Source organism: Triticum urartu, chromosome 2A (genome assembly GCF_056163025.1).
Source record: "Triticum urartu cultivar PI428250 chromosome 2A, HENAU_Tu73, whole genome shotgun sequence".
NCBI classification, from domain to species: domain Eukaryota; kingdom Viridiplantae; phylum Streptophyta; class Magnoliopsida; order Poales; family Poaceae; genus Triticum; species Triticum urartu.
The window spans coordinates 325,378,012-325,522,190 of record NC_141874.1 but is presented as its reverse complement, the minus strand read 5'-3'; positions in this window follow the sequence as shown (position 1 = coordinate 325,522,190).

The window sequence follows — 144,179 nt, the reverse complement described above, 5'->3', positions numbered from 1 at the left end:
GACATAGCTGGCAAGGGCTACATCAGCAGACTCCATCTCATAGGTGATGTCACGGAGCCAGTCATCAGCATCCAGAGGCTGAGTTGAGCTGCGGTACACGGTTGGGTTGAGGCGCATGAAATCCTGCAGAGTCACTTGGGTTGGCTGCTGGTTCATATTGGGGCGAGGAAACTGAGCCATAATATTCTCCATGAACTGACGATTCAGCTCAAACTGTTGCATCATCCCAGCCATGTACTCAGGCGGTGGTGGGGCGTTGCCACCACGACCACGACCACCTGGTCTAACCATCCTGCTAATATTTAACAGGGGTAGTTCAGCATTGAGGAATTGCAAAAAAAACAAGAATCATTCATGATGAAACATGCACAACGAACGTAGCACGATAGATACTACATAGTAGTCGGCATATCTTACAAAAGAGATCAGCATAGAGTTCGTTACATAGAGTTCGGTACATAGGCTAAGACATCATAGGCGGCACACAGGCTCGCGGCGAATGCAGCTAACACTAATAAGCAAGTCTACGTCAGTCCCATGCGGTACTGCGGAGGTAGGTGTAGCCCGACAGCTGGTAGTGACGCGAAGGGAAGACCTCCACGCGAGTAGCCTGGGGTCCGCGGATACTCTGGTGCGGAACCCGATGCGCAGGTGGCAGGAGAGGGCCCAATGCAGGAGAGTAGCCTCCCACATCTGGCCAGCCGACGCCCTGGGGCATCACGGTCCGGGCAGGGTAGATCGCAGAACGCGACAGATCACTAGAGCGGACAGAGGGGTGCAACAGCGTTAGAGCACGATACAGGTGCTGACGGGTGGTGTACAACTCGTGGCGAAGAGCTCGGTTAGCTCTATCCAGCCCATCAGCATGCAGAACCAGGTTCTGATGATAGAAGGGCTCTCGGGTGATAGTGGAGTAGGCAGCGGTGTAGTATCCCTCCGCACCAACATCGGATGCGATAGCAATGTGCCTGAAGGGGGAGGTATCCAACTCCTGATACTCTCCACGAAGACGTGTCAGAGCAGCATAAGCAGCATCGTGGACCGCCATATCGATAGTCACTCCAACACCATGAGCAGTGTGCAGCACGGTAGTGGAGTCATACTCCCGAGAGTAGAGGTGGAAGATGGCACAATACTGCTCCTGGTTGAAGTCCTGATACTCCTCATAGACGGTGTACTCAGGGTGCCAGCGATAACCTAGATAGGTCATCATCTCAACTATCACAGCAGGTGATCCTGAGGCACCAATGGCCGTCGTGTGGCGCACGACCTGCCTCGTGGGTTCCATCTGAAAACAAAGATGTTTTCACAGGAGTCGAATGACAATGTGGATAATGTTCAAGTACTACTCTAAAGAATAACTAGGGCTTATCCAACTTTGGGGTGAACGTGGTCACGGGATCCTAGTGTTAGAGTTAGTAAAATCGTTTAACCCGAGTAGAAGAGAGTTCAGAGTCCCAGGGGTAAAGGTCGAGGAGTAAAAGATCCTAGTACCACCCGATGGCGACGTGGGCCCGTAAGGCACACAGCCAAGTTAGTAAAAGTTTTTGCAATGTCTAGACTCGAATTCGGCCAAGGAGTGTGGAAGGGGGTTCCTACAGGCAGTCGGCTCTGATACCAACTTGTGACGCCCCTGATTTGACCGTACACTAATCATGCACGCAAATGTGTACGATCAAGATCAAGGACTCACGGGAAGATATCACAACACAACTCTACAAATAAAATAAGTCATACAAGCATCATATTACAAGCCAGGGGCCTCGAGGGCTCGAATACAAGAGCTCGATCATAGACGAGTCAGCGGAAGCAACAATATCTGAGTACTGACAGAAGTTAAACAAGTCTGCCTTAAGAAGGCTAGCACAAACTGGGATACAGATCGAAAGAGGCGCAGGCCTCCTGCCTGGGATCCTCCTAAACTACTCCTGGTCGTCGTCAGCGGGCAGCACGTAGTAGTAGGAACCTCCCGAGTAGTAGTAGTCGTCATCAACGGTGGCGTTTGGCTCCTGGACTCCAGCATCTGGTTGCGACAACCAGAAAGGAAGGAAAGGGGGAAAAAGGGGGAGAAAGCAACCGTGAGTACTCATCCAAAGTACTCGCAAGCAAGGAGCTACACTACATATGCATGGGTATCAAATGGAATAAGGGTATCATATGTGGACTGAACTGCAGAATGCCAGAATAAGAGGGGGATAACTAATCCTGTCGAAGACTACGCTTCTGGCCACCTCCATCTTGCAGCATGTAGGAGAGAGTAGATGGTAAGTTCACCAAGTAGCATCAGGTAGCATCGTATAACATAATCCTAACCGATGATCCTCCCCTCGTCGCCCTGTGAGAGAGCGATCACCGGTTGTATCTGGCACTTGGAAGGGTGTGTTTTATTAAGTATCCGGTTCTAGTTGTCATAAGGTCAAGGTACAACTCCAAGTCGTCCTGTTACCGAAGATCACGGCTATTCGAATAGATTAACTTCCCTGCAGGGGTGCACCACATACCCCAACACGCTCGATCCCATTTGGCCGGACACACTTTCCTGGGTCATGCCCAGCCTCGGAAGATCAACACGTCGCAGCCCCACCTAGGCACAACAGAGAGGTCAGCATGCCGGTCTAAACCTAAGCGCACAGGGGTCTGGGCCCATCGCCCTTAGCACACCTGCACGTTGTGAACGCGGCCGGAAGCAGAACTAGCCCCCTTAATACAAGAGCAGGCTTACGTTCCAATCCGGCGCGCGCCACTCAGTCGCTGACGCCACGAAGGCTTCGGCTGATACCACGACGCCGGGATACCCATAACTACTCCCGCGTAGATGGTTAGTGCGTATAGACCAAATGGCCAAACTCAGATCAAATACCCAGATCTCGTTAAGCGTGTTAAGTATCCGCGAACGCCGACCAGGGCCAGGCCCACCTCTCACCTAGGTGGTCGGAACCTGCCCTGTCGCTCCGCCTCAAAGATCCACTCGCGGGTGCTCCTACGAGCCGACCCGTCTTTAATCACCACATGTATCATGTATAAAGTAAATAGTATATACCCGTGATCACCTCCCGAGTGATCACGGCCCGATAGTATAGCACAGCAGACGGACAAGAATGTAGGGCCACAGATGGAAATACTAGCATCCTATACTAAGCAAGTAGGATTGCAGGTAAAGGTATCAACAGTAGTAGCAAGGACAGGCTATGCATCAGGATAGGAATAACGAAAACAGTAACATGCTACACTACTCTAATGCAAGCAGTATAGAGGAGAGTAGGCGATATCTGGTGATAAAGGGGGGGGGCTTGCCTGGTTGCTCTGGTAAGAGAGAAGGGTCGTCAACTCCGTAGTCGTACTCGGTAGCAGCAGCGTCGGTCTCGATGTCTAGCGAGAGAAGAGGGGGAAGAAACAATAAATATAATGCAAACAAATGCATGACGTTGCATGACATGACAAGTATCGGTGCTAGGGGTGCCCTATCGCGGTATGAGGTGATACCGGTGAAGGGGGGAAACATCCGGGAAAGTATCCCCGGTGTTTCGCGTTTTCGGACAGATGAAACGGAGGGGGAAAGTTGCGTGTTCGCTATTCTAGGGATGCGTGGAGGACGAACAAACCGCGTATCCGGATTCGTCTCGTCGTTCTGAGCAACTTTCATGTAGAAAACTTTTTCATCCGAGTTACGGATTATTTATTATGATTTTTCAAAGTTTTACACATTTTCTGAAATTAATATTAAAAGAAAAGGAAAAAAAAGACGTCAGCAGAGTGTCAGCATGACATCAGCAGGTCAACAGAGTTGACCAAAGTCAACCCTGACGTGTGGGCCCGTTCTGTCATAGTCTAACAACCAATTAACAGTTTTAATTAAATAACCAAGTTAATTAGGTAAATTAAACAGAGTTAATTAAGTTAATTTTACTAATTAGCTAATTAATTAATTGATTAATTTTATATATTATCAATTTCGTTCTAAACAGGGGGTGGGCCCCTGTGGTCAGTGGCACAAGGCCACGCCCTGGCTGTGACACACACACACACACATAGGGGCCAACTATGGCCATGGTGTGGCCAGGGGAGGAACTGGCCGCGCTGATGAGGCCGGCGAGCGAGGGGCGAGACCAGAGGCGGCGCGGCAGTGGCGGTGGCGGTGGTGGCCGCGAGCGGCGAGCAGGGCAGCGTGTGGATCGGTGAGCAGCAGCGGCTGGGCGTACAGGGGCAGGTGCAGGCGTAGGCGGGATCGCGACGGGGAGGCTAGTGGCCGCAGCCGGGGAAGGCGAGGCCAACGCGCGGATGGGGGACTGCCGGAGCGCAGCCATGGTGGCCAACGCCGCGTGCGACCACCTACGACGACGGGGACGAAGGGGACGAGGGGGAATCGGTGAGGGGCTTACAGCGGAGCGTAGGGGGGCGGCAGTGGGCTCGGGGAGACGAGGTAGCGAGCGACGGGCGGCGGTGTCGAGGCCGCCGGCGGCGGGTGGCGGCGACTTGGGGCGGCGGTGTCCAGGTGGCGGGGCGCGGCTCGATCCGGCGGCTTCAGGGTCGGTAACGAGGCGAGGCGCCGGCGTCGAGGAGTGGGGCGGCGCGGTCGCCGGGGAGAGGCGGCGGGGTCGGGATGAGGCCGACGGGGCGATGGGATGGGGGCGCCGAGCGCTGGGGCGCTGGGTGTGTGGCGGCGCTGGGAGGGAGAGGGAGAGACGTGCGGGGGAGAGTGGGGGTCTTGGGATAGGGTTAGGTCACGGTGGGGGGTTATGGAGGGTTAGGTGGGCCGGCCTGGTTGGATGGCCAGCCGGGCTGAGGCCCAGCGCGGGGGGGGGGGGGGGGGGCTTGCGGCCTGCCGGGCCAAAGCCCAGGTTTTTTTTTTCTTCTTTGTTTGTTTGTTTAGTTTTTCTTTTTTGTATTTTCCCTTACTATTTCTTTTCTGTTTTAATTCATTTAAAAGCAGTTAGGCATTTTATAAAAATGTGTTTACTTCACCATAATTACCGATGCAATAATAGACATAGCCCAAACATTTTATTTTTAATATTTGAAAACTTTTATTGTCGACTTTAAATTTAAGTTAGAATTTGACGCGGTTTCGAATTATCCCGAGATTAGTAACAGTAATCGTAGATGTCACGGCATCATTAGGAGAGTTTTACTGTAGCCAAATTATCCGGGCGTTACAAAGGGAAAGGAGAAGAGAAGGAAGGAGGGGGAGCAGCCCTTCCCCCTAGTCCAATTCGGACTAGGCCTTGGGGGGGGGGGCGCCCAACCTCTCCTATCTCTTTCCCCTAAAGCCCAATAAGGCCCGTATACTCCCCGGCGAATTCCCGTAACTCTCCGGTACTCCGAAAAATACTCGAATCACTCGGAACCTTTCCGATGTCCGAATATAGTCGTCCAATATATCAATTTTTACGTCTCGACCATTTCGAGACTCCTCGTCATGTCCCCAATCTCATCCGGGACTCCTAACTCCTTCGGTACATCAAAACTCATAAACTCATAATATAACCGTCATCGAAACCTTAAGCGTGCATACCCTACGGTTCGAGAACAATGTAGACATGACCGAGACACGTCTCCGGTCAATAACCAATAGCGGAACCTAGATGCTCATATTGGCTCCCACATATTCTACGAAGATCTTTATCGGTCAGACCGCATAACAACATACGTTGTTCCCTTTGTCATCGGTATGTTACTTGCCCGAGATTCGATTGTCGGTATCTCAATACCTAGTTCAATCTCGTTACCGGCAAGTCTCTTTACTCGTTCCGTAATACATCATCTCACAACTAACTCATTAGTTGCATTGCTTGCAAGGCTTAGGTGATGTGCATTACCGAGAGGGCCCAGAGATACCACTCCGACAATCGGAGTGACAAATCCTAATCTCGAAATACGCCAACCCAACATGTACCTTTGGAGACACCTGTAGAGTACCTTTATAATCACCCACTTACGTTGTGACATTTGGTAGCACACAAAGTGTTCCTCCGGCAAACGGGAGTTGCATAATCTCATAGTTATAGGAACCTGTATAAGTCATGAAGAAAGCAATAGCAACATACTAAACGATCGGGTGCTAAGCTAATGGAATGGGTCATGTCAATCATATCATTCTCCTAATGATGTGATCCCGTTAATCAAATGACAACACATGTCTATGGTTAGGAAACATAACCATCTTTGATCAACGAGCTAGTCAAGTAGAGGCATACTAGTGACGTTTAATTTGTCTATGTATTCACACAAGTATTATGTTTCCAGTTAATACAATTCTAGCATGAATAATAAACATTTATCATGAAATAAGGAAATAAATAATAACTTTATTATTGCCTCTAGGGCATATTTCCTTCAGTCTCCCACTTGCACTAGAGTCAATAATCTAGTTCACATCGCCATGTGATCTGACATCAATAGTTCACATCTTTATCTGGTTAACACCCATAGTTCACATGATATGTGACCAACACCCAAAGGGTTTACTAGAGTCAGTAATCTAATTCACATCGCTATGTGATTAACACCCAAAGAGTACTAAGGTGTGATCATGTTTTTGCTTGTGAGATAATTTTAGTCAACGGGTCTGTTATATTCAGATCCGTGAGTATTTTGCAAATATCTATGTCAACAATACTCTGCATAGAGCTACTCTAGCTAATTGCTCCCACTTTCAATATGTATCCAGATTGAGACTTAGAGTCATCTGGATCAGTGTCAAAACTTGTATCGACGTAACCCTTTACGACGAACCTTTTGTCACCTCCATAATCGAGAAACATATCCTTATTCTACTAAGGATAATTTTGACCAATGTCCAGTGATCTACTCCTAGATCACTATTGTACTCCCTTTCCAAACTCAGGGCAGGGTATACAATAGGTCTGGTACACAGCATGCATACTTTATAGAACCTATGGCTAAGGCATAGGGAATGACTTTCATTCTCTCTCTATCTTCTGCCGTGGTCGGGTTTTGAGTCTTTACTCAACTTCACACCTTGTAACACAGGCAAGAACTTCTTCTTTGACTGTTCCATTTTGAACTACTTCAAAATCTTGTCAAGGTATGTACTCATTGAAAAACTTATCAAGCATCTTGATCTATCTCTATAGATCTTGATGCTCAATATGTAAGCAGCTTCACCAAGGTCTTTCTTTGAAAAACTTCTTTAAAATATTCCTTTATGCTTTGCAGAATAATTCTACATTATCTCCGATTAACAATATGTCTTTCACATATACTTATCAGAAATGCTGTAGTGCTCCCACTCACTTTCTTGTAAATACAGGCTTCACCGCAAGTCTGTATAAAACTATATGCTTTGATCAACTTATCAAAGCATATTTTCCAACTCCGAGATGCTTGCACCAGTCCATAGATGGATCGCTGGAGCTTGCATATTTTGTTAGTACCTTTAGGATTGACAAAACCTTCCGGTTGCATCATATACAACTCTTCTTTAATAAATCCATTAAGGAATGCAGTTTTGTTTATCCATTTGCCAGATTTCATAAAATGCGGCAATTGCTAACATGATTCAGACAGACTTAAGCATAGATACGAGTGAGAAACTCTCATCGTAGTCAACACTTTGTTCTTGTCGAAAACCATTTGCGACAATTCTAGCTTTGTAGATAGTAACACTACTATCAGCGTCCGTCTTCCTCTTGAAGATCCATTTAATCTTAATGGCTCACCGATCATTGGGCAAGTCAATCAAAGTCCATACTTTGTTCTCATACATGGATCTCATCTCAGATTTCATGGCCTAAAGCCATTTCGCGGAATCTGGGCTCATCATCACTTCCTCATAGTTCGCAAGTTTGTCATGGTCTAGTAACATGACTCCCAGAACAGGATTACCGTACCACTCTGGTGCGGATCTCACTCTAGTTTACCTACGAGATTTGGTAGTAACTCGATCTGAAGTTACATGATCATCATCATTAGCTTCCTCACTAATTGGTGTAGTAGTCACAGGAACAGATTTCTGTGATGAACTACTTTCCAATAAGGTACAGTTACCTTATCAAGTTCTACTTTCCTCCCACTCACTTCTTTCGAGAGAAACTCCTTCTCTAGAAAGGATCCATTCTTAGCAACGAATGTCTTGCCTTAGGATCTGTGATAGAAGGTGTACCCAACTTTCTCCTTTGGGTATCCTATGAAGACACATTTCTCCGATTTGAGTTTGAGCTTATCAGGATGAAACTTTTCCACATAAGCATCGCAACCCCAAACTTTAAGAAACGAAAACTTTGGTTTCTTGCCAAACCACAGTTCATATTGTGTCATCTCAACGGACTTAGATGGTGCCCATTTTTAATGTGAATGCAGTTGTCTTTAATGCATGACCCCAAAACGATAGTGGTAAATCGGTAAGAAACATCATAGATTGTACGATATCCAATAAAGTACGGTTATGACGTTCGGACACACCATTATGCTGTGGTGTTCCAGGTGGCACGAATTTGTGAAACTATTCCACATTGTTTTAATTGAAGACCAAACTCGCAACTCAAATATTTTACCTCTGCGATCATATCATAGAAACTTTTATTTTCTTGTTACGATGATTCTCCACTTCACTATGAAATTCTTTGAACTTTTCATATGTTTCAGACTTGTGTTTCATCAAGTAGATATACCCATATCTGCTCAAATCATCTGTGAAGGTCAGAAAATAACGATACCCGCCGCGAGCCTTAACACTCATCGGATCACATACATCAGTATGTATTATTTCCAATAAGTCAGTTGCTCGCTCAATTGTTCCGGAGAACAGAGTCTTAGTCATCTTGCCCATAAGGCATGGTTCGCAAGCATCAAGTGATTCATAATCAAGTGATTCCAAAATCCCATCAGCATGGAGTTTCTTCATGCGCTTTACACCAATATGACCTAAACGGCAGTGCCACAAATAAGTTGCACTATCATTATTAACTTCGCATCTTTTGGTTTCAATATTATGAATACGTGTATCACTACGATCGAGATCCAACGAACCATTTTCATTGGGTGTGTAACTATATAAGGTTTTATTCATGTAAACAGAACAACAATTTATTCTCTTACTTAAATGAATAACCATATTGCAATAAACATGATCAAATCATATTTATGCTCAACGCAAACACCAAATAACACTTATTTAGGTTCAACACTAATCCCGAAAGTATATGGAGTGTGCGATGATGATCATATCAATCTTGGAACTACTTCCAACACACATCGTCACCTCACCCTTAACTAGTCTCTGTTTATTCTGCAACTCCCGTTTCGAGTTACTAATCTTAGCAACTGAACTAGTATCAAATACTGAGGGGTTGCTATAAACACTAGTAAAGTACACATCAATAACATGTATATCAAATATACTTATGTTCACTTTGCCATCCTTCTTATCCGCCAATCACTTGGGGTAGTTCCGCTTCCAGTGACCAGTCCCTTTGCAGTAGAATCACTTAGTCTCATTCTTAGGACCAGACTTGGGCTTCTTCACTTGAGGAGCAACTTGCTTGCTGTTTTTCTTGATGTTCCCCTTTTTCCTTTGCCCTTTTCTTGAAACTAGTGATCTTGTCAACCATCAACACTTGATGTTTTTCTCGATTTCTACCTTCATCGATTTCATCATCATGAAAAGCTCGGGAGTCGTTTTTGTCATCCCTTGCATACTATAGTTCATCACGAAGTTCTACTAACTTGGTGATGGTGACTAGAGAATTCTGTCAATCACTATTTTATCTGGAAGATTAACTCCCACTTGATTCAAGCGATTGTAGTACCCAGACAATCTGAGCACATGCTCACTAGTTGAGCGATTCTCCTCCATCTTTTAGCTATAGAACTTGTTGGAGACTTCATATCTCTCAACTCGGGTATTTGCTTGAAATATTAACTTCAACTCCTGGAACATTTCATATGGTCCATGACGTTCAAAACGTCTTTGAAGTCCCGATTCTAAGCCGTTAAGCATGGTGCACTAAACTATCAAGTAGTCATCATATTAAGCTAGCCAAACATTCATAACGTCTGCATCTGCTCCTGCAATAGGTCTGTCACCTAGCGGTGCATCAAGGACATAATTCTTCTGTGCAGCAATGAGGATAAACCTCAGATCACAGATCCAATCCGTATCATTGCTACTAACATCTTTCAACACAATTTTCTCTAGGAACATATCAAAATAAACACAGGGAAGCAACAATGCGAGCTATTGATCTACAACATGATTTGCAAAATACTACCAGGACTAAGTTCATGATAAATTTAAGTTCAATTAATCATATTATTTAAGAACTCCCACTTAGAAAGACAGCCCTCTAATCTTCTAAGTGATTACGTGATCCAAATCAACTAAACCATAACCGATCATCACGTGAAATGAAGTAGTTTTCAATGGTGAACATCGCTATGTTGATCATATCTACTATATGATTCACGCTCGACCTTTCAGTCTCAGTGTTCCGAGGCCATATCTGTACATGCTATGCTCGTCAAGTTTAACCTGAGTATTCTGCGTGTGCAAAACTGGCTTGCACCCGTTGTAGATGGACGTAGAGCTTATCACACCCGATCATCACGTGGTGTCTGGGCACGACGAACTTTGGCAACAGTGCATACTCAGGGAGAATACTTTTATCTTGAAATTTAGTGAGATATCATCTTATAATGCTACCGTCAATCAAATCAAGATAAGATGCATAAAAGATAAACATCACATGCAATCAATATAAGTGATATGATATGGTCATCATCATCTTGTGCTTGTGATCTCCATCTCCGAAGCATCGTCATGATCACCATCGTCACCGGCGCGACACCTTGATCACCATCGTAGCATCGTTGTCGTCTCGCCAATCTTATGCTTCCACGACTATCGCTACCGCTTAGTGATAAAGTAAAGCATTACAGCACAATTGCATTGCATACAATAAGGCGACAACCATATGGCTCCTGCCAGTTGCCGATAACTTGGTTACAAAACATGATCATCTCATACAATAAAATTTAGCATCATGTCTTGACCATATCACATCACAACATGCCCTGCAAAAACAAGTTAGACATCCTCTACTTTGTTGTTGCAAGTTTTACGCGACTGCTATGGGCTTAAGCAAGAACTAATCTTACCTACGCATCAAAACCACAACGATAGTTTGTCAAGTTGGTGCTGTTTTAACCTTCGCAAGGACGGGGCGTAGCCACACTCGGTTCAACTAAAGTTGGAGAAACTGACACCCGCTAGCCACCTTTGTGCAAAGCACGTCGGGAGAACCGGTCTCGCGTAAGCGTACGCGTAATGTCGGTCCGGGCCGCTTCGTCCAACAATACCGCCGAACCAAAGTATGACATGCTGGTAAGCAGTATGACTTATATCACCCACAACTCACTTGTGTTCTACTCGTGCATATAACATCAACACATAAAACCTAGGCTCTGATGCCACTGTTGGGGAACGTAGTAATTTCAAAAAATTTCCTACGCACACACAAGATCATGGTGATGCATAGCAACGAGAGGGAAGAGTGTTGTCTACGTACCCTCATAGAACGACAGCGGAAGCGTTATGACAACGCGGTTGATGTAGTCGTACGTCTTCACGATCCGACCGATCCAAGCACCGAAACTACGGCACCTCCGAGTTTTAGCACACGTTCAGCTCGATGACGATCCCCGGACTCCGATCCAGCAAAGTGTCGGGGAAGAGTTCCGTCAGCACGACGGCGTGGTGACGATCTTGATGTTCTACCGTCGCAGGGCTTCGCCTAAGCACCGCTACAATATTATCGAGGAGTATGGTGGAGGGGGGCACCGCACACGGCTAAGAGAACGATGACGAAGATCAACTTGTGTGTCTATGGGGTGCCCCCTGCCCCCGTATATAAAGGAGTGGAGGAGGAGAGGGCCGGCCCTCTCTATGGCGCGCCCTAGGGGAGTCCTACTCCCACCGGGAGTAGGATTCCCCTTTTCCTAGTCCAACTAGGAGTCCTTCCATGTAGTAGGAGTAGGAGTCAAGGCAAGGGAAAGGAGAAGAGAAGGAAGGAGGGGGCGCAGCCCTTCCCCCTAGTCCAATTCGGACTAGGCCTTGGGGGGGCGCCCAACCTCTCCTATCTCTTTCCCCTAAAGCCCAATAAGGCCCGTATACTCCCCGGCGAATTCCCGTAACTCTCCGGTACTCCGAAAAATACTCGAATCACTCGGAACCTTTCCGATGTCCGAATATAGTCGTCCAATATATCGATTTTTACGTCTCGACCATTTCGAGACTCCTCGTCATGTCCCCATCTCATCCGGGACTCCTAACTCCTTCGGTACATCAAAACTCATAAACTCATAATATAACTATCATCGAAACCTTAAGCGTGCGGACCCTACGGGTTCGAGAACAATGTAGACATGACTGAGACACGTCTCCGGTCAATAACCAATAGCGGAACCTGGATGCTCATATTGGCTCCCACATATTCTACGAAGATCTTTATCGGTCAGACCGCATAACAACATACGTTGTTCCCTTTGTCATCGGTATGTTACTTGCACGAGATTCGATCGTCGGTATCTCAATACCTAGTTCAATCTCGTTACCGGCAAGTCTCTTTACTCGTTCCGTAATACATCATCTCGCAACTAACTCATTAGTTGCATTGCTTGCAAGGCTTAGGTGATGTGCATTACCGAGAGGGCCCAGAGATACCTCTCCGACAATCGGAGTGACAAATCCTAATCTCGAAATACGCCAACCCAACATGTACCTTTGGAGACACCTGTAGAGTACCTTTATAATCACCCAGTTACGTTGTGACATTTGGTAGCACACAAAGTGTTCCTCCGGCAAACGGGAGTTGCATAATCTCATAGTTATAGGAACCTGTATAAGTCATGAAGAAAGCAATAGCAACATACTAAACGATCGGGTGCTAAGCTAATGGAATGGGTCATGTCAATCACATCATTCTCCTAATGATGTGATCCCGTTAATCAAATGACAACACATGTCTATGGTTAGGAAACATAACCATCTTTGATCAACGAGCTAGTCAAGTAGAGGCATACTAGTGACGTTTAGTTTGTCTATGTATTCACACAAGTATTATGTTTCCAGTTAATACAATTCTAGCATGAATAATAAACATTTATCATGAAATAAGGAAATAAATAATAACTTTATTATTGCCTCTAGGGCATATTTCCTTCACCTTGTTCATTCCGATACAATCCCACTCTCTCGCTCCTGCTCTCTTTTACTGCATTAGGACAACAACGATTCAACTGTTACATGCTGCGGTAGTTGAACCCTTTTCCTCTGCATGACTTGTCATTGACACAGTAAATAGATAAAACCCACTAGCATGAGTAGGAGTTGTTTGAGCCCTGATGTGCCTACTCATTCATGCTTGTTTGTCATGCCTGCTACTGCGTAGAGTTGAGTCAGGTCTGATTCATCAGGGATGAATTGGAATGGTGATGAACATGTCCTACTGTGTGTGAGCTAAGTGTGTGAACACGATTTGGTAAAGGTAGCGGTGAGAGGCCATGTAGGAGTACATGGTGGGTTGTCTCATTGAAGCCGTCCTCAGGAACTGAGTTCTGTGTTTGTGATCCATGAAACAGTTACTACCACGCATTGGGCCCGAAACCAATGGACCCTCTCGACTTATTAACTGCCCTTGCCCTCTGTCCAGGAGTTGCAACTAGTTTCTGGTGTTTGTAGGACATGTGTTGGCGGCCGTGTGTAGCGTTGACCCTAGGGGTGGGCTATGATGCGGCAGATACACCGTGGCACGGTGTACCGGGCGCCCGTTTGGTGTCTCGGGAACCCTGCACACATCGTTTGGGGCTGTGAGCGAAACTCCGGCCGGATCTCCTCGCGGATGGAACCCGAATAGGCGATAAACCTGGACTAGAGACTTGTGTGGTTAGTCAGGTCGTGGCCAACTCCCTCGCCAGGCTTCCGCTTGAAGGTTGCCGAGATACACGACGTGTACATGGTGGTAAGTGGCGAGAGCGTGTGTGAAGTACTACACCCCTGCAGGGTTAACATCATCTATTCGAATAGCCATGTCCGCGGTAAAGAACTTCTGGGTTGCCTATAACAGTTCATAGACAAGTGAAAGTGGATACTCTAAAACTCACAAGATAAGCGTGAGTGCTACAGATGGCGTTCTCGTAGGGAGACGGGAGCGGATCCATAGTGGTGTATTGATATGGTGAATATGTGGACTCGTGTGCGCCACCTCAAAAGAGTTGCTTGCAGTCGTAGTTCAGGTTAGCCACTGAGTCAAAGCTGGCTTGCTGTAGTTAAACTCCACTACCCCTTTGTTGATACCGATGCATATGTAGTTAGTTTTGATGTAAGTCTTGCTGGGTACATTTGTACTCACGTTTGCCTATTCTATGTTTCGCAGAGAGACGTCAGTCTCGCTAGTAGTTCCATGTGGACCTCGATGTTTAGCTTGATACCTCAGCTACGATCTTGTGCCCTCGGCAGGATCTGGTAGATAGTCAGGCTTCTTAGCCTTTTTCATTTCTAGATGTCTGTACTCAGACATGTTAAGCTTCCGCATGTGCTTTGATTTGTATGCTATGATTGTTGGGTCATGAGACCCTTGTTTGTATATCTCGCTCCTCAGAGCCTAATGAATAAATACTTGAGTTGTAGAGTTATGTTGTGATGCCATGTTGTATTTACACATATCGAGCATATTGTGTGTATGATTGAAATGCTTGGTATGTGTGGGATCCGACAATCTAGTTGTTTATCCTTGGCAGCCTCACTTATAGGGAAATGTAGTCTAGTGCTTCCATGAGCCATAGTAGTCCGCTACAGCCCGGTTCACCGGAGTCCTGTTAGCCCAACACTACTGCTCAGGACACTTGACTGGCCGGCATGTGTTTCACTTTGTTCCCGTGTCTGTCCCTTCGGGGAAATGTCACGCGGTGACATCCGGAGTCCTGCCTAGCCTGCTACAGCCCGGGTTCTCAGAGTCCTGTTAGCCCAGTGCTACAACCCGGATTCACAGCTGCTGACCGACATGCTCGATGTGATTCATGTATGCCTGTCCCCATAGGTTAGTGCCGCTTTGGGTTCACGACTAGCCATGTCGGCCCGGGTTCTCTGTCATATGGATGCTAGCGACACTATCATATACGTGAGCCAAAAGGCGCAAACGGTCCTGGGCCATGGTAAGGCGACGCCCGTGGGAATACCGTGCGTGAGGCCGCAAAGTGATATGAGGTGTTACCGGCTAGATCGATGTGACTTGGAATCGGGGTCCTGACAAAGAACCCCTATACAAGACCGCGCATTTCCTCAGATCGGTTCTGGAGCTATCAGCAGCGCAACTACTATTCCTGTGTCCTATACAATCAAGGGCGCATATTTTGCACATATGCGCCTCGACTCTGAAGCTATAGCTGGTCTGCCCTGCCTCAAAGAAGCATTGGACTGTTTCAGAGACGCTAGTCTATTGCAGTTCATCACTGATAAGGAGCACTGGAACGAAGAATTGGTGCTTCAATTCTATGCCACTCTTCATATTCGAGGCTACAACAGGGATCCGAAGACTTGGGTCCTTGAGTGGATGACAGGCAATGTCCATCATGAAGCTAAAGCTCTTGATATCATTGAGCTCACAGGCCTGCCCACTCCTGGTGAATACTATGAACCAGGTTGTCAACAACATCAAAATGCCTTGGAAAGCATCTTTCAGAAGCCAGAACCCAACATGAGTCAAATGCTGAGCATGATGAAGCCTCTGCCTCATGACGCTGAATACCCATCTGAGTTCTTTGTTGAAGACCTAGAGTATCTGCCTCGCACCATTTACCACATCATCAGGAAGACTCTATGGCCTGTCAAAGGATACTCATCTGCAGCGAAGCTTGAAGGAGCAATGAAGACTTTGGTTTTCTATATCTTCAATGGCATCAGCTTCAATGCTCAAGACTTCTTCATCAGGAAGTTGGTTGCGTCTGGCTTTGACATCTTTGGGTTGAAATTCTATGCTCCATGGGTCATGCGTCTGATAAAGCGTCACTCAGCTTTCAACTATCAGCCGTCTGCGCACAATCATCTTATATTCTTGCCCGAGGTTGATCTGTCAGTTGAAGCCATTTACCCAGAGCCTGCTAAGGATCCCATTTATCTTCACAATGCTGATCACCAAAGCTTCACCCAGCCCATTGAAGGGATTCCAGCAGTTTCTCGTGTTTATCCCCTTGCTGGAAACACACGTGTCCCTCGTGTTCAAACTGACGTCACTGGTAGCACCATTGCGCAAAGGCCTCAAAGACGATCTCGTGTCCTCAATGACCGAGAGCTTCTCATTGCGCTGCATCAGAAACATGACAAACATCATGACTGGCTTAAGCGTCAGATGCAAAGCCTCTTGGTGGATGTCAACCACATTCATAATCTTGCCACCAAGAATGCCTTTGTCACTCATGAAACATGTAGGATGTCGTGGAAGAGTTTGACCCTACTTAGTGCTGAAGCTGATCTGCATGATGATGGCTTCACCGAACGCTTCAAGTTTGACTCAACTCCTCCCAGAAATGCTCACTTGCGTCGGACTCCCTCACTTGAAGACTCTGAATACTCGTCCTCAGCTGCGAGCGTAAATGCCAGAGTCATCGATGACCAAGATGATGCAACTTCACCTCCTCCAACTTTAGCGTGTGTCGACACTGCACCAAGTTCCTCTTCACCACCAGATCTCAACGACGACCCTGCTGCCTCGCCTGCACCTCATGGGAACGAGTAGGCGCTCTATGTCTTCAAACCTTTTTGGTCCTCACTGACAAAAGGGGGAGAAGCATATGAGTTGATAGTCTTCAAGCGGGTCTATATGGGTGGTTGATTTACTTTTTGCTACTTTTGCCAAGTGCTTACAACTCTCGTTTTCGATACATTTGGTTCTTTGAGTTGTAAAACTTAAACTCGATGGTCGTCTGCTACTTATTTGCTATTCTATGATGCGATGATAAATTCCGCATGTGCGACAATAAATTTCGCACTTAGATCATTTTGTAGACGTCCATTTTTCATTATGCATGTCATTATCTTTGTTACATCATATCTTGCATAATGACTTGTCATCATAGGTTGAAGAGGATCTCCACAAGTACAACATGCCATGTGCATTTGCATTCCAAAAGCAAACTACTTATATGCACATCTTCAGGGGGAGCCCTTGCAACTTATGAAGACAATACCCTATGCTTTACAAATTCACATATTTTATTCCCCGTTGAAAACTTCAACCAGTTTGTCATCAATCACCAAAAAGGGGGAGATTGTAAGTGCATCTAGTGCCACCCCTAGTTGGTTTTGGAGTATTGATGACAAACCTGGTTGAGGGACTAATGTGTTTGTGAGAATTGCAGGATAACACAGGTAGAAGTTCCTCATTGATTCGGTTTTCCTACCAGAGATGACCCCTAAAAATGTATGAAGACATTGAAGTCAAAGGTGGTATGTGAAGACATTCACATTGAAGACTATGACAAGAGAAGACATCGCATGAAGACTATGGAGCACGAAGACTCAGTTGCTTCGTCGTTCTTTTTCTTCCTTGTTGAGTCATAGGAACCACCGTACTGTTAAGTGGGGTCCAAGAGAACCAGTCAGAATGACTGAAGTGATGCTTAACCAAAATCCTATGTCTTCGAGTGAAGACTATGAGAGCAAATCTTGTCCAGAGTTGGATAAGTCAGCTTTGCTTGTAGCCCAAGTAAAGTTGCCGTGTGTGTTTGAAATCTGACCGTTGGAACATGTGTCAGTTCCTTAGTAACCGAGGGTCATTTCGGACAAATCAGGTCGGGTTGCCTAGTGACTATAAATAGCCCACCCCTACAACCATAAATGGTTGGCTGCTCAGAGTTAGTGCACGGCTTTTGTCGTTTGAGAGCAACCCACCTCGAAGCCTTTGAGAGAGAATTCCTTGTGAGGATAAAGCCCTAACCACCCAGAGCCAAAGAGAGTTAGGAATCACTGAAGTCTTCCTGTCTACGTGATCTGAAGACTTATTACACTTGAGGACTGTGAATCCTCCAGCCGGTTAGGCGTCGCGTTATGAGCATCCAAGAGTCATTGTGGATCGCCAGTGAACGAAGTCTGTGAAGGTTTGGAAGTCTACCTTGAAGACTTACCAGAGTGATTGGGCGAGGACTGGGTGTCCTTAGCTCAAGGGGAATAAGGTGAAGACGCGGTCTTCTGAGTTGAATCTCAGCCTCCCTAACCAGACGTACAGTTGTCACAGCAACTGGAACTAGTCCAACAAATCATTGTCTTCAACGAGTCACTGGTTTCATCCTTCCCACTCCTTTACTTACTGTTGGCCCTGGTGAAGTCATTGCCTGATTGCATTATCTTTTGTCTTCATTGAGTGACTGCTTGTTCTGATTGGCTTCACAATATCTTCCTACCTGATCTTTACTGCCTAGCTGCTATTAGTCATTGTGCTTTCACTTCATTGAATACTTGACTATGGTTTGCCTAGTGTAGTCTACCTTCCGCTGCATGGTAATAGGTTTATTTCTATCGTTTGTCTTCGAAACTTCCATGTTTTGAAGACTTTCATAAAAATCGCCTATTCACCCCCCCTCTAGTCGATCACTAGCACTTTCAATCATATCTACTATATGATTCACGTTCGACCTTCCGTTCTCCAGTGTTCCGAGGCCATGTATGTACATGCCATGCTCGTCAAGTTAACCCGAGTATTCCGCATGTGCAAAACTGTCTTGCACCCGTTGTATGTGAACGTAGAGTCTATCACACCCGATAATCACATGGTGTCTCGAAACGAAGAACTGTAGCAACGGTGCATACTCAAGGAGAACACTTATACCTTGAAATTTTAGTTGAGGGATCATCTTATAATGCTACCGCCGTACTAAGAAAAATAAGATGCATAAAAGATAAACATCACATGCAATAAAAAAATATGTGACATGATATGGCCATTATCATCTTGTGCTTTTGATCTCCATCTCCAAAGCACCATCATGATCTCCATCATCACCGGCTTGACACCTTGATCTCCATCGTAGCGTCGTGGTCGTCTCGCCAACTATTGTTTCTACAACTATCGCTAACACATAGTAATAAAGTAAAGCAATTACATGGCGTTAGAATTTCATACAATAAAGCAATGACCATAAGGCTCCTAGGAGTTATTGATAACTTTTACAAAAGATGATCATCTCATACAACAACGTATATCACATCATGCCTTGACCATATCACATCACAACATGCCCTGCAAAAACATGTTAGACGTCCTCTACTTTGTTGTTGCAAGTTTTACGTGGCTGCTAGCAAGAACCATTCTTACCTACGCATCAATACCACAATAGTGATTTATCAAATTTTCTGTTTTAACCTTCAACAAGGACCGGCCGCAGTCAAATTCGATTCAACTAAAGTTGGAGAAACTGACACCCGCTACCCACCTTTATGCAAAACTAGTTGCATGTCTATCGGTGGAACCGGTCTCATGAACGTGGTCATGTAAGGTTGGTCCAGGCCGCTTCATCCAACAATACCGCCGAATAAAAATAATACATTGGTGGTAAGCAGTATGAAGATCACCGCCCACAACTCTTTGTGTTCTACTCGTGCATACCATCTACACATAGACGTGTCTCGGATGCCACTTTTGGGAAACGTAGCATGCAATTTCAAAAAAATTACTACGCTCATGCAAGATCTATCTAGGAGATGCATAGCAATGAGAGGGGGAGAGTGTGTCTACGTACCCTCGTAGACCAAAAGCAGAAGCGTTTGACAACGCGGTTGATGTAGTCGAACTTCTTCTCGTTCCGACCGATCAAGCATCGAAAGTACGGCACCTCCGAGTTCTGCAAATGTCCAACTTGATGACGTCCCTTGAACTCTTGATCCAACAAAGTTTCAAGGAAGTAGATGAGTTTCATCAGCATGACGACACGGTGATGGTGATGGTGAAGTTATCCGCGCAGGGCTTCGCCTAAGCATTACGAAGATATGACCGGAGGCGTAAACTGTGGAGGGGGGCACCGCAGACGGCTAACGTTTGTTGTTGTGTGTTCTAGGCGCCCCACTCCCCACATATATATAGGTGGGATGGGGAGGGGACAGGCCAGGAGGCACCCAAGGGCTGGCCGTCGGCCCCCTTGGGGCTTTCCTTGCGTTGCGCCCCCTTTCCATGTATGCATGAAGGGGAAGGAAAGAGGGGGGGGGGGTGAGGGAAGGAAGTAGGAATCCTAATTCCACCTTTCCTTTCCCTTCTCCCTTTTCCTTCTCCACCTCCTATGGCCCTATAGTGCTCACCAGCCCCTTGTGGGCTAGTGTGATTCTTCACAAGGCCCATATGGCCCATAGGATTGTCGGGGGTACCCGAAACACCTTCCGGTGACCCGATAAGTACCCGGAACACTTCCGGTGTTCGAATACCATCGTCCTATATATCAATCTTTACCTCTCGACCATTTCGAAACTCCTCGTCATGTTCGAAATCTCATCCGGGACTCCGAACAACATTCGATCACCAAATCACATATAACTCATATAGTACAAAATCGTCATTGAATGTTAAGCGTGCGGACCCTACGGGTTCGAGAACTATGTAGACATGACTGAGACACTTCTCCGGTAAATAACCAATAGCGGAACCTGGATGCTCATATTGGCTCCTACATATTCTACGCAGATCTTTATCGGTCGAACTGTTATGACAACATACGTAATTTCCTTTGTCCATCGGTATGTTACTTGCCCGAGATTCGATCATTGGTATCTACATACCTAGTTCAATCTCGTTACTCGCAAGTCTCTTTACTCGTTCCATAATACATCATCTTGTAACTAACTCATTAGTCACTTTGCTTACAAAGCTTCTTATGATGTGCATTACCGAGAGGGCCCAGAGATACCTCTCCAATACTCAGAGTGACAAATCCTAATCTCGATCTATGTCAACCCAACAAACACATTCAGAGATACCTGCAGGGCATTTTTATAATCACCCAGTTATGTTGTGACGTTTGATAGCACACAAGGTATTCCTCCGGTATCCGAGAGTTGCATAATCTCATAGTCGAAGGAATATGTATATGACATGAAGAAATCAATTGCAATAAAACTGAACGATCAATTGCTAAGGTAACAGATGGGTCTTGTCCATCACATCATTCTCCTAATGATGTGATCTCTTGCATCAAATGACAACACATGTCTATGGTTAGGAAACTTAACCATCTTTGATTAATGAGCTAGTCTAGTAGAGGCTTACTAGGGACACGGTGTTTTGTCTATGTATCCACACATGTATCAAGTTTTCAGTTAATAGAATTCTGGCATGAATAATAAACATTTATCATGAATAAGGGAATATAAAATAACAACTTTATTATTGCCTCTAGGGCATATTTCCTCCATCTATGGGTAGTATCGGGGGGTATGAACCATGGAAAAGTTGGAATACAGTAGATATTACACCAATATAAATAAAGAATGAGTTCACAACAGTACGAAAAATGGTGATTTATTTTCTTATACTAACGGAGCTTATGAGGTTTTCTGTTGAGTTTTCTATTGTGAAGTTTTCAAGTTTTGGGTAAGGTTTGATGGACTATGGAATAAGGAGTGGCAAGAGCCTAAGCTTGGGGATGCCCAAGGCACCCCAAGGTAATATTCAAGGACAACTAAGATCCTAAGCATGGGGATGCCCTGAAAGGCATCCCGTCTTTCGTCTTCGTCTATCGGTAACTTTACTTGAGGCTATACTTTTATTCACCACATGATATGTGTTTTCCTTGGAGCGTCTTGTATGATATGAGTCTTTGCTTTTAGTTCGCCACAATCATCCTTGCTGTACACACCTTTTGAGAGGGGCACGCATGAATCGTGATTTATGAGAATACTCTATGTGCTTCACTTATATCTTTTGAGCTAGGAAATTTTGCTCTAGTGCTTCACTTATATGTTTTTAGAGCACGATGGTGGTTTTATTTTATAGAAATTGTTGAACTCTCATGCTTCACTTATATTATTTTGAGAGTATTTAAACAACATGGTAATTTGCTTTGGTTATAAATTCAGTCCTAATACGATAGGCATCCAAGAGGGATATAATAAAATCCTTCATATAATGTGCATTAAATACTATGAGAAGTTTGATTCCTTATGATTGTTTTGAGATATAAAGATGGTAATATTAGAGTCATGCTAGTGAGTAGTTATGAATTTGAGAAATACTTGTGTTAAGGTTTGTGATTCCCGTAGCATGCACGTATGGTGAACCGTTACGTAACGAAGTTGGAGCATGAAGTATTTTTTCATTGTCTTCCTTATGAGTGGCGGTCAGGGACGAGCGATGGTCTTTTCTTACCAATCTATCCCCCTAGGAGCATGCACTTAGTACTTTGTTTCGAGAACTAATAGGTTTTTGTAATAAGTATGTGAGTTCTTTATGAGTAATGTTGAGTCCATGGATTATACACACTCTCACCCTTCCACCATTGCTAGCCTCTCTAGTACAGCGAAACTTTCGTCGGTACCACAAGGGTGGAGGGTGCACCCAGGGGGGTAGGGCGCCCCCCTGTCTTGTGGGCCCCCTGTGACCCTCCTGACCTAATTCTTCAGCCTATATATTCCCAAATATTCCCAAACCACCGGAAGTATCCACGAAAACATTTTTCCACCGCCGCAACCTTTTGTACCCATGAGATCCCATCTAGGGAACTTTTTCGGCACCCTGCCGGAGGGGGATTTGATCATGGAGGGCTTCTACATAAACTCTATTGCCCTTCCGATGAAGCGTGAGTAGTTTACCACAGACCTACGAGTCAATAGCTAGTAGCTAGATGGCTTCTTCTCTCTCTTTGCTTCTCAATACCATGTTCTCCTCGATGTTCTTGGAGATCTATCCGATGTAATCTTCTTTTGCGGTGTGTTTGTCGAGATCCAATGAATTGTGGATTTATGATCAACTTATCTATGAATATTATTTGAATCTTCTCTAAATTCTTTTATGCATGATTTCATATCTTTGTAATTCTCTTTGAACTATCGGTTTGGTTTGGCCAACTAGATTGGTTTTTCTTGCAATGGGAGAAGTGCTTAGTTTTGGGTTCAATCTTGCGGTGTCCTTTCCCAGTGACAGTAGGTGCAACAAGGAATGTATTGTATTGTTGCCATCGAGGATAAAAAGACGGGGTTTACATCCTATTGCTTGAGTTTATTCGTCTACATCATGTCACCTTACTTAATGCGTTACTTTGTTCTTCATGAACTTAATACTCTAGATGCAGGCAAGAGTCGGTTGATGTGTGGAGTAATAGCAGTAGATGCAGAATCATTTCGGTCTATGATATGTCTCCGTCGTATCTATAATTTTTGATTGTTTCATGCCAATATTATACAACTTTCACATATTTTGGCAACTTTTTATATGATTTATTGGACTAACCTATTGATCCTGTGCGCAGTGCCAGTTCCTGTTTATTGCATGTTTTTTGTTTCACAGAAAATCCATATCAAACAAAGTCCAAATGCGATAAAAATTTACGGAGAATTATTTTAGAATATATGTGATATTTGGGACTTGGAATCAACGCAAACGGGGGCCCATAGTGCCCACAAGACACCAGGGCGCGCCCCAGGGGCCAGGCGTGTGGTGGTGGGTTGCGCTCACCTCGTACGTCAGTTGGGGATCTACTTCGGGCGCAAGGAAGCTTATATCCAGAAAAAATCGTGTTAAAATTTCAGCGCAATCGGAGTTACAGATCTCCCGGAATATAAGAAATGGTTTTCGGCCAGTGCTACCTCTTTTAGCACTGCGTTGGTTTTCCCTGAAGAGGAAGGGATGATGCAGCAAAGTAGCATAAGTATTTCCCTCAGTTTTTGAGAACCAAGGTATCAATCCAGTAGGAGGCTACGCGCGAGTCCCTGACACCTGCACAAAACAAATAAATCCTTGCAACTAACGCAAATAGGGGTTGTCAATCCCTATAGGGCCACTTACGAGAGTGAGATCTGAGAGATATGATAAGATAATATTTTTGGTATTTTTATGATAAAGATGCAAAGTAAAATAAAGGCAAAGTAAATAGCAAAGGAAATAATTAAGTAGTAGGAGATTAATATGATAAAGATAGACCCGGGGGCCATAGGTTTCACTAGTGGCTTCTCTCGAGAGCATAAGTATTCTACGGTGGGTGAACAAATTACTGTTGAGAAATTGACAGAATTGAGCATAGTTATGAGAATATCTAGGTATGATCATGTATATAGGCATCACGTCCGAGACAAGTAGACCGACTCCTGCCTGCATCTAATACTATTACTCCACTCATCGACCGCTATCCAGCATGCATCTAGAGTATTAAGTTAAAAACAGAGTAACGCTTTAAGCAAGATGACATGATGTAGAGGGATAGACTCATGCAATATAAAGAAAACCCCATCTTGTTATCCTCGATGGCAACAATACAATAACCAAACTGATAATTCGAAGAGACTCACAAAGATAACCAATCATACATAAAAGAATTCAGAGAAGATTCAAATATTATTCATAGATAGACTTGATCATAAACCCACAATTCATCGGTCTCAACAAACACACCGCACAAAGAAGATTACATCGAATAGATCTCCACAAGAGAGGGGGAGAACATTGTATTAAGATCCAAAAAGAGAGAAGAAGCCATCTAGCTACTAACTATGGACCCGTAGGTCTGAGGTAAACTACTCACACTTCATCGGAAGGGCTATGGTGTTGATGTAGAAGCCCTCCGTGATCGATGCCCCCTCCGGCGGAGCTCCGGAACAGGCCCCAAGATGGGATCTCGTGGATACAGAAAGTTACAGCGGTGGAATTAGGGTTTTGGCTTCGTGTCTGATCGTTTGGGGGTACGTGGGTATATATAGGAGGAAGAAGTATGTCGGTGGAGCAACAGGGGGCCCACGAGGGGGGAGGGCGCGCCTGGGGGGGGGGGGTGGGTAGGCGCGCCCCCTACCTCGTGGCCTCCTGTTACGTGTCTTGACGTAGGGTCCAAGTCTCCTGAGTTGTATTCGATGAGAAAATCACGTTCCTGAAGGTTTCATTCCGTTTGGACTTCGTTTGATATTCCTTTTCTTCGAAACCCTAAAACAAGCAAAAAACAACAATTCTGGGCCGGGCCTCGGGTTAATAGGTTAGTCCCAAAAATAATATAAAAGTGGATAATAAAGCCCAATAATGTCCAAAACAGTAGATAATATAGCATGGAGCAATCAAAAATTATAGATACGTTGGAGATGTATCAGCCAGATCTGGGGAACGCATAATAGAAGGGAACAGAGAGCAGATCCAATCTGGGAGACTTTCCACATCATGAGAAATTCTATCAACACTTCTAGACATATCATCAATCTTATTCAACTTTTCTTCTATGGTAGTGTTGAAAACTTTTTGCGTGTTGATAAATTCCTTAATATTATTCTAAAGATCAGAGGTGTTCCTATTATTATTATAAGAAGGATTTTCATAGGAATTACCATAATTATTAGAGGAATTACTAGGAAAAGGCCTAGGATTAAAATTACCTCTATAAGCATTGTTGTTGAAATTATTTCGAGAGATAAAATTCACATCTATGTCATCACTATTTTGCTCAATCAAAGTAGACAAAGGCATATCATTGAAATCAATAGGAGCACTTTTAATAGCAACCATTTTCATAAGAGCATCAACCTTTTCACTCAAAGAAGAAATTTCTTCAACCGAATCAACTTTTTTACTATTAGGAGCTCTTTCGGTATGCAATTATGAATAATTTGCCATAATATTATCAAGCAATTTAGTGGCTTCACCCAAAGTAATTTCCATAAAAGTACCACCCGCAGCGGAATCTAAAAGATTACGAGAAACAAAATTCAATCCCGCATAAAATTTTTGTATGATCATCCAAAGATTTAACCCATGAGTTGGGCAATTCCTTAGCATCATTTTCATCCTTCCCCAAGATTGTTCAACATGCTCATGTTCAAGTTGCTTGAAATTCATGATCTGGGTTCTAAGGGAAATATTTTTTGCGGGCGGAAAATACTTAGTGATAAAAGCATCTTTGCACTTATTCCAAGTATCGATACTATTGCGAGGCAAAGAAGAGAACCAAACTTTTGCAAAATCTCGCAAAGAAAATGGAAATAATTTCAACTTCACAATATCATTGTCCACATATTTTTTCTTTTTCATATCGCATAATTCCACGAAGGTATTAAGATGGGACGCGGCATCCTCATTAGGAGTACCAGAAAATTGATCTTTCATAACAAGATTCAACAAAGCAGTATTAATATCACAAGACTCCGCACTAGTGGCGGGAGGAGCAAGCGGAGTGCCAATAAAATCATTGTTGTTGGTATTTGAGAAATCACACAATTTGGTGTTCTCTTGAGTCATGATTACGCAACAAGATTGCACTCAAAAAACAGATCTGACAAGAAAACGACGAATGAAAAAGAGGGGCGAATAAAACGACAAATTTTTGTGAAGTGGGGGAGAGGAAAACGAGAGGAAAATGGCAAACAATGTAAATTGCGAGGAGATGAAATTTCTGATTAGGAACCTGATATATGTTGAAGATCCTCCCCGGCAATGGCGCCAGAAATTCCTTTTGATGTTGCTTGAAGCTACGTCGGTATTTCCCCAAAGAGGAAGGGATGATGCAGCACAACGGCGGTAGGTATTTCCCTCAGATGTGAAACCAAGGTTATCAAACCAGTAGGAGAACCAAGCAACACAACGTAAACAACACCTGTACACAAATAACAACTACTCGCAAACCGACGTGTAAAAGGGGTTGTCAACCCCTTTCGGATAGCGGCACCCTAAGATGGGCAAACAGACGTGAATAAAATTGTAGTAGATTGATAGATCGAACGCCAAATAAAATAAATAAGAATAAATTGCAGCAAGGTACTTTTGTATTTTTGGTTCAATAGATCTGAAAATAAAAGGCAAATAAAATAGATCGCGAAGGCAAATAATATGAGAAAGAGACCCGGGGTCGTAGGTTTCACTAGTGGCTTCTCTTGAGAGAAATAACAAACAGTGGGTAAACAAATTACTCCTGGGCAATTGACATAACTTCAAATAATCATGACAATATCCAGGCAATGATCATTATGTAGGCATCACGTCCAAGATTACTAGACCGACTCCTGCTTGCATCTACTACTATTACTCCTCACATCGACCGCTATCCAGCATGCATCTAGTGTATTAAGTTCATGGAGAAACAGAGTAATGCAATAAGAACGATGACATGATGTAGACAAGATCTATCTATGTAGAGATAGACCCCATCATTTTATCCTTAGTAGGAATGATACATACGTGTCGGTTCCCCTTCTGTCACTGGGATCAAGCATCGTAAGATCGAACCCACTACAAAGCACATCTTCCCATTGCAAGATAAATAGATCAAGTTGGCCAAACAAAACCCAAATACCGGAGAAGAAATACGACGCTATAAGAAATCATGCATATAAGATATTAAAGAAACTCAAATAACTTTCATGGATATAAAAAGATAGATCTGATCATAAACTCAAAGTTCATCTGATCCCAACAAACACACCGCAAAAAGAGTTACATCATATGGATCTCCAAGAGACCATTGTATTGAGAATCAAATAAGAGAGAGGAAGTCATCTAGCAAGTAACTACGGACCCGAAGGTCTACAAAGAACTACTCATGCATCATCGGAGAGGCACCAATGGAAGTGGTGAACCCCTCTGTGATGGTGTCTAGATTGGATCTGGTGGTTCTGGACACTGCGGTGGCTGGAATTGATTTTCGTCGACTCCCCTAGGGTTTCTAGAATATTGGGGTATTTATAGAGCAAAGAGGCGGTCCGAGGGGCACCTGAGGTGGGCACAACCCACCAGGGCGCGCGTGGGCCTCCTGGCGCGCCCTAGTGGGTTGTGCTCCAAGGAGCACCCCCAGGCACTGCCTTGGCCCATTAGGTGTCTTCTGGTCCATAAAAAATCTCTGTAAAGTTTCGTTGCATTTGGACTCCGTTTGGTATTGATTTCCCGCAATGTAAAAAACATGCAAAAAACAGCAACTGACACTTGGCATTATGTCAATAGGTTAGTACCAAAAAATGATATAAAATGATTATAAAACATCCAAGATTGATAATATAATAGCATGTAACAATAAAAATTTATAGATATGTTGGAGACGTATCAGTTAGCCGCGTCGATGTGTGACTTTCTTACTTTTTTGTATTCTCTATATTTACCCCTATCATCATACTCTATTCCACCCGTAGCGCTATATCCATGGCTTGCGCTCATGTATTGCACGAGGGTTGAAAAAGCTGAAGTGCATTAAAAAGTATGAACCAATTTCTCGGCTTGTCATCGGGGTTGTGCATGATAAATACTTTGTGTTAAGAAGATAGAGCATGATAAGACTATATGATTTTGTAGGGATAGCTTTCTTTAGCATTGATATTTTGAAAGACATGATTGTTTGTTGGGATGCCTGAGTATTGATGTCTTTATGTCAAATTATAGACTATTGCTTTGAATCACTTATGTCTTAATATTCATGCCATGACTAGACATATGATCAAGTTTGTGCTAGGTAGCATTCCGCATAAAAAATTAACTTTTTTTATCATTTACCTGCTCGAGGACGAGCAGGAATTAAGCTTGGGGATGCTGATACGTCTCCGTTGTATCTATAATTTTTTATTGTTTCATGCTAATATTATACAACTTTCACATATTTTTGGCAACTTTTTATATGATTTATTGGACTAACCTATTGATCCAGTGCCCATGCCAGTTCCTGTTTGTTGCATGTTTTTTGTTTCGCAGAAAATCAATATCAAACGAAGTCCTAACGCGATAAAAATTTACTGAGAATTCTTTTGGAATATGTGATTTTTGGGACTTGGAATCAATGCAAACGGGGCCCACATTGCCCACAAGACACCAGGGCGAGCCCCAGGGGCTAGGCGTGTGGTGGTGGGTTGTGCTCACCTCAGACATCGGTTGGGGCTCTACTTTGGGTGCAAGGAAGTTTATACCCAGAAAAAAAAACCATGTTAAAATTTCAGCATAATCGGAGTTACGGATCTCCCGGAATATAAGAAATGGTTTTCGGCTAGATCTGGTGAACGCGAAACAGAAGGGAACAGAGAGCCATATCCAATCTCGAAAGGGAATCGTTTTGGTCTACTTCACACGGATGTGATGCCTATATTCATGATTATTGCCTTAGATATTGTATAACTTTGTGCTTTTCTATCAATTGCTCGATAATAATTTGTTCACCCACCATATTATTTGATAACTCCAGAGAAGCCTCTAGTGAAACCTATGGCCCCAGGGGGTATTTTCCATCATATAAGTTTCCGATCTACTATTTTGCAATCTTTTACTTTCCGATCTATAAACCAAAAATACCAAAAATATTTACTTTATTGTTTATCTATCTCTATTAGATCTCACTTTTACAAGTAACCATGAAGGGATTGAAAACCCCTTTATCACGTTGGGTGCAAGTTGTTTGATTGTTTGTGCAGGTATTCGGTGATGTGTGCATTGTCTCCTACTGGATTGATACCTTGGTTCTCAAACTGAGGGAAATACTTATCTCTACTTTGCTGCATCACCCTTTCCTCTTCAAGGGAAAAACCAATGAAAGCTCAAGAAGTAGCACTGCGCCACCACCGCGTCAAACCGTCTCTCTCCCTTCACCCCGCCTCCCCTTGCATCTCCTCATCCCCGTGGTGAGCCACTGCGCCAGATGCGCCCTCCCTCTTTCCACCTAGTTGTCCTTAGCACCGGTCTCGTCGAGCTCCCACTCCGGCCATCGCCTTGCCTCGACACCGAAGCCCACTCCGGCCATCTCTAGATGGACCAATGCCACTGTTCGACTCACGACGCCAACCTCATTCAAACGCCCGCTCGCCGCTCACTGGCCGCCCGTGCAAGGCCGCACCACCGCCATGCCAATCAACGCACGCAGCCGCCCGCATGGGTTTGTGACATCGGCCCCTGGTCGCACGCCCTTGCTCGCTGCAGCCACTCCCGTTCGCGCGCGCCTGCTCCCTCACTCATCGGCTACTACGCGTCACACGCCCGAGCACGCCTGAGCTCTGCCGCCGCCCAACGCCGTCGACCCGCTTGATTCCGGCCACCGCAGGGCTCGCTGCCACCCTCCATGGACGCGGACGAGCTAGGACTACCTCCTCGTGGCCTCACCTCGCTGGTGCGTGGCCTGTGGATGAAACTCGCGTGGCTCCCCCGCGTCGGACCGTCGTCGCCATTTAAACGCCAGTCGAACCAACTAATTAACCCACTAACCGTCCCTCCTGAGACGCTGACATGTGGGCCCGCTCGGTGTTTAATTAACCCTAACTGCTAATTAACCTAAGCCTAACGCAGAACACCCACTGATAGCCGGGCCCCAAGAGGATTAATTAGAACTAATAAAAATGATTTAGTTAGTTAACTAACTAACAGAGGACCCACCAGTTAGCCTCTACTGACTGGACCCTTGACCCAGTCTATCGGTGTCCTGGGAACGGGGGTCCCCAGACTTGCCGGCCTGCGGCCCATGGCATGGCTGGGCTAGCAGGTCTGTACGACCCATCTTCATCGACAAGGCATTCAAGATCCTCGCGAGGGGCCAATCCTCGTGAGGCGGACAACGCAAGACCTCCTCAGGAGCGGCCTCGCCAGGCAGGCTCACGAGGGGCGGAGAGATCAAGGCAAGGCAAACCTCGCGAGGTCCGCGTGACGTGAGCCATGATGATCGAGACCAGGCGGGCGCCAGCACGCGGTGTCCTTGTTTCCTCTTTAGTGCCAAGGGGGCAAGCGCATGCGCGGAGTACCGAGGCATCAAGCAAAGGTTTCCATATTGGTGCAACAAGACCAAGACCAGAAGGACGGCAGGACGGAGGTCACCATGGAGCCCAAGACGACGTCATCACCGGAGCCTTTGGCAGGCGAAGACCACCTTTTGTCAGGATAACTTGTACTAGCTGTCCCCTTTCGAATTGGCCGTTGTTGGCTCCCTTCGCGCTCAATATTTGGGGAGAGGACCAGGGCCTATATAAGTAGAACTAGCCACCACAATGAGAGAGAGAGAGAAGAGGGACCTGAGCAGATCCAAGATCATCTCACCCACATAAGTCCACCAAGCACAAGAACACCTCAACCTCAGGAGGCTGTTCTTCCACTCGTAACTGTTCTTCGTCAGCCCAAGAGGCAATCCACCACCACCACACTCGAGTAGGGTATTACACCACAACGGTGGCCCGAACCAGTATAAATCTTGTGTCTTTCTGTGTTGTGAGTTAGTTGAGTTCATCTGCGAGATCTTAGAGAGTTAGGGCGTGGATCGATAGGGAGAAAACCTTCACGCGCACCCCAGTGTTCGAACCTCAAGGGTTTGCCGGAACCCATGATCCGACATTTGGCGCGCCAGGTAGGGGTGCACCGAAGCTTCCTTCCGTCGCTCCACGCTCCGTCGCTTCGTTGTCTCCATTGCAGACGCGCACCGCGCTCGTGCCGAGCGCCGGGCTGCCCTCGCTGCCCACGTTGCTTAGACGGCTCCCGTCGGTGGGCCGCCTCGTCGTTCCCCGTCGCCTGCTGCCAACGCCGCCACCGGCCCGACAGGGAACGAGTAGCAAGCATCCTCGCTGCATCCCTCGGTGTGGCGGGACGGCCGCACCGCCACTCCATCGCTGACCCCGGCCGGTTCTTCTTCCCATGCATGTCGCCCTCCCATGGATGCACGGGCTGCGCTTCTCATGGCGCACGAGCTCGTGCGCTACCGTCTGGTCGACGACCTCTACGAGGACTGGCTCGACCGCATCATTGAGCTTGTCCGCGCCGCAGGGGGCTCCCCTGCGCCGTCCCTCTCTCCGCCTCACCCTCCGCCATCTACGGGCGACGTAGCTCAGGGAGCACCTCCGCCACCTCAGCCCCAAGACGCGCGGCTCTATGACCTGACCCACCGCGTCCCGCGCCCGCCCGTGAAGAGAGAAGCTGTCAAGAAGTCCCTCGGCCGCAACAAAACACTCTGCCGCTCCTCGCGCCACCGCGCCAGGACCGGCTGCTGCGGCAAGTCCACGTGCCACCTGTAGCGGCAGGGCGCTGACCCCATCAAGACCAAGCTCCACCCCCATGGCGGGTCCCGGTGACCACAGCTGGCTACCGCGCTTTCACCCCCGAGCTGCGCAGCATCTCCTGGCCGGGCAAGTTCAAGCCAGATCTGCCTCCTCGCTACGACGACACCCCCGACCCCGAGGAGTTCTTGCAACTCTATGAGCTGAGCATCAAAGCGGCCAACGGTGATGAGAAGGTTATGGTGAATTGGTTCCCCATGGCTCTCAAGGAAGGCGCCCGCTCCTGGCTCCTGAACCTGCCCTCGGGCTCAATCTCCTCCTGGGACGAAATGCGCACCCGCTTCATCGTCAACTTCCAGGGCACTCGCGACCGCCCCCCGGTTGCGGGCGACCTGCGCCGCATCAAGCAACAACCAGGAGAGACCCTGCAGAAGTACATTCAACGCTTCAATAGCGCACGGATCAAGATCCCCAAGGTGACCGACGAGGCCATCATCTCTGCGTTCTCTGATGGCATCCGTGACGTCAAGATGAAGAGGAGCTCACCATCCATGAAGAGCTATGCACGACCCTGGAGCTGTTCAACATCGCGACCAAGTGTGCTAGAGCTGAGGAGGGGCACCTCTCCCTCCTCGAGCTCCCTGCTGCGGACCCAGAGGAGAAGAAAGCCAAGGCCAAGGACGTGAAGCGCAAGGGAGGAGCCATGCTCGCAGCGGAACCAGACACCAAGCGTGGCAGAGACCAACTAGAGTCATCCAAGGGCGGCCGTCCATTCTGCGCCTTCCACAACCTGAACACCCACAACACCAGCGGCTGCCAAGAGCTCAGAGCCATTCATGAAGGGCGCTTCGGTCGATGCCCCGAGCGCGGCGACCGGGGCTACGGCCGAGGTGGAGGATGTGGTGGCGGACGCTGGGACGACCGTGGCCCGCGCCAAGAGTGGCGCGATCGTCCTCGTGAGGACCGCTGGCAGGATTAGCCTCGCGAGGGCGCCTGGAGGGACCAGCCTCGTGAGGATCGTCCTCAAGGCAACGCCGAACTCCCTTTGCTGCCACCACCGCCAAGAAGGAATGACGAGCACCATCAGGACAAGGGGGCTGGGGGCTTCCAGGAACCACGTGCTAACACCTGCATCTTGGGCGGAGCCCAGGCCCCAGCCTTGCAGCGTATCTTCAAGCAGTTTGCTCGCGAAGTGAATGCAGTCCTCCCCACGCTCGAAGCCACGCGCCCGCTTAGATGGTCCCAGTGCCCCATTACGTTCAACTCGGCAGACCAGCTCAAGTGCGCAGCTACTGCTGGCACCCTCCCGATGCTTTGCTCCCCACTCATCAGCAACGTGCAAGTTACCAAGACCCTCATCGACGGTGGCGCAGGGCTCAACGTCCTGTCTGTCGACACGTTTGACAACCTCCAAGTGCCATATGACCAGCTTCAGCCCACCAAGCCTTTCTCAGGAGTGACCGACGGTTCCACCACACCGATAGGGCAGGTCCGCCTCCCTGTTACCTTCGGGGAACGAAAGAACTACCGAACCGAGCTCATCGACTTCGACGTCGCGCACATCCGTCTGCCGTACAACGACATCCTCAGGTATCCAGCCCTGGCCAAGTTCATGGCAGTGACCCATCACGGCTACAATGTCCTCAAGATGCCGGGAAGCAGCGGGATCATCACGGTCCCATGTGAAGAAAGAGATGCGGTGTGCTCCCTCGAGCGTGCCTTCCAAGCTGCAGCAATCGATGACCCCGACAGCAAGGGCGAGGGCCCTCCTGAGGCCATCCCCAAGAAGAAGAAGCAGCTGCGTCGCGCAGGACCTCAGGAGGGTGGGGCCGCAGCCGGAGCCTCGTCAGGATCAGTGCCCGCTCTAGGGGCGCCTCCCTCCATCGCATAGGAAGGCGCGCCCGGCGCCCTTCTCGGGCAGGGCTCGGGGGCTTTCTTCTGGAAGGCCTTAGACTTTGCCCACATCATGAGGGAGGCACTTGGGCACCACTTGGAGGCGTGCTTCATAGCACGTTTCCCTCAGGAGGGCACATGGCAAGGATTGCCCACCGTTCAAGCGTTCATCACCAAGACCACCCAGGAGTTGCAAGATGTAAGGGCCATGCGCGGCGACTACCGCTCACGAGACGCAGCTTCCCATCTAGGGGAGGATGCCGGGCTGCGTGTCTGCATCAACGTTCCAAGGCTCAACAGGGCCGCTTCTCAAGAGCTTTTCTGGCCTTCGCGCGTGGGACGCTGCGAGGGCCCACCGCACAGCTATGTTCGCATGCCCTTTGGCCTGCCAAGTGTATCGTCCCCCTACCAGTGCAACTTGTGGCGCGTCCTAGTAGATCAGGAAGCCAGGCACCACGCCGTCCTGATGGAGATGGAGACGGTCCTCAAGGAACCACCTGAGCCCCCAGAGCCTCCCGAGGCTCAGAGCTCCAGAGGCTCGTGAGGAGCAACCCCTTCGCCGTGCACCTTCAGCTGCCTCAACTCTCCTTCGTCAACATGACCAGGTGATATCTTTCCAAGTTCATTCAGCTGGGAGTGCCCCTCGGGCTGCATCATTCCTAGGCCGCGTGGGTCCTTCCCTGTGGCATGTACCCCTTTTCTTATGTCTTTAGCTTACCTTGTTGGGGGCGCCCCTCGGGCTGCATCATCCCCAAGTCGCTCGGGCCTGACCCAGTGGCACGTATCTCTCATGCACTTGCTTAAGCCTGCTACTCTCATGTTTGATCTACCTATGATTACTACTTGCTCAATCGTCGCCTCCCACGGGGCCTCGACACGCTGGCACGGTGCTGGTGCATGGGTCCGTCCCTACCACGTCGATAAACCTGAGTGGTCGAGCTCTGGCTCGCGGCACGCCCCGCGCACGTCACCTCACCAGGCCCTCAGTGCCTTCACCCCCTCGCGGAGCAACCGGCGGTAGGCTCGCAACCATAACGGCACATCGTGTTCTTCCTTGTGCTAGCTCGCAGGAATCTCACGAGGATAGCACAGGCGGCACTGTGAGCTCCCACCTCTTCCAGGTAATCCGCTTGCACGTTAAAAGGGGGGCTCCTGAGCATCGCAACTCAGGAGCTCTTACTGGCTCTCCAGCCCTCACCCCTGGCCTTGACCACGGTGCGTGACCTGGCATACCAGCGGCGGCTGAGCTCGCTCGAGGGCCGGGACCTGAGGACGTAGAGCACAAAGGAGAGCATTGAAGGGGGAGGACTCGTATGGGCCTGTCCTAGCTACGCTGCGTATGTTCACGCACAGGTCCGGCGCATCGCGAAGAATCGATCCCGGACCGCCAAGATAAGTCACAAGCTCAGATTAACCAATCGTTGGGACCTAGGGGACACGCTCGCCACGGCCCTGTTGCGCCAACGTCGCCTCCCTTTCTTATCTTACCATAGCTGCTTGAGCGCTAAAGGGGACCCCCTGAGCATCGCGCCTCAGAGGCTCTTACTCGACCTCGGGTCGCTCACCTCCTGGCCTCGACCACGGCACGCGACCTGGCAAACCAGCGACGGCTGAAGCTTGCCTGGGGACCGGGAACTGTCAGCGTAGAGCAACAAGCTGCCGCGAGGTTGGAAAGGGAAGACCGAGCCTAAACAGGACTTGCGCTAACAAGGCTTGCTTAATTGGGATAACATCAACAAAGACATTGCAAACCCTTTACATGCCCCCACGGGGCACTTCTTGGTTCCTCACAGGGAACAAAAGACGCGAACCTAGGAGAATCCTATCTACACACCCCCGCGGCCGACGCAATCATCAACAGTGGGCCGTGGGAGGCTGGCGCCAACCCCATCCAGATCAGTGACGGCGGCGACCAGACGATGCAGCCTTGCTCCGGGCGCGGCGAGAACTCGAGGGCACGTAGCTGTCGTCGCTCGTCTCTGGAGTCTCATAGAGCTCGGGATAACCGCCGGACTCCCAAGAGTCGCTGCTGTTGGAGCAGCCCCGAGCGGGGCGCGCCTCATCCTGGTGCTCTCCTTCGGGGCAGCACTCCAAGCGACGACCCTCTGCATCGAAGACCTTGAAGAACAACGTGGAGGCGCCATCGTACTCGAAGTGGATCGCGAGGGAGCCCTCTGCATGACAATCCCATGCGACCTCCCCCCAGCCGTGGGTCATGAAGATCTTGCCGGTGGAGACTACTTCAACCTCCGCTCCGGTCGCCGGAGCATCGTAGTCAGCATGCTATAACCAGAGCTCGAGAGGCCCCTTCGGTGGCATCACATCGGAGAAGAAGCGCAGGAAGCGGATCCAGGAGCTTGGGGGCATCGCCACCCACAGCACGAGCTTGCATGAGGAATCCGCGGCATGGACTCCAGGAGCGACGGCACTCGTTGCCACGGCGCGTCTACCTTGGCTGCGGTGCGCGCGCCGATGCCCGTCGCTTCTTCCTCCCAAGCCCCCGGCTTGGGCGTACAAGGGCAGTGGATACCCAGGAGGAGGCCGCTCGCACCAAGGCCTTGTCACCACCTGCATCTCCACGGCGTTGCGGCGGTGGATCGACATCTTCTTCGGCGGGAGCAGCGCCGACATGTCGAGAGGAACCTTTCCCTTCTCCTCAGCAGAAAACCTATGGATCGGCGCCATTGAAGCTGCTACTAGCAATGGAACGGAGGAAGAAGGAGCGAGTGGAATGGGAGAAGATGAGCGACGGCGGCTCTGCCCCCCTCCCCATTTATAGCAGGAGAAGGTCAACCAGCACCCCCATGATCACAGGTAATGATGGCTTTCCTTGCATGTCGCAGGGACTTGTCAAGTCGGGCAGTTGCCGAGGCAGCATGGGGAAGCGGAGACGCCCACGTCCAATCAACCGCCACGCATCAACCGAGGCCGCATACTTTGGGGGCCTGCGGCGCTCCGCGCTTGACCCTTTGGCTTCACCTCGAAGCCAAGCCCGAGCGCGCCTTGGGCCTGGGGGCAACTGTCGGTGTCCTGGGAATGGGGGTCCCCAGACTTGCCGGCCTGCAGCCCATGGCATGGCTGGGATGGCAGGTCTCTACGACCCATCTTCATTGACAAGGCATTCAAGACCCTCGCGAGGGGCCGAGCCTCGCGAGGTGGACGACGCAAGACCTCCTCAGGAGTGGCCTCGCTAGGCAGGCTCACGAGGGGCGGAGAGATCAAGGCAAGGCAAACCTCGCGAGGTCCACGTGACGTGAGCCATGACGATCGAGACCAGGCGGGCGCCAGCGTGCACATTGTCCTTGATTCCTCTTTGGTGCCAAGGGGGCAAGCGCAGGCGCGGAGTACCGAGGCATCAAGCAAAGGTTTCCATATTGGTGCAACAAGACCAAGACCAGAAGGACGGCAGGACGGAGGTCACCATGGAGCCCAAGACGGCGTCATCACCAGAGCCTTTGGCAGGCGAAGACCACCTTTTGTCAGGATAACTTGTACTAGCTATCCCCTTTCGAATTGGCCGTTGTTGTCTCCCTTCCCGCTCAATATTTGGGGAGAGGACCAGGGCCTATATAAGTAGAACTAGCCACCACAGTGAGAGAGAGAGAGAAGAGGGACCTGAGCAGATCCAAGATCATCTCACCCACACAAGTCCACCAAGCACAAGAACACCTCAACCTCAGGAGGTTGTTCTTCCACTTGTAACTGTTCTTCGTCAGCCCAAGAGGCAATCCACCACCACTACACTCGAGTAGGGTATTACACCACAACGGTGGCCCGAACCAGTATAAATCTTGTGTCTTTCTGTGTTGTGAGTTAGTTGAGTTCATCTGCGAGATCTTAGAGAGCTAGGGCGTGGATCGATAGGGAGAAAACCTTCACGCGCACCCCAGTGTTCGAACCTCAAGGGTTTGCCGGAACCCGTGATCTGACACAGTCAATGGGCCCACTAACAGCCTCTATTCACAATGCTGGGTAGACTTTTTTTGGGTACCCCTAGCATTTAACTTTTAGAAAATTTTGAATTAAAAGAATTCTAGAAATTACAAAATATCATCACAACTTTGAAAAATCATATAAAATAATCTATAACTCAGATGAAAATATATTATATATGAAAGTTGCTCAACAAAATATAACGAATCCAAATATGTTATCCGTTCATCTGTCACATGCCTCTAGCATGATGAACATGGATCCGTCCCCTCCGATTTATCTGCCTGAAAAATGCCAAACGCCGGGAAAACATTCCCAGATGTTTTCCTGCTTCATCTATAACTCGTAGCAGTGCGTTAGGTCGCCCCTACCATAGCATACTGTCATGCCATGCTTTCTGTTGCATTTGTATGTCTCTTATTCATTGTTTCTTCCCCCTCCTTCTTCTCCGGTAGACCCAGAGACCATTGCCGATACCCCTGTGATCGACTACACCGACGACTCCTCCTCCTCGGCAGAGCAACCAGGCAAGCAAAACCCCCTTGATCATTCCTATATCGCCCATTTCCTTCTCTCTCATGCTTGCATTATATTTTGCTAATATATTTGATTGATCCCATTCTGATGCATGGCCCGATTTTGTAACCTGCTATTGTTATCTGTCGGCTTATCCTATATGCTTAGTATACGTTGGTTAGTGATCCACTAGTGACCCCTCACCTTGTCCCTGTTGCCCCCGCTTTATGATCGATGAATCGATCAGCGTGATCGACGTCCAGAGCCCAACACATCACCTCACACCCCGCTAGTTGTACGACTCTACAGAGCTACTATCTAGTGCTAAGGATGATACCTCATATATCACTTCTGATGAGATCTATGTAGTGTAGTTAATCAGTTGTGGTCTACGGAGGGTGATTCCTCCTTCATCACTCACGATAACGACTCTGTCGTGCAACACCTCAAGTGTGAACCCTGGAGGGTGATTCCCCCAAGTTCACCTTGATGGTTAGATCAAGTGGAATCCATCAAGGGTGATTCCTCGGATCCCCCCTTGGTGTTATGGACACACAATTACTTTGACTTTACCCCTAGAACCATGTTTAAAGATGGGTCGGCCCTGAAGGGTACCCGCGAGAGTTACTGTTTCTGCAGGACTGGAGGGACAGGCGGTACCACCCCAGTAGAGGTGGACCTGAGTTCTCGACAGTCTCTTGTGAGTCAGGTTGACCGTGAGGGTGCCCGCGAGTGATGTGGAGTCGGTTTGACTTGGAGGATAACCGCGAGATAACTATGCGACATGGCCGGACATTCTTAGCCCTTGCCATAAGTCCATGAGATGGGGCACCGGGACCATTGATCGTGGATCATTGATAGTCTCCGCGCGCTCCCAAGACACCGACGATTTGGATATGTGATCTGAGTAGCCCACTGGCCTTTTGGCATTGACCACCATGAGGGAATAAGTATGGGCACTCTGCATCGTATGATTCTCCGAAAGCTCTTTGGACATCAGGGATTGAGCGGCGCGTGCCCGGTTGGACGGTAACAACCTACGCTTGTATTAGGGGGTGGGTCTACTCCAGGCCGCGTACACAATGTGCAGGGTGTAAAGGGTGACGGGCCAAAGACCCCTACGCTTAGCATGTAGACCTGCATGCTAGCATCTGTGTTGAGCCTAGGTAGGACTATGACGTGTCGATCAGCCGAGGCCAGACATGACCCAGGAAAGTGTGTTCGGCCAAAGTTAATCAAGCGTGTTGGGTAAGTTTGTGCACCCCTGCAAGGAAGTTAATCTATTCGAATAGCCGTGTCCATGGTAACAAACGCTCGGAGTTTTATCCCGATCTATACAACTAGAACTGGATACTGGAGATGATAAATGGATATGATGGCTCCGAGATCGCTTTCTCGCAGGGAGTCAAGAAAGGATCTCTGGGCGATACTACAACTTACTTGCTACTTATATTATGCTAATCTGCACTCTTCGAATGCTGCAAGATGCTTCAAGATGCTAGTCTTTGATAGGCTAGGCTTTCCCTCATCTTCTGGCATTTCTGCAGTTCAGTCCAAAGATATAGCCCCATTCCTTTGATACTGATGCATACTTAGCATAGTTCTGATGTAAGCCTTGCCAGTACTTTGGATGAGTACTGATGGTTGGTTTGCTACTTCTTTTCCCCTATACCCGATTGCTGTGATCAGATGACGGATCCTAGGAGCCAGATGCCACCACCGATGACTACTACTACCCTAATGGAGCCTACTACTATGTGGAGACCGTCGACGACCAGGAGTGGTTAGGAGGATCCCAGGCAGGAGGCCTTGCCTCTTTGATCAATGTTGTTGTTTTTGCTAGCCTTCTTAAGGCACACATGTTTACCTTATGTCTATACTCACATATTGTCGCTTACACTTACTCGTTTGTATTCGAGGTTATGTATTCGAGACCTCGAGGCCCCTGGCTTCTAATATAAAGCTTGTATGACTTTAATTTGTGTCTAGAGTTGTGTTGTGATATCTTCCCGTGAGCCTCTGATCTTGATCGTGCACATTTGCATGTATGATTAGTGCATGATTAAGTTGGGGCATCACACCCTGCACACATCGTTTGGGGCTAGAGAGGAAACCCCGACCAGAGTTCCTTGCGGATGGAACTCAAATAGGTGATAAATCTGGACTAGAGACTTGTGTGGTTAGTCAGGTCGTGGTCTACACCCACGCCGACTTTTGCTTGATGTTTGCCGAGCACCGTCGTGTGCAGGCGCTAAGTGGTGGAAACATTTCTGAAGAAGTACACCCATGCATGGTAAATGATCTATTCAAATAGCCACGTCCGTAGATATGGACTACTTGGAAAGCTTATATGGTTCATAGATAATTTAAATTGGATACTCTAAAATGCTCAAGATAAGTGTGAGTTCTCTGGATGGCCTTCTCATAGGGAGACAGGAGCGGGTCCATAGTGGTGTATTGATATGGTGAATATGTGGACTCGTGTGCGATCTCTCACCCCAATGAAAATACTAGTAGACGTAGTATAGGATAGCCACTGAGTCAAAGTTGGCTTGCTGCAGTTAAACTCCACAACCCCTTTGTTCATACGGATGCATATATAGCTAGTTCTGATGTAAGTCTTGCTGAGTACTAATACGTCCATTTTGCATCATGCTTTCATATTGCTATTTATTGCATTATGGGATGTTATTACACATTAGGTCACAATACTTATGCCTATTCTCTCTTATTTTACAAGGTTTACATGAAGAGGGAGAATGCCGGCAGCTGGAATTCTGGGCTGGAAAAGGAGCAAATATTAGAGACCTATTCTGCACAACTCCAAAAGTCCTGGAACTTCACGGGAGCACGTTTCATAATATATAAAAAATATAGGACGAAGGAAGTACCAGAGGGGGGCCACCCACCATCCACGAGGGTGGGGGGCGCGCCCTACCCCCCTGGGCGCGCCCCCTACCTCATGGGCCCTCTGGCAGCCCTCTGATGCCCATCTTCTGCTATATGAGTTCTTTTGTCCAGAAAAAAAATCATAAGCAAGCTCACGGGACGAAACACGGCTGCCACGAGGCGGAACCTTGGCGGAACCAATCTAGGGCTCCGGCGGAGCTGTTCTGCCGGGGAAACTTCCCTCCGGGAGGGGGAAATCATCACCATCGTCATCACCATCGATCCTCTCATCGGGAGGGGGTCAATATCCATCAACATCTTCACCAGCACCACCTCATCTCAAACCCTAGTTCATCTCTTGTATCCAATCTTTGTCTCAAAACCTCAGATTGGTACCTGTGGGTTGCTAGTAGTGTTGATTACTCCTTGTAGTTGATGCTAGTTGGTTTATTCGGTGGAAGATCATATGTTCAGATCCTTTATGCATATTAATACCCCTCTGATTATGAACATGAATATGATTTGTGAGTAGTTACGTTTGTTCCTGAGGACATGGGAGAAGTCTTGCTATAAGTAGTCATGTGAATTTGGTATTCGTTCGATATTTTGATGAGATGTATGTTGTCTCTCCTCTAGTGGTGTCATGTGAACGCCGACTACATGACACTTCACCATTGTTTGGGCCTAGAGGAAGGCATTGGGGAGTAATAAGTAGATGATGGGTTACTAGAGTGACAGAAGCTTAAACCCTAGTTTATGAGTTGCTTTGTAAGGGGCTGATTTGGATCCATATGTTTCATGCTATGGTTAGGTTTACCTTAATACTTATTTTTTAGTTGCGGATGCTTGCCAGAGGGGTTAATCATAAGTGGGATGCTTGTCCAAGGAAGGACAATACCCAAGCACCGGTCCACCCACATATCGAATTATCAAAGTACCGAACGCGAATCATATGAACGTGATGAAAACTAGCTTGACGATAATTCCCATGTGTCCTCAGGAGCGTTTTCCTTTATATAAGAGTTTGTCCAGGCTTGTACTTTGATACAAAAAGGATTGGGCCATCTTGATGCACCTTATTTACTTTTATTACTTGTTACCCTTTACAAATTACCTTATCACAAAACTATCTGTTACCGATAATTTCAGTGCTTGCAGAGAATACCTTACCGAAGACTGCTTATCATTTCCTTCTGCTCCTCGTTGGGTTCGACACTCTTACTTATCGAAAGGACTACGATAGATCCCCTATACTTGTGGGTCATCAAGTACATTTGTACTCGTTTGCTTAATTTTGCAGAGGAGACTTCAATCTCACTGTAGATTCCTGCGATGTGTTCGATGTTGACCGATTAGCTTGGGAATCCCAGACAAAGGTCTGGCTCCTATGGAGAGTCTTGTAGATAGACATGCTTTCTACCCTTCTTTCTTTTCAGTTGTCTGTACTTAGACAGGTATATGCTTCCGCTTGCTGCTTGTATGACTTTGTATGTTGGGTCATGAGACCCATGTTCGTAATATCATGCTATGTATGGCTCTTCGAGGCCTCTTTTGATAAATACTTGAGTCATAGAGTTATGTTGTGATGCCATGTTGTATCTGTACATATCGGGCATATTGTGTAACATCCCAAAATTCTAAATTTTGGAATGTTATGTTAAATAAATAGCTTTGTTTGTTTGTTTGTTTGATTGATTGTTGTATGAATGATTGTGTGAAATTTGAAACTTTTTGAAAATTCAAATGAGAGGGAATAAAAGGACTTTCCCAAAAATTTCTATTTGAATGCCTATTTAATTTTATGTTTGAATCTTGTCTAAGTTCTCTGATAAAAAATAATATGAGAGAAGGAAAATGAATGTCAAAAAATCAGAGATAATGTTTGGATTGATATTCAAATTTGAAAATAAAACATTTGCAATTTATTCGAAACTCAAATTATATTTCATTTTGGAGTTATTGCAAAATTGTTTTTTAAGTATTTTATTTGGTCATGAAAAAATGTTCATGTTTTAGGATTTTTTATTTTTAAAATTTTGGTATATAATATGCCTATATAAAATATTTCTTATTTTGAATCTTGGTTTTCCTCGATAGTTTTTTAAAACCGCCGCCAGGCCAGGTGCGCCGGCTGGCCCAGCCAGCGCGCGAACGCTGCAGCATCGTGCTCGAGAGCTAGGGAGGCACTGCACCCAGCTCCCAGGTTTCATAAAAAAATAGGCCAGCCCAGCCTCGGGCGCACGAGCACCGCACGCAAGAAGTCGCCAGTCCCACCACTCGAACGATCTCATCTCTCTTGTGCGTCTCTCTTTCCCTCCACCTGGCGCTGGACCCCACTACCATCTTATTCCTTCCCACGCTAGGAAACACCCCAGGTGACGCATGACACGACGCCGAACTCAGGATTCGTTGGGACCGCATCCCCGATTCACCCCCTTTCGCACGCTCATGTCCTATAAATACCTGAGATCGTCTGATCGCTCTCTGACTATAGCGCTAGAAAAGCTCTTGTCTGCTAGGACTACGTTGGTATTTCCCTAAAGAGGAAGGGATGATGCAACACAACGACGGTAGGTATTTCCCTTAGTGAAGAAACCAAGGTTATAGAACTAGTAGGAGAATCAAGCAACACAACGTAAACAGCACATGGACACAAATAACAACACCTCGCAACTCGACGTGTTAAAGGGGTTGTCAATCCCTTTCGGGTAACGATGCCAGAAAATTGTAGTAGATTGAAATAATAGATATCAAATAAAATAAAGTGCAGCAAGGGAGTTCTGTATTTTTGGTTTAATAGATCTGAATAAAAATGCAAAGGAAAAGTAGATCACAAGCAAATATATGAGGAAGAAGACCTGGGGCCGTAGGTTTCACTAGTGGCTTCTCTCGAGAAAAGATAGCAAACATTGGGTAAACAAATTACTGTTGGGCAATTGATAGAACCTCAAATAATTATGACGATATCCAGGCAATGATCATTACATAGGCACCACGTCTAAGATTAATAGGCCGACTCCTGCCTGCATCTACTACTATTACTCCACACATCGACTGCTATCCAGCATGCACCTAGTGTATTAAGTTCATGGAAAAATGAAGTAATGCAATAAGAACGATGTCATGATGTAGACAAGATCCGTTTATCTATTGCATAGATATAGATCCCATCTTTTTATCCTTAGTAGCAACGATAAATATGTGTCGGTTCCCTTTTCTGTCACTGGGATCAAGCACCGTAAGATCGAACCCACTACCGGGCACCTCTTCCCTTTGCAAGATAAATAGATCAAGTTGGCCAAACAAAACCCAAATATCAGAGAAGAAATATGAGGCAATAAGAGATCAAGGAAACTCAAATAACTTTCATGGATATAAAAACATATGACTGATCATAAACTCAAAGTTCATCAGATCCCAACAAACACACCGCAAAAAGAGTTACATCATATGGATCTCCAAGAGACCATTGTATTGAGAATCAAGAGAGAGAGAGATGAAGCCATCTAGCTACTAACTACGGACCCGAAGGTCTACAAAGAACTACTCACGCATCATTGGAGAGGCACCAATGGAGGTGGTGAACCCCATCCGAGATGGTGTCTAGATTGGATCTGGTGGTTCTGGACTCTACGGTGGCTGGATGAATATTTCGTCGACTCCCCTAGGGTTTTGGGAATATTTGGGTATTTATAGAGCAAAGAGGCGGTCCGGGGGCACCCGTGGTGGGCACAACCCACCAGGTGCAACCAGGGCCCAACATGTTCCTTCTGGTCCATAAAAAATCTCTGTAAAGTTTCGTGGCATTTGGACTCCGTCTGATATTGATTTTTTGCGATGTAAAAAACACGGAAAGAACAAGAACGGGCACTTGGCACTATGTCAATAGGTTAGTACCAAAAAATGATATAAAATGACTATAAAATGATTATAAAACTTCCAAGATTGATAATATAACATCATGGAACAATCAAAAATTATAGATACGTTGGAGACGTATCAGCATCCCCAAGCTTAACTCCTACTCGTCCTCGAGTAGGTAAGTGATAAAAACAGATTTTTTGATGTGGAGTGCTGATTAACATGTCATATCATATTCTTTTCTTTATAACATGCACAATTGGACTTTTATGTGATTCAAAGCAATAGTATAGTGTTGACATAATAATTTAGATACTCAAGCATATCAACAAGCAACCATGTCTTTGAAAATATCATGCTCTGTCTTCTTAACACAAAGTATTTATCATACACAACCCCGATGACAAGCCAAGAAATTGGTTCGTACTTTTTAACGCGCTTTAGCTTTTTCAACTCTTACGCAATACATGAGCGCAAGCCATGGATATAGCACTACAGGTGGAATAGAGTATGATGATAGGGGTAAATATAGAGAAGACAAAAGTAAGAAAGTCTCACATCGATGTGGCTAACCAACGGGCTATGGAGATGCCCATCAATCAAACGTGAGGAGTAGGGATTGCCATGCAACAAATGCACTAAGAGCTATAAGTGTATGAAAGCTCAATATGAAAACTAAGTGGTTGTGCATCTAATCCTATAATGAACAATTCCCACTAGTATGTAAAAGTGACTCTCCATATGAAAAACATGGTGCTACTTTGAAGCACAAGTGTGGTAAAAGATACTAGCAATGCCCCTTCTCTCTTTGTTTATTATTTATTTTTTTCTTTTTTCTTTCTCTCATTGTACAGAGTCTCATCCCGACTTGTGGGGGAATCATAGTCTCCATCACCCTTTCCTCACTAGGGCACTGCTCTAAAAATGAAGAATGATGATCATCACACTTCTATTTACTTATAACTCAAAAGAAATAAAAAATTACAAATCGAAACCTATAACAAAATATGACTCTATATAAATGCCTCTGGCATGTACCAGGGATGTGCAATGATCTAGCGTAACATGTATGAAAAATGATGAACGGTGGCTGAGCCACAAACACTGTGTCAACTATATGATCATGCAAAGCAATATGACAATGAATGCTCAAGTCATCAAATGGAAACGGTGGAAGTTGCATGGCAATATATCTCGAAATGGCCATGAAAAAGCCGTAATAGGTAGGTATGGTGGCTGTTTTGAGGAAGATATAATGAGGCTTATGTGTGATAGAGCGTATCATTTCATGGAGTTTCGATGCACCTGCGAAGTTTGCACCACGTCTCAATGTGAGAAAGGGCAATGCATGGTACCATAGAGGCCAGCAAATTACGAAAAGGTAAGAGTGCGTATAATCCATGGACTCACATTAGTCATAAAGAACTCATATACTTATTGCAAAAGTTTATTAGCCATCAAAGCAAAGTACTACTACACATGCCCATAGGGGGATAGATTGGTAGGAGAAGACCATCGCTCGTCCCCGACCACCACTCATAAGGAAGACAATAAAAAATAAATCATGCTCCAACATCATAGCATAATGAGAGACTATACGTGCATGCTTCGGGAATCACAAACCTTAACACCAATATTCCTACTAGAGCATAATTACTCATCAACATAACTCACATATCACATCATCATATCTCAAAACTATTACTAAGAATCAAGTTTATTTTGTCCAATGATCTTCATGACATTTTTCTTTTCTTTATCCTTCTTGGATATCTATCACTTTGGGACTAATTTTCATGTGTTGCTTTTCATAAGCTCAAACAAATATAAGTGAAGATCATGAGCATAATATTTCTTTCTCTCAAAATAATCTAAGTGAAGCAAGAGAGAATTTCTTAATTTTTTTACTAACTCTAAAATAAATCTAAGTGAAGCAAGAGAGCATTTCTTCAAAAATACTAAAGCACACTGTGCTCAAAAACATATAAGTGAAGCACTAGAGCAAATCCTAGCTCATAAAAATTTAAGTGAAGCCTAGAGAGCAATTCTAACAAGTCATGACATAATTTTGGCTCTCTCAAATATGTGTGTATAGCAAGGATTGATGACTTAAAACAAAAAATAAAACAAGAAAAGACACATATCATACAAGACTCTCCAAGCAAAACACGTATCATGTGACGAATAATATAGTCTCGAGTAAAATACCAATAGTTGTTGGAAGAAAGCGGGGATGCCACTCGGGGGCATCCCCAAGCTTAGTTGGTTGCTCATTTTTGGATAATAGCTTGGGATGTCGGGGCATCCCCAAGCATAGGCTCTTCCATCCTTCCTTCATCCATCGTAAGATAACCGAAAACTAGAAAACTGCAATCACACAAAACTCAACAAAACCTTCGTGAGATCCGTTAGTATAAGAATAATAAACCACTACTATAAGTGCTGTCTCAAATCAATTCATATTTTGTTTTTTATTATACCTACTGTATTCCAACTTTTCTATGGCAAAAACACAACAAAGAAAACCATAGAGCCATCAAAATAAGCACACAACACAAAGAAAACAGAATCTGTCAAAACAGAATAGTCTGTATCAATCTGACTATTTAGAATACTTCTGTAACTCAAAAATTCTGAAAAATTAGGACGACCTGAGAAATTTGTATATTGATCTACTGCAAGTGGAATGGGTATTTTATTTCTATCTGGTAAAATATTAAAATTAATTTCGTGAGCGTAAAAGTTTCTATTTTTTCAGCAAGATCAAACAACTATTGCCCAAGAAGATCCTAAAGGCTTTACTTGGCACAAACACTAATTAAAACATAAAAAAAACACAATCATAAAAGTAGCATAATTGTGCTAACACACAAGAACAGGAAGCAAAAAGCAAAAATAAATTTTATTCATTGGGTTGCCTCCCAACAAGCGCTGTAGTTTTACGCCCTTAGCTAGGTATAAAGCAAGGATCTAAGTTTTGTCATCCTTGTTCCTTGGAAAGAAAAGAGAAAAATTTGCTATCAATGGCATTTAATTTTCTATCTTGTGAAAGCACATGGCCATTGATAGCGGAAGAAAGATTAAGCAAGTTGCAAAAATTCGTATCTAAACTAGCCTTCATCTCTTTAATTATTTATTTTGATAAAAACACATAAGAGTAGTTGATTCAAAATTTTCTCCTTTAGGGTGCCCAAATATGGCTTTCATCTTTTCATAAGTATCAATGACATCCCCTTCAAGAAAACCATTTTCAAATATAGAATCTAAAACATGCTTGAAGGAATAGGGTAAACCATCATAAAAACTTTTCAAGTATATCTCTATCTGATATTGGGGCACATAGCTAGCTCAAATTCTCAACAACATATCCCAAGCATCTTTCAAAGATTCATCAAGTAAATAACCAAAAATTCCGGGATCATCTTCATCACAATGGTTAAGATTTTCCTTAACAACCCTGGTAGATCCTTCCACAGCATCATTGTTTATGAGCTTAGAGAGGAAAGAGGGGCTATCCAAAGCATTAAGACTAGGGAGAAAACCCTTAGCTCTTTTGAGATCAGACATGGCGAGAAAACGGCAATCGGAAAAAGAGAGGCGAATAAAACGACAAATTTTTGTGAAGTGGGGGGAGGAAAACGAGAGGCAAATGGCAAATAATGTAAATTGTGAGGAGATGAGATTTGTGATTAGGAACCTGGCTATGTAGAAGATCCTCCCCGGCAACGGCGCCCGAAATTCCTTTTGATCGCTCTGTGACTATAGCACCAGAAAAGCTCTTGTCTGCTAGGACTACATCGGTATTTCCCTAAAGAGGAAGGGATGATGCAGCACAATGACAATAGGTATTTCCCTCAGTAAAGAAACCAAGGTTATCGAACCAGTAGTAGAACCAAGCAACACAACATAAACAACACCTGCACACAAATAACAATACATCGCAACCCGACATGTTAAAGGGGTTGTCAATCCCTTTCGGGTAACGATGCCAGAAAATTGTAGTAGATTAAAATAATAGATTGCAAATAAAATAAAGTTCAGCAAGGTATTTTTGTATTTTTGTTTTAATAGATCTGAATAAAAATGCAAAGGAAAATTAGATCGCAAGCAAATATATGAGGAACAAGACCCGAGGGCCGTAGGTTTCACTAGTGGCTTCTCTCGAGAAAAGTAGAAAATGGTGGGTAAACAAATTACTGTTGGGCAATTGATAGAACCTCAAATAATTATGACGATATCCAGGCAATGATCATTACATAGGCATCACGTCTAAGATCAGTAGACCGACTCCTGCCTGCATCTACTACTATTACTCCACACATCGACTGCTATCCAGCATGCATCTAGTGTATTAAGTTCATGGAAAAATAGAGTAATGCAATAAGAATGATGACATGACGTACACAAGATCCATTTACCTATTGCATAGATATAGATCCCATCTTTTTATCCTTAGTAGCAATGATACGTACGTGTCGGTTCCCTTTTCTGTCACTGGGATCAAGCACCATAAGATCGAACCCACTACCGGCACCTCTTCCCATTGCAAGATAAATAGATCAAGTTGGCTAAACAAAACCCAAATATCGGAGAAGAAATACGAGGCTATAAGAGATCATGCATATAAGAGATCAGAGAAACTCAAATAACTTTCATGGATATAGAAAGATATGAGTGATCATAAACTCAAAGTTCACCCGATCCCAACAAACACACCACAAAAAGAGTTACATCATATGGATCTCCAAGAGACCATTGTATTGAGAATCAAGAGAGAGAGAGAGAGATGAAGCCATCTAGCTACTAACTACGGAACCGAAGGTCTACAAAGAACTACTCACGCATCATCGGAGAGGCACCAATGGAGGTAGTGAACCCCATCTAAGATGGTGTCTAGATTGGATCTAGTGGTTCTGGACTCTGCGGCGGCTGGATGAATATCTTGTCGACTCCCCTAGGGTTTTGGGAATATTTGGGTATTTATAGAGCAAAGAGGCAGTCCGGGGGGCACTCGAGGTGGGCACAACCCACCAGGGGCATGCCTGGGCCTCCTGGCGCGCCCTGGTGGGTTGTCTCCTCCTCAGGACTCCCCCTAGGTGCAACCAGGGCCCAACATGTTCCTTCTGGTCCATTAAAAATCTCCATAAAGTTTCGTGGCATTTGGACTCCATCTGATATTGATTTTCTGCGATGTAAAAACACGGAAAAACAGGAACTGGCACTTGGCACTATGTCAATAGGTTAGTACCAAAAAATGATATAAAATGACTATAAAATGATTATAAAACCTCCAAGATTGATAATATAACAACATGGAACAATAAAAAATTATAGATACGTTGGAGACATATCATCGTCCTCGTCCGACTCCCCTCTAAAACCCTGGCCAAAACAATCTCTAGGCCACGTCGTCGCCATTCCAATCTAGGCCAGCCGAGCTGAGTTTACTGATATCCCACAAGTATAGGTGATCGCAGCAGTTTTCAACGGTAGAGTATTCAACACAAGGGGAGCCAAAGAATATTTGTAAGTATTAGCAACTGAGTTGTCAATTCAACCACACCTAGAGATTAAATATCTGCAGCAAAGTGATCAGTAGCATAGTAATATGATAGTTTGATAGTAGTAGTAACAATAGCTGTGGTAACGGTAGCATCAGTAACAATTTTGTAGCAGTTGTAACAGTAGCAATAGTAATAGTAACTTAGCAAGAACAATAAGTGAAAGACTCGTAGGCATAGGATCAGTTATTACGTTGGATAATATTCATCATATAACATTCATAACCTAGGGCGACACAGAACTAGCTCCAGTTCATAAATATAATGTAGGCAGTATTTTGTAAACAGTCATACATGCTTATGGAAAAGAACTTGCATGACATCTTTTGTCCTACCCTCCCGTGGCAGCGGGGTCCATAAGGAAACTAAGGGATATTAAGGCCTCCTTTTAATAGAGAACTGAAACAAAGCATTAACACATAGTGAATACATGAACTCCTCAAACTATAGTCAACACCGGAAAGTATCCCAATTGTTTTCATCTTGGGGTTTACGGATTATAACACATAATAGGTGCATATAACTTGCAAGATCGGATCAAGAACGTAGATATAATGGTGAAAACATAAATGGTTCAGATCTGAAATCATGGCACTTGGGCCCTAGTGACAAGCATTAAGCATAGCAAAGTCATAACCACATCAATCTCAGAACATATTGGATACTAGGGATCAAGCCCTAACAAAACTAACTCGATTACATGATGAATCTCATCCAACTCCTCATCGACTAGGGAGACTACGAAGGAATTACTCACTGCCGACGATGAGCATCATGAAATTAGTAATAGAGGATGGTTGGTGAGGACGAAGACCGAAGATCCCCCTCTTCGGAGCCCCGAACAGGCTCCAGATCCGGCCTCCCGATGAAGAACAGGAGGCGCTAGTGGCTCCGTATTGTAAAATGTGGTGAAACTTCCTATCCTATTTTTTCTCCGAAAATAGGATTTTATAGCGTCGGAATTAGGGTCAGCGGAGTCTCGTGGGCCCCACTACCCACCAGGGCACGCCAGAGGGGGGTGGCGCGCCCTGGTGCTTAGTGGGTGATACGTCTCCAACTATCTATATTCTTTTATTGTTCCATGCTATTATATTATCTATTTTGGATGTTTTATATGCATTATTATGCTATTTTATATTATTTTTGGGACTAACTTATTAACCTAGAGCCCATTGCCAGTTTCTGTTTTTTCCTTATTTTTGAGTTTTACAGAAAAGGAATATCAAACAGAGTCCAAACGGAATAGAACTTTCGCGATGATTTTTCTTGGAGCAGAAGACACACGTAGGACTTGGAGATGAAGTTAGAGGAGTCCCGGGCAGGCCACAAGCCACAGGGGCGCGCCCCAGGGGGGTGCCCTGAGGGCTTGTGGGCCCCTCAAAGCTCCTCCAACCCTAATTCTTGGAATATAAATTCCCAAATATTCTCAAACCAACAGAAGCGTCCACCAAAATACTTTTTCGCCGCCGCAATCCTCTGTTTCCATGAGATCCCATCTTGGGGCCTTTTCCGGCATCCAGCCGGAGGGGGATTCGATTAGGCAGGGCTTCTACATCAACTCTATTGCCCTTCGGCTGAAGCGTGAGTAGTTTACCACATACCTACGGGTCCATAACTAGTAGCTAGATGGCTTCTTCTCTCTCTTTGATTTTCAATACAATGTTCTCCCCGATATTCTTGGAGATCTATCCAATGTAATATACTTTTGCGGTGTGTTTGTCGAGATCGATGAAATATGGATTTATGATCAGATTATCTATGAATATTATTTGAATCTTCTCTAAATTCTTATATGCATGATTTGATATATTTGTATTTCTCTTTGAATTATCGGTTTGGTTTGGCCAACTAGATTGGTGTTTCTTGCAATGGGAGAGGTGCTTAGTTTTCGATTCAATCTTGCCGTGTCCTCACCCAGTGACAAAGTAGGGGTAGCGAGGCACGTATCTGTATTGTTTCTATCAAGGGTAAAAATATGGGGTTTTCACCATATTGCTTGAGTTTATCCCTCTACATCATGTCATCTTACTTAAGGCGTTACTCCGTTCTTATGAACTTAATACTCTAGATGCATGCTGGATAGCGGCCAATGTGTGGAGTAATAGTTGTAGATGCAGAATCGTTTCGGTCTACTTGACATGGACATGATGCGTATATTCATAATAGTTACCTTGGATATGGTCATAACTTTGCGCTTTTCTATCAATTGCTCGACAATAATTTGTTCACCCACCGTATTATTTTCCTTCAAGAGAGAAGCCTCTAGTGAAACATATGGCCCCCGAGTGTATTTTTTGTCATATATTTTCAGATCTACAAACCAAAAATACCAAAAATACCTTGCTGCAATTTATTTACTTTTATTTTGTTTTACGTTTTAGTAATCTTTTATATCTATCTCAATCAGATCTCACCTTTGCAAGTGACCGTGAAGGGATTGACAACCCCTTTATCGCGTTGGGTGCAAGTGTTTGATTGTTTGTGCAGGTGCATAGATTGGAGACTTGTGTGTATCTCCTACTGGATTGATACCTTGGTTCTAAACTGAGGGAAATACTTATCTTTACTTTGCTGCATAACCCTTTCCTCTTCAAGGAAAAAAACCAATGCAAGCTCAAGAAGTAGCAGGAAGAATTTCTAGCGCCGTTGCCGGGGAGATCTACATCAAGCCTAGCATGTAACCACCATAAACTCTCATCTCTTGCATTATATTATTTTCCATTTTCCTCTTGTTTTCCTCTCCCCCACTTCTAAAACATTTTCAAAAAAACACAAAAAGATTTGCCTTTTTACACCCTTCTCCTGTTCGTCTTTCCGTTTGCTTTTTGTTTGCTCATCCGTTAGATTGGTTTGTTGCCACCATGTATGAATCTAGGAAGGTTTTCATTGAAAAGGATAGTAATAATCTTGAGGGAAATTTTGATGACTTTGCTAATAACGATCCTCATGAAGAACCTACTATCATGCATAAAAAAACTCCGCATAGGTAGCGGTAATATGATTGGAAAATGTGTTATTCAAGATTTCTTTACTTGTGCTGGTACGCTACTTACGTTAGGAGGATCTATTCTTAATAAAACTAATAGTCTTGTGGATGCAATAATTTTGCTTATAATTGAACTCGAAAGACAATTTGTTCATATGCACCCTTGCATACAAAGGATTTTTCTAGAGTTCTCAAATATTCAGCATTCTTCCATTAAGCGTGCCGCCACTATATTTTTAGCCCATGAGTTTAGTTTCGTCATGAAAGAGGCTAGCGAATTTTTTGGTCATTACAAAATAAATGGTGGCTGTCCCCCTATGGAGGAGATCCTTTTTAATCAAGAATAAATAATGAGATTGCAATCTCATGATTACGTTGCCTATAATGAAAATTTGAGAAAAAGGGTCCCCACCGAGGTTTTGGTTGATAAGATTTCTGAACTTAATGATAATTTTTCTATACAAAACAACAAATTAGGGTTCATATTAAGAGATAGGCTTATGACGTTCCACCAATAGAAAGCTTATAATGATGAGTTGATTATAAATTATAGGGGGCCGAAGGAGGAACCTATTCCTCCCGCACTCAATCTTAGGGATCCTTATCCTATTAAATTTAGCCCTTTCGATTATTTTTGCTTACCACAAAGGAAACTTGCCGCTGAAATAAGGGAGTATGATATGAGCATGGACGATCTCCCTTACTATTATGACAATACCTAGATCTATGTTTTATGCCTAGCTAGGGGCGTTAAACAATAGCACTTGTTGGGAGGCAACTCATTTTTTTGTTTTTGGTTCTTGGTTCTGTTTTGCAATACATATACATTATTAACTCTGTAATAATTGTGTTTTGGAGTTAGTGTTTGAGCCAAGCAAGACCTTTGGGATGATCTATGGTGATAGTTGATTTGATCTTGCTGAAAAACAGAAACTTTTGCGCTCATTGCCAGAATTGTTAAAAATCACAGAAGCGAGGAAAAACTCCATTTTTTTACAAAAGATTGATATACAAATTGCCTCTGTTTTCCTAAATTTTTAGAATTTTTGGAGTTATAGAAGTATATGAAGTTTTCAGATTGCTACAGACTGCTCAATTTTTGACTGATTCTGTTTTCTATGTGTTGTTTGCTTATTTTGATGAATCTATGGGTAGTATCGGGGGGTATGAACCATGGAGAAGTTGAAATACAGTAGATATTACACCAATATAAATAAAGAATGAGTTCACAACAGTACCAAAAAGAGGCGATTTATTTTCTTATAGTAACAGATCTCATGAGTTTTCTTGTTGAGTTTCGTGTTGTGACGTTTTCAAGTTTTGGGTAAAGATTCGATGGACTATGAAATAAGGAGTGGCAAGAGCCTAAGCTTGGGGATGCCCAGGGCACCCCAAGGTAATATTCAAGGACAACCAAGCATCTAAGCTTGGGGATGCCCTGGATGGCATCCCCTCTTTCGTCTTCGTCTATCCATAAATTTACTTGAGGCTATATTTTTATTCACCACATGATATGTGTTTTTCTTGGAGCGCCTTGTATGATATGAGTATTTGCTTTTTAATTTTCCACAATCATCCTATTTTTACACACCTTTTGAGACGGGAACGCATGAATCATGAATTTATTAGAATACTCTATCTGTTTCACTTATATTTTTTGAGCTAGGCAATTGCTGTAGTGCTTCACTTATATCTTTTTAGAGCAGGTGGTGGCTTTATTTTAAAGAAATTGTTGAACTCTCATGATTCACTTATATTATTTTGAGGGTCTCTCTAAACAGCATGGTAATTTGATTGGGTTATGAATTTAGTCCTAATATGATGGGCATCCAAGAGGGATATAATAAAAACTTTCATATAAAGAGCATTGCATACTATGTGAAGTTTGATTCCTTATGATTATTTTGATATATAAAGATGGTGATATTCGATTCATGCTAGTGAGAATTGTGGATTGGTAGAAATACTTGTGTTGAAGTTCGTGATTCCCGTAGCATGCACGTATGGTGAACCGTTATGTGATGAAGTCGGAGCATGATTTATTTATTGATTGTCTTCCTTATGAGTGGCGGTCGGGGACGAGCGATGGTCTTTTCCTACCAATCTATCCCCCTAGGAGATGCGTGTAGTACTTTGTTTTGATGGCTAATAGATTTTTGCAATAAGTATGTGAGTTCTTTATGACTAATGTTGAGTCCATGGATTATGCGCACTCTCACCCATCCACCTTTGCTAGCCTCTCTAGTACCGCAAACTTTCGCCGGTGCATTAAACCCACCATATTCCCTTCCTCAAAACAGCCACCATACCTACCTATTATGGCATTTCCATAGCCATTCTGAGATATATTGCCATGAAACTTCCACTATTCCGTTTTATTATGACACGCACCATCATTGTCATATTGCTTTGCATAATTGTAAGATAGCTAGCATGATGTTTTCATGGCTTGTCCGTTTGCTACGCTAGATCATTGCACATCCCGGTACACCGCCTGAGTCATTCATATAGAGTCATATTTTTGTTCTAAGTATCGAGTTGTAATTCTTGAGTTGTAAGTAAATAAAAGTGTGATGATCATCATTATTAGAGCATTGTCCCTTGCGAGGAAAGGATGATGGAAGCTATGATTCCCTCACAAGTTGGGATGAGTCTTCGAACATTATAAAAATAAAAGAGGCCAAAGAAGCCAACAAAAGAAGAAAAGAGGCCAAAGAATCCCACCAAAAATTGAGAGAAAAGAGAGAAGGGACATTGTTACTATCCTTTTTCCACACTTGTGCTTCAAAGTAGCACCATGATCTTCATGATAGAGAGTCTCCTATGTTGTCACTTTCATATACTACTGGGAATTTTTCATTATGATGAAGCGAGTTGGATGCGCACCCACTTAGTTTCTTTTTAAGCTTTCATACACTTATAGCTCTAGTGCATCCGTTGCATGGCAATACCTACTCACAAACATTGATATATGTTGATTGGCATCTCCATAGCCCGTTAATATGCCTAGTTGATGTGAGACTATCTCCTTTTTGTCTTCTCCACAACCACCATATTCTATTCCACCCATAGTGCTATATCCATGGCTCATGCTCATGTATTGCATGAAAGTTGAAAAAGTTTGAGAACATCAAAAGTATGAAACAATTGCTTGGCTTGTCATCGGGGTTGTGCATGATTTAACAATGTTCAAGAAATTGTTAACTAGTAGCTGCTCGGTCGGTTTAGGTGTAGCGATAAATCAGTGAATCAGCCTATTAACTAGATTAATCGGTAGATTGAATAGAAACTTGCCAACATATATCTATATTTTTAATGTATTATACCATACTCTCATGCTCCCAGCTATGTAGTATACCAAAATATGCTGCCATACACATATGAAAAGCATAGAGGAGGTAAAATTATTCATTCTATCTATTAAGGAGCTGCATGGGGCCGAAAGGGGTTATGGGACAAAATTTTGGGCTTTGTTTGCCCACCCGTTAATGGGCCAGCAGGTATTAATCGGCATGACAACTGATTAATCGGTCTAACTAGCCAATTAATCGGCCTGACAAGTAAACACGACAAATAGGTGTTATCTGATTCAGCCATGCTATGAGTAGCGATTAACTGGCCCGTTAAGTGACTAATCATACTTTGTGCGACGAAGATGGAGCATAGCCAGACTATATGATTTTGTAGGGATAACATTCTTTGGCCATGTTATTTTGAGAAGACATGATTGCTTTATTAGTATGCTTAAGTATTATTGTTTTTATGTCAATATTGAACTTTTGTTTTGAATCTTATGGATATAAACATTCATGCCACAATAAAGAAAATTACTTGGATAAATATGTTAGGTAGCATTCCACATCAAAAATTCTGTTTTCATCATTTACCTACTCGAGGACGAGTAGGAATTAAGCTTGGGGATGCTTGATACGTCTCTTACATATCTATAATTTTTTATTGTTCCATGCTATTATATTATCTATTTTGGATGTTTTATATGCATTATTATGCTATTTTATATTATTTTTGGGACTAACTTATTAACCTAGAGCCCAGTGCCATTTTCTGTTTTCCCCTTGTTTTTGAGTTTACACAAAATGAATATAAAATGGAGTCCAAACGGAATAAAACTTTTGCGATGATTTTCTTGGACCAGAAGACACACGCATGACTTGGAGATGAAGTCAGAGGTGTCTTGAGGAGGCCACAAGCCACAGGGTTGCACCCCAGGGGGCGCACCCTGAAGGATTGTGGGACCCTCGGAGCACTTCCAACCCTAATTATTGGCCTATAAATTCCCAAATATTCCCAAACAAACATAAGCGTCCACCAAAATACTTTTCCGCGAGATCCCATCTTGGGGCCTTTTTCGGCATCCTGCCGGAGGGGGATTCAATCATGGAGGGCTTCTACATCAACTCTATTGCCCTTCCGATGAAGTGTGAGTAGTTTACCACAGACCTACGGGTCCATAGCTAGTAGCTAGATGGCTTCTTCTCTCTCTTTGATCTTCAATACAATGTTCTCCTCGATGTTCTTGCAGATCTATCTGATGTAATCTTCTTTTGCGGTGTATTTGTCGAGATGATGAATTGTGGATTTATAATCAGATTATCTATGAATATTATTTGAATCTTCTCTAAATTATTATTTGCATGATTGATATCTTTGCATTTCTCTTTGTATTATTGGTTTGGTTCGGCCAACAAGATTGGTTTTTCTTGCAATGGGAGAGGTGCTTAGTTTTGGGTTCAATCTTGCGATGTCCTCACCCAGTGACAAAGTAGGGGTAGCAAGGCACGTATTTGTATTGTTGCCATCAAGGGTAAAAAGATGGGGTTTTCATCATATTGCTTGAGTTTATCCCTCTACATCATGTTATCTTATTTAAGGCATTACTCCGTTCTTATGAACTTAATACTCTAGATGCATGCTGGATAGCGGTCGATGTGTGGAGTAATAGTAGTAGATGCAGAATCGTTTTGGTCTACTTGACACGGACGTGATGCCTATATTCATAATCATTACCTTGGATATCATCATAACTTTGCGCTTTTCTATCAATTGCTCGACATTAATTTGTTCACCCACCGTATTAGTTTCCTTCAAGAGAGAAGCCTCTAGTGAAACCTATGGCCCCCGGGTCTATTTTTCGTCATATATTTTCATATCTATAAACCAAAAATACCAAAAATACCTTCCTGCAATTTATTTACTTTTATTTTGATTTACGTTTTAGTAATCTTTTATATCTATCTCTATCAGATCTCACCTTTGCTAGTGATCGGGAAGGGATTGACAACCCCTTTATTGTGTTGGGTGCAAGTGTTTGATTGTTTATGCAGGTGCATAGATTGGAGACTTGCGTGTATCTCCTACTGGATTGATACCTAGGTTCTTAACTAAGGGAAATACTTATCTCTACTTTCCTGCATCACCCTTTCCTCTTCAAGGGAAAAACCAACACAAGCTCAAGAAGTAGAAGTGGGCAGCTGCCGCCCCCTCCAGTGGGTCTTGGTTCTAGTAATTTTTATTTATTTGAAAATAATTCTCCAAAACATTTTGTCCAATTCCGATAACTTTCATTTCTGCACAAAAACAACACCATGGTAGTGAAAACAGCGTCAGTCCGGGTTAGTTTCATTCAAATCATGCAAATTAGAGTCCAAAACAAGAGCAAAAGCGTTAGGAAAAGTAGATAGGATGGAGACGTATCAACTTCCCCATGCTTAACCTATTGCTTGTCCTCAAGCAATTCAGTTCTTAAACTGAAAGTGATAAAGAAAACTTTTACGAACTCTTTTCACTACTGCAGGATGCTGCTAACGCGACACTATGATCAGAGACCCTTCGAGAAAGTGTGTGCGATGCAATAATCGCAAACGGTGGTGTATGAAAACCGTCAAAAAAGGTGAAAACGTTTGTGATGGAGGATGCATCAAACACGGTTCAGATTTTAGTTGCATGTGCGATGAAGGGCATACAGTTCAATTCAATTAACTATTTGTGATGAGGAGGAACAAAAGAAACATACAGCCAGATGAAGGCGTGTGTGATACACAACATATGGTTCACTCGGATGAACTATTTGTGATTAGGAAACACAAACGAAACGGGCAGCCAGATGAAGGTGTGTGCGATATACAGCATACGGTTCACTCGGATGAACTGTTTTTGATTAGGCAACATAAAAGAAACGGTCAGCCAGATCAAGGTGTGTGAGATATACGGCATGCGGTTCACTCGGATGAACTGTTTGCGTTGACACAAGAGAACAAAAACGGTTCAACTTAACAAGACATGTGTGTTGTGCGATGGGATTGCATGCGGTTCACTCGGCCGTTGTCGTCAGTGTGTGACCTCTGTGGCAACCATTCGCTCCCCAGGCGCCTCTTCGTGTACCGTGGCAACCGTCCACCGACTCTTCGCCTTTCCCTCTCGATTTGGAACTGCTGTCGCACGCTAGCTCTTCATCCCTTGTCCATTTTGATGAGGACATGGCTACCACAGTTACACCCATATCCCCTACTATTTTACCTCTTGGAACAGTTGCTAGAGCTCAGATACGCCAATTAAATTATCAGGTACTTTCGTTTCTTGGTAATGTTTCTAATGTTCATGAGAATATGATGCTGCCTAACTTAGATACATTTGTGTTGCTTGCAATTGAAGGGCCTGGCATGGACAGGAAGGTTGAACATTGGAGCATGGTCAAGCACGGAGATGATGGTGCGTGCGAAGAGAACAAGAACGGCGGTTCAAGTGGAGATTTCCAGACTTTGAAGCCACCATGATGACATACAAGATGGTGGACGAAATGTACAAGATGGCCTTTCATAAATTTCGTCCATAGCTTATTATTGGTGTTGCGCCACCTTATTTTGGGCCCGGCCCATGTAATCTATTTTTAGAGTCCATATTGTAGGGAAAACGACTTAGGAGGTGTTTTAGTCCCACCTTGCCAAGGGTGGACAAAATCCCCTCTCTTTTCCCTATAAATATAGCCCTTAAAGCATCGTTTAGACTCATGTTTTAATTAGTTAAAAGTTAGCCACTGTTGCAACTTTTATCAACACCGCTTTTGGAACCCCACTTTTATCAACACTTTATATATATTCGCAATATTCAGATTGCTTTATCGTATTCTTGCTTGTTCTTCGATTGCTTGCAGGAATAGACCTTCGTGGTCAGGTTGATCGTGCTTCGGCGTGGTCAATAACCTCTCGAAGTTGGTTTAGCGATTTCTAAGGCGCAACATCGTGCACGTTTGCAGTCGGATCGTCAAAGTCGTCTCCATCAAATCGATAGTTACCATCTCATCGAAAGACGGGACACCCTCGCCTCTATCAAGTGGTATTAATATTCAGGTTGCTCGATGAGATTTTACAGTTTTTCATAGTTTAGATCGCATCTGTCATTCATACCTACAGTCCACGAAAAGCCAAAAAAATTAAATTAGTTCATCCGTGTCCCAGACAGTCTGAGCCTTTTGCTATTATCACTTAGTTTTTGCACTGTTGAACTTTCGGTTGCATCATGTGTCGAGTTGCTGGGTTTTAGTGTCTAAACTTTTAGAGTTTCGAGTTCTGGTCACGTTCTTGTTCACACCGCATCCACGAACACCAACCACTGCCATTTATTTTTTTTGTCACCATCACCATCATCCATCCGCTGCTGTGGTTTGTTGTTGTCTTTGAGCATCAGAAAAGATTGAGAACAGAGCCCAAGAAAAAAGAGTTTTGACAGAGAGAATCGGCTGAGAAGTTTGGATCAAGGAGAGAGATCGGAATACAATAGCGCAGCAGTCCATGCTTCTTGGATTAGGCGATACCAAAAACCAGCTGTCAAATCTAATTCAGTTGTTAAAAAAAAGTTGTTCACCAATTGGAAGAAGAGGAGGACGTAACTTGGAAGGACTTCTTTTCGGTTTGGGTTCCAAGAAAAGGTTCACGTGGGGTGGAGCTCTAGCCATCCACGTTTGCTGGATTTTTTATTTTTTTTGGGACTGATCCACCGTGAGATAAAGAAGGGCAAGTCCAATCAGCCTATTACAGAAATAATTAAATGGTTTGGTTGGTCTGATTTGGATTGATCCCTTGGATTGCATGAGTATCTGTGCCTACTATAAAGGAAGAAAAACGTGGTTTGTTGAGGATGTTAACGTGAGATCTGGTAGGAGTAGTTTGTTTTGGCAAGTTTGGATTCCCAACGAAAAAACCCTACCGTTTGATCTCTCCACGCAAAGAGAGAAGGAAAGTGCTGATTGGTCTGTTTATTTGGCAAGGCTCCTTTCATCTCGTTTTGGAGATTGTGCTCTAAAAAAAGTTGCCTTGTTACTTTTGAGCCGGAAAAGGGGAGAGGAGCACGTTCAGATCTGTTGCCACATATAAGGAAAGTAAATTTGCTTATTTGGAAGGGTCGGATTGGCACATAATAAAAAATCAGATGGAATCCTCCTAGTTTGGTAACTTTGGATCAGCAAAAAGAAAAAAAAGAGTCAATAATTGCCACATTTTGATTTGGAAGTAAAAAAAACTGACCGATCAATTGTTAGCGGTGATCCGAATAAGTCAACAAAGATTAAAGGAGGAAACGGTTCTGTTGTTTATTTGGATAGGGGGAAAGAAATCTACATGTAAATCAAGGAGAGGTGGTTGTTTCCATGTTTGGAAGAAAAAAAGGAAAAGTTGCGGATCTATTTTGTTTTTTTACGTCAGATTTTGTGCTATTTGGAAGGAAGCATTTGATGAAAAAAGGAAGGAATTGGGCGTTTGGTAGATGGAATCCGGCAGATTTTTTTCTTGGGATTTGATAGGACGTTGTGAGAAGTCGTAAAGGAAGAAGGAAAGTTAAAAGAAAAGGGAGTTCTGATCGGCCTAAAAAAACAGGCAAGTGTATTGGTGATTGGCATCTAGCTGATTTTGTGGGACGGTTGCTGGGGTGTTTTGATTGAAAAGAAAAAAAGAAACAAGAGAAGGGAAGTGCATGTGATTTTGCCTAGGTCCTCACGAAAATAAGAATCTCTTGGCTGATTCGGTTGGAGAGAGAGAAAAGTGCAGCTGTTGACTTGATCCCTTCGTGGTGTTGGCTTCAAAAAAAAGCAAGACTAGCTAATTGAAGGAGTGGTACGTGACTAGTATACTTGTGCCTCAAAGTTGACTTGGATCAGGGAGAGGGCCACAAGATTTCTCTGCTGCCCCGTTGGTTTTTCGCGTTAGGCACGTTTTTTGATTGCTCTATTTATGAGGATCTTTATTTTCAGCCACATCCATCATCGGGTCTGCCTTTGTAAACACATTTTTTTAGTGGAGCATCATGAATTCATTTGTGTCATAGGCTCGCGTCTCTTGGAACAGATGCTAGAGCTCAGATACGCCAATTAAATTATTAGGTACCTACGTTTCTTGGTAATGTTTCTAATGTTCATGAGAATATGATGCTGCCTAACTTAGATACATTTGTGTTGCTTGCAATTGAACGGCCTGGCATGGACAAGAAGGTTGAACATTGAAGCATGGTCAAGCACGGAGATGAAGGTGTGTGCAAAGAGAACAAGAACAGCAGTTCAAGTGGAGATTTCCGGACTTTGAAGCCACCATGATGGCATACAAGATGGTGGACGAAATGTACAAGATGACCTTTCATAAATTTCGTCCATAGCTTATTATTGGTGTTGCGCCACCTTATTCTGGACCAGGCCCATGTATTCTATTTTTAGAGTCCATATTGTAGGGAAAACGACTTAGGAGGTGTTTTAGTCCCACCTTGCCAAGGGTGGACAAAATCCCCTCTCTTTTCCCTATAAATATAGCCCTTAAGGCATCGTTTAGACTCGGATTTTAATTAGTTAAAAGTTAGCCACTGTTGCAACTTTGTGTACTTTGTTTATATCCAACGACCAGACCAAGACTGCTTTTGGAACCCCACTTTTATCAACACTTTATATATATTCGCAATATTCAGATGGCTTTGTCATATTCTTGCTTGTTCTTCAATTGCTTGCAGGAATAGACCTTCGTGGTCAGGTTGATCGTGCTTCGGCGTGGTCAGTAACCTCTCGGAGTTGGTTTAGCGATTGCTAAGGCGCAACGTCGTGCACGTTTGTAGTCGGATCGTCAAAGTCATCTCCACCAAATCGATAGTTACCATCTCATCGAAAGACGGGACACCCTCGCCTCTATCACATTTGCCTTCACCCTTCCTTCTGCCATTGTTTGATCGTCTTCTCCATGGAGGGAACAAGCCGGAAACGACCCCGTTATTCTTGCCTCGATCTGAATGATGAAGCGGTGGAGGAACTCATTGGTCGGTGCGACGTCATCACCTCGGCTAGCATGGCAAGTTCGTTCAAGACCATTCTTGACTCAACTAATAACATCATTACAAGGAACCCAAGGGTTCAGGAGCGGTTTGATCTCCCCTATCTTCTTCGCCACGACCCTGCTGACTTGTGTAAGTTGGTGCCGGTTGATAATGATACGTATGATGTTAAGATGCCATCGCTTGAGGGCAAGGCTTGGGCAGGTGCAAATGGAGATTGGGTTGTTTATATTGGGTACAACTGCAAGTGGGAACTTGTGAATGTGTACACTCGTCATCGGGTTCCACTTCGAAAAATCTCAGACGACTGCCCAGAGGTTGAGTACACCGGTATTCTACGTGAGTTCAAATACGATCATGCTGACTGTCGTCTATGGCAGATAGCAATTTTTCGAGTTCCCAACCGCTCTTGGGGTTATAGGAATGCTTATGTTGTCGCTATCTTCGACAAGCTTGTTGCCGTCCTTCATGGTTCGACTCGATGGATATTGCTCAAAAATCAGTTTCTATACACGGATGAGTAGTGTGATGCAATTCAATACGAGGGTCTTGTGTTTGCTGCCACCACTTGTGGCACTGTTTTTGCATGGAATCCTCATGATTTCGGTACATTTGTCTTCCACCATAATTATAATTGTTTCATCCACATGCATGCGGGTTAGCTAGTTTCCCTTTACTAATTAACCTTCTTGTGTTTCCAAGGTCCTATGAACATTCCACCACCTATACTTGAAAATTTTATTCACGAGCATGAGGACGAGCAGGACCCATATACTCAGTGGCGCCTGGCAACTTATTCTGATGGACCACCTCTTCTTGTCTGTATACGGGGCACTGCTGATGTTACTAAGGAAGAGGTGTTGTCTCGTATGGTCGCACTCTCTGGACCTATTCCAACATCCGTTGCAGGGTATTCGGGATGGATATTAGTGTACTAGCGCCAACACCTTCTCCCTGGTTCAGTATTGAAAGTCTTGGAGGAAACTCGCTCTTCCTTGGACAAAACTATCCAATGATGGTGGAAGGCTATCCAGCTGCTGTTGACACAATGTTACTACCATTTATGAGAAGCAACTGTATCTATACCTCGGACATTACTATGCTTCCCAACCGTCCCAATATGGGTATTGAAATAGGCCGCTTTAGCCTGGATGATCATTCCTGCATTGGTCTCGAGATTGATAGTAGCTGGCCCTTCCCAGAGAATCACTTCTGGTTCAAAGCAAGCGTTTCCAACGCCGACAAGTGGTTGAGATGAAGTTCATTTCATCGCTTTGTTATTTGTTGTGTGAGAAAAACTTTACTAGAATGTTTTGTTGGAAATGATCTATAATCCAACATGTATCCTCATTGTCGTTGTGGGTTGATGACTTGTTATATGTAATCAATGGTACATTTGCATATGCGTCCATGAACTCATGCCTGCTAGTGGTGTCCATATGAACAATGCTAGTGATTTTAGTTGCAAAAATTAGATAGTGCTAGTGATTTGTAGCTGCATATTTTGACAAATCGCAGTGTTACACGGTTGACAAATGGCAATGTTACTAGATAAACAAATGTCAATCTTTCCAGTTTGAGAAATGGCAACATACCCAAAATGACAGATATACAAATCTTACCCAATTATTTGTACGTGGTTGCACAGGAGTGATGCAAAACAACCGTTTGCGTTGAAGGGATGCAGAAATCCTACTCGGCACATTTTCCCTTGGCTTCATGGGAAAGCTGTCGGTTTGCATACAGGTGTTCTAACTAAAACATTTGTGATGAGTGTTGTATATTTAAAAACCTTTGACGTTTTTTAAAAAGAAAATCATTTGATAAGTCTATACATTAAGAGAGAAAAACGCAAGTTCGTTCAAACCATATCTTTCATTGAGTCACACTGCGAATTTATATTCGTATGATCGAGAATTTGAGATACAGTATTAAACACCAAAAAACTATTTCCGACGGCGGCGGAGATGGCCTGCCGTGCCGGCGTTGTCGTTGTCGTCCTCCGGGATGCCGTTGTTGAAGTCTTCAAGGCAACACACAATGTTCTTCACTTGTAAATCAAACATCATGTTGTCGCGCGATCGATGGGCGGGGCGCGGGAGGACGACAACTAGCACCGCTAAGAGGTAGCGGTCGATGGCAGCGTCCCATGCCGTTGAGGGGGGCGCACGGGCATGGGCACGGGCACGGGCACGGCGGGTGCAGCCAAACGCACGGGGGCCGGCGCCACGGTGGGTGGAGGGGCGCGCACGGGCACGGGCGCTGGCGCTGGCGGGTACACGAGCTCGTGCTGGTCCGTAGAGACCTCGCTAATGCCCGCGGCTTCCAGCTCTGCGATAGTGCTCGGCGACCAGCCCGTCAATGCTACGGGGATGGTCGCGGGGATGGGAGCTGGGATGGAAGCGGGGGCTGCTACCGCCGCAGCCAGCTTGTTCTGGGCCATGTCCATGAGGCCCCATTCCTCCTTATTTTCTATCTCCTCCGACTCGAAGTCAACTTCACTAAACTTGAAGACTAGTGGCAGATGACCATTCTGCGATATGGCGGTGGAGGTCTGCGGGGGGAAGGGGAATGGGAAGCAAACAGTAAGGCCGCCCGTATTAAACAGCGACTCGGGCGCCATTAATGGAGAGGAAGGCGGGCGGCCATGGAAGTCAAAGGGCTTGCTTCCCAGTGAGCCTGCACAGCGTACAGCTCGCATGCTTCCCGATGAGCCTACGCATTGGAGGACAACTTGCATGCCTCTCGGTTAGCCTGCCACCAGACCGCGCTCGCACGCCTCCCATTCAATCAAGGTCAAGTAGCTGTCCGCACGGCACCGCCTACAGCCATTAAAACCAAGACACATGGCATCACGTGAATGGTTAACAGAACGCACACGGTTTGAATTGTACAAACGTTTGAGATATTAAAGTGGCACTATTTTTTCAAAATGCCTTTGTTGGCTGTCATTATTCGAGTGCGCCTTCTCTCAAAATGGACATGAAAAATACCACATTATGTTGGGTGCCATTCCATGATAGCATGCCAAGTTTCATGAATTTCACATGAGTTTTGGATTTACTAGAATTTAAAAACCATGCATCTAAATGTTTTGTCGGCAATCAACGGTGCCCTGGTGTTTGAAATTCATTCCCATTTCTTGCACGGGACCTAAGCATGCAACCAAGGACACATATTTGATTTTTCAACCAATTTATATGCACTGTAGCATGTGCATGTATTTCAAATTTGAATTATGCACATAAATGCATTGAAAACTCAGTTAATGCATAAAAATGTCCAAACGGGCCCCGAAAAATCCAAAAAATTGGCACAACATTCCTGTTGTTCTATGTTGACATGAGAATTTTTTTAAAAGGAATAAGAGTCAATGGATATCGTTTCGTCCCCAAAGGTGGGACGTTCCCTACCGAAACCATCATGCTTGTTGTGAGAAACTCTGGTTTGTGAGAAGCATATACCTGAACCTGCCCCAAATAGGACAAACTTTTTAACACGGCATGTTGATGCCGCTACATGATAGCATGCCAAGTTTCATGGATTTCATACGAGTTTTGGATTTCCTAGAATTTAAAAACCAGTCATCTCAACGTTTTGCCGGCAATCAACAGTGCCCTGGTGTTTGAATTTCATTCCCATCTCTTGCATGGGACCTAGAAATTCACCCAAGGACACACATATGATTTTCCAACCAACCTTAGTGATGAGGACATCAATACCATTGTTACACCCACAACCCCTGTTGCTATACATACTGGACCAATTACTAGAGCTCGCGCACGCCAATTGAATTATCAGGTACTTTCATTTCTTGGTAACGATTCTAATGTTCATGAGAATATGATGCTGCCTAAATTGGATACATTTGTTTTGCTTACAAATGAAGGGCCTAGCTTGGACAAGAAAGATGAACCTTGGAGCAAGTTCAAGCATGGAGATGATGGCATGCGCAAGGGGAACAAGAACGGAGTTACAAGTGATGATTCCAGAACTTCGAAGCCACCATAATGAGTGCATGAAGCCTTGGATGAAATATACAAGATGCCACTTCATAAATTTCGTCCAGAGGCTATTCTAGGTGCTGCATCACCTTATTTTTGGGCCAGGCCCATGTAATTTCGAAATACTTGATTATAGGCTGTTTTTAGAGTCCGTATGTGCGGGGAAACAAGAGTTAGGGTTGGTTTCGGACCCCTCTTCCAAGGGCCACAAAGTTCCCCCCTTTCTCCTCCATATATACAGCCCTTAAGGCATCGTTTAGACTTTGGGTTTTGTTTAGTTTAAAGTTCACCATAGATGCAACTTCGCGTACTTCGTTTGTGTTCAACGACCAGACAAAGGCGTCACAGAACCCCACCTTGATCAATAAAGCTTTCCTCTTATATTTGCAATATCCAGATTGCAATCTTAGTTTCTTTCTTGTTCTTCGTTTGCCTGCAGGAAACAGACCTTTGTGGTCAGGTTGATCGTGCTCCGGCGTGGTCAATAACCTCTCGGAGTTGGTTTAGCGATTGCTAAGGCGCGATGTCCTCACATGTTCGTAGTCAGATCGTCAAAGTCGACTTCCTCCAAAACGATAGCCACCATCTCATCGAAAGACGGGACACCTTTGCCTCTATCAAGTGGTATCAGATTTCCAGGTTACTCGGTGAGATTTTACATTTTTTCGTAGTTTAGATCGAGTCTGTTCTTCATACCTACAGTCCGTGAAAAAAGCCACAAAAACAATATTATGGTTAGTTCATCATATCCGAACCAATCTGAGCCTTTTCATAGTCTTTTTAGAGTTTTGCTTTGTTGAATTTGTGGTTGCATCCTCGTGTCGAGTTGCTGGTCTTAGCGTCTAGTCCCTTAGAGTTTCGAGTTTTGTTCACAGGTTGTCACGCCGTCGCCGCACCATCGTCATCATCATTGCCATATACTACCACCCCACCATATACATCGTCGCTGCCATATACAACCACCAATCTGAGTCCACATATACCATTGCCATATACAACCACCAATCTGAGTCCACATATACCATCGCCATATACCACCACCAATCCGAGTCCAGATATACCATCGCCATATACAACCACCAGTCCGAGTTCCACCAGATTCATCTTCGCCACTAGTCCTAGTATGAGTCCAGTATTTGTTGCTTTGTTTTCGAGTTCCAGATCACGCGATACTTCGAGTCGTGACAGAGTAGGACTCCCAAAATTCTGTTCTACCCGCAGTAGAAAAATAGTTCCAAACTAAAAAAAACTAAGTCTGGAAAATTCTGGCTAGGCAGTTTTTAGACCATTTGTAGACTTTTTCAAAAAAAAATTGTCGCGGAGCAAAAAAAAGAGGGGAAAAAGTGAAAAAAAGAAAAAAACTTCAGAGTGTGCTCCTTCCTTGTTTACATGCAGTGCCGTGATTTTGTTCGTGTTCTAGGCTCGCGTCTCTAGCACGGTTTAGCCTAGGACCAGCACAGTACCGGCGTTGAGCGTTTATTCAACTTTACATCTCTGAATTGATTATTGCTGATATTTTTGCTACCATATCATAAGCCTTCCCAGCTCCACATACATCTACGTCGTGCGTTTGACTCTCCCCGGTAATCGCTCTATCCAAGATTTGAGAGTTTTGACTACATCAGTTGCCGATCACCGCTTGCTGCTGGGTAAGAACTGGTAAGAATGTGAGATTTGCTTACGGATTTGTGACACCCACCACCTCCATTTTCTAGTAGTCTGTAGGATCATATTCTTGTGTGTTTCTATTGCTTCTAACAATGGCAGGATCACAAGTCGATGAGACTGACTGGGAGAACATGACGAATAAGGAGTTGCATGATAAATTTCAGCAAATGATGAGTGGACAGGCGCAAGATGTGCTAAACAGATTTGAAGAGGCCATGGAGAAGATAGATGGCATGGAGAAGACGTTTGAAACAAAGCTCGATAACAAGTTTAATGAATTGCTCGCGCGTCTTCCACCACCACCACCGGCTGCACCTAACGCACCTCTACAACAACAACAACAACTACCCCCACGTCGCGAAACAGCACTCCGCTGAGCGAGCCGTGTCCCCCTTGCACCTGGCCAAACTATTGGTGCTGCTCTATGTGGGAGATTACGAGCATGAGGTTGATCAAAATCAGAACTACGTGCAACCACCAGCACCACAACCACCAGGTTGTCCACATGCAAATAATGGCAATGGCAGGGTTCCCCCTAAGGTACGAGATCATGACCATCTCCCTAAACTGAAATTGCATATTCCATTATTTGAGGGTAGATACGTTCCTGATATATATCTTACTTGGGAGTTAGAAACTGAACAACGTTTTACATGTTTACAATATCCCGAGGAGAGATGTGTTCCTGCTGCTGTTTGTGCTTTCACTAGTTTTGCATGTGTTTGGTGGTCTGGACATTGTAGATTATATCCTATTCCAGCTACTTGGGCTGCTTTGAAAACTGCTATGTGTACTCGTTGGGTTCCACCATATTGTCAATGTGAATTACTTCAAAAATTGCAGCGCTTAAGACAAGGAAAAAATTCTATAGAAGAATATTATCAGGAATTACAAACTGGCATGATTAGATGTGGTATTGTTGAGGAGAATGAGGCTATGCTTGCATGTTTTATGGGTGGATTAAATAGAGAGATTCAGACCATTCCAGAGTATAAGGAGTATAATAATATCACTCGTTTATTCCATCTTGCTTGTAAAGCTGAACGTGAAGTGCAGGATCGACAGGCATTGGCGTGGACTAACTTTTCTGTAGGTCGACCTTCATCATGGACACAACGTGCATCCTCTACTTCCACACATTCTACTGCACCGACACCTCCATCAGCTGTTACCTCCAGCTGTGATACAAGGAAGCAGACACAACCACCATTATCTGCCAAGAGCACACCTATCGGGCCTGCACAGAGTTCTTCTTCTTCCATGGCATCAACAAGGCACACAAGTGATATTATTTGTCGTTGTTGTACGGGAAGAGGACATTTGGCGAGAGAATGCGAATCTTAGCGTGTGATGATTGCTACTGAGGATGGTGGGTATGAGTCCGCTAGTGACTATGATGAGGAGACTTTGGCTCTTATTACACGTGAAGAACACAGTGGTGATGATTCTGATCATGAGATGGTGACACGTATGAATGTTTAGTTTCTCAACGTGTTTTGAGTGTGCAGGTACACAAGCTGAGCAAAATCATAGGCATAATTTGTTCAATACAAAGGGAGTTGTGAAGGAATGTTCTGTTCGCGTCATCATAGGTTGAGGGAGCTGCAACAACTTGGCTAGCATGGAGATGGTGGAGAAGCTATCCCTCACCACAAGACCACATCCACATCCTTACTATATCCAATGGTTCAACAACAGCGGCAAGGTTAAGGTAACACGTACTGTTCATGTGCATTTTAGTATCTCTACATATGTTGATTATGTTGACTGTGATGTGGTACCCATGCAAGCATGTTCCTTATTACTTGGTAGACCATGGCAATTTGATAAAAAATCTGTATACCATGGTAGAAGTAATCAGTATACTCTTGTTCATAAGGATAGCCATATTACTTTGCTTCCTATGACTCCTGACTCCATTTTGAAAGATGGTATTAATAGATCTAACAAAGCAAAACATGAGAAAAATAAGAGTGAAAATCAGATTGTGGCAAAAGAATTTGAGCAACAAATGAAACCTAATAATAAATCATCTAGTGTTGCTTCTGGAATTAAATTGAAAAGTGCATGTTTACTTGCCACAAAATCTGATATTGATGAGCTAGATTTCAGCAAATCTGTTTGCTATGCTTTTGTGTGCAAACATGCATTATTTTCATTCGAGGACGTGCCTTCCTCTTTGCCCCCTGCTGTCACTCACATTTTGTAGGAGTTTGTTGATGTCTTTCCACAAGACGTGCCACCGGGATTACCACCTATTCGAGGGATTGAGCATCAAATTGACTTAATTCCCGGTGCATCGCTACCCAACCGTGCACCATACCGTACCAATCCAGAGGAGACAAAGGAGATTATGCGTCAAGTATAGGAGCTTCTTGACAAAGGTTATATACGCGAATCTCTTAGTCCTTGTGCTGTTCCTATTATACTAGTGCCTAAAAAGGATGGTACGTCGCGTATGTGTGTTGATTGTAGATGCATTAATAATATTACTATTCATTATCGTCATCCTATTCCTAGGCTAGATGATATGCTTGATGAATTGAGTGGCTCTACAATATTCTCCAAAGTTGATTTGCGTAGTGGATACCATCAAATTCGTATGAAATTGGGAGATGAATGGAAAACAACATTTAAAACTAATTTCAGTTTATATGAGTGGTTAGTCATGCCTTTTGGGTTAACTAATGTACCTAGTACTTTCATGAGACTAATGAACGAACTTTTAAGTGCTTTCATTGGATGATTTGTGGTAGTCTATTTTGATGATATACTGATTTATAGCAAATCTTTGGAGGAACATTTGGAACATTTACGTGCTGTTTTTATTGCTCTATGGGATGCACGTTTGTTTGGTAACCTTGGGAAGTGCACCTTTTGCACCGACCGAGTATCTTTTCTTGGCTATGTTATTACTCCACAGGGAATTGAAGTTGATAAAGCCAAGATTGAAGCTATTGAGAGTTGGACGCAGCCCAAAACGGTCACACAAGTGAGGAGTTCTCTTGGCCTCGCTGGATTCTATAGGCATTTTGTGAGAGATTTTAGCACCATTGCTGCACCTCTCAACGAGCTTACAAAGAAGGATGTGCCTTTTGTTTGGGGTACCGCACAGGAAGAAGCCTTCAAGGTATTGAAAGATAAGTTGACACATGCTCCTTTACACCAACTTCCTGATTTTAATAAGACTTTTGAGCTTGAATGTGATGCTAGTGGAATTGGATTAGGAGATGTGTTATTACAAGATGGCAAACCTGTTGCATACTTTTCTGAAAAATTGAGTGGGCCTAGTCTGAACTATTCTACTTATGATAAAGAATTATATGCTCTTGTTCGGACCTTAGAAACATTGCAACATTATTTATGGCCCAAGGAATTTGTTATACATTCTGATCATGAATCTTTGAAACACATTAAAAGTCAAGCAAAACTGAACTGTAGACATGCTAAATGGGTTGAATTCATTGAGACTTTCCCTTATGCCATTAAACACAAAAGGGCAAAGAAAATGTTATTGCTGATGCTTTGTCTCGTCGTTATACTATGCTTTCACAACTTGACTTTAAAATATTTGGTTTGGAGACCAGCAAAGACAAATATGTGCATGATGCTGAATTTAAAGATGTATTACAGAATTTTAAGGAAGGGAGAACTTGGAACAAGTTCGTTCTTAATGATGGATTTGTGTTTCATGCTAACAAGCTATGCATTCCAGCTAGCTCCGTTTGTCTTTTGTTGTTGCAGGAGGCGCATGGAGGAGGATTAATGGGACACTTTGGCGTCAAGAAGACGGAGGATATACTTGCTACACATTTCTTTTGGCCAAAGATGAGACAAGATGTTGAGCGTTTTGTTGCTCGCTGCACTACATGTCAAAAAGCTAAGTCACGACTCAATCCTCATGGTTTATATATGCCTTTGCCTGTACCTAGTGTTCCTTGGGAGGATATATCTATGGACTTCGTTTTAGGTTTACCTCGAACAAAGAAGGGGAGGGATAGCATATTTGTTGTCGTGGATAGATTTTGGAAAATGGCACACTTTATACCCTGTCATAAAAGCGATGATGCTGTTAATGTTGCTGATTTGTTCTTTCATGAAATTATTCGCTTGCACGGTGTGCCAAATACTATTGTTTCAGATCATGATACTAAATTTCCGAGCCACTTTTGGAGATGTTTATGGGCTAAGTTGGGGACTAAACTACTTTTTAGTACTACTTGTCACCCCCAAATTGATGGACAAACTGAAGTAGTCAATAGAACATTGTCTACTATGCTTAGGGCTATTTTGAAGAATAATAAGAAAATGTGGGAAGAATGCTTGCCTCATATTGAATTTGCTTATAATCGTTCATTGCATTCTACTACTAAGATGTGCCCTTTTGAAATTGTGTATGGTTTCCTACCTCGTGCACCTATTGATTTGTTGTCTCTTCCATCTTCGGAGAAGGTTAATTTTGATGCTAAAGAATGTGATGAATTGGTTTTAAAAATGCATGAGTTAACTAAGGAAAACATTGAGCATATGAATGCTAAATATAATTTTGCTAGAGATAAGGGTGGAAAACATGTTTTGTTTGCACCTAGAGGTCTTGTTTGGTTACATTTGCATAAGGATAGATTTCCTAATTTGCGCAAATCAAAGCTCATGCCATGTGCTGATGGTCCTTTTAAGGTGTTAGAGAAAATAAATGATAATGCATATAAACTTGAGCTTCTTGCAGATTTTGGGGTTAGTCCCACTTTTAACATTGCAGATTTGAAGCCTTATTTGGGTGAGGAAGATGAGCTTTCGTCCAGGACGACTTCATTTCAAGAAGGGGAGGATGATGAGGACATCAATACCATTGTTACACCCACAACCCCTGCTGCTATACATACTGGACCAATTACTAGAGCTCGCACACGCCAATTGAATTATCAGGTACTTTCGTTTCTTGGTAACGATTCTAATGCTCATGAGAATATGATGCTCCCTAAATTGGATACATTTGTTTTGCTTACAAATGAAGGGCCTAGCTTGGACAAGAAAGATGAACCTTGGAGCAAGTTCAAGCATGGAGATGATGGCATGCGCAAGGGGAACAAGAACAGAGTTACAAGGGATGATTCCAGGACTTTGAAGCCACCATAATGAGTGCATGAAGCCTTGGACGAAATATACAAGATGCCACTTCATAAATTTCGTCGAGAGGCTATTCTAGGTGCCTCGTCACCTTATTTTTGGGCCAGGCCCATGTAATTTCGAAATACTTGATTATAGGCTATTTTTAGAGTCCGTATGTGTGGGGAAACAAGAGTTAGGGTTGGTTTCGGACCACTCTTCCAAGGGCCACGAAATTCCCCCTTTCTCCTCCATATATACAGCACTTAGGGCATCGTTTAGACTTTGGGTTTTGTTTAGATTAAAGTTCGCCATAGCTGCAACTTCGCGTACTTCGTTTGTGTTCAACGACCAGACAAAGGCGTCACAGAACCCCACCTTGATCAATAAAGCTTTACTCTTATATTCAAAATATCCATATTGCAATCTTAGTTTCTTGCTTGTTCTTCGTTTGCCTGCAGGAAACAGACCTTCGTGGTCAGGTTGATCGTGCTCCGGCGTGGTCAATAACCTCTTGGAGTTGGTTTAGCGATTGCTAAGGCGCGACGTCCTCGCACGTTCGTAGTCAGATCGTCAAAGTCGACTTCCTCCAAAACGATAGCCACCATCTCATCGAAAGATGGGACACCTTTGCCTCTATCACTTAGTGCATTGGAGCATGTGCTTGTAGTTCAAATTTGAATTATGCACACAAAATGCCTAGAAAACCCAGTTAATGCATAAAAAAGGCCAAACGAACCCCGAAAAATTCCAAGACTGAACACAACACTTCTGTTGTTTTATGTTGACACTAGAATTTTTTTGAAAGCAATAAGAGGCAACGGATATTGTCCCGTCCCCAAAGGTGGTACGTTCCTTATCGAAACCATCATGCTTGTTGTGAGAAGCTCTGGTTTGTGAGAAGCTTATACCCGAACCTGCCCCAAATAGGACAAAATTTTCACCACGGCATGTTGATGCCGCTCCATGATAGCATGCCAGATTTCATGAATTTCATACGAGTTTTGGGTTTACTAGAATTTAAAAACCAGGCATCTCAACGTTTTGCCGGCAATCAACAGTGCCATGGTGTTTGAATTTCATTCCCATCTCTTGCATGGGACCTAGAAATTCACCCAAGGACACACATGTGATTTTCAACCAACTTTGGTGCATTGGAGCATGTACTTGTAGTTCAAATTTGAATTATGCACATAAAATGCCTAGAAAACCCAGTTAATGTATAAAAAAGGCCAAACGAACCCCGAAAAATTCCAAGATTGAACACAACACTCCTGTTGTTCTATGTTGACACTAGAATTTTTTTGAAAGCAATAAGAGGCAATGGATATCGTCCCGTCACCAAAGGTGGTACATTCCCTATCGAAACCATCATGCTTGTTGTGAGAAGCTCTAGTTTGTGAGAAGCTTATACCCGAACCTGCCCCAAATGGAACAAAATTTTCACCATGACATGTTGATGCCGCTCCAAGATAGCATGCCAAGTTTCATGAATTTCAGATGAGTTTTGGATTTACTAGAATTTAAAAACCAGGCATCTCAACATTTTGCCGGCAATCAACAATGCCATGGTGTTTGAATTTCATTCCCATCTCTTGCATGGGGCCTAGAAATTCACCCAAGGGCACACTTGTGATTTTTTAACCAACTTTGGTGCATTGGAGCATGTGCTTGTAGTTCAAATTTGAATTATGCACATAAAATGCCTAGAAAACCAAGTTAATGTATAAAAATGGCCAAACGAACCTCGAAAAATTCATTCCCATTTCTTCCATGGGACCTAAGCATGCAGTGAAGGACACATATTTGATTTTTGAACCAATTTGTATGCACCGGAGCATGTGCATGTAGTTTAATTTTGAATTGTGCACCTGAAATGGCTAGAAAACCAGTTTAATGTACAAAATGTCCAAACGAACCCTGAATAATTCCAATTCTTTTACGACACACATACAGTTGCATGTTCACTGTAGATAAAAAGGTCTAGCAATTCAAACACCGTCCATTGCCGCTGTGACCCCATTTTGTAATTCAAATCAAGTAAATCCCACACAGTTTATTCTCACCAACCGTGTGAGATGTAGTACAAAATATCTTGGAGCACCGTCGGTGTATAGTACGCCTATGGCTTACGCAAGAAGGTGCGTCGACTACAGTCCACAGTCGGCGTGTCAAGCACACTAGCTTGCTCCCCCCAAAACTCCCGCCTCTGCATTCCTCGCAATCTCGAAAATATCTACCGCCTGGAAGGTTTTAATGTTTGATAGCACACGATTAGTATGTGCGGACCATGTGCGATGTCTGTTACTCCCGCACTACTTTAGTCCCTTGATTCAAATTTTCAGTAGCCTCGACATTTTACTCCCGCCTCTGCATCCCTCGCAATCTCAAAAATATCTGCTCGCCCTTGATCCAAATTTTCAGTGGCCCCGCCTAGTAATTTTTTTTCAATTGCCGCAGTATTTTCTCAAACACAACCTCTGCTCACATAGACACACACAACCCTCGAAACCATTGGTAGGTCGCCGCCATCGTCGGTGCCTCTATCCTCAACCTATGCCTGTGTGCCGGGGAGCTCGAGTAGCAAATGGCCAAAAAGAGGTTTATCGCGGCCTTTTCGCCCAAGGCCGGTGAGGTGGCCGCCGAGGTGTCCCCTCGTCCTCCACGGGGCCGATCCGCCGTTGCCGGTCCCCCAATCCACCCGCCGCCGCGCCCCTACGCCGGTTCGAGGACTTCCCCGTCCTCCCCCGGACCCGGCAGCCGATGAAGTCCTACTTTGGGGTCCGGCAGCAACGGTGGGGGACGTGGGTCGCCGAGATTACAAATCGAGAGACCCTGTCGGATCACGGGTTTTGGCAAAACCCTTAAGGTTCGAACACTAGGGTGCGCGTGAAGATCTCCCCCTATCGATCCACGTCCTAACTTAGCTAAGGTCTCAGGAACTAACTCGACAAACTCGCAACACAAAGGACACAAGATTTATACTGGTTCGGGCCACCGTTGTGGTGTAATACCCTACTCCAATGTGGTGGTGGTGGTGGATTGCCTCTTGGGCTGAGGTCGAACAGTACAAGGGGAAGAACAACCTCCTGAGGTTGAGGCGTTCTTGTGCTTGGTGAACTTGTGTAGTTGAGGATGATCTTTCTTCCCTCCTCCCTATGGTGGTGGCTAGTCCTATTTATAGGGGCCCTGGTCCTCTTCCAAAATATTGAGCGGGAAGGGATCCCACAACGACCAGTTTGAAGGGGGACAAATAGTACAAGCTATCCTGACAAAAGGTGGTCTTCGCCCGCCAAATGTTCTGGTGGTGACGCCGTCCTGGGCTCCATGGTGACCTCTATCTTGCCGTCCTTCTAGTCTTGGTCTTGTCGCACCAATATGGAAACCTTTGCTTGATGCCTCGGTACTCCGCGCCTGCACTTGCCCCCTTAGCACCAAAGAGGAAACAAGGACGCTGCGCGGGCTCGCTCCTGCCTGGCGCCCGCCTGGTCTCGATCGTCATGGCTTATCACGAGAACCTCGCAAGGTTTGCCCGACCTTGAACTCTCTGCCCCTCACGAGCTAGCCTGGTGAGGCCGCTCCCGAGGAGGTCTTGTGTCGTCCGCCTCGCGAGGCTTGGCCCCTCGTGAGGGTCTTGATTCCTTGTTGATGAAGATGGGCCGTACAGGCCTGCCGGCAAAGCCACGCCGTGGGCCGCAGGCAGTTGAGTCTGGGGACCCCCGTTCCTAGAACGCCGACAGTAGCCCCCGGGCCCAAGGCACGCTCGGGCTTGGCTTCGAGGCGAAGCCAAGGGTCAAGTGCGGAGCGCCGCGGGCCCCAATAGCCTGCGGCCTCGGTCAACGCGTGGCGGTTGATTGGACGTGGGCGTCTCCGCTTCCCCACGCTGCCTCGGCAACTGCCCGACTGTCAAAAGGCTAGAGTAGACAACGTTCGCCTTCACCGTTTCCTTTCGCCTTGCTCAGATCCCCTTTCTTGCTCCCCGCTTCCGAAATCTTCAGATCTGCTCCCATCCTTTCCTGCATCAGCGACCGATGGCGCCCCGGAGGGTCAAGCCCGCCTCGTCGCCGGTGCCATCTGTGCCGAAGGATTGGTATGAACCTGCCCTTGACTCACCCAACGTCTTGGAGAAAGGCCTTGCCGCCACGCGCCCGCTGATGGCGGGGGAGAGTAATGAAAGGGGGAAGACCAAGCTCCGGGTTGCCTCCGACGTGCCGGGCCCGAGGGGAGTGCTTTCTTCCCCTTCTTCACGAGCAGTATCACCGCCGGGTTGGTTCCTACCTTCTCCGATTTCTTTTATGAGGTCCTCGACCACTACGGGCTGCAGACGCTGCATCTCCATCCCAACTCCATCCTTCTCTTGTCCATCTCCGCCTACTATTGTGAGCCGTATCTGGGCGCGATGCCGTCCGTGGCCCTGCTGTGCCACTTCTTCTTCCTCCGTGCTAGCGAGGGCCATATCTCTGGGTGCGCCAATTTCATCGTAGCCGGCAAGGCCAACTTGATCTCAAACACTAGGAAGAAGGCCGACAACCTCAGGGCCAAATGGGTCATGATGAGCTCCAAGCGTGTCCACCTGCGCTTGGCGCTGCCAACGGAGAAGCCCCAGGCCGACAAGGCATGGTCCTGCACGAAGCTCACCGACGAGCTGGCGACGCTGGTGCTGGAGCAGATGAAGTTCGACCTGAAGCCTGGCAATGCGAAGGCGGCGAGGATTACAGGGGCCATGCCCCTGAGGGAGTTCCTGGCGTTGCGCGTGGCCCTGCTTCAGGCCCGCTCGCGCCCCTTGTGGGAGCTTGGGGATGAAGAGGACAAGGTTCGCTTGAGCTCAGAGGCCTTGTCCGGCGAGGAGCTGTCGCTCTCCGCCTCCTGGTTGGGACGATTTCTAAGTCTTGAGCACTGCGTTGGTTTTCCCTTGAAGAGGATAGGGTGATGCAGCAAAGTAGCGTAAGTATTTCCCTCAGTTTTTGAGAACCAAGGTATCAATCTAGTAGGAGACTACGCGCGAGTCCCTCGCACCTGCACAAAACAAATAAATCCTCGCAACCAACGCGATAAGGGGTTGTCAATCCCTACACGGTCACTTACGAGAGTGAGATCTGATAGATATGATAAGATAATATTTTTGGTATTTTTATGATAAAGATGCAAAGTAAAATAAAAGGAAATGAAAATAACTAAGTGTTGGAAGATTAATATGATGAAGATAGACCCGGGGGCCATAGGTTTCACTAGTGGCTTCTGTCAAGAGCATAAGTATTTTACGGTGGGTGAACAAATTACTGTTGAGCAATTGACAGAATTGAGCATAGTTATGAGAATATCTAGGTATGATCATGTATATAGGCATCACGTCCGAGACAAGTAGACCGACTCCTTCCTGCATCTACTACTATTACTCCACACATCGACAACTATCCAGCATGCATCTAGAGTATTAAGTTCATAAGAACAGAGTAACACGCCTTAAGCAAGATGACATGATGTCGAGGGATAAATTCATGCAATATGATAAAACCCCATCTTGTTATCCTCGATGGCAACAATATAATACGTGCCTTGCTGCCCCTATAGTCACTAGGAAAGGACACCGCAAGATTGAACCCAAAGCTAAGCACTTCTCCCATTGCAAGAAAGATCAATCTAGTAGGCCAAACCAAACTGATAAGTCGAAGAGACTTGCAAAGATAACCAATCATACATAAAAGAATTCAGAGAAGATTCAAATATTGTTCATAGATAAACTTGATCATTAACCCACAATTCATTGGTCTCAACAAACACACCGTAAAATAAGATTACATCGAATAGATCTCCACAAGAGAGGGGGAGAACTTTGTATTGAGATCCAAAAAGAGAGAAGAAGCCATCTAGCTAATTACTATGGAACCGTAGGTCTGAGGTAAACTACTCACACTTCATCGGAGAGGCTATGGTGTTGATGTAGAATCACTCCGTGATCGATGCCCCCTCCGGCGGAGCTCCAGAACAGGCCCCAAGATGGGATGTCGTGGATACAGAAAGTTACGGCGGTGGAATTAGGGTTTTGGCTCCGTATCTGATCGTTTGGGGGTACGTAGGTATATATAGGAGGAAGGAGTACGTCGGTGGAGCAACAGGGGGCCCACGAGGGTGGAGGGCGCGCCTGGGGGGGGTAGGCGCCCCCTACCTCGTGGCCTCCCTGTTGGTTGCTTGACGTAGGGTCAAAGTCTCCTGGGTCTTGTTCATTCCAAAAATCACTTTCCCGTAGGTTTCATTCTGTTTGGACTCCGTTTGATATTCCTTTTCTTCGAAACCCTAAAATAGCCAAAAAAGAACAATTCTGGGCTGGGCCTCCGGTTAATAGGTTAGTCCGAAAACAATATAAAAGTGTATAATAAAGCCCAATAATGTCCAAAATAGTAGATAATATAGCATGGAGCAATCAAAAATTATAGATATGTTGGAGAAGTATCAAGCATCCCCAAGCTTAATTCCTGCTCATCCTCGAGTAGGTAAATGATAAAAACATAATTTTTGATGTGGAATGCTACTAGGCATAATTTCAATGTAATTCTTCTTAATTGTCGCATGAATATTCAGATCTGAAAGATTCAAGATAAAAGTTTAATATTGACATAGAAATACTAATACTTCAAGCATACTAAGTAAGCAATTATGTCTTCTTAAAATAACATGGCCAAAGAAAATTCATCCCTACAAAATCATATAGTTTAGTCATGCTCCATTTTCGTCATACAAGAATGCTCTCATCATGCACAACCCCGATGACAAGCCAAGCAATTGTTTCATACTTTAGTAACCTCAAACTTTATAAACCTTCACGCAATACATGAGCGTGAGCCATGGATATAGCACTATGGGTGGAATAGAGTATAATGATGGGGGTTATGTGGAGAAGACAAAAAGGAGAAAGTCTCACATCAACGAGGCTAATCAATGATCTATGGAGATGCCCATCGATTGATGTTAATGCAAGGAGTAGGGATTGCCATGCAACGGGTGCACTAGAGCTATAAATGTATGAAAGCTCAACAAAAAGAAACTAGTGGGTGTGCATCCAACTTGCTTGCTCACGAAGACCTAGGGCACTTCAGGAGGCCCATTGTTGGAATATACAAGCCAAGTTCTATAATGAAAAATTCCCACTAGTATATGAAAGTGACAAAACAAGAGACTCTCTATCATGAAGATCATGGTGCTATTTTGAAGCACAAGTGTGGAAAAAAAGATAGTAGCATTGTCCCTTTCATTTTTTGGGCCTTTTTTTATTTGGCCTTTTTTTATTGGGACAATGCTTTATTAAATGGTGATCATCACACTTCTATTTATTTACAACTCAATGATTAGAAATCGATACTAGAACAAGGTGTGACTCTATATGAATGCCTTCGGCGGTGTACCGAGATATGCAATGAATCAAGTGTGACATGTATGAAAAATTATGAACGGTGGCTTTGCCACAAATACGGTGTCAACTACATGATCATGCAAAGCAATATGACAATGATGAACGTGTCATGATAAATGGGATGGTGGAAAGTTGCATGGCAATATATCTCGGAATGGCTATGGAAATGCCATAATAGGTAGGTATGGTGGCTGTTTTGAGGAAGATATAAGGAGGTTTATGTGTGAAAGAGCATATCATATCACGGGGTTTGGATGCACCGGTGAAGTTTGCACCAACTCTCAATGTGAGAAAGGGCAATGCACGGTACCGAAGAGGCTAGCAATGACGGAAGGGTGAGAGTGCATATAATCCATGGACTCAACATTAGTCATAAAGAACTCACATACTTATTGCAAAAATCTACAAGTCATCAAAAACCAAGCACTATGCACATGCTCCTAGGGGGATAGATTGGTAGGACAAGACCATCGCTCGTCCCTGACCGCCACTCATAAGGAGGACAATCAAATAACACCTCATGTTTCAAATTCGTTACATAACGTTTACCATACGTGCATGCTACAGGACTTGCAAACTTCAACACAAGTATTTCTCAATTTCACAACTACTCAGCTAGCACAACTTTAATATCACTACCCCCATATCTCAAAACAATCATCAAGCATCGAACTTCTCTTAGTATTCAACACACTCATAGGAGAATTTTATTATTAATCTTGTATACATAGCATATTAGGATTATTTAAGAAAATTACCATGCTATTTAAGACTCTCAAAATAATCTAAGTGAAGCATGAGAGATCAATAGTTTATATAAAACAAATCCACCACCGTGCTCTAAAATATATAAGTGAAGTACTAGAGCAAAGCTATATAACTCAAAAGATATATGTGAAGTACTAGAGCAAAACTATATAATTCAAAAGATATAAGTGAAGCACATAGAGTATTCTAATAATTTCCGAATCATGTGTGTTTCTCTCAAAAGGTGTGTACAACAAATATGATTGTGGTAAAATAAAAAGCAAAGACTCAAATCATACAAGACGCTCCAAGCAAAACACATATCATGTGGTGAATAAAAAATATAGCTCCAAGTAAAGTTACCGAGGGAAGTAGACGAAAGAGGGGATGCCTTCCAGGGAATCCCCAAGCTTTGGCTTTTAGGTGTCCTTAGATTATCTTGGGGGTACCATGGGCATCCCCAAGCTTAGGCTCTTGCCACTCCTTGTTCCATAATCCATCAAATCTTTACCCAAAACTTGAAAACTTCACAACACAAAACTTAAAGTAGAAAATCTCGTGAGCTCCGTTAGAGAAAGAAAACAAAAGACCACTTCAAGGTACTGTAATGAACTCATCCTTTATTTATATTGGTGTTAAACCTACTGTATTCCAACTTCTCTATGGTTTATAAACTATTTTACTAGCCATAGATTCATCAAAATAAGCAAACAACACACGAAAAACAGAATCTGTCAAAAACAGAACAGTCTGTAGTAATCTGTATCTAGCGCAAGATCTGGAACCCCAAAAATTCTAAAACAAATTTCTGGACGTGACTAATTTATCTACTAATCATATTCAAAAATAATTAACTAAATATCACTTTCCAAATAAAAATGGCAGCAGTTTTCGTGAGTGCTAAAGTTTCTGTTTTTTACAGAAGGATTAACAAGACTTTCCCCAAGTCTTCCCAACGGTTCTACTTGGCACAAACACTAATTAAACACAAAAACACAACCAAAACAGAGGCTAGATAAATTATTTATTACTAAACAGGAGCAAAAAGCAAGGAATAAAAATAAAATTGGGTTGCCTCCCAACAAGTGCTATCGTTTAACACCCCTAGCTAGGCATAAAAAGCAAGGATAGATCTAGGTATTGCCATATTTGGTAGGTAATTCTTCAATGAGGCATCTACCATCCTTAGGAATTTCTTTTTTTTTGTTAATTATCAAACTTTTAGGCACAATATCTAAAAATTCATTTGTAACAAATGGTTCCTTAATGATAGCAAAAAGATTGGGATGAATACTTATAGATTTGAGATCCGTAGTTTCCTTACTAGAAGATTCACCCTTATTTTTAGGAACATATATAATCTTGGCAATTTTAGTGGGAGGACTTGGAGTATTCTTTACAGAAGAAAAAGCGGTTCCCAAGTTGGTAATAATACCCTCAATTTTATCGATTCTAGTGGAATCCTGATTTATTTTCTCATTAACTATAGGTTCCTTTTCTTTAATATTTTTCAAGGTGACTCCTACTTTAGATCCATATTGAGTGATTTGGTTGTGGATCTTTTTATCCAAATTTTCAATTAACTCTACAGTAGCAACCTTATTCTCAATAATTTCAAGTCTTTGCATTACATGCTCCAAAGTTAACGTAGATCCATTAACCAAAAGATGTGGTGAGCCAAACAAATCTATCATAGCATTATAAGAATCAAAAGTATGGCTACCCAAGAAATTCCCTCTGGTAATGGTATCAAGGATATATCTGTACCAAGGAGTAGCACCTACATAAAAATTGCGAAGAAGAACTGAAGTAGATTGCTTCCTGGTAGATCTATTTTGAGCATTGCAAAGTCTATACCAAGCGTCTTTTAGATTTTCTCCCTCCCTTTGCTTAAAATTTAGAACTTCATTCTCGGGAGACAATGGAGAAGATAAGGGACTAGCCATAACGACAAGAAAACAGAAAAGAGGCAAACGGGAAAGAGAGGGAGGATAGAGAGAGAGAGCGAATAAAACGGCAAGGGTGAAGTGGGGGGAGAGGAAAACGAGAGGCAAATGGCAAATAATGTAATGCGGGAGATAAGGGTTTGTGATGGGTACTTGGTATGTTTGACTTTTGCGTAGACCTCCCCGGCAACGGCACCAGAAATGGCTCGTTGTCGGGAGTCAAATCTTGACTTGCGCGAACCTCCCCGGCAACGACGCCAGAAATCCTTCTTGCTACCTCTTAAGCACTAGTTGGTTTTCCCTTGAAGAGGAAAGGGTGATGCAACAAAGTAGCGTAAGGATTTCCCTCAGTTTTTGAGAACCAAGGTATCAATCCAGTAGGAGGCTACGCGCGAGTCCCTCACACCTGCACAAAACAAATAAATCCTCGCAACCAACGCGATAAGGGGTTGTCAATCCCTACACGGTCACTTACGAGAGTGAGATCTGATAGATATGATAAGATAATATTTTTGGTATTTTTATGATAATGATGCAAAGTAAAATAAAAGGCAATGAAAATAACTAAGTGTTGGAAGATTAATATGATGAAGATAGACTAGGGGCCATAGGTTTCACTAGTGGCTTCTCTCAAGAGCATAAGTATTTTACGGTGGGTGAACAAATTACTGTTGATCAATTGACAGAATTGAGCATAGTTATGAGAATATCTAGGTATGGTCATGTATATAGGCATCACATCCGAGACAAGTAGACCGACTTATGCCTGCATCTACTACTATTACTCCACACATCAACCGCTATCCAGCATTCATCTAGAGTATTAAGTTCATAAGAACAAAGTAACGCCTTAAGCAAGATGACATGATGTAGAGGGATAAATTCATGCAATATGATAAAACCCCCATCTTGTTATCCTCGATGGGAACAATACAATACGTGCCTTACTACCCCTACTGTCACTGGGAAAGGACACCGCAAGATTGAACCCAAAGCTAAGCACTTCTCCCATTACAAGAAAGATCAATCTAGTAGGCCAAACCAAACTGGTAATTTGAGGAGACTTGCAAAGATAACCAATCATACATAAAAGAATTCAGAGAAGATTCAAATATTGTTCATAGATAAACTTGATCATAAACCCATAATTCATCGGTCTCAACAAACACACTGCAAAAGAAGATTACATCGAATAGATCTCCACAAGAGAGGGGGAGAACTTTGTATTGAGATCCAAAAAGAGAGAAGAAGCCATCTAGCTAATAACTATAGACCCGTAGGTCTGAGGTAAACTACTCACACTTCATCGGAGAGGCTATGGTGTTGATGTAGAAGCCCTCCGTGATCGATGCCCCCTCCGGCGGAGCTCCGGAATAGGCCCCAAGATGGGATCTCGTGGATACAGAAAGTTACGGCGGTGGAATTAGTGTTTTGGCTCCGTATCTGATCGTTTGGGGGTACGTAGGTATATATAGGAGGAAGGAGTACGTCGGTTGAGCAACAGGGAGCCCATGAGGGTGGAGGGCGCGCCTGGGGGCGGGGGGTAGGCGCGCCCCCTACCTCGTGGCCTCCCAGTTGGTTGCTTGACGCAGGGTCCAAGTCTCCTAGGTCTTGTTCGTTCCAAAAATCACGTTACCGAAGGTTTCATTCCGTTTGGACTCCGTTTGATATTCCTTTTCTTGGAAACCCTAAAACAGGCAAAAAACAACAATTCTGGACTGGGCCTCCGGTTAATAGGTTAGTGCCAAAAATAATATAAAAATGTATAATAAAGCCCAATAATGTCCAAAATAGTAGATAATATAGCATGGAGCAATCAAAAATTAAAGATACGTTGGAGACGTATCAACGATCAGGAGTATCCTCCGAATGTCTTCGCTCCCTTGTTCCGCCACAAGGACAGTGCACTGATCGTGGCCTCCAAGCCGACCTTTGGCGGGTGTGGACTGGTGCCGCCGGTGCTCACCGGGGCCCCGGTAGCGCCGACGCCGGTGGAGCTATCTTCTGGTGAGTCCCATGAGGAAGAAGAGGAGGAGGAAGACTCGGAGGTGACCCCTGAAGGGACGGGGGAGACCTCCCCCCAGAGTAAGGCTGACATCCTCCATGCCTTCCTTGACGATGACGTGGCCAATGCTTCCCAGGAGAAGGAGGAACTGGCCGTGATCCCGACGAGGAGCAGGTCGACGCTGATCCTCCGAGATGGCTGGAGCCGCTTCTGGTTCAACTGCTGCTCCTGCTTCAACTTCTGGAGCAGGTGCGCCCGTGCCTCGGGTCGCGACGCTCTCTGTCTTCAAGCTCACCAAGCGGAAGGTGGACTATGTTGCTTTAGACCAGTAAGTACCCCACCTCACCTTGTTCCTGCTGTCGATGCTCGTTTCCGACTCTCTTTCCTTGCTGCGTAACCAGGCTGTCGTCTGCGGTGAAGAGGAGAAGGGAGAGCGAGGTGGTGCCACTTGAGTCCGTGTCGCCTCCTGCGACGGCGCCCCTCTCCATGAGCAAAGGTGGGGATGGTGCTCATGCCTCTCCAGCCCGGTCGTCCTCGCGAGGCCCGGTGGAGCGTCCTCGGGAGGAGTCAGCCCCCGAAGCGCTGCTGGCTCAGGAGGTGCCGGTGTTCGGCACAGCTGGTGAGGTTTCGAAGGCTCAGGAGCCCTTGATCTCCCAGGCTCTGGTCACAACGTCGCCCCCTAATCCTGCTGCGCCACTGGCCCCAGGTTCTTCTGCTTCCTCAGCCGTCTTGGAGCGCGCCCTTTCAGAGATGGCCCAGCTGCGGGAAGATCTCCAGGGCACGGACCCGCGCCTGGTGGCCGGGCGCCTGGAGCTGGTCTCTGGCTGGCTTCACTCCGACTCGGTGGTTCGAGCGTCGCTGAGCCAGGCCACAGCAGCCTCCGAAAAGGAGGAGCAGGCTGCTGCCAAAGCTGGGGCCGATCGCGAGGCGGCATTGAAGGACGCCGAGGCCACCCGCGGCCGCTGCCGAGAGCTGGAGGGTGAGCTGAAGGGCCTGCGCGATCAGTATGCGGAAGAAGCACGTGGCCGCCATGCGAAGGAGGAGGAGATGAAAGCCCGGGAGGACGCTATCAAGGGCCGCGACGCCGAGCTGGGAGAGCTGGCGAAGGCGCAGGTGGCGGAGCGCAGCCGGCTGGTGGAGTTGGAGTGGAAGGCGAGGGCGAAGGAGGCCGACCTTGACGCCAAGGCGAGGGTCCTGGCTGAAGACCGCGCGGCCTTCTCGCTCCTCGAGGAGAGGTCCCGCGTGGCACTGAAGACATTGTACGAGAAGGGCTTGGAGAGGCCGCTGACCACTGACGAGGATGGCCCTGCTCAGCTGCTTCCCTTCTTGGTGAAGGCGCTCGAGGAAGTCGTGGAGGGCATCGGTCCCATGGCGGAGGCAGAGGCTCGCGTCCTTTCCTCAGCCGCGCTGACATGGGTCTTCAGCCACCTGCACCTTCATGACCCCAGCGCTCGTCTTGACGAGCTCCTAGAACCTGTAGCTGACGAACATTGTGCGGCTGCCGCCGCAGCCGTGAAGGGTCAAGTGGAGGCCCTGCTGAAGAAGTTCAACGCCTTTGCCCCCGTGTCCTCGACTAGTGATGCAGGTGAAGGTGACGCTACCCAGGAGGGGGCACCTTTTGCAGGTGTCGGCGGTGTCCAAGGGTGACTTGCGTCTGCTTTTCTGCTTCATTCCTGCAACATGCACCATGCCTCGTGGAGGCGTTAAACTCGCGTTTGATATTGTGAGAACAATATGTATTGTAATATTTGCTTTGAGATTTTGCGATTTTCTTCCTATTTGCTTTGTGTTCTGCATCGGCAGAGCCCGGCCCTGCGCATACCTCAACCGCCGTTGGGCCGACCGGAAACCAGGACGGACCAAGGAATGAGGGGCTACGTGACCAGTTAGGCTCCTGAGTCGCGATGCTCAGGAGTCCCCCTTGACGCGCAAACAACCTATAGGAAGGATACCCAAGGATAGGTTAATGTTCTACGTCGGCAGAGCCCGACCCCGTGCATGCCTCAACCGCCGTTGGGCCGACCGGAAACCAGGACGGACTAAGGAGTGAGGGGCTACGTGACCAGTTAGGCTCCTGAGTCGCGATGCTCAGGAGTCCCCCTTGACGTGCAAACATTCTCCATACCTTTGCACTCGCCAAGGCTCGGCATGGGAGGGGCGTGTGACGACCAGGTCTGGGGGACCTGGTTGGGTGGCGTACGCTTGGGCGTGGCCCAAGCGCAGACCCCGTGCCCAGCCCCCTCGCGCGGCATTCCTGAGGGGAGGCGTTGCGGTGAGGCTGGACATTGAGCTCTGGGGCTCCCTGAGGTTGGTACGGCCGTGGGGCCGCCCTCAGTTGTTTATCACCAGTGCAGAGCATAGTGCTTCCGCTTGTGCACGGGCATAGCCGCTCCTCGGCAGTGTCGATGGCCAGCACGGAGCATGGTGCTTCCACTAGGGCGTGGGAGGGGGAATCCCTACTGCGGAGAGCCCCCGGGGCGTGTACAGTCCCTCCCTGGCATGTGGCTTGCACGGCAGGGCTAGACGAGGTGTATCTGGGCACTCATGAGCCAGCGCGGGATTCACGAGGCCCTACCTCAACGCGGGTTGCACCTGGTCTTGATTCTTGTTCGCTGTCTTGGTCCTGCGAGGTGGTTAGACAACATGCGCCGAACGAATCTCCTGAGGTCATCGCGTGAGAAAGCCAAGCACCAACGGCCCCAGGAGGTGACGTGAACGGGGCCGGCCCGCTAGACAGAGCTCAGCCGCTGGATTTATCGACGCTGCAGGGACGGGCCCGAGCACAGACGCCGTGCTTAACTTACTCACGCGAGGGGTCCTGAAGAAAGACGGCTAGTGCGCGGCTCCCACGGTGGGTTGTAACGCTCCGAGACCGATGTGCCAGGTGTCGTCCAGTTATTCGCTGTTGTCGCGTTGTCTTTGCTTGCGTGTCATGCATTGCATATCATGTCATCATGTGCATTTCATTTGCATACATGTTCGTCTCATGCATTCGAGCATTTTCCCCGTTGTCCGTTTTGCTATCCGGCGCTTCGTTCTCCTCCGGTGGTCATTTCTACCTTTCTTTCATCTGTGGGGATTAAACATTTCCGGATTGGACCGAGACTTGCCAAGCGGCCTTGGTTTACTACCGGTAGACCGCCTGTCAAGTTTCGTATCATTTGGACTTCGTTTGATACTCCAACGGTTAACCGAGGGACCGAAAAGGCCTCGTGTGTGTTGCAGCCTAACACCCCTCCATTTTGGCCCAAAACCCACCTAAACCTCCTCCATCATCTCGGTCATTCGATCACGATCGCGTGGCCGAAAACCACACCTCATTTGGACTCTCCTAGCTCCCTCTACCTATATATATGTGACCCCTCAGAAATATTTACGGTTGAAACCCTATAATCACTCTTCTCGCGCCGCCGGACGCGTCCACGCCGCGCCGGACGTGTCCACCGCCCGCCGCCACCTCACTCCCACCAATGGGGAGCCGCCACGTCATCCCCGCCGCTGCTCCAGGCCAATCGGTGCCCGCCACCTCACCCGGCCAGCTCTCTCTCTCCGCCGCGGCCCGTGGGGCCCGAGGCCGGCCCGCGCGGGCCCATCTCGCTCCGCCGCCCGGGAGGCGCCGCTGCCTTCGCCCGAGCGCCTCGCTCCTCCGCGCCTCTCGCCTGAGACACCGCGCGTCGTCGCCGACCACCGCAACCTGCCGGAGTTCCTGCCTCGCCGTCGTTCCGGCCCTCGTCTCCGCCCAGATCCGGTGAGAGCCGACCTCCCCGCCACGGATCTGCGGTCTCGGCGTCGCTCCCGCCGTTCCCTCGTCGCCAGCGCGCCCGCCCGGCCAAAGGACACAGCGCCGCCGCCATGAACACCCTCGGCTTCAAGCTCGAGCAGGAGCACAACGGGGCTCCCGCTCGCCTCCGCTCATGGGCCCGCAGCCCAGCTTCGACCAGCCGGCCCATTTCCTCTAGCCCAGCCCCTGTTGACCCCGCTATGGGCCCTGCATCCAGGCCCAGCTGGCCTGCCCCTCCGGCCCGCTTCGTCCTCCGTCGTCCTGGGCCGAGCCCATGGTGAGCCATCCCTCTAAACCCCGCTCGTGCACACTTTAGCTATCCTGTGCCCATGTTTTTTTTCACTAAGTCCCCAAATTCCCAGATCCATATGCACATGTTCATCGCATCGTAACTTTGTATCCATAGCTCCAATTCATGCATATAGCATATCAAAATGTTCACCTCAGAGAGTACATCATTTCATTCCATTGCATCATTTTCATTTGAGTTCATCTTGATGCCCGAAATGCTGTTAGAAGAGGGCTACTTGAGATAATTGTCAGATCTGCTACTCCATTTAGCCTTTTGTCATTTTTGCCATGATTTATGTGTGCATGATATGCCCTGATGCTCTACATATGTTTTGTTAAGGGTTTTGTCATCTTTCTAGAGGTGCAACCCATGTATTTTTGTGATGTGTGTGGTGACTAGCACAAGCTTGCCAAGTGGTGCACTTGCTAAGTGCTGATTTCAGGGACTTAGCAATTCCACTAAGTCCTTGAGCTGTTTATCTCATGATGCCATATGTTCATGTTGTTTCCTAGTGATCCGTGCCTCTTTTAAGGATGATCAGTAAGGATGTTTTGTTAATATTGTAGTGCTCTATCCATTCATGTCTTTATTTGCAATTTTGGAGCACTCTATCTTGAGTCAATCGAGCTCTACTTTTGCTACTTTGTGAATCTGGGCAGATTGTCAACTTGTTTGCAATTTTGCCGGTGATGTTGTAGTTGATCCGTGCATGCCATTCTATTGTTATTGCCATGTCTAGCTTGAATTTTGTGCCTTCTTGATGGATGTATGCTTGTCTTGCCATGACTTGCACCGTAGTGAGTGCATCGAGCTCGTAAACATGCCTACTTGAGTTATGCTTCAGCATGTGCTAGTTTTCACTAAGTCTGAAAACTGATTATGTTTTTGCTATGTTCACATGCTTGCAATTGTATTTTCGGATCCCTTTTGGCTCAAGGTCACTAAGGGACTTTTGTTAAGCTCTTTGAGTATCTCCATTCCATGCTTTAATTTGCCATGTTCAGGTCCTGTAGCATGTAGTTTTGTTGCTCCGAAGAGTGCTATCTGATCTGAAATTCCAAACAAGTGTTAATTTCACTAAGTCTGAGATCTGTTTGTCATATGCATTTTTGCCATGCTTGTTTGAACCTGTTAATGGATGAGTTGGCCGTAGCTCAGTGCTAGACTTTTGTTAAGCATCTTGAATGTATCCCTGCCATGTATTTTGTTGTCATGTTTGGGTGCTGTAGCATGTTCATCTCATTGCATTTAGGTGGCTACTTGCTGTAAATCGCAGACCGGTGTCATATTTGAATCGCTTGCCATTTCCAAACCGTAACTCCGATTCCGGCGTTCTTTATATCGTTTTCAAGCGATTTCATCTCACCTTTCCAGTGGAACACTTGGATTTCCAAGTTGAGGCCAGATTAATGCAATCCTTGTCCAATCATGCATATGCATCGCATACCGCATCCCGCAAATCATACCATGTTCATGTGTGGTTTGTTTACTATGTTGTGTGCTTCTTTTCCGGTGTTTGCTTCTTCGGGTTGGTTCCGATAATGTCGTGTTTGTGAGGACCCGTTCGTCTATGTCCGTTTGTCTTCTTCATGGACTCGTTCTTCTTCCTTGCGGGGTTTCAGGCAAGATGACCATACCCTCGAAATCACTTCTATCTTTGCTTGCTAGTTGCTCGCTCTTTTGCTATGCCTATGCTGCGATACCTACCACTTGCTTATCATGCCTCCCATATTGTTGAACCAAGCCTCTAACCCACCTTGTCCTAGCAAACCGTTGTTTGGCTATGTTACCGCTTTGCTCAGGCCCTCTTATAGCGTTGTTAGTTGTAGGTAAAGATTGAAGCTTGTTCCTTGTTGGAACATGGAGATGTCGTTCCTTGTTGGAACATGTTTACTTGTTGGGATATCACTATATATATTATTTAATTAATGCATCTATATACTTGGTAAAGGGTGGAAGGCTCGGCCTTATGCCTGGTGTTTTGTTCCACTCTTGCCGCCCTAGTTTCCGTCATATCGGTGTTATGTTCCCGGATTTTGCGTCCCTTACGCGGTTGGGTTATAATGGGAACCCCTTGACAGTTCACTTTGAATAAAACTCCTCCAGCAAGGCCCAACATTGGTTTTACCATTTGCCACCTAGCCTTTTTTCCCTTGGGTTAGGCCAGCCCAAGGGTCATCTTATTTTAACCCCCCCGGGCCAGTGCTTGTCTAAGTGTTGGTCCAAACTAGAGCCCCTTGCGGCCCACCTCGGGGAAACTCGAGGCCTGGTTTTAGTTGTACGGATTGCTTATCGGCGCTTCGGGTGGTCTTGCTGGACTTGTTTTACCATTGTCAAGGATGTCTGGAAGAACCGGGATACCGAGTCTGATCGGAATGTCTCGGGAGGAGGTCTATTCCTTCGTTGACCGTGAGAGCTTGTCATGGGCTAAGTTGGGACACCCCTGCAGGGATTTGAACTTCCGAAAGCCGTGCCCGCGGTTATGGGCAGATGGGAATTTGTTAATGTCCGGTTGTAGAAAACCTGAACTTGACCTTAATTAAAATGAATCAACTGCGTGTGTAACCGTGATGGTCTCTTTCCGGCGGAGTCCGGGAAGTGAACACGGTGTTGGAGTTATGTTTGACGTAGGTTGTTCTAGGATCACTTCTTGATCATAGTTTATCGATCGTGCTTTACCTTCTCTTCTCGCTCTCTTTTGCGTATGTTAGCCACCATATATGCTAGTCACTTGCTGCAGCTCCACCTCATACCTTTACCTTACCCATAAGCTTAAATAGTCTTGATCGCGAGGGTGCGAGATTGCTGAGTCCCCGTGACTCACAGATACTTCCAAAACTAGTTTGCAGGTGCCATTGAACCGAGCAGGTGACGTAACCAAGCTCAGGAGGAGCTCGATGAAGATCTTGTCCTTTGTGTTGTTTCGTTCTAGTTGATCAGTAGTGGAGCCCAGTTGGGGTCGATCGGGGACCTTTGTCGCATTTGGGGTTCTTCTTTGATTTTGGTTCCATAGTCGGACCATGAGTGTATTTGGATGTTGTAATTCTTATTCATGTAATTGTGTGAAGTGGCGATTGTAAGCCAACTATGTATCTTTTCCCTTATGTATTACATGGGTGGTTTGCGAAGATTACCTCACTTGCGACATTGCTTTCAATGCGGGTATGCCTCTAAGTCATGCTTCGACACATGGGAGATATAGCCGCATCGAGGGCGTTGCATGGGTGACAATCAAGCAGGTGATAGTCATAGATAGATTAAGCATGGAAAGCAACCGGGTCCGGCCCGAGCGGCTTGGGGATGATGCAGCCCGAGGGGCGCCCCCAACAGGGTAAGCTAAAGAAATAAAAGGAAAGATACATGCCACAGGGACGGACCCACGCGGCCTGGGAATGATGCAGCCCTGGGGGCGCTCCCAGCTGAATGAACTTTGGAAAATTTCACCTGGTCCTGTTGATGAAGGAGAGTTGGGGTAGCTGAAGGTGTGCGGCGAGAGGGCTGCCCCTCATGAGCCACCGGGGCCCTGAGCCTCGGAGGCTCTGGGGGTCTAGGGGGTTCCTTGAGGACCTTCTTCATCTCTGTCAGCACCGCATGGTGCCTGGCCTCCTGAGCCGCTAGGACGCTCCGCAGGTTACGCTGATAGGTGGCCGCCGTGCTGGGCAGGCCAAAGGGCATGCGAATGTAGCTGTGAGGTGGGCCCTCGCAGCGTCCCACGCGCGAAGGCCAGAGAAGCTCCTGAGAGGCGGCCCGATTGAGCCCTGGGACGTCGATGCAGACGCGCAGCCCGGCTTCCTCGCCTGGATGGGGAGCTGCGCCTGGTGAGCGGCGGCTGCCGCGCATGGCCCTCGTGTCTTGCAGTTCCTTAGCGGTCTTGGTGATGAACTCCTGAGCGGTGGGCACTCCTTGCCCTGTGCTCTCCTGAGGGAAACGTGCCGCGAAGCACGCCTCCAAGTGGTGCCCAAGTGCTTCCCTCATGATACTGGCAAAGTTTGAGGTCATCCAGAAGAGAGCCCCCGAGCCCTACCCAAGAGGGGCGCTGGGCACGCTTTCCTATGCGACGGAGGGAGGCGCCCCAGGTGCGGGCGCCGATCCTGACGAGGCGTCGCTTGCCTGAGGCCCTGCGTGACGCAGCTGCTTCTTCTTCTTGGGGGTGGTCTCAGGAGGGTGCTCACCCTGACTGTTGGGGTCGTCGATTGCTGCAGCTTGGAAGGCACGCTCGAGGGAGCACACCGCGTGTCTCTCTTCGCACGGGACCGTGATGATTCCGCCGCTTCTCGACATCTTGAGGACATTGTTGCCATGATGGTTCACCGCCATGAACTAGGCCAGGGCTGGATACCCGAGGATGGCATTGTATGGCAGGTGGATGTAGGCAACGTCAAAGTCGATGAGTTCGGTGTGGTAGTTGTTGCGTTCTGCGAAGATAATGAGGAGGCGGACCTGCCCGATCGGGGTAGTAGAGCCGTCGGTCACTCCTGAGAAAGGCTTGGTAGGCTGAAGCTGGTCATATGGCACTTGGAGGTTGTTGAACGTGTCGACGGACAGGACATTGAGCCCTGTGCCACCGTCGATGAGGGTCTTGGTAACTTGCACGTTGCTGATGACTAGTGAACAGAGCATTGGGAGGACGCCTGCAGTAGCCGCGCACTTGGGTTGATCTGCCGAACTGAACGTGATGGGGCACCTGGACCATCTGAGCGGGTGTGTGGCCTCGAGCTTGGGGAGAACTGCATTCACTTCACGGGCAAATTGTTTGAAGATATGCTGCGAGGCTGGGGCTTGAGCTCCGCCCAAGATACAGGCGATAATGCGTGGCTCCTGGAAGCCCCCAGCCCCCTCGTCTTGATGGTGGTCGTCATTCCTTCTAGGTGGTGGCGGTAATGGAGGGAGGCCAGCGTTGCCTTGAGGCGAACCTCACGAGGCTGGTCCCTCCAGGCGCCCTCACAAGGCTGATCCTGCCAGCGGTCCTCACGAGGCCGGTCGTGCCATTCCTGGCGCGGGCCACGGTTGTCCCAGCGTCCGCCACCACGTCCTCCTCCTCGGCCATAGCCCCGGTCGCTGCGCTCGGGGTGTCGACCGAAGCGTCCTTCTCGAATGGCTCTGAGCTCTTGACAGTCGCTGGTGTTGTGGGTATGCAGGTTACGGAAGACACAGAACGGTCGGCTGCCCTTGGACGACTCGGGCTGGTCTCTGCCGCGCTTGGCGTCTGGCTCCGTTGCGAGCACGGCTGGTCCTTTGCACTTCACGTCCTTGGCCTTGGTCTTCTTCTCCTCTGGGTCCGCAGCAAGGAGCTTGAGGAGGGAGAGGCACCCCTCCTCAGCTCTTGCACACTTGGTCGCGATGTTGAACATCTCCAGGGTCGTGCACATCTCCTCATGGATGGAGAGCTCCTCCTTCATCTTGACATCGCGGATGCCGTCGGAGAACTCTAAGATGATGGCCTCATCGGTCACCTTGGGGATCTTGATTCCCGCGCTGTTGAAGCACTGAATGTACTTCTGCAGGGTCTCTCCTGGTTGTTGCTTGATGCGGCGCAGGTCACGCGCGACTGGGGGGCAGTCGCGAGTGCCCTGGAAGTTGGTGATGAAGCGGTTGCACATCTCGTCCCAGGAGGAAATCGAGCCTGGAGGCAGGTTCAGGAGCCAGGAGCGGGGGCCATCCTTGAGAGCCATGGGAAACCAGTTCGCCATGACTTTCTTGTGGTCGTTGGCTGCCTCAATGCTTAGCTCGTAGAGCTGCAGGAACTCTGCGGGGTCGGGGGTGCCGTCGTAGCGAGGAGGCAGATCTGGCTTGAACTTGCCCGACCAGGGGATGCTATGCAGCTCGGGGGTGAAGGCGCGGCAGCCGTCCATGGTCACCAGTGCCTGCCTTGGAGGTGGAGCTTGGTCTTGGCGCCCGGGCGCCGCTACGGCAAGTGGCGCAGGGCCTTACCACGGCAAACGATCCTGGCGCGGTGGAGCGAGGAGTGGCAGAGCGTTTGCTTGCGGTCGAGGGACTTCTTGACAACTTCTTTCTTCACGCGCGGGCGCCGGATGTGGTGGGTCGCACCGTGGAGCCGCGTGCCTTGGCACTAGGGCGTCGTCTTGGGGCAGAGGTAGTGGATGTGCTTCACGAGCTGTGTCACCCATGGCCCGCGGAGGGTGAGGCAGAGAGTGGGGCGGCGTAGGGGAGCCCCCTGTGGCGCGGACAAGCTCGGTGATGCGGTTAAGCCAGTCCTCGTAGAGGTCGTCGACTGGGCGGTAGCGCAGAAGCTCGTGCGCCATGAGGAGCGCAGCCCGTGCGTCCGTGGGAACGCGACGTGCGTGAGACGACGAACTAGCGGGAGTCAGCGATGGAGTGGCGGTGCGGCCTTCCTGTCGCACCGAGGGGTGCAGTGAGGATGCTTGCTGCTCGTTCCCCACCGGGTGTGTGGCGGCGTTGGTGGCAAGCGACGGAGAGCAGCGGGGTGGCCCGCCGACGGGGGCTGAGGGAGTCCTGGATTAGGGGGTGTTCGGATAGCCGGACTATACCTTCAGCCGGACTCCAGGACTATGAAGATACAAGATTGAAGACTCCGTCCCGTGTCCGGATGGGACTTTCCTTGGCGTGGAAGGCAAGCTTGGTGATGCGGATATTCAAGATCTCCTACCATTGTAACCGACTCTGTGTAACCCTAACCCTATCCGATGTCTATATAAACCGGAGGGTTCTAGTCCGTAGGACAACTTCATCATACAACAATCATACCATAGGCTAGCTTCTAGGGTTTAGCCTCCTTGATCTCGTGGTAGATCTACTCTTGTACTACATATATCATCAATATTAATCAAGCAGGAGTAGGGTTTTACCTCCATCGAGAGGGCCCAAACCTGGGTGAAAACATCGTGTCCCTTGTCTCCTGTTACCATCCGCCTAGACGCACAGTTCGGGACCCCCTACCCGAGATTCGCCGGTTTTGACGCCGACATTGGTGCTTTCATTGAGAGTTCCTCTTTGTCGTCGCAATCAGGAAGGATGCCTCTTCCCGTCTTTAAAGACGGCACCGTTGCTAAGGGAGCTTTGGCTATCGGCCAAACTCTCCGGCTCGGCGGTTTTCTTATGACCGCCTGTTCGGCTGTTGCACCAACGATGACCTCTCGGGTCATCAAAAGCTATCTTCACGTCAGCTCGGAACTCGCCGAGCAGTTAGATCCAATGGAGCTCTCTTCCATAAACGAGCTCTTGGATCGCATCGCCGCCCTGGGGGTCACTACGGATTACGACCAGGTTGGGCTTAAACCCGATCTAAGCGAAATTAACTCTCCCCAGGCCACCCACCACGTCGCCGTGGTAGAGGTGTAGTGTGGCGACCCTTCATCTATTCGAAGGACTAGTTACGTCCGAATTCCTGACCCCTCCAAGCCGGATACCCACGGAGGGGAGGATGTAACTCGAGACCTGAGCTTAAAATCAGGCAACGGGCTAGACTCATTGGACAACATCCAAGAATCCGGACCTCAGAGTTCGGAAGCTCTTCGGCCTCTGAATCTTAGATTGGGCGAGGTTTCAGAATCAATGCCACCCGCCCACCCGAACATAAGTGATCTTTCCCAAATTAGGCAAAAGCCTGAGGAAACAGTACATCATTACTGGGCCAGATTCCTCCTGGTTATGAACAGGATAAAGGATTGCCGTGAGGGAGACGCAATATCAATCTTCTGCAGTAATTGCACGGATGAGGGAATCCTTAACGCCATAAGTCGTCGTGATATTACACGCTTCGCTGACTTGGCGTCCATAGTACAAAAGTACTGTGCGATGGGAAGTGCCTAGAAAACCGAAATAAAATTTTGGGATAATCCAGCCTTGAATAGCAATCCTGTCCGAACTAAGAGGGTGCATCATCATAAGACACCCGGGTTAAACACCAAAAAACCAAAACCCTCTACAGAGCATGGAACCGTACTGGAAAGATGGCTTGATGGACCCTGTAAAATTCACAGTACAAAGAATGCCACACCAACTCACAGCCTTAGAGCATGTTGGATACTCCGGCAGGTGGCCAAAATTGGGGAGGACCTCTTAATTTTGGAGGCCACAGAAAACCACCCCGGAGACACCAGTACCGTTCTCACAGTCTTCGAGACCTTCACATCAAATAATACGTGAAAAAGAACACTCCGCAGCCTTGCTGAAGTCTATCAAGTAGCAACAATAAACCCATGGAGCGACACGGCTATTACCTTCAACGCAAGAGATGAACCTAAATTCCGAATAGCCCGAGCACCAGCTGCATTGGTCCTCAGTCCGATAGTGGACGACTTTCGCCTCACCAAGGTACTCATGGATGGAGGCAGCGGATTGAACCTCATTTATGAGGAAACTCTTCAAAAAATGGGACTAGACTGGAGCCGCGTTGAGCGAAGTAGCACAACCTTTAGAGGAATAATCCCCGGTCAGGAAGCGCGCTGCACAGGAAAAATCACACTAGATGTGGTGTTCGGCACGCCGGATAATTACAGATCCGAAGAGGTCACATTTCAGGTGGCCCCATTCAGCAGCGGATATAATGCCCTACTAGGGTGGGAAGCATTTACAATTTTCCAAGCAATACCCCATTACGGGTACATGAAGCTCAAGATGCCCGGGCCGAACGGCATTATCACTCTCGCTAGTGATCCGGACATAGCACTCCGCGCCGAAAACAAGACAGCCGCATTAGCCCTGGAAGCACTATCCGAAGCCTTAGCAGCTGAGGAACTGACTACGCTGCGCTCCACAGTTAACATGGATGATGTGATACTCGACAAGAGATCCAAGTCCACATCCTTTAAGCCAGCAGACGAAATAGTCAAGTTCCAGGTCCATCCAACGGACCCCAACAAAACAACATCCATCGGGGCACGATTAAACCCTGATATGGACGCCGCACTGCGAGAATTTCTACGTGAAAATTGGGACATCTTCGCCTGGCACCCTTCAGACATGCCAGGAATCCCACACAGGCTGGCTGAACACAGCTTAAATATCCTAAAAGGATTCAAACCTGTCAAACAAGCCCTTCGGCGTTTTTCCAAACCCAAGAGACAGGCTATGGGAGAGGAGCTAGCCAAGCTATTGGAGGCCGGATTCATTAGAGACATAAAACACCCGGACTGGCTAGCAAACTTGGTGATGGTACCAAAGAAGGACAAATACTGGCGCCTGTGTGTCGATTTTAAAGACCTTAACAAGGCTTGCCCAAAGGATCCCTTCCCCCTCCCCCGTATCGATCAAATTATCGATGCCACTGCAGGACACGATTCGTTGTGTTTCCTCGACGCATACTCCGGTTACCATCAAATTAAGATGGCAGAATTAGACCAAGCCGCAACAGCATTCATCACACCATACGGCCCATTCTGCTTCAACACAATGCCCTTCGGGCTGAAAAACGCCGGCGCAACATATCAGCGCATGATTCAGACATGCCTGGCAAACCAAATCGGCAAGACAGTGGAGGCGTACGTGGATGATGTGGTTACAAGACATGTCGAATCTCTAGTAGGTGACTTGAGGCTAACATTCGACAACCTCCGAAAATACGACATCAAGCTCAACCCGGAAAAATGCGTCTTCGACGTTCCAGCCGGAAAGCTTTTGGGCTTCATTATATCCGATAGAGGAATTGAAGCAAATCCGGCCAAGATCCGAGCTTTGTCGCAACTGGAAATCCCAAAGGACCTCAAACAAATACAAAAATTAACCGGATGCGTGGTGGCTCTAAGCCGCTTTATCTCTCGCTTGGGAGAAAAGGCACTGCCCCTTTATCGCCTCCTTCGGCGCACCAAACACTTCGAGTGGACGGATGCTGCCACGGCCGGAGTTTATGAAATAAAAGCCATATTGGCAACAAACCCAGTCCTGGCCGCGCCAAACACCGGCGAACCAATGCTATTGTACATTGCAGCAACCCATCAAGTTGTCAGCGCAGTACTCGTCGTCGAGCGGGAAACGGACGGACACAAACTCCCCCTTCAAAGGCCGGTCTACTACGTGTCCACTGTCCTCACTCCATGCAAATCACGGTACCCGCATTATCAAAAGATTGCATACGCGGTATTCATGGCATCCCGGAAGCTACGACATTACTTTCAAGAGTGTTCCATAACAGTAGCCTCGGAAGTACCACTCAACGATATTATCAACAACCGCGACGCAACAGGCCGGATCGCAAAATGGGCCATCGAGCTCCTCCCGTTCGATATAACCTATAAGCCACGGCGAGCTATTAAATCGCAAGTTTTGGCCGACTTCGTCGCAGAATGGACGGAGGCCAAGCTCCCTAAAGAGTACGACACATATTCAAACTGGATCATGCATTTCAACGGCTCCAAAATGTTGGCCGGACTAGGGGCTGGCGTCATCTTGACGTCCCCCACAGGAGACACAGTTCAATATGTGCTCCAGATCATGTACACGGACTCCAATAATGCAGCCGAATATGAGGCCCTCCTACATGGTCTCTGGATGGCAGTATCCATGGGCATTCAACGCCTAGAGGTACGCGGGGACACAAACCTCGCGATATCCCAAATAAACGGAGACTTCGACACCAAGGATCCAAAAATGGCAGCTTACCGCAACGCCGTCCTAAAAATGTCAGCTCGGTTCGAAGGGTTGGAGTTTCATCATATAGCCCGAGAAAACAATCAGGCAGCGGACGTCCTCGCACGCATTGGAGCAAAACGCGATGCAGTCCCCCCAACATCTTTTTAGAAAGACTGTTCAAGCCATCCGTAGCATGGGAGGGGGAACCCGCAGATAACAGCCCGGACCTAACCGCACCACTCGACGCCGAACAATCTGACATAATTGGAGGCCCTGCCACCGAAATTACACCTTCATCCCACGTAATAATGGAGGTCATCGCCCCATGGACAGAACCGTTCCTAGCCTACCTTACTAGGCAGGAACTCCCAGAGGACCGAAATGAGGCACGCTGCATAGTGCGGCGATCTAAAGCCTATAAAGTCCACGAGGGAGAGCTTTATAAGACAAGCACTACCGGAGTCCTTCAAAGGTGCATCTCCGAAGAGGAAGGGCGGAACTTGCTGGCTGAAATTCATGCCGGACTCGGTGGCCATCACGCTGCAGCTCGGTCCCTTGTAAGCAAGGCTTTCTGTACGGGCTTTTACTGGCCGACGGCCCGAGCAAACGCTCAGGACTTGGTCCAATGATGCGTCGGCTGCCAGCTTTTTGCAAACCAAAGCCATATGCCACCCACCGCCCTCCGAACAATCCCCATCACTTGGCCCTTCACGGTCTGGGGGCTTGACATGGTTGGACCCCTTAAAGGCGGAACCCACAAGAAAAAATACTTACTGGTCATGGTGGATAAGTTCACCAAATGGATAGAAGCTAAGCCTGTTAAGACGGCCGAATCCGGACCTATGATAGACTTCATATCCGGGGTTGTACACCGTTACGGCGTCCCCCACAGCATCATCACTGATAACGGCACAAACTTCACCTCCGACGAGGTAAAACTTTGGTGCAAAAACATGGGCATCAAGCTCGACTATGCTTCCGTCTATCACCCACAAACTAACGGCCAGGTCGAACATGCAAATGGTCTTATCATGAGCGGCATTAAACCTAGATTAGTGCGGTCCCTCAAGGAATCTAACACGCACTGGGTAGAGGAGCTCGACTCCGTACTCTGGGGACTGCGGACCACGCCGAATCGCACCACCGGATACACACCATTCTTTATGGTGTACGGCGCAGAGGCAGTTCTGCCCTGCGACATAATTCATAACTCACCTCGAGTGCGCATGTACAAAGAAAGAGAAGCCAAGCTCGATTGGCAGGACAACTTGGACGCCTTGGAGGAGGAGCGTGACGTGGCAAAAGCCCGTTCCGCATTTTATCAACAGCAGGTTCGAAGATATCAAAGCAGAGAAGTACGGGCCAAAAATTACAATGTTGGTGAACTAGTTCTACGCCTGCCGGATAAGAAAAAGGACAAACTCAAGCCCAAGTGGGAAGGTCCATTCATAATCGACCAAGTCCTGATTGGTGGAGCGTACCGCCTGTGAGATGCGTCGGATAACCGACTCGAGCCGAACCCATGGAACGCCACCCGTCTCCGAAGATTCTATGCCTAGCACCGGACTCTGTGTTTGTCTCCTTCCTCTGTCCATTTTTTACATTTTCTGTCTTACATTTCTCTCCTTCCCCTCCTTTCTCTTATAGCCCTTAAAGGCTCATTAAGTGACGCGCTACCCACGCTCATTAAACCTGGGGGCTTCTTTAACAGAAGCTTATTTATGTGGGCTTCACGCCCAACACATGCATCAAACTTCCGCATGTACCTTTTCTTCACCATTATATGCATCGATATGACTTAAGTTTTGGCCAAGCTGGGTTGCCTGGCTCTTGTGCTTACCCCTACGTTCCTGATTGTTCGGCTAGGCGGTAAAGGGAGCACCTCTACGATTGTTACTGCCAGATCAGCCGGATGTGTACCTCAGACTGGGTGAAGCCGAAATCTAGCGTTCTTAAGTTAATATTCGGTCGGTGAACTAAAAGACGACCTTTTTTTACTTATTTATATACATGCCCCAGATGATTTTCCTGCATTTGCAGTCCGGACATGCACTTTAGGGCATGCCTCCCAGAGAAAGGAACCCCTAACAGAACTATTCTCTCTAGAAGATGTTTCTTACTAACCATGTAATATAACATAACTAGTTGGGCACTTGTCTGATAAAGCACTAATGACCCCTACGCCTGGTCTCCATGCATACCCCGGTTTGTACATAATCGGTAGGGTATTCGGACACACTCCGGACCATCAGGTCCCGAGGTAGAAGCGAAAAGGTCGGCAATTACAAACGATCTACAATCTGGCTAGAAGGCATTACACATGTCAATTAACAATTACATAGTCACTCTGACTGATTGTATTCCTCTTCTATACCATCTAACAGGTTGTCTAATTTACAGTCCTGTTGGGAATACTTTGCAGCCAATTCTACTTGGCCGTATACTAAGCTTACAGGGATCTCCTTCCCATCAGGCCCCACATGTCCGACTTCGGCCATGTGGTTTGGGTCAGACCTCGTAAACCGGGTCTTCACCATGGCCCAGGCCTCCCTAGCACCTTGCCAGCAGGCCGATATCTTCCACAACTGGAAGCGCCGCCGAGCTCCCTTAAGCTTCTCCGCAAGCTCTCCAAGGCCCTCGGGCATGGAGTGGGACGGCCATAAGGCTTGGGCAACGCCTCGCATTGCCTGCCGAACTCGCTCGTGCAGTTGCAATAGCTCGGGAAGAAGGTCACCCGTAGAACCGGGCATCTCCTCTGCAGGACGACCTGTTAGCATACCTACAGACATTAATCTATTAGTCGACTTCCTCGCCGAACTCTTTTTTCAAAAGATTCGCTTAAGCACTTACTAAATATGCCGCGTCAAAGCCGCTGATTCTCCTTAGTGGAGTCCGACAGCTGGCCACGAACATCTCTAAGTTCAACGTCCAGCTTGGTGTTGGCATCCTGAAGATCATTCTTCTCTCGCCTCACCTTTGTCAGCGTACTCTCACCGGCCTTTAGCCGGCGTAAGAGTTGTTGTCTCTCCAGATCGAGTTCGGCGCCATCTACAATATGATTTGTCAGATTTGCACCCACGCCGCAAAATACTAATATTTCGAAGTGTATCTTACCAGAGGGGGTCTCTTTGGGCTCCCCTGCCGCAGCTAGTGCGGCCTCCAGTTGGGCTTTGCACTCTTCCAGCTCCTGGGACAGTACGGAATTCTTCTTTGTAAGAACCTGCATAACAAATGATCCTTAAATCAGTTACTCTAACTGTTTCAAGTCTCGGGGGCTACTGGTATATATATATATTTGACCAAAATTTTCTTATCCGTATGTCTTTTACATACTGCTCCGTGGCTCTGGCTAAACCATTTTGAGCGGCATGGAGGTATGCATCTCCCGATTGAAGGCATCTAACGCCTCTTGGGAGAAACAAGCGTCGTGAAGAACTGTCCGGCGACGCCTGTGGTTCATGGCACTCTCCACCTCAGAATTCGTGGCAGAAAGCCTGTCCGCATCCTCTGTCGGAGGAGCGTCCGGTGCGCGCCTTGTGCTCGCCTCCGCTTCTGTGCCAGACGTTGGAGCCTGGCTGGTGGAGGCGCGATTGGCAACCTCTCCGGATATAGTCCGGCGAGGTTTCTTCGTCCTAAAGATAGCACGAACGTTAATATGCCCTGAAGAAATAACACCAGGGAAATAGAGGGTGCGCTATACCTTTGCACCGGCATCTCAGTCCGGACCACATTCCTTTTTACCCCATGGGGCCCTGTGGCCCCTCGTTGGCTAGCCGCTGCAGGTTCGGCCTCCCGCCTCGGAAATCTCCCCTGCAAAACGCGGTTGTCGTCAGAAAAACTGAAATACATTAGAATGGAATCCTTCTCAAGGGGATGAGGCTCCGGTCTCTGTCACCTGGGAGGCTGGGATTAACCCTGGGTAATCAGCCGTAATGGCCACCAAGGTATTGTCCTTGCTTAGCTGATGGAACACCCCGTCAATAAGCTCCACCGATATGTCCTGATCCTCTTTGGAGTCCGGATCGAGGGACCGTTCTGGATCCTCGGGCTGTGGAGGACGGTTGTTTATATCCTTTACCTCCTAACGCAGTTCCTGCGTTGAAGTCGTTAGACTATATACTTAATCATGGGAATATAAAACGAACGGGCAAGCACAATTGTCCACTTACCCAACTTGGAGGGTTGTACATAGTAAATCCGCCCTGCGGGTTGACGCGGCGGAATTCCTCCTCTTCTCCCTTGTACAAAGAGGATAAGATCTTTACTAGAGCGGCAGCTGAGGCTGGCCCCTTACGACCATAATGGGTGGCGTCATCCTCCCCATTAAAATCCCACATGGGGTGGCCTCTATATTGAAGCGGCTGCACCCCCCGCATGATGCATGCGGCCATGACTCCAATCATGGTTAGTCCGGAATGAGCCAATAGTCTTATCCGGCCCATCAGAGGACGTCTCTGTCGCTTTGTCTCTGAGAGCTCCGCGGACGCCAGCTCAAGCGTTTCTTTAATGGAGCATTGCTAAACTCAGGGAGACCGACCCGGATAGGGTCCGGTAGCGGGACATCATCTATATAAAACCATTCCGAAGGCCAGTCCTCGGACACCTTCTTTGGGGTCCCGGATAGGTATCCGGTCCCGGCGATGCGCCACACTTCGGCTCTGCCCACTTGATATATAGACCCCTCTTGAGAACGGGGCACCAGGCAGAATATCCTCTTCCACAGCGCGAAATGAGCCTCAACACCCAAAAATAGCTCGCAAAGGGCGACGAAGCCCGCGATATGCAATATAGAGGCGGGTGTGAGATTGTGCAGCTGGAGGCCGTAGAACTCCCGAAGCCCACGGAGAAACGGATGAACTGGAAATCCCAGTCCCCTTACTAGATAAGGGATGAAGCACACCCGCTCTCCCTTAGAGGGATTGGGGGTGCTCTCCGCTTGTTTTCCGCCATTATAGGTGGCGAGTCCGGCTCGGACCGGGACCATATAAGCCTGAGGGAGAAATCCCTTGGCCTGAAGTGACACTAACTCGCTGTGCGGGACGGAGCAACTCTCCTAGTCTCCGGGTTTAGGACTGGAAGGGCGAGGGGAGGAGCTGCGACGGCTGGCCATGTTGGAATGGACCTTTGCTGGAGGCGCTCTGATGATTACTCGCGGAGAGGAGAAGGTGTGGTTTGGATCTGAATCCCCATCCCGTTAAATAGGCGGCTCGTTTATGCGGCTAGGGGTGTGGATGTAAAAACGCCCCGGCTTTTCGCATTCGTTTGACACGTGGAAGACGGCCATTATTGGGCGTGGAAGCCAAGGAGCGCTACATTACAAAAATCGGACATTATTCCTACAGGAACATAGAATTTGGAGAAGAACCCGCCTTGCAATGCCGAAGACAATTTGCGCGCCGGATTCGTCGTCATTGAAGCCTGGTTCGGGGGCTACTGAGAGAGTCCTGGATTAGGGGGTGTTCGGATAGCCGGACTATACCTTCAGCCGGACTCCAGGACTATGAAGATACAAGATTGAAGACTTCGTCCCGTGTCCGGATGGGACTTTCCTTGGCGTTGAAGGCAAGCTTGGCGATGCGGATATTCAAGATCTCCTACCATTGTAACCGACTCTGTGTAACCCTAACCCTATTCGGTGTCTATATAAACCGGAGGGTTCTAGTCCATAGGACAACTTCATCATACAACAATCATACCATAGGCTAGCTTCTAGGGTTTAGCCTCCTTGATCTCATTGTAGATCTACTCTTGTACTACATATATCATCAATATTAATCAAGCAGGAGTAGGGTTTTACCTCCATCGAGAGGGCCCGAACCTGGGTAAAAACATCGTGTCCCTTGTCTCCTGTTACCATCCGCCTAGACGCACAGTTCGGGACCCCCTACTTGAGATCCGCCGGTTTTGACACCGACAGGGGCCGTCTGAGCGACGCGGGTGGCGAGGGCAGCCCGGCGCTTGGTACGGGCGCGACGTGCGTCCGCCATGGAGACGATGAAGCGATGTGACATGGAGCGATGGAAGGGAAGCTTTGGCGCAACCCTACCTGGCGCGCCAAATGCCGGATCACGGGTTCCAGCAAAACCCTTAAGGTTCTAACACTGGGGTACGCGCGAAGCTCTCCCCCCTATCGAGCCATGTCCTAACTTAGCTAAGATCTCACGAACTAACTCGACGAACTCGCAACACAAAGTACACAAGATTTATACTGGTTCGGGCCACCGTTGTGGTGTAATACCCTACTCCAGTGTGGTGGTGGTGGATTGCCTCTTGGGCTGAGGTCGAACAGTGCAAGGGGAAGAACAACCTCCTGAGGTTGAGGCGTTCTTGTGCTTGGTGAACTTGTGTGGTTGAGGATGATCTTTCTTCCCTCCTCCCTATGGTGGTGGCTAGTCCTATTTATAGGGGCCTTGGTCCTCTTCCCAAATATTGAGCGGGAAGGGATCCCACAATGGCCAGTTTGAAGGGGGGCAAATACTACAAGCTATCCTGACAAAAGGTGGTCTTTGCCTGCCAAAGGTTCTGGTGGTGACGCCGTCCAGGGCTCCATCGTGACCTCCGTCTTGCCATCGTTCTGGTCTTGGTCTCATTGCACCAATATGGAAACCTTTGCTTGATGCCTCGGTAGTCCCCGCCTGCGCTCGCCCCCTAAGCACCAAAGAGGAAACAAGGATGCTGCGTGCCCTGGCACCCGCCTGGCGCCCGCCTGGTCTCGATCGTCATGGCTTACGTCATGAGAACCTCGCGAGGTTTGCCCGACCTTGAACTCTCCGCCCCTCACAAGCCATCCTGGTGAGGCCGCTCCTGAGGAGGTCTTGTGTCATCCGCCTCGCGAGGCTTGGCCCCTCGCGAGGGTCTTGATTCCTTGTTGATGAAAATGTGTCGTATTGGCCTGCCAGCAAATCCACGTCATGGGCCGCAGGCAGGCGAGTCTGGGGACCCCTGTTCTCAGAACACCGACAGACCCACACCCGCCGGTGGCTCGGTAGCTTCCACATGGCCGAGATCGCGGCCATGGAGTACGACCTCTGGCAGGTCCGTTACCACGGCGCGGCGGCTAGGCTCAATTTCCCCTTCAGCACACGGCCGGTCCACCTCGTTCCACCGGAGCCAGGGGTGGTGAGCTCGGCTATGGCATAGGAGGACCGCGAGGCGTGGGAGCATCTCGAGGCCGAGGCCGCCGACGAGGCCTACATGCAAGAGCTCCGCCGGCAGCACCCAGAGCTCGTGGAGGTGAAGCGAGCGGTCTTTGCCGGTGCGGAGGGCGGCGAGGTTATCACCCTCTCCTCCGTTGAAAAGGTAGAAGGCAGCGCGGAGGGCAGCGATGTTATTGCACTCTCCTCTGATGACAGGGTCGAAGGCGGCGGCAGCGATGGCACGGAGGGCGTCAAGGTGGGCCCCGAGGACGAGGAGATCAATGTCAACGAGTGGATGAGTGCCTTCCCCAACGACCCCAATGACGGTACTGGCCAGGACCCGGCTCGCGGCACACCGTACATGACGAGGAAGGATTGGCTCGACCTCTACTTTGACCGAAAGTAGTTTAGCTTAGTTTAAATTTATGTTTTATGTTCGGTTATGCAAAACTATCTATGTTTATGTTTGAATGCATGCTACTTTTGGTTGAACCTGTTTTGAACTTGACCAAATTGAAGTTTACAACCTTAAGTTTAGGGGATCGACTAGAAAAGGCCAAAAATTGCTGGAGTATATATATACCCACTAAGGGTTTTAGTCTTTTAACTTTTTAAGGATCGCCTAGAGATGTCCTTATGACTTGTTTATTTCAGTTCTTCACAATGTGATGCTCTATATGTGCAACTATTTGCTATGTAGTTCAATTTCATCAATAACAGTTTTGACAATACCACTATGAATTACGATATTTGGTTGCTGTTAAGGATATTGCAGTTAACATGCCTTTTCATTTTTCAATTGTTGTTTAGCAACATGCATTGTACTGGATGACTAAATATGCAATCCCAGGCTATATAGCAACAAGGAAGAGTGTTACCTTAATGTTCTGATGATGTCTAGATATACATGTAATAAAATCTTATATAATGGTATTGATGGAGTGTTGTACTACATCATTTTTCAATTGTTGTTTAGCTTCTAATATTAACTTGGTGCTTTTAGGTACTGATAACCCACAAGTATAGGGGATTGCAACAGTTTTCGAGGGTAGAGTATTCAACCCAAATTTATTGATTCGACACAAGGGGAGCCAAAGAATATTCTTAAGTATTAGCAGCTGAGTTGTCAATTCAACCACACCTGGAAACTTAATATCTGCAGCAAAGTGTTTAGTAGCAAAGTAATATGATAGTAGTGGTAACGGTAGCAAAAGGTAACAGTAGCAAAAGTAATGTTTTTGGTATTTTGTAGTGATGATAGCAATAGCAACGGGAAAGTAAATAAGCTAAGAACAATATATGGAAAGCTTGTAGGCAATGGGTCGGCGATAGAGAATTATGCTGGATGCGGTTCATCATGTAACATTCATAACCTAGGGTGACACAGAACTAGCTCTAGTTCATCAATGTAATGTAGGCATGTATTCCGAATATAGTCATACGTGCTTATGGAAAAGAACTTAAATGACATCTTTTGTCCCACCCTCCCGTGGCAGTGGGGTCCTTACGGAAACTAATGGATATTAAGGCCTCCTTTTAATAGAGTACCGGAACAAAGAATTAACACATAGTGAATACATGAACTCCTCAAACTACGGTCATCACCGGTAAGTATCCCGATTATTGTCACTTCGGGGTTAATGGATCATAACACATAATAGGTGACTACAGACTTGCAATATAGGATCAAGAACACTCATATATTGATGAAAACATAATAGGTTCAGATCTGAAATCATGGCACTCGGGCCCTAGTGACAAGCATTAAGCATAGCGAAGTCATAGCAACATGAATCTCAGAACATAGTGGACACTAGGGATCAAACCCTAACAAAACTAACTCGATTACATGATAGATCCCATCCAACCCATCACTGTACAGCAAGCCTACGATGGAATTACTCACGCACTGCGGTGAGCATCATGAAATTGGTGATGGAGGATGGTTAATGATGACGATGGCGACGGATTCCCCTCTCCGGAGCCCCGAACGGACTCCAGATCAGCCCTCCCGAGAGGTTTTAGGGCTTGGCGGCGGCTCCGTATCGTAAAACGCGATGAATCATTCTCCCTGATTTTTTTCTCCCCGAAACACAATATATAGAGTTGGAGTTGGAGTCGGAGGAGCACCAGGGGGCCCACGAGGTAGGGGGGCGTGCCCTAGGGGGGCAGACATGCCCCCCACCCTCGTGGACAGGTGGTGGGCCCCCTGGCCTTCATCTTTTGCAGGTATTTTTTATATTTTCCAAAAAATTGCTCCGTGAAGTTTCAGGTCATTCCGAGAACGTTTGTTTCTGCACATAAATAACACCATGGTAATTCTGCTGAAAACAGCGTTAGTCCGGGTTAGTTCCATTCAAATCATGCAAGTTAGAGTCCAAAACAAGGGCAAAAGTGTTTGGAAAAGTAGATACGACGGAGATGTATCAACTCCCCCAAGCTTAAACCTTTGCTTGTCCTCAAGCAATTCAGTTGATAAACTAAAAGTGATAAAGAAAAAATTTTACAAACTCTGTTTGCTCTTGTTGTTGTAAATATGTAAAGCCAGCATTCAAGTTTTCAGCAAAGATTATAACTAACCACATTCACAATAACGCGTAGGTCTCAAGTTTACTCATATCAATGGCATAATCAACTAGCGAGCCATAATAATAAATCTCGGATGACAACACTTTCTCAAAACAATCATAATATGATATAACAAGATGGTATCTCGCTAGCCCTTTCTGAGACCGCAAAACATAAATGCAGAGCACCTTTAAAGATCAAGGACAGACTAGACATTGTAATTCATGGTAAAAGAGATCGAGTCAAGTCATACCCAATGTAAATTAACAATAATGAATGCAAATGACAACGGTGCTCTCCAACTGGTGCTTTTTAATTAGAGGGTGATGACTCAGTATAAAAGTAAATAGATAGGCCCTTCGCAGAGGGAAGCAGGGATTTGTAGAGGTGCCAGAGCTCGGATTTTGAAATAGAGGTGAACAATATTTTGAGCGGTATACTTTCATTGTCAACATAACAACCAAGAGATGGCAATATCTTCCATGCTACACACATTATAGGCAGTTCCCAAACAGAATGGTAAAGTTTATACTCCCCCTTCCACCAACAAGCATAAATCCATGGCTTGCTTGAAACAACGAGTGCCTCCAACTAATAAGAGTCCGAGGGGGAGTTTTGTTTGCAATTATTTTGATTTAGTTTGCATAAAGCATGGGACTGGGCATCCCGGTGACCAGCCATTTATCTCGTGAGTGAGGAGCGGAGTCCACTCCTCTTGAGAATAACCCGCCTAACATGGAAGATATGAACAACCCTAGTTGATACATGAGCTATTCGAGCATACAAAACAGGATATTTATTTGAAGGTTTAGAGTTTGGCACATACAAATTTACTTGGAATGGCAGGTAGATACCGTATATAGGTAGGTATAGTGGACTCATTTGGAATAACTTTGGGGTTTATGGAGTTGGATGCACAAGCAGTATTCCCGCTTAGTACAGGTGAAGGCTAGCAAAAGACTGGGAAGCGACCAGCTAGAGAGCGACAATAGTCGCATGCATTAAAATTAATCAACACTGAATGCAAGCATGAGTAGGATATAATCCACCATGAACATAAATATCGTGAAGGCTATGTTGAATTTGTTTCAACTACATGCGTGAACATGCGCCAAGTCAAGTCACTTAAATCATCATTTAGAGGAGGATACCACCCTATCATACCACATCATAACCATTTTAATAGCATGTTGGCACGCAAGGTAAACCATTATAACTCATAGCTAATCAAGCATGGCATAAGCACTATGATCTCTAGTTGTCATTGTAAACATGTTTATCCATAATAGGCTGAATCAAGAACGATGAACTAATCATATTTACAAAAACAAAAGAGGTCAAGTTCATACCAGCCTTTCTCATCTAAGTGAGTCCATCATATATCATCATAATTGCCTTTCACTTGCACGACCAAACGATGTGAATAATAATAATAGTGCACGTGCATTGGACTAAGCTGGAATCTGCAAGCATTCAATAAACAAGAGAAGACAAGGAAATATGGGGTCTTTTATCAGATCAACAATAATGCATATAAGAGCCACTTCAACAATTTAATTATGGTCTTCTCCTATCGACCCCCAAAGAAAAGAAAAGAAATATAACTATTTACACGGGAAAGCTCCCAACAAGCAAAAGAAGAATAGGAAATCTTTTTGGTTTTTATTTTTAATTACTACTACAAGCATGGAAAGTAAACTAATTAAAAGCTACAACTAATTTTTTTGGTTTTTCTTAAGGTTTATTAAACACACAAGAAGAAGGCATAAAAAGGAAAATAAACTAGCATGGATGATACAATGAAAAAGTATGAGCACCGACATCTAGCAGTGAGTGTGTGAACATGAATGTAATGTCGGTGGGATATACGTACTCTCCCAAGCTTAGGCTTTTGGCCTAAGTTGGTCTATGGCCACGGCTGGCCTGGTGGATATCCATAATAATAGTTGGGGTCGTACTGAGATGCAGCAGCTATCGCCTCCTGAGCTGCAGCATGGCGACAAGCGGCCTCCGCCCTCCTCTCGTACTCATCTGCCTCCTCTCTCGTAATAACATATCTTTCTTTTGCCTGATAATCAAAGAAGGTAGGAGCAGGGAGAGTAATATTGACAGCACAACGTCTGTCAAAGATTAAACGATACTAGAGAGGTGATTCATTCCTCTCGACAAACTGGTGGTGAACCATAGCATTAAAGTCTAGGTAAGAAGGGGGTAATTCAATATCATCTTTGCGTATGGATACACCAAGAAAATTAGCTATGCGGGTTGCATAAATTCCACCAAAGAAATCTCCATTAAATCTATTAAGATGCAACCTACGTGCAACAATGGCTCCCAAATTATAAGATTTATCTTCTAACACAGCACTCCTAAGAATACTGAGGTCAGGGACACACATGTGACATGCCTCATCTTTACCATTAATGCATCTACCTATGAAGAGAGCAAAATAATGTATAGCAGGAAAGTGAATGCTCCCTATGGTAGCTTGCGTTATATCTCTAGATTCTCCGATAGTTATACTAGCAAGAAAATCTCTAAATTCAGATTTGCGAGGATCCCTTATACTACCCCATTGTGGAAGTTTGCAAGCAGTGGTAAAATCCTCTAAGTCCATAGTGTAAGAATTATCATAAAGATCAAACAGGACAGTTGGAGAATTACGTGAAGGTGAAAATTCAAACCTCCTCACAAAGGAACTAGTGAGATAGTGATATTGGCTGCACTTCTCTTCCTCGAAGCTCACAAGATCAGCGTTACACAAATATGCGTTAAATTCTTCCTTAATTCCCGCTCGATCCATAAAGTTCTCAGAAGGCCATTCACAAGGATGCACTGGAGCGTCTCTTGTTGGCTCATCATCAGCATCACGCATTGCAAGCCTGGGTCCTTGCTTCCTTGAAGAACCACCCTGGAACATTTTCCTAAGCATATTTCTTCCTCTGAAAAATTCTGAATTTTTTTAGTAACTTCAAAATAAAAGTAGACCAAACTCAATAGTATTGATAGCAACTACTCCTACAAGTGCCTAGAGCCTATATCATGCATCAAAACTACTTTTGACCATATAAATTTGACATGCAAGCTCAAGAACAGGGTAACCTAAGCAGCAAAAATTTGCAATGAATAAAGCACTAGAACAAAAACTAATTGGACCAATGGAGGAGTCACATACCAAGGAACAATCTCCCCAAGCAGTTTTGTGAGAGGTGCTTTGAGCAAGGAGATCGAAAATGGCAGCAAAACGAGCTTGGACTCGGGTTTGAGCTGGGTATTCATGTTTGGGGGAGGAAGAAGAAGTGTATGGGTGAAAGGATAAGTGGAGGAGGGCCACCGTGGGCCCACGAGGCAGGGGGGTAGGGCGCGCCCTCCACCCTCGTGGGCAGGTGGTTGACCCCCCTGATGTGTTCTTAGTGCCAAATATTCTCAAATATTCTAGAAAAAATCATATTTAAATTTCAGGGCATTTGGAGAACTTTTATTTTCGAGGTATTTTTATATTGCACGGATAATCAGATAATAGACAGAAAAATATTTGTTTTTATTTTATTTAATATAAATAACAGAAAGTAAAAGTGGGGCATAGAAGGTTGTGCCTTCTAGTTTCATCCATCTGATGATCATTAAAAGGAATCCACTAACAAGGTTGATCAAGTCTTGTTAATGAACTCATTCCGAATAACATGGAACCGGAGAAATTTCGAATAACACTATGTTACCTCAATGGGGATATGCACATCCCCAATAATAAGAATATCATATTTCTTCTTGACAGTAGGAAGAGGAAATTCAAAACCTCCAAATATAATCGATGGAATTTTTCCAATAGAGTTAATACTATGAACTTGAGGTTGTTTCCTCGGAAAGTGTACCGTATGCTCATTACCATTAACGTGAAAAGTGACATTGCCTTTAGTGCAATCAATAACAGCCCCTACATTATTCAAAAAGGGTCTTCCAAGAATAATAGACATACTATCATCCTCGGGAATATCAAGAATAACAAAGTCCGTTAAAATAGTAATGTTTGCAACTACAACAGGCACATCCTCACAAATACCGATAGGTATAGCAGTTGATTTATCAGCCATTTGCAAAGATATTTCAGTTGGTGTCAACTTATTCAAATCAAGTCTACGATATAAAGAGAGAGGCATAACACTAACATCGGCTCCAAGATCACATAAAGCAGTTTTAACATAGTTTCTTTTAATGGAGCATGGTATAGTTGGTACACCGGGATCTCCAAGTTTCTTTGGTATTCCACCCTTAAAAGTATAATTAGCAAGCATGGTGGAAATTTCAGCTTCCAGTATCTTTCTTTTATCAGTAACAATTTCTTTCATGTACTTAGCATAAGGATTCATTTTAAGCATATCAGTTAATCGCATACGCAAAAAGATAGGTCTAATCATTACAGCAAAGCACTCAAAATCCTCATCATCCTTTTTCTTGGATGGTTTGGGAAGAAAAGGCATGGGTTTCTGAACCCAAGGCTCTCTTTCTTTACCATGTTTCCTAGAAACAAAGTATTTCTTATCACATTGATTCTTTGATTGTGGGTTATCAAGATCAACAGTTGGTTCAATTTCTATATCATTATCATTACTAGATTGAGCATCATCATGAACATTATTATTAACATTATCACTAATTTCAGGTTCATTACCAGATTGTGTTTCAGCATCAGAAATAGAAATATCATTTGGATTCTCAGGTGTTTCAACAATAGGATCACTAGAAGCATGCAAAGTCCTATCATTTTTCTTTTTCTTCTTTTTAGACGAACTAGGTGCATCTATATTATTTCTTTGAGAATCTTGCTCAATTCTTTTAGGATGGCCTTCAGGATACAAAGGTTCCTCAGTCATTCTACCACCTCTAGTCATAACTCTAACAGAATTATCATTATCCTTACTATTCAATTCATTGAGCAAATCATTTTGAGCCTTAAGTACTTGTTCTACTTGAGTGGTAACCATAGAAGCATGTTTACTAATAAGTTTAAGTTCACCTTTAACATTAGCCATATAATCACCCAAGTGTTCAAGCATATTTGAATTGTATTTCAATTGTCTACCAAAATAAGCATTAAAATCTTATTGCTTAGCCATAAATCTATCAAACTCATCTAAACATGGGCTAGCAAATTTAGTAAATGGGATTTCAGCTTTATCATATCCATAGAGAGAATTTACCTTTACTACCTGTGTCGGGTTATCAAGACCATGAGTTTCTTCAATAGGTAAAGGATTAAGATCATATGTTTCTTCAACAGGCGGTAAATTAAGACCATGTATTTCTTCAATAGGAGGTAAATTCTTAACATCTTCAGCTTTAATACCTTTTTCATTCATAGATTTCTTTGCCTCTTGCATATCTTCAGGACTGAGAAATAGAATAACCCTCTTCTCCGGAGTTGGTTTAGGAATAGGCTGAGGAGCTGGCTCCGGAGGTGTCCAATTATTTTTATTTGCCAACATATTGTTCAATAGAATTTCAGCTTCATCTGGTGTTCTTTCCCTGAAAACAGAACCAGCACAACTATCCAGGTAATCTCTGGAGGTATCGGTTAGTCCATTATAAAATATATCAAGTATTTCATTTTTCTTAAGAGGATGATCAGGCAAAGCATTAAGTAATTGGAGAAGCCTCCCCCAAGCTTGTGGGAGACTCTCTTCTTCAATTTGCACAAAATTATATATATCCCTTAAAGCAGCTTGTTTCTTATGAGCAGGGAAATATTTAGCAGAGAAGTAATAAATCATATCCTGGGGATTACGCACACAACCAGGATCAAGAGAATTAAACCATATCTTAGCATCACCCTTTAATGAAAAAGGAAATATTTTAAGGATATAACAGTAACAAGTTCTCTCATCTTTAGTGAACAGGGTGGCTATATCATTCAGTTTAGTAAGATGTGCCACAACAGTTTCAGATTCATAACCATGAAAATGATCAGATTCAACCAAAGTAATTATACCAGGATCAACAGAGAATTCATAATCCTTATCAGTAACACAGATAGGTGAAGTAGCAAAAGCAGGGTCAGGTTTCATTCTAGCATTTAGAGATTGATTATTCCATTTAGCTAATAACCTTTTGAGTTCATATCTATCTTTGCAAGCTAAAATAGCTAAAGAAGCTTATTGATCAAAAATATAACCCTTAGGAATAACAAGTGATTCTTCATCATCACTTTCATCAGTATTATCAGATTCAATATTTTCAATCTCTCTAGCCCTAGCAAGTTGTTCATCAAGAAATTCACCAAGTGGCACAGTAGTATCAAGCATAGAAGTAGTTTCATCATAAGTATCATGTATAGCAGAAGTGGCATCATCGATAACATGCGACATATCAGAACGAATAGCAGAAGCACGTTTAGGTGTCGCAAGCTTACTCAAAACAGAAGGCGAATCAAGTGCAGAGCTAGATGGCAGTTCCTTACCTCCCCTTGTAGTTGAGGGATAGATCTTGGTTTTTGGATCTCTCAAGTTCTTCATAGTGATAAGCAGATATATATCCCAAGTGACTCAAAGAATAGAGCTATGCTCCCCGGCAACAGCGCCAGAAAATAGTCTTGATAACCCACAAGTACAGGAGATCGCAACAATTTTTGAGGGTAGAGTATTCAACCCAAATTTATTCATTCGACACAAGGGGAGCCAAAGAATATTCCCAAGTATTAGCAGCCGAGTTTTCAATTCAACCACACCTGGAAACTTAATATCTGCAACAAAGTGTTTAGTAGCAAAGTAATATGATAGTAGTGGTAATGGTAGCAAAAGGTAAAAGTAGCAAAAGTAATGTTTTTGGTATTTTGTAGTGATGATAGCAATAGCAACGGAAAAGTAAATAAGCTAGGAACAATATATGGAAAGCTTGTAGGCAATGGATCGGTGATAGAGAATTATGCCGAATGCGGTTCGTCATGTAACAGTCATAACCTAGGGTGACACAAAACTAGCTCTAGTTCATCAATGTAATGTAGGCATGTATTCCGAATATAGTCATACATGCTTATGGAAAAGAACTTGCATGACATCTTTTGTCCTACCCTCCCGTGGCAGCGGGGTCCTTACAGAAACTAAGGGATATTAAGGCCTCCTTTTAATAGAGTACTGGAACAAAGCATTAACACATAATGAATACATGAACTCCTCAAACTATGGTCATCACCGGTAAGTATCCCGATTATTGTCACTTCGGGGTTAACGAATCATAACACATAATAGGTGACTATAGACTTGCAAGATAGGATCAAGAACTCTCATATATTGATGAAAACATAATAGGTTCAGATCTGAAATCATGGCACTCGGGACCTAGTGACAAGCATTAAGCATAGCAAAGTCATACCAACATCAATCTCAGAACATAGTGGATACTAGGGATCAAACCCTAACAAAACTAACTCAATTACATGATAAATCTCATCCAACCCATCACCGTCCAGCAAGACTACGATGGAATTACTCATGCACGGCGGTGAGCATCATGAAATTGGTGATGGAGGATGGTTGATGATGACGATGGTGACGAATTCCCCTCTCCAGAGCCCCGAACGGACTCCAGATCAGCCTTTCCGAGAGGTTTTAGGGCTTGGCGGTGGCTCCGTATCGTAAAATGTGATGAATCCTTCTCCTTGATTTTTTTTCTCCCCGAAACACAATATATAGAGTTGGAGTTGGAGTCGGAGGAGCACCAGGGGGCCCATGAGGTAGGGGGCGCGCCTAGGACGCGACCCCCACCCTCGTGGATAGGTGGTGGGCCCCCTGGCCTTCATCTTTTGCAGGTTTTTTTATATTTTCCAAAAAGTTGCTCCATGAAGTTTCAGGTCATTCCGAGAACGTTTGTTTCTGCACATAAATAACACCATGGTAATTCTGCTGAAAACAACGTCAGTCCGGGTTAGTTCCATTTAAATCATGCAAGTTAGAGTCCAAAACAAGGGCAAAAGTGTTTGGAAAAGTAGATACGACGGAGACGTATCAGGTACATATATCATTGCCAAAGATCCACACTTCGACCCTTTCTGCGTATGGGGCAATGAGATATTCATGAACCAGCATCAAGTAAGGAAACTGATAAAGATTGTTACTAAAATGGGTCAAAAGATGTCAATCGAACTATTTGTTTACACTTTATGCAGGACAACAGTGAACTGCAGGATGGTAAGTAAGAACCCTGTAGCCTTCTTTTTACTACCCGTAATGAGTTGTGTTAGATGAAAATATCTGAATCTTTTTCTTTTGAAGTGGATCTTGAAGCAGTTTACTCAAGATTACCTCTCAAACTACATGATTGGTGGCCGGCCATCACAAGGGGTTGGACTAGAGTCCTGCATGCCTTCTGCATCTAGGAGAGCACAATAGGCCATTCTGCTTCACCTTGTTCAGCAACTGGAATGTCCGTCGCCTCTTTCTTTACCATCTTTAATAGTACAAGTATAGAACCCTGGTAGATCATTCTTTATTTGGTGCTTCTGTAATTCTTAAACATATGTACCTGTGAATCGAATAATGCATTGGTTGTTTGAACCAGATGGATATGAATAAAGCTATAGCCTACTTTCAAGTTTAAATTAGGTACAATTTTAAATAGCAGCAATTAAATTAGGGTGAAATTACGTTGTGCAGGTCATTACGGCACAACGGTTGGTAAAACACAAACGTTTGCGGTATACACCATAATCCGAGATGGTTCACAGAGAGGAAATGTGTACAAGCATGCACACAGTTGCCATTTGCAAAGCGTGTGTGATGTCGGACACTATCACATATGCTGCAGGAAAACTAAATGTGTGTGATTGTCTATCTATCGTACACGGTTTATAATCATGAAGTGTTTGTGATGTGCCAGGCATCGTAAATCTCCCGTGCCTAGAATCTGCCTAGAAAACTTCCGTGCCTAGAATCTGCCTGGTTTTAGGCAGAACCACAAAACTCCGATTGCGATGGCAATGCGAGCACAAACGAGTGGCAAGGATGAAGCGCTTGGGATATTCGAGATATCGGAAACACTTATACAGGGACAACTGTATGCATCAAGGCTTTCTATCCCCGACGGTTTCTGGGTCATGTGGGAAGGACCCCCGTATTGCCCACACTCACTTGGAGACGGTTCCATATGCCGTCGCGGAAAGGGGTTAATAACCGTTTGTTTAGGACCGACGTGCACCAGTGTTTGTTCTTGTTTCCGTATGTATGCTTAAATAGCACCCAAGTTTTCAGCAAAGATCATGACTAACCATGCCATCAATAAATCTTAGAAATTGTATTAACTCATATCAATGGTGTCGGTGTCAAAACCAGCGGATCTCGGGTAGGGGGTCCCGAACTGTGCGTCTAAGGCGGATGGTAACAGGAGGCAGCGGACACGATGTTTACCCAGGTTCGGGCCCTCTTGATGGAGGTAATACCCTACGTCCTGCTTGATTGTTCTTGATGACATGAGTATTACAAGAGTTGATCTACCACGAGATCATAGATGCTAAACCCTAGAAGCTAGCCTATGGTATGATTGTCTGTTGTCCTATGGACTAAACCCTCTGGTTTACATAGACACCGGAGGGGGTTAGGGTTACACAGAGTCGGTTAGAAGGGAGGAGGTCTACATATCCGTATTGCCAAGCTTGCCTTCCACGCCAAGGAAAGTCCCATCCGGACACGGGACGAAGTCTTCAATCTTGTATCTTCATAGTCCAACAGTCCAGCCAAAGGATATAGTCCGGCTGTCCGGAGACCCCCTAATCCAGGACTCCCTCAGTAGCCCCTGAACCAGGCTTCAATGACGACGAGTCCGGCGCGTAGTTTTGTCTTCGGCATTGCAAGGCGGGTTCCTCCTCCGAATACTCCATAGAAGATTTTGAACACAAGGATAGTGTCCAGCTCTGCAAAACAAGTTCCACATACTACCGTAGAGAGAATAATATTTCCACAAATCCAATCTGCTAACACGTTTGACAGCATGACATCACGCCATGGCCCGGTCATTATTCGAACCGTTTTTCTCAACCAGTCAAGCACATATTGCGAGGCGGTTTTCTTGAGACGTCTTGTCGAAGCAGAGATTGTGTCCCCCTTATTATGGGATTCTCATCAATACGGACGTGGGTAACCGACTCGTGCCCATGGGTATGACCCCTCGATTTTAGGCAAGTCCAAAATGGCCGCGAGGAGGACGCTTGATATTCACCCTCTTTATAAGGAGGCCAAGGCCTGTCCTTTTTTTCCTATCGTGCTCAATCGAATCCTTCCCCCGCCTCCAGTTCCAACACCCAAGGCTCAGGTCAGGCGCTTCGGACCTTCAACCATGTCCGGATCCAGCCTCCAAGGTCGGTGCATGCATGCCTTCCTCTGTCACAGAGGAGGACATCAAGAAGATGAGAGAGGTCAGGTATCTAACAGCCAAAATCTCGCATAGGCTGCCCGTCCAAGGGCAGGTCATCCCCACTCCCGAATCCAACGAGAGCCACCCGGAGTCACAAGGGCAGGTCATCCCCACTCTCGCATAGGCTGCCCGTCCAAGGGCAGGTCATCCCCACTCCCGAATCCAACGAGAGCCACTCGTCTCTCACTTTCTCCGAGGGCTAGGCCTCGCTCTGGACCCCTTTGATAGGGGGCTCATGTTCTATTATGGGATGGACTTCCACAATCTGGCCCCTAATTCCCTCCTTCAAATCACGTCGTTCATCGTCGTGTGCGAGGCCTTCCTCCGCATTACCCCACACTTCGGCCTGTGGCTCAAGACCTTCAATGTATAGCTGAAGATGATCGAGGGGCAACACGCAGAGTGCGGAGGTGCTATAATAAGTAGGAACATTGATGTTCCATGGCCAGAGGGTTCCTTTCTAGAGGCGTCCAGTTTATGGCAGCGGGAGTGGTTCTATATCATAGCTCCCCGAAGTACCAAGTGGGTAGCCGCCCCTGCCTTTCGTGCGGGCCCCCCACCACAACTGACGTCATGGGTCACCAAGGGGCTGAACTGGGGGCCCGCAAATGATGTGCTGATATTGCAGAGTCGCATCAGAGATCTCCTTGAGCGAGACATCAACCTGGTGACGGTGATGCAGGTCATGCTAGTTCGCCAGGTCCCACCTTGCAAACGTAGACCTCTCCGTATGTCGCAGTTCAACCCGGAAGGACCGCGAATCATTCAGCACTTCCTCGGCATGACGCTCGAGGAGATGTACAAGCTGTTCTTCTGACCACAAATAAAGTGTCCGAACACCACCGAGGATGCGGGTTTGAGCTATAATCGTCCGGATACCCAAGTAAGTAATCCCGTGGCCGAACACACTGTTTCTCTTATTTAACATAATCATCATTCCGAAAAGTCGCTCTTTGACCAGGATTGGGTAACAAAGGCGAAGATGATCAGGTGTCCGACCCCCCTTCACGAAGGCGCAGCAAACCCAGTACTGGCCAGGATGCTCGAGCCGGCGCCTTATCCGGCGCCCTCAGGGGAAGATGAAGGGGGAATAAAGAGGCTGAAAGCAGACCTCACTCATTATCCATCCAAACCGGGGGAATTAGCGCCTCCGCGAAGGAGGGTACCCAAGGAGAAGGATCTGAAATTCCCTCTCCCCAAGGAAGGAAGAGGACTACCTCTGAAGACCTGGAAACAATGGTTTCGAAACGGGGGAAGAGATCTTTGCCAGAGGGTCCTGTCTCGGAGGGCACTCTTGCCGCACAACACCCGCAAGGGGATCAGCCCTCTACTGAGCTGTAAGTAATCAGAAACTTAATAGTGAAAATATCCCACCTTACTTATGAAGACACTAACCGAAGCTTATATCTTGTAGTTCGGATCATAGCCCTTCTCGACAGAGTTCGTCTTCAGGGGATCTTCTTCCAGAGATGATGGAGAGTGAAACACCTCCCCCTGCCACCCCGCCTCATGAGGCGGGCGACCCTGAAGTGTCGTCACGGAGGGTTTCTCCCGATCTGCCAAGGCCAGAGGGTAATCCTTTCGCCACCCGGAGTCCTCAGTATTCGGCTCTTAAAGGGAGCAACAAAAAGAGTCCGGAACCGTACAGTATGCGGTCGGACGCACGGAAGGAACTTCTGGAGAAAGCGGCCATCTCAGAAGCGCATCATACGCTAATGGGTACGGTAATTGAAAGGATTTCATCCGCTGAAAGCGGATTGCATGAAGCTTTTATGAGTCTGCTGAAAGGCTTTGAGGTATGTGAAATAGTGTATGTTTTTGACAGTACCGCACACATTAGGTGTGCCCTATGCAGATAGTAGCCCCTGAGACTCTGGTTGCCGTCGGAAACGGCGACGAATAGAGGATCATAGTCCCAGGTAATAACCAGACCGCTTTTATGTGCAGGTGGCTGAAGCTCCGCTGGCTAGCCGGACTAATGGGTTTGCCGAGCTAAAGCGGCAACTTGATGCGGCAGATGCCGACATCGTGCTTGTCAACAAGAGGCTTGACGAGGCACAGGGTAAGTGATTTCTCCGGTGATCAACACATAGTAAGAGGAGTAGGATGCATGTACCTTTAATATGTTGTGACTGCAGATGGAGCTACCACCGTGGAGTCCCTTCGGGCGAAGCTTGCCTGAGCCAAGGAACAAGCAAGGAATAGCGATGCGGCCGCCCTAAAGGAGGTCGAAGAGCTAAGGGCCGAACAGGCCGCGCATCGCCAGAGCAAGGAAAGAATAGCCAGGATGGCCGTTGAGTTGAAGGATGCCGCTGACCGTTACCAGCTTCTTGAAAAAGAAAGCCGAGCGAAGGCGACAGACCTGGAGAAGGCCATGGTAGCAGCCAAGGAAGCCCTCTCGAAAATCAGAACGACGAAGGAGGAGCTGCGTCAAGCTGCGGATATCGTGGCTGGGAAGCCCTTCTTATTGCGGACTAAGTTCGGAGATCCGAAGTATGCTCCTCTTGATCAACTATGGAGTTCTGCGGACGCCTACGTGGATTTGGCAGCAAGTGCTGCTGATGCACCGAGTACTTCAAGGATCAAAAAGATCGTGAAGTGGAAAAGCTGTTCTAGTCACAATTCCATGCTCCAGTGCGTCCGCTGCTGTTGAATGAGCGAATGGCCGAGTGGGCCGAGCTCCATAGGTTGTCCGGACTTGCCATGAGGTCTGTTGTGGATCATCTATGGCCGGGAGGGCCAAGGCCGGATAGCTACTTTAGTTTAGTGCAACAATTCCTTGGTGCTGTGCCGCACATCGACGCTATGAAGAGGTCGGCGTGTATAGAGGGTGCGCGGATGGCATTTGCCCGTGTCAAAACATACTGGGCGGAGATGTAGGCCACCACTATTGCAACACAGGGTTCGGCCGTGGGCCCAGTGGCTGCCGAGCACTACTTTGAAGAGGTCCTTGAAGGCGCTCGTTCGATAGAGGCTCAGTGCTGGAAGAATATTATGTTCTAGTGACATGTATTCCCATTGTAAAAGCAATGTTTTATTGAATTATAAAGGCAGTGTTTATACTTTTTCCTGAAAGTATTATGATGCCTCCTGTGCGGCCGTTTATGTATATATGTATATAACCTGAAAGTTTGCAGTCGTCGGCTTCCGCCCCCACGCATATAATGCGGGGGTGTTCGCAAAAGATGCTTGTTCACACTTTATCCAACGTATTGGTCCATGAAGGAGGTGGTAGCGCAGCGAACGAGGAAATCGGACTATATTGCTTTAACACTTTCACTTAGCCATAGGAGTTTGACGGTGGGACTACTATATAGCCCCTGGTACTTCTGCACTCGTCCGAATACGGGGCGCGTACGTACATGACCGGGAAACGGCCCTTCGTTAATGCGGAGGAATCCTGAAGATTCTGCTAAGTCATCAAGTGGTTGACCAGTCTCGTGCTTTATCATTGAGGGAGTCCTGGATTAGGGGGTATCCGGACAGCCGGATAATATCCTTTGGCCGGACTGATGGACTATGAAGATACAAGATTGAAGACTTCGTCCCCTGTCCGGATGGGAGTCTACTTGGCATGGAAGGCAAGCTAGGCAATACGGATATGTATATCTCCTCCTTTATAAAGGACCTTATGTAAACCTAGCCCCCTCCGGTGTCTATATAAACCGGAGGGTTTTAGTCCGTAGGACAACATACAATCATACCATAGGCTAGCTTCTAGGGTTTAGCCTCTCTGATCTCGTGGTAGATCAACTCTTGTACTACTCATATTATCAAGAATAATCAAGTAGGACGTAGGGTTTTACCTCCATCAAGAGGGCCCGAACCTGGGTGAAACATCGTGTCCCCTGCCTCCTGTTACCATCTGCCTTAGACGCACAGTTCGGGACCCCCTACCCGAGATCCGCCGGTTTCGACACCGACATTGGTGCTTTCATTGAGAGTTCCACTGTGCCGTCACCATAAGGAAGGATGCCTCGTCTCGTTGTTAAAAACAACATTACCGCTGGCGGCGCCCTGGCTGTCGGCCAAACTCTCCGGCTTGGCAGTTTCATCATGACCGCCCGTTCGGCCGCTGCACACCTCTCGGGTCATCAAAAACATCCTCCACGTCGGCTTGGAATTCGCCGAGCAGATGGATCCAATGGAACTCTCTTCGCTAAACGAGCTCTTGGATCGTATCACCGCCTTGCGAGTCGCTACAGACTATGATCAGATTGGGCTTAAACCCGATCAAAGGAAGATTAATTCTCCACCGGTCACCCATCATATTGCGGTGGTGGAGGAACAATGCAGCAATTCTTCTTCTATCTTGAGGACCAACTATGTCCGGATTCCTGAGCTCTCCGAGCCGGATACCCGTTTAAGGGAGGACATCACCCAAGCCCTGAACTTAGAGTCAGGCAGCGGGCCAGACTTATCGGGCAACACTCCGGAATCCGAGCTTCCAAGATTGGAAACTCCTCGGCCCCTGGATCTCAGATCGGGTAGGGGTTCAGACTCAAATCCACCCACCCACCCAGACATAAATGATCTTTCCCACATCAGGCAAGAGCCCCATGAAATAGTACATCATTATTGGGCCAGATTCCTCCTTGTGATGAACAAGGTTAAGGACTATCGCGAGGAAGATGCAGTCTCATTTTTCTGCAATAATTGCATGGACAAGGGAATCCTTAACATCGTAAGTCACCGTGACATAGCACGCTTCGCCGACTTGGCGTCCATAGTACGAAAGTACTGTGCGATGGAAAGCGCCTGGAAAACCGAAACGAAATTTTGGGATTATCTGGCTCGGAATATACACCCAGTCCAAAGTAAAAGGGTGCACTATCATAAGACACCCGAGTTAGTTACAAAGAAACAAAAACCCTCTACATGGCATAGAACTGTATTGGAGGGATGGCTTAACAGACCCTGCAAAATTCATAGTACAGCGGATACCATACCAACACATAGCCTTAGAGCATGTTGGATACTCCGGCAGGTGGCCAAAACTGGTGAGGATCTTCTCATCCCGAATGCCACAGAGCACGTGGATAACAATACGGTATTAACAGTCTTTGAAACCTTCGCATTAAATAATAGGCGCAAGCGAACACTCCGCAGCCTCGCCGAAATCTGCCACATGGCAGCAATGAATCCATGGAGTGACACGGCTATTACCTTCAATGCCAGTGACGAACCTAAATTCCGAACAGCCCGAGCACCAGCTGCACTGGTCCTCAGTCCAATTGTGGACGGCTTTTGACTCACCAAAGTACTCATGGATGGCGCCCTCATCTATGAGGAAACTCTTCAAAAAATAGAAATAGACTGGAACCGCATTGAGCAAAGCAGCACAACCTTCAAAGGAATCATCCCCAGTCGGGAAGCACGCTGTGCTGGGAAAATCACACTAGATGTGGTATTCGGCACGCCAGAGAACTATAGGTCCGAAGAAATTACATTCCAAGTGGCCCCGTTCAGTAGTGGATACCACGCCCTTTTAGGACGGGAGGCGTTCATGATCTTCCAAGCCATACCCCATTATGGGTACATGAAGCTCAAAATGCCTGGGCCCAACGGAATCATCACTCTCGCTAGTGATCCGGACACAGCACTCCGCGCCGAAAACAAAACAGCCGCATTGGCCCTCGAGGCATTATCCGAAGCCCTTTCGGCTGAGGAATTAACTGCGCTACGCTCCATAGTGGACAGGGACGATGTGATACTTGAGAAGAGATCCAAGTCCACCTATTTTAAACCAGCGGATGAAATAGTCAAATTCCAAGTCCACCCAACGGACCCTACAAAAACAGCCTCCATCGGGGCATAGTTAAACCCCGCCGTGGTCGCCGCACTACGAGAGTTATTGCGCGAGAATTGGGACATATTCTCCTGGAACCCCTCAGACATGCCACGAATCCCACGCAGGCTGGTCGAGCACAGCCTCAATATCCTAAAGGGATTCAACCTGGTCAAGCAGGCTCTTCGGCGTTTCTATGAACCTAAGAGACAGGCTATGGGAGAGGAACTAGCCAAGTTATTGGAGGCCGGATTCATTAGAGAAATAAAACACTCAGACTGCCTAGCAAACCTGGTGATGGTACCAAAGAAGGACAAATCCTGGCGCCTATGTGTCTATTTCAAGGACCTCAACAAGGCTTGCCCAAAGGATCCCTTCCCCCTCCCCCACATTGATCAAATTATCGATGCTACCGCAGGACACGAGTCATTGTGTTTCCTCGACGCATACTCCGGCTACCACCAAATCAAGATGGCGGAGTCCGACCAAGCCGCAACGACATTTATCACACAATGCCTTTTGGGCTCAAAAACGCCGGCACAACATATCATGGCATGATTCAGACATGTCTGGAGAAACAGATCAGCAAAACAGTAGAGGCATACGTAGATGACATGGTCGTCAAAACCAAACACGTTGACTCTCTAATAGATGACTTGAGGCTCACATTCGACAACCTCCGAACATACGACATCAAGCTCAATCCGAAAAATGCATTTTCGGCGTACCAGCCGGAAAGCTCCTGGGCTTCATTGTCTCCAGTAGAGGAATTGAAGCTAATCCGGCCAAAATCCGAGCTTTGTCACAGTTGGCTACCCCAACAGACCTCAAACAAATCCAGAAATTAACTGGATGTGTGGTGGCTCTAAGCCTCTTTATCTCCCGCTTAGGAGAAAAGGCATTACCCCTTTATCGCCTCCTTCAGCGCACCGAACACTTCGAGTGGATGGACGCTACCACAGCCGGATTGGAAGAAATAAAAGCCATACTGGCAGCCAACCCAATCCTGGCCGTGCCAAACATTGGCGAACCAATGCTGTTATACATTGTGGCAACTCATCAAGTTGTTAGCGCAGTGCTCGTCATCGAACGAGAAGCGGACGAACATAAATTCCCTCTTCAAAAGCCGGTATATTATGTGTCCACTGTCCTCACTCCATGCAAACCACGATACCCACATTATCAAAAGATAGCCTATGCGGTATTCATGGCATCCCGGAAGCTGCGACACTACTTTCAAGAGTGTTCGATTACAGTAGCCTCGGAAGTGCCACTTAATGATATTACAAACAATCGCGACGCCATGGACCGGATTGCCAAATGGGCCATTGAGCTCCTCCCGTTCGACATAACATACAAACCACGGCGAGCCATTAAATCGCAAGTATTGGCCGACTTTGTCGCCGAATGGACGGAAGCCGAACTCCCTAAAGAGTACGACGCATACTCCAATTGGATCATGCACTTCGACAGCTCCAAAATGCTGGCTGGTCTGGGGGCTGGCGTCATCCTGACATCCCCAACCAGAGATACAGTTCAATACGTACTGCAGATATTGTATACAGAGTCCAACAATGCAGCCGAATACGAAGCCCTGCTACATGGTCTTCGAATGGCAGTTTCCATGGGCATTCAACGCCTGGAGGTGCGTGGGGATTCGAACCTCGCAATATCCCAAATAAATGGAGACTTCGATGCCAAGGATCCAAAGATGGCGGCCTATCGAAATGCCATTCTAAAGATGTCAGCTAGGTTCGAGGGGCTCGAATTTCACCATGTGGCTCGGGAAAACAATCAAGTGGCGGATATCCTCGCCCGCATCAGCGCAAAACGCGATGCGGTCCCCCCAACATCTTTTTGGAGAGGTTGTTTAAGCCATCCGTGGTATGGGAAGGGGACACCAGTAACAGTAGTCCGGATCCGGCCAAAAGGCCCGATACCAAACACTCTGACATAATCGGAGGCTCTGCCACCGAAATAACACCTTCAGCCCACGTAATAATGGCCATCATCGCCCCATGGACTGAATCATTCCTGGCCTACCTAACTAGGCAAGAATTTCCCGAGGACCAAAATGAGGCACGCTGCATAGTGCGGCGATCCAAAGCCTACAGGGTCCACGAGGGAGAGCTGTATAAAAAAAGCACTACCGGAGTCCTTCAAAGGTGCATCTTCAAAGTGGAAGGGCAGAAAATCTTGGCAGAAATTCATGCCGGACTCGGCAGCCACCACGCCGCAGCCCGGGCTTGTAAGCAAGGCCTTCCGTACATGTTTTTATTGGCCGACGGCCCGGGCAGACGCACAGGACTTGGTCCAACGCTGCGCCGGTTGCCAGCTTTTTGCAAACCAAAGCCACATGCCACCCACCGCCCTCCAAATCATCCCCATTACCTGGCCCTTCGCGGTCTGGGGGCTTGACATGGTTGGTCCCCTTAAAGGGGGAACCCATAAGAAAAAAATACTTACTGGTCATGGTGGATAAATTCACCAAATGGATAGAAGCCAAACCTGTTAAAACGGCCAAATCCGGACCGGTGATAGACTTCATATCCGGGGTTGTACACCGTTATGGCGTCCCCCACAGCATCATCACTGACAACGGCACGAACTTCACGGCCGACGAGGTAAAACTCTGGTGCAGCAACATGGGCATCAAGCTTGATTATGCTTCAGTCTATCACCCACAAACCAATGGCCAAGTTGTGCGAGCAAATGGTCTTATCATGAGCGGCATTAAACCCAGACTAGTGCGGTCCTTAAAGGAGTCTAACACGCACTGGGTAGAGGAGCTCGACTCCATACTCTGGGGGCTGCGGACCACGCCGAATCATACTACCGGATATACGCCCTTCTTTATGGTGTACGATGCAAAGGCGGTTCTGCCCTGCGACATAATTCATGACTCACCTCGAGTGCGGATGTACGAAGAAAGAGAAGCCGATCTCGATCGGGAGGACAATCTGGACACGCTGGAGGAGGAGCGCGACGTCGCAAAAGCTCGTTCCGCATTCTATCAGCAACAGGCTTGTAGATACCAAAGCAGAGAAGTATGGGCCAAAACTTATAACATTGGCGAGTTAGTTCTACGCTTGCTGGAGAAGAAAAAGACCAAGCTCGAGCCCGAATGGGAAGGTCCCTTCATTATTGACCAAGTTCTGACCGGTGGAGCGTACCGTCTGCGGGATGCATCGAATAATCGACTTGAGCCGAACCCATGGAACGCATCCAGGCTCTGAAGATTCTACGCCTAGCGCCGGACTCTATGTTCGTCTCCTTCCTCTGTCCATTTTTCGCATCTACATTATCTGTGTTTTTTTCTCTTTCTTTCTTTTATTATTTCTCAAGGCCTTCAAGGGCCAACTTGTGCCTTGCTTGCACACTATAGATGCGCTAACCGCGCTCATTATACATGGGAGCTTCTTACACATAAGCTTAATTATCTATCTGGGCTTCATGCCCCACACATGTGTTCTTCTTCCGCATGTACCTTTTCTTCGCCATTATATGCATCAATATGACTTAAGTTTTGGCCAAGCTGGGTTGCCTAGCTCTTGTATTTATGCCCTACGTTCCCGTAAATTCGGCTAGGGCATAAGTGGAGCACCTCTGCGATTGTTACTGCCGGGTCAGCCGGATGTGTACCTCAGACTGGGTGAAGCCAAAAGCTAGCATTCTTAAGGGAATATTCGGTCGGCGAACAAAGGATGATTCTTATTTATTTTCCATATATGCCCCCAGATGTTTTTGCCTGCGGCTCCACTGCAGTCCGGACATGCACTTTAGGGCATGTGTACCCAGGGAAAGGAACCCCTAACGGAACTATTCTCCCTGGAAGATGTTTCTTACTACCCATGTAATATAACATAACTAGTTGGGTACTTGTCTGTTCAAGCACTAATGACCCCTACGCCGGGTTTCCACGCATACCCCGGTTCTTATATAACTGAGCGGGTATTCGGACACACTCCGGACTATCGGGTCCCGAGGTTGAAGCGAAAAGGTCCGCCATGAAAAATGATTTACAATCCGGATAGAAGGCATTATACATGTCACTTTAATTACATAGTCATGTAACCTGACTAAATTCCTCTTCTATACCATCCAACAGGTGGTCTAGCCTACAATCCTGTTGGGAATACTTTGCGGCTAATTCTACTTGCCCATAGACTAAGCTAACAGGGATCTCTTTCCCATCGGGCCCCACAGGTCCGACCTCGGCCATGTAGTTTGGGTCAGCCTTGGTATACCGCGTCTTCACCATGGCCCAGGCTTCCCTGGCAGCTTGACGGCAGGCCGATATCTTCCATAATCGGAAGCACCGCCGTGCTCCCTTGAGCTTCTCCGCAAGCTCTCCAATGCCTTCTGGCAGGAAGACTGATGGCCACAAGGCCTGGACAATACCTTGCATCACCTGCCGAACTTGTTCGTGGAGTTGTGAGAGCTCGGATAGAAGATCACTCGCAGACCCGGGCATCTCCTCCGCGGGACGACCCGTCAGCATACCTGCAGACATAACTCTGTTAGCCGACTTCTCCGCCATTCCCTTTTTAAGGGTTCGTTCAAGCACTTACTGAAAATGTCGCGTCGAAGCCGCTTATTCTCCTTCTCAGAGTCCGCAAGCTGGGCTCGGACATCTTTCAGTTCCACGCTCAGCTTGGTGTTGGCGTCTTGGAGATTGTTTTTCTCCCGCCTGACCTTAGTCAGCACGCGTTCGCCAACCTTTAGCTGTCGTACGGCATGCTGGTCCTCCGGATTCTCTCCGGATTCATCTGCAATATGTATTGTTAGATCTGCAGCCACGCCGCACGCTATATGGTACCTATCATTCTTTGAAACGAATGTTACCTGCTGGGGACTTTTTAGGTTCCTTCAATGCGACAACGGTGGCCCGAAGTTGGGTCTTGCATTCCTCCAGCTCCTGTGACAGTCGAGTATTCTTCTCTGTAAGAACCTGCACAATAGATGATCCTTAAATCATTTCTGCTAACTGTTTCAAGTCTCAGGGGCTACTGATACATATAATCATCAGATTTGCTTACCCGTACATCCCTTACATACCGGTCTGTAGCTCTGGCTAGACCATTTTGAGCAGCACGGAGGTAGGCGTCTCCAGAATTGAAGGCATCAAATGCCTCTCGGGAGAAGCAAGCTTCACGGAGTACGGCTCAGCGACGCCTATGATTCATGGCGCTCTCCACTTCTGAATTTGTAGCAGATAGTCTATCCACATCCTCTGTAGGAGGAGTATTCGGTGTCCGCCCCATGTCGGCTTCCGCCTCTATGTCCGGTCCTGGAGCCCGACTGGTGGAAGCATGATCGGCAGCCTCACCGGACATATTCCGGCAAGCGTTTTTTCTGTTAAAGAAACATGGACGTCATTACGTTTTGAGAAAGACGACAACCACGGAGCGGGGTTTTTGTCATACCTCTGCGCCGGCGTCTCCGTCCTGACCGCCTTCCTTTTTGGCCTGCCCGGCTTCGATGCCTCTTGTTGGCGAGTTGCTGCGGGTTCGGCACGACGTCCCGAAGGCCTTCCCTGTAAAACACCATATGTATATGGTAGGTGAAGTGTCTAAAAGGGGATCCTAGTTTTTGGAGTTGGGATTTTTGGTTTTTCTTACGTGCGACGCAGGAAGCAGTCCGGGATAGTCGGCCGCAATGGCCACCATGGCGTCATCACAACTGAATTGATAGAACTACCGGTCTATCAGCTCCACGAATATGTCCGGATCTTCTTCGAGTCCGGGACCAAGGGCCTGGTCAGGGTCCTCTAGTTATGGGGATGGGTTGTTGACCTCCCTTATGGCTTTTCGCAGTTCTTGCCGCACAATGGCAAGGTGAATACCTACGACAAAGAATGCGGGAAGAATGGGAGTAGGGAGATATAACTCACCCAGCTTGGAGGGTTGTACATAGAGAATCCATCCCGTGGCTTGAAGCGGACGAACTCCTCTTCCTCTCCCTTGAACAACTCGGACAGAATTTTTGCTAAAGCGGCATCGTTGTCCGCACCCTTACGCCCGCAATGGGTGGCATCATCTTCCCCGTTAAAACACCATAGGGGGTGCCCTCGATATTGAAGTGGCTGCACTCCCCACATTATGCATATTGACATAACCTCGATTACTGTCAATCCTGATTGAGCCAGCGCTTTAATCCGGTTCATCAGGTAAAGGACTTCTCCATTGTCTTCCTCCTAGGGGCTCCGTGGGCGCCATCTTTGGTGTTTCTTCAGAGGAGTATTGTTGAACTCAGGAAGACCCCGCTGAACAGGGTCCGGAAGGGGGACGTCCTCCATATAAAACCATTCTGAAGGCCAGTCTTCGAACGTCTTCTTCTGAGTACCGGACAGGTATCCGGTTTCGGTGATGCGCCAGATTTTGGCTCTGCCCACTTGATAAAGTGACCCCTTCTGTGTGCGGGGGGCGAGGCAAAATAACCTTTTCCATAGCTCGAAATGAGCCTCGCAGCCCAGGAATAACTCGCAAAGGGCAACATAGCCGGCGATGTGTAATATGGAAGCAGGGGAGAAATTATGCAGTTGGAGGCCGTAAAACTCCAGGAGCCCGCGAAGGAACGGATGAATTGGAAATCTGAGTCCCCTTAATAAATAAGGAACAAGGCATACCCGCTCCCCCGTAGAGGGACTGGGGATGCTCACCGCTTGCTCCCCGCCATTGTAGGTGGCGAGCCCGGCTCGGACGGGAACCATATACGCTGGAGGGAGGAATCCCTTAGTCTGCAGTTCGACTAATCGATTGTGTGGGACTGAACACCTCTCCCAATCACCGAGCTTAGGGCTACGGGGGCGGGAGGAGGAGCTGCGGAGGTCGGCCATGATGGAGTCGATTTTTCCGAAGCGCGCTCCGATGGATTTTCGCTGGGGGAGGACGATATGGATTGGATCTAAGAATCCCCATCCCTTTAATAGACAATTTATTTATCTGTCTTGGGGGGCGAATGTAAAAATGCCCTGGTGCCTCGTATTCATTCGACGCGTGGGAGATAGCCCTTATTGGGCGCAGAAGCCAAGAGGTCCAACATTTATGGGGCCGGACACTGCTTAATAAACATTCGAAATCTGGAGAAGAACCCGCCTTGCAATGCCGAAGACAACACTGCGCGCCGGACTCATCATCATTGAAGCCTGGTTCGGGGGCTACTGAGGGAGTCCTGGATTAGGGGGTATCTGGACAGCCAGATTATATCCTTTGGTCGGACTGATGGACTATGAAGATACAAGATTGAAGACTTCGTCCCGTGTCCGGATGGGAATCTACTTGGCGTGGAAGGCAAGCTAGGCAATACGGATATGTATATCTCCTCCTTTGTAACCGACCTTGTGTAACCCTTGGCCCCTCCAGTGTCTATATAAACCGGAGGGTTTTAGTTCATAGGAAAACATACAATCATACCATAGGCAAGCTTCTAGGGTTTAGCCTCTCTGATCTCGTGGTAGATCAACTCTTGTACTACTAATATTATCAAGAATAATCAAGCAGGACGTAGGGTTTTACCTCCATCAAGAGGGCCTGAACCTGGGTAAAACATCGTGTCCCCTGCCTCCTGTTACCATCCGCCTTAGACGCACAGTTCGGGACCCCCTACCCGGGATCCGCCGGTTTCGACACCGACAATCATGACAGTCATTTTTTGGCTTTCTCTACTTAGGTGCTCAGCCGGATGAACCAGGGCACAATCGCAGTAGTTCTCCCAGTGCTACCTTAGCCAATATAGCGGAACGTAAGGTACCAAAACATGGGACCCGGGTAAACCCAACATTTGACCAAAGACATGTTTCGGAGCTGATGCATATAGGGCCAAACTCTCGACGCCGAACACTCCCTAAGGTATTTGGTCTTTATAACATATGGCGGGCTGAACAATGCCCTTAATAATAAATCCCGAGTGTCCAGGTATGTGCAATATCCTGACGTGGCCACATGGCAATAACGTCAGCATCCTTCTCAGTTGTATTGAGTATCTGTAGGATGTGAGCAACAAGAGACAGTAAAGAAGGTTTACGCAGGGCCTTAATATGAAAAGAAACCTTTGAGCGGGTCCCTGCTGCACGTCTGCGCCTGTGTCTCCGTTGTGCCGTGTCCTGGACGGGTGTAGCACGATTGTCATATGTAAAAGAGAAGAACTTAGGTGAAAGTTGTCGTGCCAGAAAATTGGTTATTATTAATAAACCATTAAAATTCAAGATAAGTCAAGTTTGAGCCAGACTAGCCCTGATTACATGTGGGAAGCCCCTGGTACCGTCTATGAGGGTTTGACCATCAAACCAATCTCATGTGTATGTGGTGATGCACTGGACTCGTCTAACCGTGTCCGTGGTCTTGACGACCTGTCATTTTTTCTGGTTGGTGAGGCCGTCTAGTGTTCGGCTGTTAAAGCCGCCGCACATTCTTCCGCGCGTAGAGAACACTCAGTGTTTCCACTAACTATGATGGTGCCTCGTGGACCGGGCATCTTGAGCTTGAGAGAAGCGTAATGCGGTATTGCATTAAAACGAGCAAAAACCGCTCTTCCGAGTAGTGCTTGATAGCCACTTCGGAATGGAGCGATGTAGAAAGTTAACCTTTCGCTTTGGAAGTTGTCGGGAGAGCCGAATACAACCTCTAGCAATAGAGAGCCCGTACAGCGGGCCTCTGGGCCTGGTATTACTCCCTTGAAGGCGGTATTACTGTGGCTTATTTATGTCGGGTCTATCCCCATTTTGCGGACTGTGTCCTGATATATCATATTTAGACTACTACCGCCGTCCATGAGGACTCGTGTGAGATGGTATCCATGTATTATTGGGTCTAACACCAAGGCAGCCAATCCTTCGTGCCGGATGCTTATCGCGTGATCCCTGTGATCAAAAGTGATCGGGTAGGCCAACCAGGGGTTGGACCTAGGGGTGACGGGCTCTATGGCTCGTGTCTCTCGGAGTGCATGTTTGCTTCTCCTCTTCGTCACATGGATCATGTTTACTGTTTTAACCTCTGGTGGGATATTTTTCTGTCCTGCAGTGTTTTGCTGGCAAGGTTCATCCTCGTCTTCGCTTGGTGTCTCCGCCCCTTGTGTTCAACGTTTAGCTTACCGGCCTGCTTGAAGACCCATCATTCTCTGTGGGTGTGATTTGCAGGTTTATCGGGGGTGCCATGAATCTAACATAGTTTGTCAAGAATCCTGTTTAGGCCAGACGATCCCTCTTTGCTGCCTTTGAAAGGCTTTTTCCGTTGACCAGGTCGAGAGCCCCTGAATCTAGTGTTTACCACCGTATTATCTGGGCTATCTTCTTTATTTCGATGCTTGTTTTTATTGCGTCATGGTTTTCCATTGACATCTCTGACTTCGGATGTGCTTGGGTCACTGGTGCTACTGCGGGCTAACCAGCTATCTTCGCCCACGCAAAAGTGGGTCTTGAGGCTTGTCAGGGCTGCCATTGTTCTTGGTTTTTCTTGGCCAAGGTGTCTGGCGAGCCATTTGTCTTGGACGCAGTGTTTGAAAGATGCTAAGGCTTCAACGTCCGGACAGTCGATGATTTGGTTCTTTTTAGTGAGAAACATGTTCCAAAGCTTTCGGGCTGACTCTCCGGGCTGTTAAATTATATGACTTAAATCCTCTGCATCCGGAGGTCGGACATAGGTCCTGAGGGAGTCCTGGATTAGAGGGTGTTCGGGTAGCCGGACTATACCTTCAGCCGGACTCCTGGACTATGAAGATACAAGATTGAAGACTTCGTCCCGTGTCCGGATGGGACTTTCCTTGGTGTGGAAGGCAAGCTTGGCGATGCGGATATTCAAGATCTCCTACCATTGTAACCAACTCTGTGTAACCCTAACCCTATCCGGTGTCTATATAAACCGGAGGGTTGTAGTCCGTAGGACAGAATCAACTCCATACACAACAATCATACCATAGGCTAGCTTCTAGGGTTTAGCCTCCTTGATCTCGTGGTAGATCTACTCTTGTACTACCCATATCATCAATATTAATCAAGCAGGAGTAGGGTATTACCTCCATCGAGTGGGCCCGAACCTGGGTAAAACAAAGTGTCCCCTGTCTCCTGTTACCATCCGGCCTAGACGCACATTTCGGGACCCCCTACCCGAGATCCGCCGGTTTTGACACCGACATTGGTGCTTTCATTGAGAGTTGCTCTGTGTCGTCGCCTTTAGGCCCGATGGCTCCTTCGATCATCAACAACGATGCAGTCCAGGGTGAGACTTTTCTCCCCGGACAGATCTTTGTCTTCGGCGGCTTCGCACTGCGGGCCAATTCACTTGGCCACCTCGAGCAGATTGAAAGCTACGCCCCTGGCCATCAGGTCAGGTTTGGAAGCCTAAACTACACGACCGAAATCTGCGGGGACTTGATCTTCGACGGATTCGAGCCACAGCCAAGCGCGCCGCACTATCTCGATGGGCATGATATAACTCTGCCACCGAACAGTGCCTTGGAGGCCGCAAACGCATCGGTTTCGACCATTGATTCAGAGCCTACTGCGCCGATCGAGGATCAGCGGTTGGACGCTGCCTTAGGGGCTGCGATCTCAGAGGCGATCAAGCCGAACGCTAGCCCCGCACTCTGCACTACCCGTGACTCCGAGGATCCGGACTCCTCCCCGGACTCTGAACCCCCCGCGCCCCTGCCAATCGAATCCGGTTGGGCGCCGATAATGGAGTTCACCGCCACAGACATCTTTCAGCATTCGCCTTTTTGCGCATCCTGAATACTCTTAAGTCTCTCTCTTTATCAGGAGAGCCCCAACCGAACTACGGTCAGCGAGGGTGGAATACGGATGATGAGGAAATTCAAAGCCCACCCACCACCCACTTTGTAGCCACTGTCGACGATCTAACCGACATGCTTGACTTCAACTCCGAAGACATCGACGGCATGGACGACGATGTAGGAGACGAACAGGAACCAGCACCTGTAGGGCGCTGGAAGGCCACCTCGTCATATGACATATATATGGTGGATACTCCAAAAGATGGAGATGGCGACGGAACAGTGGGGGATGACGCCCCCAAGAAACAGCAAAAGCGCCGGCGTCAGCGGCGCCGCTCTAAATCCCGCCAAAGCAAAAACGGTGATTCCGGCACGGGAGATAATACTACCCTGGATAGCGCCGAAGAACACCCACCTCAGCAAAATTCAGCACAGGAAGATGGAGAAACCAGCCCTCATGAAAGAGTGCCAGACCGAGAGGTCGAGGATGATAACTATACGCCTCCCTCCGAAGACGAGGCAAGCCTCGATGACGACGAATTCGTCATACCATCAGACCCGGCCGAACAAGAGCGTTTTAAACGCAGGCCTTTAGCCACGGCAAGCAGCCTCCAGAAAAAGCAGCAACAGCTTAGAGCTGCCCAAGAATTGCTAGCTGATAGACGGACTGAAGACCTTGCGGCCGAAGAGTATGAACTCGAACGCCCCTCCAAAAGTTACCCGAAGTGCAGGCCGCTACCCCGATCAGAGGAGGAAGCACCTACATCACCAGCGCATGACATGGCAGACCGACCACCTCGCGGCTGCGACAGAGAGGCTCGTCGGCCCTCCACGCAAGCCATGCCCCGACGCCGCTCAACTAAGGCACGGGAAAATGCGCCCGACCTGCGAGACATACTGGAGGATAAGGCAAGACAAACAAGGTCGATCTATGGATCACGCAGGCGCCCTACGACATGTGACAATGATCTTCACTCCGGATACAACAAATCCGGCCGGGCCGAACACAACAGACATAGCTCTTCCGAGCTGCGTCGTGATATAGCCCAGTACAGAGGCGCCGCACACCCGCTATGCTTCACGAATGAAGTAATGGATCATAAAATCCCAGAGGGTTTCAAACCCGTAAACATCGAATCATACGATGGCACAACAGATCCAGCGGTATGGATCGAGGATTATCTCCTTCACATCCACATGGCACGCGGCGATGATCTACACGCCATCAAATACCTCCCGCTCAAACTTAAAGGACCGGCCCGGCATTGGCTTAACAGCCTGCCAGCAGACTCAATCGGTTCTTGGGAGGACCTGGAAGCCGCATTCCTCGACAACTTCCAGGGCACTGACGTGCGAACGCCGGATGTCGACGACTTAAGCCACATAATTCAGCAGGCAGACGAATTGGCCAGACAATTCTGGACACGGTTCCTAACAAAGAAAAACCAGATAGTTGACTGTCCGGACGCAGAGGCCCAAGCAGCCTTCAAGCATAACATCCACGACGAGTGGCTTACCCGGCACCTGGGACAGGAAAAGCCGAAATCCATGGCAGCCCTCACGACACTCATGACCCGCTTTTGCGCGGGAGAAGACAGCTGGCTAGCTCACAGTAACAACTTATCAAAGAACCCTGGTAATTCGGATACCAAGGACAAAAGTGGCAGGACAGGTTGGAATAAGCAAAAACGCCGCGCTAACAGCGACAACAATGAAGACACGGCAGTCAATGCTAGATTCAAAGGCTATAAACCCGGTCAGCGGAAAAAGTCATTCAAAAAGAATACTCAGGGCCCGTCCAGTTTGGACCGAATACTCGATCGCTTGTGCCAGATACATGGCACCTCCGAAAGGCCAGCCAATCACACTAACAGAGATTGTTGGGTGTTCAAGCAGGCAGGCAAGTTAAGGGCTGAAAACAGAGACAAGGGGCTGCACAGCGACGACGAGGAGCCCAAGCCGCCGAACAACAATTGACAGAAGGGTTTTCCCCCACAAGTGCGGAAGGTGAACATGATATACGCAACCCACATTCCCAAGCGGGAGCGGAAACGTGCGCTACGGGATGTATACGCGATAGAGCCAGTCGCCCCAAAGTTCAACCCATGGTCCTCCTGCCCGATCACTTTTGGTCGAAGGGACCTTCCCACTAGCATCCATCATGGCGGCTTCGCCGCATTGGTTCTTGACCCAATCGTCGACGGATTTCATCTCACAAGAGTCCTCATGGACGGCGGCAGTAGCCTGAACCTGCTTTATCAGGATACAGTGCAAAAAATGGGCATAGATCCCTCAAGGATTAAGCCCACAAGAACGACCTTTAAAGGCGTTATACCAGGTGTAGAAGCCAACTGTACAGGCTCAGTAACACTTGACGTGGTCTTCGGATCCCCGGATAATTTCCAAAGCGAAGAGTTAATCTTCGATATAGTCCCGTTTCGCAGTGGCTATCACGCCCTGCTCGGACGAACCGCATTCGCAAAGTTCAATGCGGTGCCGCACTACGCATATCTCAAGCTCAAGATGCCAGGCCCTCGAGGAGTAATTACGGTCAACGGAAACACCGAACGCTCCCTCCGTACGGAGGAGCATACGGCGGCTCTCGCAGCGGAGGTACAAAGTAGCCTTCTCAGGCAATTCTCCAGTCCGGCCATTAAAAAGCCAGACACTGCCAAGCGCGCCCGGAGTAATCCACAGCAGGACCGCCCGGCACGTTCTGAGCAAGCGTAGCAATGCGGCCCCAACCCCAGCTTTCGCAACATAGCGAAATCAGTACCTCGCGTACATAACTACGCCCTGGAAATACCATGGGCACAGGGGAAGGGGCACAATAACGGCACGCCCAAAATACGGCTTAAAACGTACCAGGGGCTGCCGGATTCTTTTTTTAATTTTTTCTTACTTTCAGGACTCCATACTTCGGACGACCTATTCGGCAATTCAACTGCCGCACAAATGATGCAAGATCCAGGGAGGCAGACAAGCCATGCCGCATTATGGAACTCCCAGGTGGTCTCTGTTGCGAGCAGTATACCTGTTTTAAATACAATTCCGCGGCCTGCCCCTGGTCAGGACATACTAAATAGTCCAATATATTTTGCTTACCGCACTATTTGTATCGTTCGGCTTTGATAAATAGCCTTTATATAAACAATGCATAGCTTTTGTCTATTTTTTGCATTACTCTCTTTTATATATGTTCATTAATGACATGTTGCACCCGTACACTATGGTACGGCAAGTACGCCAGGGGCTTCAGTACCCTTTAATATGGTGTGAGAAGTCCGTACACTTTCACAAGTGCGGCACCCCGAACTTATAGCACTATATGCATCGGCTCCGAATCATGATTTTGGTCAATAGTTGGGTTTACCCGGCTCCTATGTTTTGGTGCCTTACGTTCCGCTATATCGGCTAAGGTAGCACTAGGAGAACCACTGCAATTGTGCCCCGATTGAGCTGGGTTAAGCACCTCAGTGGAGAAAGCTAAAACTGACTGTCATGATGAGGCGAGAGACCGGTCGCTGTTCGAGAGGTTTTTCGAGTCCCTAAAGACTTATGCCGCTTCGAGCGAGGAGCTGGATAACCCCAGCCAAGGCGTGGATAGCGCCCCGAACTCGGTCTTCCGAACTAGGGGCTTTGCCGAAATTTAAAATTATAAAGTTCTATGGCTAAGTGAGAGTGTTCAAGCATTATAGTCCGATTGCCTGGTTCGTCGTGCTGAGCGCCTCCCTCGAAGGACCCAACCATGGGAAAAAGAGCGCTCAGGTTTATCACCGAACACCCCAGCACTAGTGGCATGGGGGCAGAAGCCGACGACTGGCCATCTCTCAATTTTTGATAAACGGACGCATAGAAAATAATATTTTAAATTCAATAAGCATTGCTTAGCGCATATGAACAAGTTTTCAGCACACAGGATAAACACGAGCGAGTTCATTCAAAAATTACATCCTTGGTACATTCATCCACCACAAGGCGGGCACCCGCAAGAACATCCTTATAGTAGTTCTCGGGCTTGCAATGGTCCTTCCCCGGCGGTGGTCCGTCCCTCACAAGCTTCTCACCGTCCAGCTTACCCCAGTGCACCTTTGCACGGGCAAGGGCCCTACGGGCTCCTTCGATGCAGACGGACCGCTTGATGACCTCGAGCCTTGGACATGCCTCCACCAGCCGCCGCACTAGCCCGAAGTAGCTCCCAGGCAGGGCCTCTCCGGGCCACAGCCGAACTATGAAGCCCTTCATGGCCTGTTCGGCCGCCTTGTGGAGTTCGACCAGCTTTTTCAGCTGGTCGTTCAAGGGCACAGGGTGTCCGGCCTCAGCATACTGAGACCAGAACACCTTCTCCGTCGAGCTGCCCTCTTCAGCTCGGTAGAATGCGGCAGCGTCGGATACGCTGCGGGGAAGATTTGCGAATGCCCCTGGAGAGCTTCGGATTCGGGTAAGTAACAAGTAGTTTACTTTTATATTTCTGCTTTGCATAAAGAATGCCTTACCCGCTGCTATCTTTTTCACCTCCTCCAACTCTTGGAGGGCCTTTTGGGCTTCGGCCTTGGCAGACTTGGCAGTCTCAAGGGCCGTCGCGAGCTCGGACGCCTGGGTCTTTGACTCAAGCTCCAGATTCTCATGTTTTTTCACGAGAGCCTGAAGCTCTTGCTGCACCTCGCCGACCTGAGCCCCAAGTTTTTCTCGCTCGGTGCGCTCTGCGGCCATTTTGTTTTCGGCCTCGGACAGCGCCTGCTTGAGGTCGCCACCTCAGTCGTGGCCTCTACAATAAGCAGTACAATCCTATTATTTTTTGCAATCGCGCCTCTCTATAGGCACTTTTTTCTGTAAGGTATTTGTTACCTTCTTTCTCATCGAGCCGCCGCTTGGCAAGGCCGAGCTCTTGCTCGGTCCGCTCGAGTCCCTGTTTCAGGGCACCCACCTCCGCAGTCAGTGCGGCGGTGGCTAGCAGCGAAGCCTGCATACGCATATTGACTCTTTGTTGTTAGACTCCTGCGAAATTTAATAGATCCTCTATTCGGCTTTTCTTTCCGAACGCCAAACAGAGCATCAGGGGCTACTGTCTATGCGGTAATATTTTTACATATTTTTTACTTACCTCGAAGCCTGTTAGGAGGCTAGCGCAATCTTCACTCAGTCCGCTCTTGGCAGACTGAACCTTCTGGATCACCGTACTCATAATAGTACGGTGCTCCTCGTCGATGGAGGCGCCTTCAAGCACCTCCAGCAGATTGTCCGGCACCTTCGGTTGGACGGAGGCTGCCGGCTCAGAAGGCTTGCTCCTCTTGGAAGGAGTTCGCCTGCCGCGGTCCGGAATCGTTGAAGATTCCGGCACGGTGTCTGGCTCAAAGCCGGACTTGGAGCCCTGGGGGGTATTGTCCCCTTTACTCCTGGAGTCCGGGAGGTCGCCTTGCGGCTCCTCCAAGACCACCTCCTCCTGCCCCGGAGCTCGTTGCGACGCCACTTCGGCGTCATCCGCAGTGCGGGGGGAGACAATGGGCAGAACTGAGTTCACGTCCGACGAATCCAGGGAGCCGCTCGACGACTCGTTGAGTTCGGCCCGGGGCGGGCTGCATGATTATATTCGACATTAGGGAAAGTTGTGCAACAAAAGGAATATCATGAGTTACTCTGGTATCCGAACACTTACGATTTCGCCGGACGCCTGGCCCTGTCCGGCCACTCCTCTTCGTCCTCATCAGCGTCGGAGGTGTAGTCCGGCGGAGGGGTCTTCCTCTTCTTGGACCCTTCGGCCTTCCCCCTTGGGGCGGCCTTCCTTTTCTTTCCTCCCTCCGCTGGGGGGGGGGAGAGCTTTCTTCTTCCTCCTCCTCATTTTCACGAGAGGAGGGCGTCTCGGACTCGTCGGATGACGAGTCCGACAACACCACGTTACGGGTACTCTTTCGAGTCCCTGTGGTCTTCTTCTTCTTGGCCTTCTTTTCTGGCACCACATAAGGCACCGGAGTCAGCAGCTTCAC